The sequence below is a fragment of the Drosophila kikkawai genome, chromosome 2L (genome assembly GCF_030179895.1).
Source record: "Drosophila kikkawai strain 14028-0561.14 chromosome 2L, DkikHiC1v2, whole genome shotgun sequence".
NCBI classification, from domain to species: Eukaryota; Metazoa; Arthropoda; class Insecta; order Diptera; family Drosophilidae; genus Drosophila; species Drosophila kikkawai.
In genome coordinates, this window is record NC_091728.1 from 9,216,531 (window position 1) to 9,360,709 (window position 144,179).

General features: G+C 40.1%; 2 protein-coding genes across 9 annotated transcripts; both read left to right on the forward strand.

The window, feature by feature from the left end:
- Positions 1-3,303: 3,303 nt before the first annotated feature.
- On the forward strand, positions 3,304-115,171 carry CadN (neural cadherin). 8 transcript variants are annotated; one of them, XM_041776210.2, is made up of 22 exons: positions 3,304-3,496; positions 16,591-18,329; positions 34,542-34,992; positions 35,674-35,890; positions 36,126-36,911; positions 37,370-37,603; positions 37,663-37,854; positions 39,659-39,849; positions 43,987-44,176; positions 45,828-46,010; positions 47,158-47,344; positions 93,539-93,682; positions 93,821-93,936; positions 94,771-94,935; positions 97,594-97,731; positions 99,663-100,986; positions 102,537-104,838; positions 104,939-105,109; positions 106,246-106,487; positions 110,678-110,890; positions 111,105-111,275; positions 111,651-115,171. In XM_041776210.2, the coding sequence occupies exons 2-22, from the start codon at positions 16,772-16,774 to the stop codon at positions 111,770-111,772; spliced, it is 9,297 nt and encodes a 3,098-aa protein (XP_041632144.1). In that variant the 5' UTR covers positions 3,304-3,496; positions 16,591-16,771; the 3' UTR covers positions 111,773-115,171. The 8 variants fall into 8 exon arrangements, with proteins under 8 accessions (XP_041632144.1, XP_041632147.1, XP_041632149.1 ...); XM_041776213.2 differs by lacking the exon at positions 106,246-106,487 and adding an exon at positions 109,139-109,377; XM_041776215.2 differs by lacking the exon at positions 94,771-94,935 and adding an exon at positions 96,214-96,375.
- A 24,580-nt stretch (positions 115,172-139,751) lies between these two features.
- LOC108085343 (selenoprotein BthD) lies at positions 139,752-140,357 on the forward strand. Its single transcript, XM_017181899.3, has one exon. It carries the CDS (start codon positions 139,875-139,877, stop codon positions 140,286-140,288), a length of 414 nt encoding a protein of 137 aa, XP_017037388.1. The 5' UTR covers positions 139,752-139,874; the 3' UTR covers positions 140,289-140,357.
- Positions 140,358-144,179: the final 3,822 nt, after the last annotated feature.

Consider the following 144,179-nt stretch of genomic DNA (forward strand, 5'->3'; position numbering starts at 1 on the left):
TGGCGAGAAGCTAAAGTTTTGGGTTTAAAAAAATATATAAAAGTGTCTAGACGGGGATTTATGGACCGCAGCTAAGCCTTGGGGAAAATTGTGGGCGCAACATCTTGGAAAATTTAGATAAGGTGAACTTGATTGAAGATATTGTTATAAAAATAAGAATTTAATTGAGAGATGCAGGTTAAAGGGACGTTAATTTTGACACTATTAAATTATCAAAATTAATTCTTTATTGCTAGGAATATTCATTACTTAGTTTCTTCAAGTTTTTTTTTTGTTAAAACTGCCAAACAATTGTTTAAAAATCCGCAGTAATCAAGTTTCAACCGCAATCGTTTGACAACTTTTAAGTCAAATCTCGAGTAAGGGATCCCAACCTCTGCGAATTTCCACCTTTCCGCTCACCTTGGCCACCTGTCAACAAAATCCCCAACACCATCATCATCAGCTTCACTTTCCCAGGCCAGCTTCTCATTGGCTTTTGCTGCTAGTCGTTTTAAATCCGACTCTCTTGGTTAATTAATTGGCCTTCTTTTTGAATTTGAAATTAAAACTGGCCCTAACCCGTGCTACACCTTTTACCGTTTGAAGCCCCCAGAATTTCCCTGAATTTTCCCGCCCATTTTTTCCCTTTTTCTCAACCGTTTTCTCCCCCTGCCCCTGCTGCCTGCTTAATTACAGAATTTGGTGGGGCTGCCTAATCCGGAGCTTCCTTACTCCCCGTTAAATTGCATTCACCAAAAATGTCTGCAGAATGTTGGCACCCCCTCTCGCGCTCTCTGTCTCTCTGCTGCTCTTTTGGGGTAGGGGCTGTGTTCCGTTTCCGTTCTGTTACCATTCTGTTTCAGTCGTTCCTGAGCGCCCCCTTGGACATGGTATTCCAGAGGTTCCCACTCAGAATTCCGTTTGCTGGCTTCGCGTTCGGTGTGTTTTTCAGCTCTGGCTCCGGTCGTTGTAGAATTTAATTCCAATTGGAAACACGCGTAACGGTAACTTGAAGCCGCGATTCTCTGTGCGTGTGTTGGTGTGCGTAAATATGCTGTGGTTGTGTGCATTTCTGGCTTGGATGTGTGTGTGTGTTTGTATGAGTTGTAAACAACGCAGACTCTCTAAGACCAAAAGGCAATTTTCGGGGGGTTTTCCTAAGGGTTTTCCTTGGGCTCTTGTTTCCACAAGACCGTGAGTTTTCTTGCATTTCCCACTTGACGTGTTCCCATTTCGCTGCTCTCCCTCAGCTCACCCTTTGCCCCTGTGTTTACTCGATCATATGGCGCGCATTTTGCGTGCTTCCTTCCCTCTTCTTAGGTTCTCTGTTTTTTCTTGATTATTTTTTGCTTTCCTTGTTTTTGGCCAACTTCCTGTTGCGTCCTGTTCACTGCTCATGGTAAATTTACCGACTTCGGGGCGTTTATTGTGTGCATAACTGTCGGCTCCTTCGCCAAATAGCAGTACATATATTTTTAGCTGGCAAATCATTTTCGTCGTCGTGTGCAGCCAAATGCAAATTTCATTTTATTTTCTCATTCATGCAAAATGAGTATTTATGACCGTTGCCGTGCATTTTCGCAGAACAACTCCTTTGCCGGCTTTGAATTATTCTACTTGACTTTAGTTTTATGTTGGGTGTATCGTGAAATTGTGGAGGAAGTGGGTGGGAAATTTGAAATTGCCAAGGCAAAACTTAAATGTGATTGGTAAGGGCAGCTGCTGCACTTTATGACTTTTAAGTAATATACAAAACTTTTCTTGGAAAATGTAATATGCAAGAAATATTAAATAAAAATAATATAAATGGAAATTTAAAATAGGCATAATAAAATTCAATCTTCCTTTAATGACCAAAATTTGCACCTTTTCTTTGCTTAAATTGGGCAAGAATTTAATTTAAGTGTTTGTGACTCTCTAAACTTAAATTATAATAATTTTATTTCTGTAAAAATATAGTAAACTTTCATTTATTTCATACTTGTAATATTTCCCTAAACTTTCCTAGACTCAAACTTTTTTTTGGTTTATTTTTCATAAAGTTAAATAGCCCGTCTCATAATTTCAAACCAGTTTCTTTAATTACTTCAAACTTTGCTTGGTAAAAACCCTCAAAAAGTTTACCAAAACACTACCAAGCAGCAGCTCATCATTCAAGCATCACTTGACCAAAAATAGACCCCCTTCCCACTCCAAAAAAAAACGAATATAAAACTCGCACGTAGAGTGTAACGGAAACTCGTGAAAGTACAGGATATTACACAAATACAGATAAAGAGCAACACCTATTTACTACACTCAGAATAAAGAAAGACCACAAAATACCTAAACAAAGATCTAGCTATTATCCCAAAAATGTATTAAGATAGGTATATATTTTATGTATTATTTGCTATATTTGTATATTTTGCAGATTGCTTGTACATTTTTTTCATAGTGCAGAAAGGGAGACTAGGAGCTGGTATAAATTGGCGCAGAGGTTGGCTATAAACGAAACGTAGGAAGTCAGGAAGTTGCAAGTTGCGGTTTTGGGGAAGATGGAATCTGTAGGCTCACGTTTTTGGGATGAGGTGCAAAACATATGATTTGGGTAGTGCTCTCTCGGCGAGAGTTTTCCATATTTCCCTCTCTGGAAAATATGTCCTTTCTCTCTTTCCTGTGAGTGGGAGAATTTTCCTTTCGCTCTGCCTTGGCTTGCCTGGCTCTCTGCTAGATTTTCCAACTGGCAAAGTGCTTCTTCGTTCCCCCTGAGAAATTCTCACGCTCTCTGCGCCCACTCACTCTCGCTCAACAAGAGACTCTCGGCAGCGCTGGCTTTACATTTGTTTTTTTTTTTTTTGGTGGTGGAAAATTCGGGCTGCTCTCCTTTTTCGGCTCAGCGGTTGTGAGGACTTTTCCAATATGCTCTGGGCTCATTGTGTCGATTGAGTTGCTCGTGGCAGGACGACGACGGCGGTGTCTGCAGACTTAGTGTTTCGGTTCGGTCCGCGCCAAAGGATATACAGGATATACAGACACCACCCGCCCAACCCCCCTCGAATACATATAGGCGCAGTGAAAAATCCTATATGTGTGCGTGTCTCGCGTCGCGTGTTTGAGTGCATGTGCGTACGAGTGTGTGTGTTGAAATGGGCACAGCGAAAATAATTTAAATAAATTCGGAAAATTCTCCACAGCAAGCTCATGAAAATTCGATTCAACCATCAAAGAAAGAAATAATTTAGCAAAGCAAATACAACTTACGCCCACAACGGAATAAATATATACATATATAAATATATATATATATATATATAAGATATATCTAAGTGTGCGTGACAGTGTCGAATGTGCAAAGAAACCAAATAAAACAAAAATCAAACCGGGTTTTAAGTTTAACGCAAGAACCCAGAGAGTACTATAAATGTAGTAAAATACAGGCACTGGATAAAAATCGATAATTTGGATTAGTAGCTGAAGTTTATAACAAAAGTCGAAAGGAATTCGGAAGGAAAACACAAAGGAAATCTTAAAAGTAAGAGCACACTAAAAAAAAAAAGTATAACTTAAAAAGGAAGAAAGGGTTTTGTGATAGATATTTAACAAAACTTAAAGTGAAATGTATATATATGTGTTTACGGAAATATTAACCAAAATTGTTTAAAAATTGTGGAAATAATTCGAATCCTAAGGTATCCTTTAGATACAATTGTAATTACAATTTTGGGAATAAAAGTATCCCATTTTCCAGTGAATTTTTTAAACAATTTCACATGATTTTGTTTCTTTGTTTGAGTGTGTGTGTGTGTGAAGCATTTGAGGTTAACACACCTTAGACATATACACACACGCCGTACACCACACACACACACAACCATACACCGGGACATACGCTCACCCATACAGAGAGAGAGCGGAGCCCCAGCCCGAGAAGCCGCTGGGCTCTTTTGCTCCTGTGCGTATGCAGCAGTTTCTTTCTCTGTTTTTGATGAGCATGAAAAATCGATCGATTCCGTTCTCCCCCCCCCGTCGTCTGGAGCTACAATTATGCTTTGCCCCTTCCATCCCCGGTCCCAGCATAAAACAGCGGCTGCCGCTTATCAGCAAAAATACGAACTCGTAGTACTCCACATAGTTTCCCTTTAGGAAAATTGGCACCACTCTGCAAAGAGTTCGGTACTTTCCGGGGGGTTGATTTTTGCGCCCATCTGGAGAGACTGTGAGAGAGGAAAAACTCTCAGAGCTTTGCAGATTTTTTAGCAAGAGAGGGAGAGAAAGAAAGGAGAGGTTTTCACATATTTTCCTCTCTTGGATTGCCGCCATGTGGGCTGCACTTGTTCCTCGGCACTTTGCTTTGGCTGCGCCTTTCTTGCCGGTTTTCTAGTCTCCGCTTTCATGTTTGCTTTGTCGCGATGGGCTTAAAAAAGGATGGAAAAAGCAATGAAGGGTGAATCCAAGAAAAGTTTGCTTAAATGCGACTCAGGATATCTTTGAGATACTGTATCTGAAAGATTCTAAAATAAAAATAAATTTATTTGAAATGAAAAATGTGAAAATATGTGAGCTTCTTTTAGGATCATTAATAAAAACTACAAAATGAACATGTTTGATAAACAAAGTAATGTATTTTGAATGAAAATCCATATATAATATCGTCTTAAAGTATTTAGATTGAACTTTAACAACCCATTGAAATCTTCTTTAAATCTTCTGTCAATTTTTGCTTTACTAAAATCATTATTTCTCACATATTAAGCGCGAAATTGCCTATACAAAATTATTTCCATTTTATTGAAAAACTAATCACTATAATTTGTCAGGCAATAATAACAGACATAATTTGCAGGCAACAAGCAAACTATAATCTAGCAATTTGCGGGCAATAATGTAATCAGTAAATTGCGTCTACACTTTCGGCGTCCAAACAAAAAACCCAAGACCAAAAGCTCAAAGCGGTCCGGAGATGCTACACAATTTGGAAAAAAAGATACAGCAACAAAAAATAAATAAGAGGAAAAACATAAATATGAGTATAAATCTACGTGCCAGTCAGAAAAATAATAAAACACCGCCTGGTCGAAGAGAGCAAAATGTGGCACAGCGATTGAATCCACTGTGGTTTCAATTCAGTTAAAAAATAAAGTAAAAAATTGTACATTTAAAATAAATTAAAGGAATTTCAAGGGTTTCATAAATTAAGAAATGAGTACAACAATATTTAATTAATTTTACAGCTAATTTGCAACCAAAAGACCAATTTTACAAAATGAAAAAATATTACTAATGAAAGAGCTTTTTCTTAAAATCAATCTAGCTCACGAAAATCTATAAATTATTGTTTTAAAAATTATTTAGAATTTTAAAATCATCTTAAATTTCATTGCCAGACTTTCTTAAACCATATTGGTGCATCTTGGCCCACTGCTTGCCACTTTGCCATTGACAGCGTTGATGTTATCGCCTTGGTTCAAGCCAAAAGCGAAAAAAAGCAAACTGAAGACGAAGCGACGGTGACGTTGGCTTTCAACTGTGGGAATTGTGAGAGAGGAGCAGCAGAGCTGCTTGCCACCTTAAAAGCCCCAGACAGCCTCAAAGAGTTCTTGGCCAAGTCAATATAATTGACTTATCTGCGCTGCATTGTTCTTGCCGTTTGGGGCCGGGCCGAGACGAGCTGTTGCCATGGCTGCTTCGGCTTTAGTTTTTTTGTTATTGGCCCCGCAGAGGTTCGCTCCCTTCTGCGGTTGGCTTTTTTGAACATAATGAAGCTCGCTGGCCTCGTATTTGACTTATTGCGGTCGAAACCCGCCGCCGTCGAAGATGTTGCATAAAAAAAAGGCACAAGAAATTCATTGATCGATGGCGGCGGCGGCGGTGCGAGAAGCGAAAAAAGCACGTGAAATATTGGACTCTCTGGAAGGTGGATATCTAGAAAATCAAGACAAGGGGAAAGGGCTGGTCAATAACTATTGAGATTGATTGAGATTGCTTTGCGGTTGAATTGAAAGCAAAGCAGCGGGGCAGCAGAGACTATTTTAGCTTATGCAAAATAAAAACCATAAAATAAAACAAAAACTATCTAAAGACGACTTTGAGATACTTCGTAATAAGTACATACCCTGTGGTAAATTATTGATGGCATTATTATTTATATGCAACAAAAACTAATATTTTTTATAAGTTTTAAAAAGAACAATTGGCAATTTCCCTTATGTAGAGAATTTTCAATTAATTTTTTATGCATTTTTACCGCTAGCTAGCAACAAAAAAGGCTCAAATTATTAATTTCAACCTCAATTTCCTTGCCCGGCAATTTTCCACTCAAGCGACAAGTCAAGGCCCATCAAGACCGAAAAGTCAAAAGCAATTTATTTGAACCCTAACCCAGGAGAACTGACTTCTCAACGCACGTCTTCAGCATTCGATGTAGACAATAATTTGCCCGATGTCCGTGTTTACATTCCCTGGGATGCAGCAAAGCGAATTGTGAAATCGAGAATTTTAAGCTTTCAATGAATTTGCATGCCAGGCATTCGTGTGTGGCAAATATTTAAACAATTTCTCATTTATTATATTTCCGTTGAAGTTTCTCGAATTTTAATTTCAAGCTGTTTGCCTCTGAGCAGGGTCTTACTCAGAGGGAGAGTGTTTGCCTTGAGGAAAGAATTCATAGATTTTAAATATTGCCAAGTGAATATTGCAGAGTCAGATAGTATGTACACAATGCATTTTGTTATTTTCAATTATTTTAAATTGTTTTCAACTGCTGTTGTTTTTAATGTGAACCCAAGAAATATGTTCGAAACGGCGCCTTGATTTTACGACCCTCTCAGAAAGTGCCTACCTACGCCCCTGCCTCATAAATCTTCTTCGGTTTTGGGTTTTTCTTGCACTTATTTTCGCTCGGCCCGGCCAACGCCTTGTGGTCTCTTTGAGACGGGGCCATAGATGAAATGCAATGAAATGAAATCTTTATGAATGAAATTCCTGCTTAATGCATTCGTCCCACCCGAATGGCACATGTGAGCAGCATGTGTGTGGCTCATGCGAGAATAAAAAGCGGAGGAAGGGTCAATGTGGGCCAGTCCGACTTGCCACTCGGAAAATATTCCTTTTGCCTCTGCCAAATGTGCTTGCCATGCCCATGCCCATGCCCCGTTTCTTAATTGAGGCTTCTCTGTCATTTTCTCGGCATTTGGCATTTCGTTTCAGCGGCACTGCAGAATATGTCACTTCTAATGGAATTTTCTGTCCGCACAAAATATGCAAACAACTTCCGACCGAGGGCGGCGGAAATTTGTTTAAATGCAACCGAAGGCCTCGTCGTTGAACAAAAAAATAATAAAAAGAAGCAACCCCCTTTCCCTTCGGCTTACCATCCATATTTTCCGCTGCATTCCGTTGCTAATTGAGGACAATTAAAATTTATTAGCTGGCAAGAGCAATTAAATGCAGACACCCCGTCAGCGGTCGAGGGATTTTATAATGTTTTAAATAAAAATTATAATTCAAATGAGTACGAATCTACTTACTATTTTTCTCATTTGTTACGGCTTGTGTATTTAGAAATATAAATTGGAACTAAAAATATATATCTAGAACCCTCTATGATTAACATATATTCTCAAATAAAGAAAATAAACTACAGAATGACACAGCCATTGTTGTAAATCTTCTTCCTAACTGCTTTCAATCAAACTTGTAGAACACAAATGAGTATTTTGATGGTACTTATGGTATAATTCTAAAGAGAACAAACCCAATTCCTGAATAACAAAAGTGGAACACGGATGGCAATCATTATCCTATGAAACTTGCTTGTCACGGCTTATACATACAAATAATGTATCTGCCGGTTGTCGAGTATCTCGGCAACTCTCACATCCTTCAGCTCCCTGAGGGCTAAGCTTATAACTCTAATAAGCTTACATCAACTCATATTCTGAATAATTGCATTTGCCCTGGCATTGTAGAGCACACAGGGGTCAGAGCAGCTCCCACTTCCACTCTGGCATCCACTTGACAATCAATCAATCTTAAGTGGAGAGCTGGCAAAACGAGATCCAGCATCCAGTGGGAGATTTATGGAGGGGGCATTAGCTGCTAATCTGCATACTGTGTCAAATGGCGATGTGCAGCGGGTTAGTTTATTTTTCTCCTTTTGTCGTTGCCAAGTGGCACTTGCAACAAATTGGAGATGCAGCCACAGCTGCGGGTGGCAAATAAAAAACGAGCTGAATCAACTCGGAGGAGGAGGGGGTTTCTAATTTAACCAGGGAGCATCTTAAATTTTGTTTTCCTTATTTTCGCCACTCTTGCCGCACTGCAGCACCAGCAGCGACGGCAACAAAAACAATGGAAAATCAATAGGAATTGCAACCCCAAGCAAAAATCATAGTCTGTGATCCGATGTCTCGGGTCGGGTGATTGCCCTCTTTGCCGGTTGCTGCGGTGGTTCTCGGTCCTCTGAATGAATCCATCCTCCTCCGGGTTCCCGGTCTCTCCCGGATACCCGCCCCCGTGTGGCTCTCCACTTCCTCCTTTGACAACAGTTCCGGCATCGTGTGTGTAAGTGTGTGTGCCAGAGTGTGTGCGCCAGGGATATTTATGTGTGTGCGCTCGCGCATCGCATCCTTTTTATTGCACAAAAGCAGGATACACTGGGAAAAGCTAAAGTTACTAAAAAAGTAATTTGAAATTGGGAGAAAACTAATTTAAAATTATTTTGAATCTTTCTTAATTTAAAGAACCATTTAAGTTGGATAATTTTTCTAAAATTTATTAGTTTTATTGGAAATCCCTTTATTATATTTATTTTCTTAGTGCATGAGGAGAATGGGACAGACCTTCCGGGGGTTGGGCAGCTGAGGGTGGTGACGACAAATGGCAAAAAAAAAGGGACCGAAGCGGCGTGTGCGGCAATACTTGTGACAAATCTGTAGGAACACAAAAAAAAATGCAGATGTACGAATACGAACATGAGGGGTGATCCACCGTCCACACACAGGAAAGAGTAGAACGTACGAGCTGCGGTCTGGCGCTATAAAAATGTAAAATTCATTCAGGGAACACCAAGGAGAAGACGCTACGCGACAGCAACAACGTGACTGCGCATAAATACGTGAAGGAACAAAGAGAAAGGACGGAAGACAGAGACAGAGAGAGAGAGAGAGAGAAAGAAAAGAGAGGAAGGAGAAATAGATACTAGGGAAATCGATTAATTTTTCAGGAGAAATCAGTTATAAGTATCAGTAATACCTAAGGCATTTTACGAGAATAAAATAGGAAGTATTACTCTAAGCCTTAAGGGAACTTATTTAAATTTATCTAAAATATTACAAAACATCTTAATAACTTTAGCTGTTCAACATTTAACATTTATTTGTAAATATATTCAACAAATATTACAGATTTTTCCATTAACTTTGTGTTGTGGTTTCACCAGATTAGCAAAAATCCTCTTATTTATTGTCATAATTTATAGGTTTATCTTTGTGGCTACTAATATTATTTTAGTAAATTTATAGTAATAATTTTGCACGTTGCCAGTTTAATGGATATTTTAAAATGATTCCACACCTTTCCCCAATTGATTCTGTGGAATAATAAACACAGCATTGTACTAAGATCTTCCCTTGGGCATTCAACTCGCATCTGTTATTTATTTAGGTGTTCCAAATGCCGAATTTATTCCCACTTGGGGGGTTTTAACGTTTACGCCGCTTTTGTTGTTTTAACGGATTGAAAACGCTTTCCAACTAATTCTTGTCCCCATTTGGGCCATTTATGCGGCGGATTGGTTCTCAATTTAATTAGTGTTCGGGGCTTTTGGGCCCTAAAATGTGGCACACAGTCGCTGGAAGAAAATAAACGACAGACACAACAATAATCGGGTGCGAACACCGCGACTGTAAACAAATGCAAATATTTAACCTTGATGCTACATTTTGCATATTTACAAAAGCATCTGCAGCAACCCTCGTACATACACGGAGAAAAAACAGATGTATTAGATATATAAAATAAATATATAGAATGGAAATTAAATTTAACAAATAGAGTAAGAGTTCTATGGTTACAAAACTTTTAATAAATAGCTTTGCATACTTAAAAAATATTCAAAAAAAAATTTCGACATTTTAAGAACTCTGAATTCTCAAATTTTTCCGAGAACTAGGTTATATTTTCATTAGATTTCGTTAGAAAACCAAACCAAATTAGTTTTAGATACTTTATTTCAATGCAAAACATTTTTTTTCCCAAGTGCATTGGCCAGTTGAATGGCCTTTTGCCTATGACGGTCACTGTACCGAGGCACCCTCTCACCTTTGAATTGATTTTGTTTCCCTTCTCGCCCCTCATCGATTGCAATTTTTACGTTCTACATTGTTTGTTTTGTATTCTGTTTGGTGTTTTCTTCTATCTTTTTTTTTTTGCCATTTTTGCTTCTATTTGTTTTTTACTTAATTCAATTTTAGTGCATTGCACTTTTTGTGCTGACGCTGACGCCGGAAGTGCAGCGGAAGGTGATGAAAGGGGTGGAGGAGCGGTTGTTCGAGGTGCGGTACTTCCCCTGTTTCTTTCTTTTTTTTTTTAGTCAGCCAGTCATGGGTTGTAGTTGCCATTTGTTGGCGTTGTGCCAACATTTCTTGCTGCTCGAATGTGTTTCAGTTGCTCATGTTTCGTTGCCTCATAAGTTTTTGGCACATTTCATGCTTAATTCAGTTCCATTGTTGAACATTTCTCGTTAGCTGAAATAATGTCCAAAGCCTCGTTTCTGGGTTTTATATCACGAACACTTGCGGGCAAGGTATATTAGAATTTGGTGTATATGTTTGCCATTTTGTTGGAAATATAAATTGCAAATGGTTCGTTTAATCGGCTTAAAATTGTGGCATTGCTGTCGAATTCTTCTATTTGTTTCAGATTTATAAATATTTCCGTTGGCAATTTTCATGTTAATGCCATTCAAGGTTTTTGTGTGGTTCAGTTATACCATGATTTTATTTTAAAGTTTTAAATCATTGAGATTTTGCTTCATTTTTAAGACCTTTATATTTTTATTTAATTTATTTTCTAGGGTTAAAACGCAGTTCTTACTCGGTCTTTTTTCCAACTTTCATTGCATGCAGAACGCAAAGTTAATCCAGGCACACAAAATTGCTTAATCGTCTCTTCCAAATAAAAGTAATCAGCAATTGCCAACAGCCGCCTCGAGACCTGCATTTTCCCCATTTAATGGTACATCGAAGAATTCGCTTTGCACACGCAAAATACGAGTGTGCCGGAGAGCGCTCACAGAAGCCACCGCAAAAAGCCAGACAAAAGTCTGCAAATTTAATTAAGGCGTTACCTCTATTCAACACCTTGCAGGGGTTCGCAGTGAGGGGAATAAAAAGTTAATTTCTCCCCGGTGGAATTCCCGGAACCAAGACAGCAGGGAAGGAAGACAGAAGGGTTTCGGTTCGAGGTCCTTCCTACATTTAATTGCTTAAAAGCTCGGGCCATATTCGGTACGCTGCGAGCCAAAAGCACTTTTGATTAACTAAAATTGTTATTACATGGCAAGAAGCGGACAAAGGCGAAATTTTCGTTATTTGTGCCTTCCTCCAGGGTGCCACTTAATGACATTATAATGGCCAATTGTTCTGGCCGGCAAAAGAAACTATTGTAAATAGGGGGAAAATTCGATTTGTATTCGTTGGGAATTAGATTCTGATAGCTTTCGTGGGGTTCTGCTATTAGAGGAGGAAATTGTTTGATGGTATTATTAGTTGGTATCCAGTATCTTATATTTTCAACCATTTATTTCTTTAAACGATTTAAAATTGTTATAAAATATTAACTTTTCTAGACTGAATTAAAGTTTAGAGATTCAAGATTCAAGATTTTCAGCAGTGTAGCTGGCTTAACTATGATTAGGGCACATCTAAAACGTGGCACGCAGCCTGGCTATCATCATTTTGGACCAACCCATTCCCGCACCTACCTGAGTTATCATTATCGCTAAATTCCAGCAGGTTTCTCCCGCTGACCAAGCAACCAACCAGTCCCGAGGTCTCTTCTCGAGGAGGCGTGTCACCAAAGGCTGCCCCTGTGTTAACACGTAATTTGTTGGCCAGACAGCAGGAGGAGGAGGAGGCGAGTATCAGGTTGCTCTTTACCTGGAGTGTGTGTGCCCGCCTCCGCTGTGTCTGAGCCTTCTGAGCCTTCACCTGGCTACTGTGTGCTTACGCTTCTTGTAGTCGGGCTTCTTCCGATATGCAAATATTTGGATCGCATGCATTGTCTGTGTGCGCAAGAAATCCTTTGGCGCATGGCAAAAAAAAAGGAGGAGGAAGGGAAAAAACAGAAACCGAAGGAGATGGGGAAATCGCATACCCACATAAATAAGAAAAGAGTGCGTAATGACTTTATTTATGACTCGGCCTGAGACAATAGCCCTGGGCAGTTGAGAAACCGAACCGAATGCGATATTTGCATGCCAAAGTCATTTTCTGCTCCTCGCCATCCTTTTGCGAAAGTGTTGACAGGCCATAAATACTCGCAGGACACGTCGATTTAATGAGTTTCTGCCTTCTGATTTCACGGGAATTTCATCTCGATATTATACTTTATTTTTCCACCAGGCCTGGCTCCAATTTAAATAGCAAAACAAGCGAGCGCGCAAGCCAATTAATCATTGTCTGCTCAATTTTTCATTGTCACCGAGGAGAGGGTCGCATTTTTGGCTGGGTTTCCTCCCTATTGCATATTTGATGAAGCACTCTGCTCGACGCAGTCCTGTCAGCCATTCTGTAGCCATTTAGGAGGGACATACAGACCAGATTTTCGACCCGCCCAGTAACAAAATCCTAAATCCTAAGTCCCAAAGCGTGTTCACCCCTCCCCCAGCCACTGTCTGGCATTCTATTTCCTTTCAAATTTTCTACCTGGTATGGGGAGATTTCGGGCCATTGTTGTGTGGAGTGCCACGCGCTGGTGCCACAATAATAAAACTCTCCTCGAACCGAGTGTGTGTCTCTCATCGCCTTTGATGAAGTGGACTTGGACATGAGGAGTTCCCTGTTCCGAGCCCTCCATCATGTTCCCATTTAGGGCTGGCTTTTGTTTAGTTTTTCATTTGCATAATTTCCTGGGGGTTGCCCGCAGTTCCTGGTAAAAAATTTGAATTAAATTTCTTTTTTTTTTTTGAATTTATAGAAAAGTGAAAAAATGTTTTTTGACCTTTCACAGAGGAAGCGTTTTGCTACTAAATGAGTTGTAAATGGTTATGATTGTTCACCAAAATATGAGGGATGTGAAAAGGGGAGAGTTTAAGGGGAAAAAATAAAAATATCTGCAGTTGTAGGGTCTTCCTTTATAGTTATTATATTTATCAATTTTATTCTATGCTTCAAATAAGTAATTTCAGGGTTTTCTTTTTAAATTTTTAAGGTTTATACCCAGCAATATTCTTCATTGCCCATTAAAAACCATTTAATAACCTTTATTTAAACGACTCAATTCGTAAAATTCAATTCTTCCCTGATTGCCACTAACATAAAATGCCAAAAAACAAAAATGAAGGCAACAAAAAGTACAAAAATTTCCATAAATCGGCTTTGCTGCGGCAATAAAAGTGAGTGGAAAGCGTCAAAGAAATCGTCAGTTCAAATATGGGGACAACTTTTGTTTGTGCGGGTGAAGCGGGAGTAAATAAAATATGAAAATGTGAATTTTAATTGCATGCCATTGGGTAATATACTCCAAAGGAGAAATCAATAAAGCGTCCCATTGGCAAACAGTCAACAAAAGCCACGGAATGTAGAGGCAAATATATCGATGGCAATTAAAGCTTCATTAGTCAACATTCATTTGACATTCAATCCAGGAAATTTTGGGCAAGCCACAGGCCCTAATGTATGCAGTCTGTTACGAGCTTCGCTACTGAAACTTGTTAAAAACTGTTGCCAGCAGTTAAAAATCTAATAAACAATAAGACGGCAACGCCTTGAGCTCGAATATATTTCTTTGTCCATCCGAAAATGTATTCACACTCGAGTTCTTTTGGGTTAACACTCTGCAGGTGGTCTGTTGGCGTTGATTTTTAATCGATTTTAAATGACTTTAATGGGGGGAAAGCCCAAGGTGATGCTCTGTGGGGGCGTTGCCTAAGCTTTGTCATTTTTATATATATTTTTTGGGGTCTTCGAAATGCATTAATCCACCTTAAGGGTATCTAGAAAGTAGGCCGGATTGATTTCACTAACTGATCTTTATGTCAAATTCAAAGATACATTTCCATCAAGTTCCATAAAACCCTTGGGCAGCTTCCAAATATTTATGCATATCATTTAGCTATTCTATTGCGTGCCCTTTGGCTGCCATGACGCATCAATCAATCGAATGCCTGAATAAATAAATAAATACAAGGAATTCCAGCATCACATATTCATTTATGCCGAAATGTAGAGCTATGCATTGGAGCCCTTTTATCCAGCATATTGTTGTATCGCGTTTTATCTTCGCCTTTAATTAAGTGACACTATGAAAAATACAACAAAATAAGCAAGACAGAAACAAAGTTTTTGGTTTTTATCCGGCAAAACGGAGAAACAAAAGCCGAACTGTGTTTTGATTAATCACAGAGTGGGGCATTTCAAATGAATTTTAACACGCAGAAGCAGCCCGAAAGCTGCCGCCAATCAAATTAGGGAAGACAAAGAAATGATTTTGTTGGAAGCCGAATGTCGAATGCCGAGAGAAAAAATCGTTTGCCAAACAAATTGTAAATGATTTATAAGGCCTACATCCCGAGCTTGTTACCCCCGAAACTATGGGTTTATTAGCGGCAGAAGCGAGTTATGCAAATGGCCGACATTTCGATAATTTGTTTGGTAGTCAACTCCGTCAACTGATTAGCAGATCGCACAGATATGGCTAAGGCTTTCGTTTTACTATCTGTCTCCGCTGCCGGGGACATTTTCATAGCTAATTGCAATTAAGATGCCGCAGCACAGATAACCCAAAGAGGTGAGAAATAAACGTATGTCTGGCTCTGGGGCATTTTCAAATTAGGAGACATCGTTGAACAATTTTAAATGGGCATTGATTTTGTGAAAATATTTGGGGCAGTATTACCTAAATGCTGTCATTGTTTACTTATGATTGAAGTGCAAATTGGAAAATATTTTTCTTTCACTGATACAATAATAAATGTTCTAGTATTCGGACATAGTTTATACATTCAAAGTTATTTCAAAAGTCACGCATCATTAATAAGACTTGTTACACACGTGCAACTTCAACTATAATTATTTTTCGTTAGGTGCATTTCCTTTTCTAATCACCTCGGAATCATTTGTCAACGCATACCGGTCACACCCAATAATAAGTCAGGCCATATAGTTATAAGATCATTAGTAAACAATTTCCCCCTGCTACGGCAATTGTTGGACCAGAAATCCTCCTCGTTGAGAGCAAACGCGTAAAAAGCAAATAAAACCATTGTCAACACATTTTGGGATATACATTTCGAAATGGTCAATAGCCAAAAAGTCGGCGGCGCCTGTGCAGCTGTTATGAAAAACTCTGAAAGCGGGAGAAGACCTTTTCCCGGCTACCCCAACTTTAGGTAGCGAAATTACAGGGTGCGTGCCGTTGTCGGATTAGAGGGAAAAGAGCCTAGATGTGGCGTGTTGCACATGGGGTAATTAAAATAATTTTCTCAATGAAATTTCTGTGTGTTTTCAAGGCCAGCCATGTGTGGCACACATACACATTTCTGGGGGGTGGAAATGTAAGGGAACTTTTGGAATTACGTGGAACCTGGGACAATGCAGTTGCCGAGGCGTTATGTAGAGCGTGTCAAGGGAATATCAAAGAGCAACCGAAAATCCCACATCCTGTGCAAAGTCCTTGACTCAAACAGGCTGTGACATTGTGGCCCTTGCCGTCCCACTCTTCCTCTGTCTCTCTCTGAAAGTATTCTGAATATTAAATATTTTTGCTAATATCATTAAAAAGTTTTTGCTTTGTGCAACAATTTCAATGCCCTTTGAGCTTGTGCCGCCTGCCACATGGCAATTAAAATCTAAAAAGTTGATACATTTCTGAAGCTCAGCTGGTGGTTGTCTAAGTGATGATGATGTGTTTTACAAACTTACTACTTTATATTAAAGCAGGAAGGCAATTTAACTTGTGAAAGGGAATTTTTATTTTATGTAATAGTTTTAAAAATTGTAGTAAAGAGTTTAATGATGAATACACTTCACTGATAAGTTCCTCCTAATACTCTAATACCCAGCAAGACTCTAGTAAATAATTGAGTGGCTCTCCTAAATGTAATATTACTTATTCATATAGCAAACTATCTAGTCAGGTATTATCAGTTCAATAAGCCAAGTTTTAAATATTTTATCATCCTGTGCAGCCATTACCCTCCACGAACTCTCCGTAGAGTCGAATCGACTTTCCTGCATACTTGATTAAGCTTTTGCCGGACAGGCCAAGTGTTATTTATTTACCAGTCCCATGAATTATTCACTTTCATTGACCCATAAACTTTGCACAATGCCCGTAAATATTTACCCGAAGCGAGACCTACGACTAACCACAAATCAATTTCCATTTTCCCCACTTTATTTGCAGTTTACGGCACGAAAATGTATTGATCAATAGAGGAAAAAATCAGTCTGGCCAAAGGAATTTACCCATGAATAACTCAGGTGTAAAGTGTAAAGCCGACAATTGAAAAGGGAACGGAGGAGAGAGGAACGAAAATCAGAGAAAAGTGTTGCGAATAAACGGGATCGAAAAGTGCCCCAGCAAAATGGCGGCACGACGTTGCCTGGACCAGCTCAGGCAACGTTATATAACCAACAGAATTAAACTCTACACCTGCGCGATAATTCTGATATCTCTTCAATTAGTAGCGGCCGAGGAGCAGACCACATTCGCCGGCCTGTCGGCGGAAAATGCGGCACGAATGCTGGCCGGGAGTCCTGGCGAGGTGGAGAAGCCATCGCCGCACCACAGCGAAATGTCCTTAGTCCTCCCGCACGATACCTATCCCGGATTCAGCATTAAAAAGTTCAAAACCCATCCTGTGAAGGCGAACGGCAGCTCGCATCCTGCCAGCGGAGCCAGTGCCTATCACATGCTGGATAGCGACTACTCCAAGTACTTCACCGTCCTGGACGATGGTGTGGTTATGACCACGGCGGACATATCGCCCCTGGTCAATCGTCCGGTTCAGTTGGTGGTTGTCGAACAATCGCCTAATGCCACCAACACCCACAATCTCCAGTTGTTCGTGATGCATCGCAACGACATGTTGCGGTTCTCGGGCTCCCTGCTCGACGCCAGCGGAGAGGTGAGGGAGAATCACCCGCCGGGCACCAGGGTGAGGGGAGTGCCCCTGATGCAGGCCTTCAGTGGTTCCATTCTCGACGAGGAGTTGGCGAAGCCCAAGAAGGTCAGGTATACCATCATCGATGGCAATGTGGACGACGCATTCGCCTTGCAGGAACGCAAAGCCAACCAGAATGTGCAGATTAATGCCAAGTCCCTGGTGATTGATGGCGATGACGAGTCCGGTGTTTGGTTGGTCACAAATCGGCCTCTGGATCGCGAGGAACGCGCCCACTATGATCTCTCGGTGGAGGCCTCCGATGTTGATGGCCTGGACAAGACAGTTTCCAAAATACAAATCACCGTTTTGGACGAGAATGATAACAGACCCATTTTCAAGTCCCTGGACTACAAGTTCGCCATCGCCGGCCAAAAGGCTGTGAATATGGATAGCAATAGCAGCGTGACATACAAGAGATTCGCGATTCTGGGCAAGGTCGAAGCCACCGATGCCGACGGGGATAAGATTGCCTATAGACTCAAGACTCCCAGTAATGTGGTAATCATTGTGCCGCAAACCGGCGAGATAATGCTGGCAGGTGAGCCCACTTCAAATGAGCTCCTCGTCGAGGTGATAGCCCATGACTTGAGGTATCCCAGTCTGTTGAGTGCCCAACCGGCCAAGGTTCTCTTGGAGTTTTTGGCACCCGAACCCGTTTCGTTCATCATGCAACATCTGGAGCACGACGAGATTAATAACCACTCGCACCACCGCGAAAAGAGGAGAGTTACGCGAGCGGTTCGCCCAACAAAAAGGATAGAATTCACCGAAGCTGACGGAGATACCGAGGGAAAGTCGGTCTTTCAATTGGAAAAGGAAACGGATAAGGAAACGTTCAAGATCAGGGACGATAATCCCTGGGTGACGGTGGAAACAAATGGCGCTGTGCGAGTCAAGAAGAAGTGGGACTACGAGGAGCTGGGTCCCGAAAAAACCATCGATTTTTGGGTCATCATCACCAATATGGGACATAATGGTAAGTGGAAAAATTTATATAAAACTTTAAGGGAGAATATTTTAAATTATATACATAAAAGCAACTGGTTCTAAGTAGGAATACAAACTATACCCCCTAAAAAACTTTTTTATATATAGAAAAGTTAACTAAATTTCACTCCTATATTTCTTAAAGTTTATTTAAGTTTGCCATTTGGGATACATTTATTCCGCTCTTTATATTCAGTCTGGAAAAGCAATTAGCCAGCGTTCACCGTATTTATTCAGAGATTTATTGAACCCACCACGAGAGCTATTTAATCTTCCACATTAGCACACAAATTTGTTCAGCTGTTTATGCATAATTATGTGTATCCGAAAAATAAATGCGTCTGCATAATGAGGCCCAGGCAATAACCGCATAATGGAAATTCAGGGAGGAAAATTATGAAAATCAAGGCAGAGGATATGACCAAACCAGACTAATTGGATGCGCTGGAGGGTCAATCAATGGAAAAAAATACCATACTGTCAAGCGTTTTGCCCAAACATCAGTTGATGTGCGAAAGAGTAATAGCTAGAGATACAATTTTAAATTTTCCCTGCAATTTAGGCAAAATTCTATCTGATTTTTGATAAGCTGACAGTGCAGAAATCCACTCGAGGATGCTCAATTCTATTTTATGTTCACATCAATTTTGGTAAACTCAATTTCCACAATTAAATGCAAATCACTTTGTGTTCTTCTTTGCAGCATCTTTTGTTGCGATAAAATGGCAAATTGCCTTTCAAATATTCGGTTGACAAGGCAAGCAATTGTAGTCGATGTAAAAAGGAGTGGATAAAATGCACAGGGAATAATATTTTTTATTTATATAGTTTTCATAAACGGATAATTTATAGGAGCTTTTTAAGAGATTGACAGTAGCTATTAAATGAGATAGTTCTGAAATTATTTAAAATTTACAAAGTTCATGACAGTTGATATTACATTTCAAAGGAAATCCTCAAGGTTTAGTTGCCATAGCTTTCTTTTCTGTGGCTTTCCCTTTTATTGACAGCTTCTGTATTTTAAGTGTCATTTGAAGCGTGGCTCAATAAACAAATATTGAAGGAAAAACAATCCAGAAACCATTCAGGCATCAACCGGACAGCAGTAAACCAAGTAAGGAGCCACTGGAGCTGAATCCTGAATCCTGAAGAGCCCCAAAAACCGCATTTCTCCTCCCCATTTTCTGCAGTCCTCGCTTTTGACATGAGTCGAACGAAAGGTTCAGCCAACTGACAGCTCTCTCAACCCGAATGTCCAAGCAGAATTTGTACATTCAGGACAAGTTCATGAAATGTTGAAAAATATTCACAATACAGCACACTCCCACACTTGTTTCATTTAAATCCGCGGCGGGTGCAAGAAGGTTGGGAGAAGGGAACGAGGAAACCTTCCTCTGCTGTTTTCCGCATTGCTGGCGCTAATTGTTTCGGTGAAAACTGGTGGATCCAGCCCATTTGACACCCTTGCACCCATTTTGGACCCCCCCTTTCGACATCTTTCCACCCTTTTTGGCCCCCCTTTGAACCCATTTCAACTCTCTCGACTGTCCATCTGTCAGTCAATTAACTGTTTCCATAAATGTTGCAACTGCAACTGTCTCTCATTCGCTATCGCTTCTGCTCTTTGTCTGACTGATTGTGCTTTTTCCAGCAATCCTTTGATTGCCACGACCCTTGCAGGAAGCTAAAAAAAACTGATTAAAAATAAGTACAAAAAGAGCCAAATGAAGTTTGTTGTTCGATATAATATTCAAGATTTTTCCAATATTTATTTTCAAATTAATACGCAGTCTTGAAAGACCTAAAGAAAATCGAAACAACCACTTGATGACATTTTTAAGGGATTATCATTAAAAGGACTCGCTTTAGACACTAATAGCCAAGGAATATGAGATTTCGTTCACAATAATCTCGTTGCTCTCCAAAGGATCCTGACATCCTTGAGTTAATTTATGAGCATCCAGGGGCGAGGTAGAGGCGGTATAGGAAAATTCTAGGATGCACACATGGGCCAGATAATGGATAAATGGGGCGGGGGAGGAAACTCGGAAAACTCAACTATGTAAAACACTTAACAAAGCGTTGCACCATCGCAGGGGGAAGGACAGAGCAGCAGCAGCAAGTGAACAAGATATTTACGACAATATTTTTCATTCATTTAAAATGCTACGCCAATACACATGAGAAAATTCAAGAGGAGAGAGAGAAGGGTATAAAGACAGGGAAGGGGATATGGATAAGGAGAGAGAAGGGAGAGAGAGAGTCCTTCCTGGAATGTGAAAACTAAAAATGAGACGACCAGAAACAACTGAGATTCGAACACTTGGTTGAGCATGCGCCCTAAAGAATTGAGAGAATTTTGAGATAAAGTGAGAAAGAGAGCCTGTATACTGAGAGAAACTAGTGCTAAGGGTTGGGTTTGGTGAAATTCTTGTTTGTTTAAGGACTCGTGCCGTGTCCAACAGGAAAACGCTCGTAACAATTAGAATGCTTTGCAGCAACTCAACCCAAACGGCCCAGAGAAACCAAAATGAGTTCGGGAGCCCCCTGTGAATAACTACGCACGATTTGACATGGATCAAGTGCCAGAAAGAGAGAGAGGCATATATAGCTTTAGTAGAAGACAAGGCCAGTGTGTGTGTGTGTTTGTTTTAGAAATTTCAAAGCGCATTGTTGGCCCCAAAAATGTATGCAGCCCTTTTTGCATTGGAATAACTCCCCCTATGATAGAGGGGGGGACATGGTCTAGAGGGTAGAAACAGAAGGCTTTGACATTCCGCCACTCATGCAAAACATAAAAAACAGCAAAAGAAAAATGTGGTAAAAGGGAAAAGGCATATACTTTATGCACTGCATGAAAAATGAAAAGTTGCATGGAATCAAGCTGGAGCAGGGGAAAATACCCTAAACACGGAGAGAAAGAAAATAAATATATTGAAATGTTTTTGGTTTTGGTTTCCTTATTAAAAGTCGAGATATTTTTCATATATATATATTTTCTGTGTATTTCCAAGTGCATTTCGATGTTATTCCTGATCTTAGGTGTAGTTTTTCCTTGGAAAACTTAAAGATATGCAAGTTTTGCCTTTATCCCCCCTTCTATTTGCAATTGTCAACTTTTATTGCGATAAAAACTTGTGTTTGCCTTGCCGAACCTGGACTGGCATCTCACATATAAAAACTTTACTCTTCCTCGGGTCATAAAATGCAGCATTAAACAAAGGCGAAGATGGCAAAAGAACCCTGCTTTAATGCCATCAAAATTAAAGCATAGCCATTGGCTAAGCTTCGCTGAATGAATTATGAAAATCAAAATTTAAGTTTATGCCAAGGAAAAGTTCTCCGTACGCTCTCTTCTTTCAAGGAATAGTCGAGTTAAGATACTTTCACACACACACAGCACATTGAGTGTGTAATGTGTGCAGGTAGAAACTTGCTTAATTAAGCATTAATTTCATGTTTTATATGCAAGTCTGGGCTGCTTCCACAGGGTAAGAGAAAAGCAAGAAAAGCGAGTCAAAGGCACTGGCAGCTATGCCGTAATGGAAATTATTTAAATTAGGTTTACAGCAAATGCCGGTTGATGTGCAGTGACTCATTTATGCATAGGCTTTGTTCCAATTTAATTTTAACATAAATTATGAATATTTAACATTAATTACACACAGGTACAACTTTGCGGGATGAAATATATACATTTAGATTAACATTTCAACAGTTACACATTATATTTACAATTTTTAAAAATATGGCAACATATTAATATAGATTTATAATTTTTTAACTTTAACTTACAAAACTATATAATATTTTATCTTAATCTCAGTAGTCACAAAAGTTGGTTTTCCCTTGAAAATAAACTACAATATCGTAAGTCCCTTTAGTGTGAAAATTTTCAAAATAAATTACCTAAAGACACAAACTTGTGTAAATAGTTGTTCAAGTTCTCAGATCCACCACCTACCTTCCTCCCACCAATAAAATATGTAGCGAAAATCATTTATGTCACATTTCGTTCAACATTACACGATCCTGCAGCGCTTGAAAATTTGTAAACTTCTAGCCCACATCTGCGCCATGTTGGCAGCTTCAAAAGTGTTTTGGCCTAAATTCCAAGTGCCGCCGAGGGGAGGTGGGAGAAAGGTTAAGGGGGGAAAAGTAGAAAAAAGTTTCGATACATAAATTTTCTATGGCAAAAATGAGGGCGCAGGGGGCTTGGTTGGGATTTTTCAATGTGACAGTCGAGCGCAGCGCGAATATTTAGCAGGTTTCGAGTTAACGCCACTTCAAATACATAATATTATATCCTGGAATATACATACATTTAACCTTCCCGCATAAGGTGGAAATGTTGGGCCCCACTGTGTAAAGTAAAAATGCAAATCCAAGCGAGGATTTTAATGGCCGATTTGATTGGTTTGTCTCATCTAATTGCAATTTATTTTCAATTACTTTCAGACAGTTTTTTGTAGTCCTTGTGAATTCTTTAAATTGTTAATTACATTTTCAAATGTCACGCAACTACCAAGGCTTGACCTTTTCAGTTAACAGCACTTATTGACAACAAAAATTGACAATCATAAATTTATTTAATGCAAAAAAGCTGTAAAAATATATTGGAAACCCATGTTAAGTCCGCTTGGCCAAAACAGTGTTAAACAACTCTTTTAATCTAAAGACAAGCTTTGTCTCTGTATATAGCTTTAAAAAAATATACGAAATGGATTTATAAAATAATGATGCAATGTCTGCAATCTCTCAATCAGCAATTTTAATATGCAAAATGTTGTCAGCATATTTCTGAAGTGGCCAACACACACAGAGTTTAATATAAAGTGGAATATACACATTTGTTATTGAATTTCAGCTTAATTGATTCCCTTGTTAGGAGTTTAAAATAGAAAATAAATGTTGTATTTCTCTGTTCAAAATTTGTTCTGTCAATTAACGAGGAGTACTGTTTACCAAGTTTTTTATATTGAACAAAAAATACGTGCAATCGATTTTTCTAGTTATGGGCAAGGGTTCAATGTGCGCTGAACTTTCGGGAATAGGAAAAACTTCAAATTACAAAATAATCGGAGCTGACAAGTGACAGGAACAGGAACAGCGAAATAAATGGCCATGGCCAGAGACAAGAACAGGAACTGATACCGAATCAGAATCTGAATCAAAATCAAGGAGTGAAACAGGAGCAGACAGGGAAAGGCAGGCTGGCAGACAGAGGCCGAAACGCCTAAGGACAGAGGACATTGCCAAAACTCAGAGACAGACATGGGCACACGGATACACCGAAGCAGATACAGATACTGATTTTTACCAAGAGATGTGGCAACAAAATGGCGTCTATTGCGACCATGTTGCCATGGCAGCAGACGGATGAGAAAATGGGAAAATTCGGCAGGACGAATGGCGCACTGCGTCGCAACAAAAAAAAACTCCAAACGCGGCTTATTTTGTGTGTTTTTGTATTTTTAGTTTGTCTTTCAGTTAGTTTTTGGCGACTGCAATGCCGCACACTCGTGCACAGCAACATAATGGCGTCCAAGGGATAAATAATGGCGGCCCATTTGAGCAGTCAAAACAGGAAGAAGAGTCCTTAGCAAACTAAGCGACAAATGGAATAATAAGGATGAAGTAAACAGAGATGGCGACGACTGCGAAAAAGCAGAAAAGTAAACAAGCCAAGAAGCAGCCACCCCTTCCGATAACGACGGATTTATATATATATAAAGGCATATGGATAACTTATAGGAAAACTTGAGGAGAAATATAAGACATCTTCGACAAATTGCCGAGCTCTGACTTTATTGTTGGACAAATCTGGGGGATTATTTACCCGAATTCATAAAATCAACTTTAAGTTTGTGAAACTTTTGGCTTCAATCTCCTCCGATTGGCTTAGTTTTCCTCTATCTTTTGTTCACTTTAAAACTATTTCGATAAATTTGTTGGAAAAAATGCAGTTAAGGAATTATTGACTGCGGAACTGCAAGTTAATAAAAAAGAAGAGCGGTGTGGCGAAAGTACCGAAGCAAATTAAATGCTGAAAATTTATTTCAATGCCGTTTCTTGGCCATGGATTTCCATTTCCCCCCCACTTTCTCTGTTCCCCAGTGGGTTCTTTTTTTTTGTTATTCCTTTCTTTTTTTGCTCGTTGTGTTTGTGTTTTATTTGCAATTTGTTTGCATTGCAATTTCACATACCATTTTTACCAAGTTTGTTCAAACTAACGTCGTTTGCCGGACTGGACTCTGCTCTCGTTACGTTCTGCGGAAGATGGCAAATGGCTTTGGAAGGGTATGTGGACTTTGAGGTGCAATTCACAGTAAAGAAAATATATTTGGAAAAGATGAAAATAATTTAAGGCTTACTACGCGAAATGTAATATTCCGTTTTTGAATAAATTCCACCAAATAAATTATTATAGGAAGAGTATCCCTTAGTTTATTCGTTGCTAAGAATCGCACTGAACAGAGTTGAGTCCGCACATCCGTTCGGCCAGTTCGCCGCAGTAATAATTCATGATACAAATTGCGTTTATTACAATATACCATAGCTGGGGCGGCAAACGGGAACCCGGATCCGTACACGGAACCCGTAAGAACCCGTGCACACGAGCCCCGGAGAACGGCATGGACTCCATATTCGCTTCCATTCTGCGCTGCTGTGCGTGGCAGGCAACTCGATTTGCATTGCAAAAACGGGTTAACGATATACTGAGGGGCGTGGCACTGCCATCCCCGGATCCCTTTCCAAGGAGTCGGCAAGTTGCGAGTACAATTGGCCTGCGGCAATTTCAGCTTGACGCTTTCTTGCGTCAGTTATTTATCACGGTTCACAGTCTGTGATTTGTGGTTTCGTGGGCGTCGCTGTCGCCCAGTGAACACACACACACACACGTCATGGTCCAATTAGCACACCCAAGAGCGATAAAGTTGCTATCCGCAATAATAATCGCTGGCTCCTGATGAAAAGTTAACGCACAAAATCTTCACACTTGAGTGGGTTGCCGCCGCAGCCGCCAAGTGATCCGTGAAAATTTCACATGTCAATGAATTTGATTACCGGCGGACTCTCAGAGAATTAGCCAAACGCATCAATGTCAAATGCCAGACTAAAGTGGAAATATTGATCAAGTTTTTTTTGAACAGGCTTTGTCCGTCAGGATAGCCGCCGGCAATTGTCACATTATTATGTTGCATAGCTTAACAATAAATTGCCTTACAATTAATTATAAATTTTAAGTACGGTTGAATGACAAAACAATTAAATTACTGGATAAGTTAAGTGAACTTGACAGGAGATGCAAATTTTGTTTTTTTATTATCAAAGGTTTATATGAACCATAAAAGAAAGAAATTAATTAATTAATATTATTGCAAATTATTAGATTTTTAAACATTATAGAAAAACTCATTTTCAATTTCAGTTTAAACTTTGTTTGCTTAACTGTATAATCTTTTCAGTTTAAATATAAATAAGTCAGGCAGTTTTTTCACAGATAGTTAACACAATTTAAAATCGCAAAACAAACTTTCACTGAGCTAAACCAATAAACATTTGCTTGCTCGGGCGAAATAAATAATTTCCCTCTACCCAAAAAAAAAAAAACAATCAGGGGAAATGGTCTGACTTAAATAAGAGCATGGCAAAACTGAACTGAACTGAAAACCATATTTAGCACAGTGTTTTTCACTGTTAACAGCCTTGGCCATTCGGTGAAAATGAACACAAAAAAACCAGCGACTATTTTTTTGAGTGAGAAAAACACAAATCAAACAGCAGGTGTCCCCAAGGGATGGGGCTTTTTCCTTTTTGTACGGCCTGAGTCCTGCGGATTGGCCGTGTTCGGTGGCCATTTTGTTTTCACATTGCAAATACAAATTGTTCGCTGAAAATCGAGGTCCTCTAAACTCCCCAGCTGGGCTGCAACCATAACAAAAACCGAGGGAAAATACCAGGAATTCGCTGAAAACGGGTAACGAGTGTCCTTGCTTGCTTTCCTTTTTCTGTACTCTTTTAATATATACTTTTCTTTTATTTTTTTGGCGGGCACCAATCACACTTTGCATATGCAGCGTTGCGGTATTCACACCAGCATTGCCTTCTCCATGTCCATGGGGCGTCCAGTGCTGAACTCCCTCCGGTTTCCACTACTCCTGGATTCGGGCACCATTCCCTTGGCCTCTCAGTGTTTACTCATTAAAATGCAAAATGCTCGCACTCGTAGAGGTGGCCCAACTGTCATTCATTTAACGCTCGACATTGTTGATACTCTCTGTGTGTGTGGCAAGTGGTCGGGATGGGAACCCAATGAATCGAATTGGTTTCCTGTACAGTGAACACTGGGAGATCAGAAGATCACACTTATATTGAAACTTGAATATGAGAATTCGAAGAAAACTAATTTTTACAAATTTGTTCTAAGAAGAAGAAGTCTTAGTTGATAGTTGATCACATTTTTTTGTTTCCAGTTTGGCTGTAAAAATTCGAAAGTGTCCGTAATATTTTTAATGTAATAAAGACATATTCAAGCTTCAAACAAGATTAAAAATATATATTTAGAGCATAAAAAAATATAATTTTGTTGTTAAAAAAGATATAAAGCTAACATATTTTTCTTTCAATCATAGGCTTTCAGCCTGCTTTTTTTGGGAGGTCAGTTTGCTGGCCTTTAATGACAACATGCCAGATGTTCCTGCCTGATCTGGACACTTGCCAGGCCTCCTTTTCCAGCCTCCTTCCCCTTCAATTACTCTCCCCTCTGTGTGTGAGTCTGTGTAAATTGATGTGCCATTGTGTGGTCGCAGTTTTATTGAATGGAAAGTGCGTGTCAGTCCAACAACAACAACAATTTACATGGCTTAATGCGCTGAAACATTTAAATATTTTTCGGAATTTGCATTTAATTTGAGCAATTTCCACTGGCTCGATGTCAGGCACGGCTGGCAGAGATTTCCGTTGGGGTTTTCTCTTTATTTGGATTTTGGTATGCGGCGCATGCGAAGCACAAATCACAAGGCAGCGGAATAAACGTATACGGGCTAAGCTTTACGATTATGATTACAATTTTCATAGCATACTTTTGTGTGCTCTCCTTATCTGGGTGAATGCCTCTCTTCCGAGTGCCTGTGTGTGTGTGTGTGAGGGCCACATTATTCCTTATGGCTGTAGCTGCTGCTTATTATTATTGGAAAGTAAGGCTCATAAAAATGCATATTAAATGCGGTAATGGTTATGGTAGAAACTATAATTTTTCCAGGGCTAAACTTTGCCTCAGGGTTCGGTAGGGGAGGGAAATTTGTGGTGGAAGCCCTAATGAAGTGGCGTGGAGAGCTTGAATTATGCACCACTTGGGAATGGCAACAATCAAATCATTGATATCGAAGGGAGAAACCATTTTCCACAAACTCTATGAAGGGGGAGAAAAAGCAAGTTAGATTATTGAAAAACATGGCACATAGATACGTTTCAATTCAACATTTTTCTATATAAATGTATTACCCATTTAGATAGATTTAAATATGTTAAAGCAGTATTTGTGCATGGCCTACATTTTCTAAATTCAAGTCTAACCAATATTCATTTTTTCGTCCTGTGCATTTATGCTTCCCTTTGCATAATTTTATCTCCGATGTCCACAGTTCAGTGCATTTCTATGTCACTCCGTTGGCAGCTGACGGCTAAAAACTAAAGTGAAATTTATGGGGAAAACTTAAAGCCATCTTCTGCTCGGCTGGTTCATCAATCAAAAGCCAAAGTCCTGTGCTTAACTAAGAGCATGGAAAAAAAAGGAGACAAAATATCCAGGAGCTCCAAAGGCGGAAAAAAAAAGAACTAATGTCTCGTGCCATTGCCAGAGGCCTTAAATGACTGACTGCCACCTGAGATGCGGATGGGGGCCAACTGCTACTCCCCTGATTGGTATGCAAGGGGGGCGTGCCACGACACGCCCCTGGCTATCTGCGGAGTCGGAGCAGGTCTACATCATGGCTGAAATTGCAATCAAGGCAGCGCAGTTGGCGCAGCACAATCGCCATCAAACTCAATCAAGCTCACGACAGCCCCCGGATAACAACGGATTGGATGAGCAGCAGCTCTGGGAACTGGAGCTGGGGCTGGGGAGCAAAACCCGGTGATAAAGCTCCGCAAAACTGCGTCTACACTGGAGACGGCAGGCAGGCAAGGTGATGCCATAGGAAAATTTCATTAATTTTCGCTTAATGTCCGCCATGTGCGCAATTTCACTTCATTTGCTTGTGTATGCAAAAGACTGTCTAGGTGGAAAAAAATCCGGGCAGACAGGTGGCTCCGGAACAGAGAACGGTGAAAGGATGACAGGACAATGGATTTTTATCAAGTTTGATTAGCTTTAAGATAGGTTGCCTCCACGGGGAATCTGTAGTGAGAAAAGTTAATTGAAAATGTAAGTGATTTTCGAGTGCATTGTCGCACCTCATCAGGACTTGGCAAGGCGGGCTTTAGTAAATTTAATAATAATATTATTATTAGTAATTATACAAGAAAAATCAGAGTATGATAATATTTCCACTCTGTTAATGATATATCAGCTAAATGAATATGAAATTATATCCTCTTGGCATCTTCTAAGCGATATATATTTTCTCATTTCATTTATCCCCGCCAATCCCAAGTTTATTGCGTACACTTTAATTGAGCTGGCACTCTTGAGTATGTCCCTTTGTCATCTCTTTCTCTCCCCCTCAAATTAATTTATTAATGTCGGTAATATTTCCTTGCCCATCCTTCTTTTACGCTGAAATTGGCAATTAAAGTGTCTGGGCTGGGTGTGCAATGTGTCCCCTCTAAGCCTGTCAAATTGTCTCCCCGGAAAGTGTTTAAGTTGCAAGTTTATTTATCAGAAGCAGTGCGCGCGAAATATGACACCTGATAAAGTGTACGGTTTTACGGCGAATTGCCAGGTGTCGGCCAGCGGTGGCAACAGAAGTCATAACATTATCTTTATCTGCAACTGCCAATTTGTTGCCAGATAAACTCGGACCCAAGAGCCACCGAGGCTGCGAGGAGGACATCGGATGTTTTTCTCTTGCTTTTCGCAGTCTTGCATATCTTTGCATTCGAAAGTAGGCAGTTATCCCTTCCCCCCTCAGACTGTGTCCGGGAGTTAACTCATTTGCCTGGCTCTTGAATGACTCAATAACTGACATCTCAAATTGAGGGCTTCACGCTGTGGCTGCATCTCTCGGATGCGTGCACTCCCCAGACTGTATCTCTTGGGTTGCATATCTGGCATTTGCCATCTGGCTGTGCCTTGACAAATTTTTAAAGGCCGCAAAATGTTTTCATTAAGCATGGCAATCTGCAAACAGGTTTGCGAGCAAGATATTAGTTTTAGCGACTATGCTAGTTAATAATTCATTTGCATTTAGCGCTGCCAAAGAACTGGTTCCTAAGAAGTTTTATAGGTGTTTAAAATTAAATTCTTACGATTCTCTTAACAAGATAAGCCAAAGCACACAATAGCAATCTTTCAATTTCTTCAAGAGAAACAATTTATCAAAAAGCAAACAAAACTTACTTCTTAGTTCATTATATCGCAAAGTTTTCCCCTGGACTCATGTCCTCAACTGCAAGCCGGCTATCCATCGATTGCTGTTGCGTCCAAGGGAACCCCTTGAGTTTGCTCAAGCTCTCTGATTCGATTATTCCAGCTTCTGTTTCTTTTTCGCCGGATATTTGCCACTTTTCTCCAGTGCAATCATGGCAAAGCGCGCAGAAACTTCAATCCGAATTAGCTCCGATTCTCATCGCCCGCTTCAATCAATAAGTATGTATGTTCAATATTTGGCAATGGTCTTTTCCTACTTTCTTACTCGGATTCCCCGGAATCCATTGTTAACAGCTTCATTAAGTTCATGGCAAAGGGATGGCCGTAAAAAAGGCAAAGAGCTCTCAGCTACCCAGAAAAGGCGAAAATATTACACCAGCCATAAAAATATTTCGAAGGGGGGCAGGCAGAGGGAAAACTGCTCAACATTGTACTTGTATTTCTTGCACGTACATACTTATACCGCTGGCAAGCCCTGCTTGCTCCCAAGTTTTTTCCATTCAAGCCGCAGAGGAAAATGAAGAAATTCATTTGGAGAGGGCGTACCTGGAATAAAGTTTCGACTTGACTGCATTTTAATCAAGCCGAGAGCCCCGAACCGAACCGAACCGAACCGCATTTTGACCCTCCTGATTATGTTGAACATCCGTGGGGTGTCAATTGTTCGGGCTCCGGGGTTGCGGGGGGAGCTCCCAAAAGGCACGGTCCCCCAAGCAAGTCATAAAAGTTAACTTGCCGTTAAATTGTGGTGAAAAATCGAGAACATTTTGCGAGTGGCTGATAACCAAAATAAAGAAATGTGCAAGTTTAATGATTTCATAATTTGTTGCGGAAATATGAATACGCTTTTAGTCATTTTATAGCTAGCAAAATACATTATTTTAAAAATTCTGGATTTACTTTACAATATTTAATAATCTTACCAAGATTTTAATTTAATTTCCGAATCAGACTACTAATCCTTTAAATAAAAAATAAGAACTGGTCACTAAATTCTGAACTTTCTTTGACTTTCATATGTCAAAAGGTCGTCGCAATATAAAGGCACAAATTGTGTTTATGTTGGAAAAATTACATCAATGCTGCACGTAGCACAGTTGTCAATTGTCCTAACAAATTCAATTTTTATTCGCGCATCTCACATCTCACAGATTGGTTTGCTTCCGCAAAGGCAATGAGCCTATGGGCGTGGTGGAGAATTGTGAGGGGGGTTTGGAAAATGTGGGTGAAAAAAGGGAAATGTAAGGGGGAAGGAACTTGAAAAAGTTCAAGCTGGCACCCACTTGAAAAAGCCACCACAGACGTTGAGCCACATCCCCTAAAAATCATCGTCTGAGCCGTGATGAGCTGCCCTCCCCGTCTCTTTCGCGCTTATATTCTCCTCTCTTTCTCCCTTTATTTCTTTGGCTCAGTGCAGCATCTCTCACTTTGGGCTCTGCCTTCTACTTAATCCATTGAAACAATAAGCTGCTTTGTTTTCCTATCCACGACGACAGTCTCGCACTTTTTCCCTTCGACTTTTGTATTGTTTGTGGATAGAGATGGAGAGATACGGGAAAAGGGGGACAGCTATAGGTGCAGCTATAGCAGTTCTTGAAAACTTTAACCTCAGGCGACTAAGGCTTCCTTTTTCAAAGCTCCCTGGTATACAAGTTCAATTAGAGAAACTCTAAACTGTATTTAAATTTTATTCCGTGCGAAACTCAATTTTTTCTAAATTTAATTCAGGAAACTGAAGCAAAAATTCATAAAAAATTTTACATGGCTTACAAAATTTTAGGGAATTATTTTCGAAAGAGTATTTGCTACTCTTCAAATTCTTCTCAACTTCATTTCCCTTTAGTATTTCAAGGCATTTCCCTTCAACCGTGTTTCCCTCTGGCTTCATTGTTGTCTCAAAGCGCGTCTGAAGTGCAATGCAAACGGGAATGGAGACAAAGCCGTTACAGAATATTTCCCGTCTGCTTTTGGGCGTTGCATTTAGTGCTAACCTCTGTGTGCGACCCCCTGACTCCCGCTCTTTGGGCTCGAAGCGCCCCCTGATCTCGCCCAGCGGAGCCACTGCCACTGCATCCCCTTGGCTAGCTTATGATGACAATGGCTATGACTCCGAAGGGGAGTTTTCGGAGCGGCTGTGGGTGGGAAATGGCATCCCTTGGCAGTGATTACGAGTAGTATAGTAGCTGCATGGTTTTGACTCCTCAAGGATCTCTCCTCAGTCCGCATCGCGTGTGACAGTCACTTAATGTGCATATGCACGAGTATATGGCTTTTCTGATAAGAAAGAGGAAGCCATGAAAGCGGTTTAGGGGTGTGTAAAAACGGGGTCGCAGAGTGCCAAGAAGTTTTATTAAATTGAAATGAATGAATGTGTTTGGGACTAAGTGACGAAGAAGATGGCTCATTATGGCAACATTTATGCAGCGAATAAGTTCAATGAAACTTGTATAGAAACCTTGAACTTTGAAGGTATTTTATACACTATAAAATTGGTTTAAGGAGCTTTTAAATACTATTCCATTTTTAAAAATATCGTTATTATTCTCTCTCTCTCTTTTTGCTTTTAATGGTTCAACTAAGCTGTATTTTCCCTCACGAAAAACTTAATCACAAATCACATTTATTCATGCTTGTTGTAGCGCCGAACATAATGAAAATCCTTCTCGCTCTGCGCATTTTAATCCTGCCGCACACACACTCGCATTATTCCTCTGTCAGGCCACAAAAGGCATTTTCCATTTTATTTCCCCGTTTTCCCGCAGCCATTTTCCCGGCCATCGTGTGCATTGTCGCCACGGAAATCCGCCATGTTGGCTGCTGCTGCTCCTGCTTTTCTCAGCGCGAAAAACCCAATCCCAGTGCACATTAGTGCCGCCTCACACATAGCCATAACAATAAAGCTCGCTCCATATTATTTAAATTTCGAGTTATATATATATATATATATATAGTAGTATAGCATTATTTCTTTTGCAATTTTTTACCTGCTTGGCGCTAGCACAATAAGCCATAGAAAAGCGTTACAATGCCAAGCTGGCAGGGAAATAACAAAAGTTGGCAAGAATCAGCAAATAACTCTGCCAACTTGCACTTGCCCCCACTTTCTCTGGCCCTCTCAGAGTTTCCCTCCCGATCCATGGCATTTTCTTTATGTGCTTTCCTAGCAAACTTTTTTTCGTTGCATTTTCTGTACAATCTGTTGAGCGAAAATGTTGTTTATTTCCCCGAGTTTTTTTCCGTGTTATTTGAAAACTTCGCTGCGTCTTTGTTTCAATTGCAATATTTGCTTACACGGGTTAAGGGTTAGCCTTTCCAACCTGTTTACAATTCACTTTGCTGCTCTTGAGAAATTACACATGCTTCACCCCCATTTTGGTTCACTTCTTTTTATCCTTCATTCTCTTTTTTATTTTTCTCGCTGCCCCTTTTTTTTATAAGGCGCTCGAATTTCCTTTGTGTGAAAGTTGGGGGCAGGTAAATCGTCTGCTTTATTTACCTGCTACTTCTGCCGACCATCCACCGCCCACCATCCACATTGCTTCTTTTTCAAAATAGAAGTTTAAAGTTTATAGACTTCATGATACCTCAAGTTTGTTACAAGCATTACAGGACTTTTGGAAATATACACAAACATATTTAGATATTATTTAATAGACTTTTATATTATTTTAATATTGTTTAAAGGTTATTTGGATTTATTTAATTACAATAAACTCTTCCTTATAAAAATATATCCAACTTACCTCTTAACAACACAACGAAACATACACGCCTCTAATAAGCGTCCGTCAGTTCGGTGGTTCCCCTTGTTTGCCCCAAACAACAACAAAGAAATAAAATTCAGAAAAAAAAGAAATACAAGGAAGAACACAACAACATGATTGGAATTTTCCGGTGCAGACATTTTTTGCAACAAAAGAAAAAATGCGACCCCTGCATTACTTCTTTACCTTTCTCTTTTTACTGCCTAATATTGATTTTTTTCAAGTTTAACCATTTTTTGTGAGGGAGAAATTTATTGGGTGCATGTTTAGTGGAAATTATAAGTTGCCAACGTTGAATAAGCTTAGACCAAGCCCTTTACAAATATTTATAAATATATTTGGGAAGGATAAGAATGTATAAAATGAGCGAGCGTTAATAAACCTTTTCATAACTTTTAGAAACAATTTTCAAACTAATGAGTAAATAACCAAATATAAATGTTATGACTTAAGATTTCACAAAACCTTTAATACTTTTTATGTCTAAAAAGTCCTTAAGTCAGTCAATAATAACGTTTACCATCAAGAACTTGTAACAATTTTATCAGCTTTTTAAACAACAACATTTTGCCCTTGCCTTGAGACTGCTTTTCCGGCTGATTGCACTTTGAAGGTCTTAACTGTAATCCAAGAGCCTTAAATTACAAAAGGGAGTGAGGGGGTGAGGGAGGAGGGGGTGATACCACCCCTATTCCGACAAAGCTACACCCCTAACCACTATCCATTAGTTGTAATAACAAAAGGCAAAAGTTTTGGCAATCCAAGCACAGGGCATAAAAATACAAACAAGCCACTCAGAAAAGCCATGTTCTCATGATTTTCCTTGCATTTTCCCTTTTTCCAGCTGGCATCAAGTACACGGATAACCAGAGGGTCATAATCCTGGTGAAGGACGTCAACGATGAGCCGCCGTACTTCATTAATCGGCCGCTGCCCATGCAGGCTGTGGTGCAACTGAACGCACCACCCAACACACCGGTGTTTACTCTCCAGGCCCGCGATCCGGATACGGATCATAATATCCATTACTTTATCGTTCGCGATCGAACTGGCGGACGCTTCGAGGTGGACGAGCGATCTGGCGTGGTGAGGACGCGGGGCACGGATCTCTTCCAGCTGGACATGGAGTATGTCCTGTACGTGAAGGCCGAGGATCAGAACGGGAAGGTCGACGATCGCCGATTTCAGAGCACACCGGAGGAACGCCTATCGATTGTGGGTGGCAAGCGGGCCCCACAGTTCTATATGCCCAGCTATGAGGCTGAGATACCGGAGAACCAGAAAAAGGACTCGGAGTAAGTCGAAGCTAAGCACTGGGGAAAATCGGGAATGTGGGGAAAACTTAAAAATAAATTGGTTCGCCTTAAATAAGGATGACAGATACACACATATTAGGAAAGTTAGCAAATATTTTAATTTTTATTTCATTGTTTTCAAATTGTAAAGAAAAATCTGTTTATAATCCTTCTTATTTTCCAATAATTTTATTATTATCAAAAACTTAATTCTAATCCAAAACTCAACTTAAAGACAGATATAAAACTTATATCCATATAGAGTAAATATCAAACATTTCGATAGTCCGATTGAGTTTTGTATTCAAGTTTTACAAAAGTCCAACAGTTGCAAATCCCAGAAGTGAAGCCATAATTCTAAGTCAGCATTTCTGCCCCAGTGTATGCAAATTTTGTGGGGCTGCCAATAAAAGTTATGCATAACAATGTGAACCAGACTGTGGGGTACTCTATGTGTGTGTGTGTCTGTGTGTCTGCTTATCCTGCACAGTCTGTGTGTGCGTTTGTTGGTCTTCATTGAAATTCTGATGGGAAAACAACTGTCAAAAGGCAGTGGAGCGAGTGACAAGCACACACACACATTCAGGACTTGAAGTGGCCCTTGGATGGACATAAAATATGCAAGCAAATTTTACATTTCCCGCTGCTAACTTTTCCGCTTTCCCTCTCCTGCTTTTCCAGCATCATTTCGATTAAGGCCAAGTCGTTTGCAGACCGCGAGATCCGTTACACGCTGAAGGCCCAGGGCCAGGGAGCCGGCACCTTTAACATTGGACCCACATCGGGCATTGTCAAGTTGGCCAAGGAGTTGGACTTTGAGGATCTGCGTCAGCCGCATGTCTACTCGCTGATTGTGACAGCCACCGAGGATTCTGGCGGATTCTCCACCTCCGTCGATGTGAGTGAATTGGGGAAATCCCCGCTGAGATGTGCGCAAGCCTTGTGATATATGTATTTCTCCTGTGAAAGTTCTGAAAAAGACAGCTGAAAAAGTCTGATGGAAGTGAATTTAAAATAAAATGCAGCAATATTAAAATGAAGCAGGAGAAATATTCAAAGCTTGGACCATACTTTTCATTATTAATTTCTTTAAAAAAATATATATATAACTAAATTGAAAATGTATTTTTCAGCTCACTATTCGCGTTACGGATGTGAACGACAATGCCCCCAAATTCGAGCTACCCGACTACCAGGCTCATAATGTGGACGAGGACATTCCCCTGGGAACCAGTATACTCCGCGTAAAAGCCATGGATGCGGATTCCGGATCGAATGCCGAAATCGAGTACCTGGTTTCCGACGACCACTTTGCTGTGGATTCAAATGGAATTATCGTCAACAACAAGCAACTGGATGCGGATAACAACAATGCCTACTACGAGTTCATAGTCACGGCCAAGGACAAGGGTGAACCGGCCAAGTCGGGAACGGCCACGGTTCGCGTTTACACCAAGAACAAGAACGACGAGGAGCCCAAGTTCTCGCAGCAGGTGTATACCCCGAATGTGGATGAGAATGCCGGCCCCAATACCCTGGTCACCACAGTGGTGGCCTCGGACAAGGATGGCGACAATGTGAGGTTCGGTTTCGTTGGCGGCGGCACTTCGTCCGGCCAGTTCGTCATCGAGGATATCACCGGTGTGATCCGACTGCACAACAAGGCCATATCTCTGGATCGGGACAAGTACGAGCTGAATGTCACTGCCATGGACGATGGATCGTGTTGTGTGAATGGCGACCAAACGATCCACACCTCGACCGCAGTCGTCGTGGTCTTCATCACCGATGTCAACGACAACAAGCCGGTGTTCAAGGACTGCAGTACCTATTACCCCAAGGTGGAGGAGGGAGCTCCCAATGGCAGTCCTGTCATCAAGGTGGTGGCCACCGACGAGGATAAGGGTGTGAACGGACAGGTAAGGAACAAAGGTTATATTGAACAGAGTTGGGCACAAAAGAAAATTCAAAGTCGCCTTTCCCTCTACGTTATTAGGTTGTGTTTGTGCATTAACTAATTTAGATGTACCCACTAGCTATTACCAATAACCAAACCACCCCTCAAGGCCTCTCCTGATTATCCTTTGCCTAATTACTTTCCCCCTTCGGTGGTCGGACAGGCAGATTAATTATAAGTTATTTGTGTTTTGAGGCCAAAGCAAACATGATTACCCACACCTAATTGCATTACCAACTCATGTGGGTGTGTGGAGGCGATATAGAGATTCCATGACGAGATTTGGCCATAATTTTCTTTTCGTGCTCCCAAGTTCAATGCACCGTAAAGTGCATGTCGTGTGCCGAGGTCAAACGCCCCTCTGCCTCTAATCGCAATTTGTGTCAATCATTAAACAATTTTGCATGTTCCTTGCGACAGGTGAAATACTCGATTGTTCAGCAGCCGAACCAGAAGGGAACCAAATTCACGGTTGACGAGGAAACCGGCGAGGTGTCCACCAACAAGGTCTTCGATCGCGAGGGCGACGATGGCAAGTTCGTATCGGTGACTGTTAAGGCCACGGATCAGGGAGATCCCAGCCTGGAGGGAGTCTGCTCCTTCACGGTAGAGATCACGGATGTCAACGACAATCCGCCGCTCTTCGATCGTCAGGTGAGTGCAACGTAGTTTCGTTGTAATTAAATATCTAACAACTACTTTTTTACCTCCAGAAATACGTGGAGAATGTGAAGCAGGATGCCAGCATTGGCACCAATATCCTGCGTGTCTCAGCCTCCGATGAAGATGCCGACAACAATGGCGCCATTGTATACAGCCTGACTGCTCCCTTCAATCCCAACGATCTGGAATACTTTGAAATTCAGGCCGAGTCCGGCTGGATTGTGCTCAAGAAGCCGCTTGACGTAAGTGTTTGCTTTTCAAGTGATCCCCTAAAACGTTACAAATATCAATTACCCCTATTTTGAGTTTGCCAAGTCCCAACTAACCGAGTTAAATTATTTTAATTTTACTTATTTATCAAGGAAAACAAAAATGCTCTTATTTTTTACTAACAAATTCAGCGAAGAAGTAACAAGCCCTAGAGAGTTTAGGCGGCTTGTAGATACATCTATAAATCTTATTGTTTTCGTTTTTCGTTTCCTTTCAAACTGCACCTTTCCTTTGTTTTCTATTTAAATATTTTACAAGACCGCCAAACAGTCTTAGGTCAATTTGAGTTTGATGTGCAAGCAGTGCAAGTTTTTTGCCACATCCCGCGACATCTGCGCTCGGATATAACTTAAACGAGTATTTTTATTTGGTTCCATCGATTATTTTGTTTAGTTCATAGTGCGTGAAATTGGCCAAAGAAAGTAACCTAAACACGGGCAGAGAATGCCGAGAAAGCGAATTGATTTTTAACATTTTTTGGAACAATTCAAACTAACACAGAATGTGAATAGAAAACCAAAAATATCGGGGGTTTGGGCTGTTTAATATTTTTTTGGTGCCAGGTTTATGGGCTTAAGGATAATGTAAATAAAGGAAACATCTAAAGGCGGAACGAGAACGATCACGAATATTTTTGAGCATCGTTGTAACCAATTTTTGAAGGTTTTAACCAAATAAATTAGTACAATATAACAATAGTTATAGTTTCCTTTTCCCCATAGCTTGATTTTGTAATGCCTTTTATGATTTTTACCCGAAAAAGAAAATATAAAAAATGAAAATCCCAAAACAACCTCAAAACAACAACTTTTTGTCGAGACTATACAACTTTTTGAAGGTCTCTTGCTGCAAGTTTAACACATTTTTTGCCTTAGCTCAAGTTTATATATTTTTGAAACAATGTTTAACATATATATATATTTTTGAAGAACATTTCATTTTGCATGCCCATCAAAAATGTGGCCAAAAGACACCCAAGAGGATGTTAGGATATGTTACTTAAAGTATTTTCCTTTCAACTGCACCTTTATCCTATGATTTTCTCTAATTTCTATGTATTCGAGAGGGTAGCTGATCGAGGCATTTTAATGTTTTCATTTTTAATTTCCCGTTTATATTTACATATACAAAATCATGGTACTGTCAACGATTTAGGGTTGTTATCCAGTAAGTAAATGCAACCAAATGCGTTAACTGTGTTACTGTGCTAACCCCCAAAAATCGCAATTTCACAAAAACTTAAACCTAAAATTAAAAACTGTAAGCTAATCTTCAATCTAAACTAACTCAAGGAGCACACTGTACTTCATTTTAAGTATAGTTGTATAGTTGTGAAGCTACAGCTTCACCTCATCTTAGGATAGCTCCCATGAGAGCCAGAAATAGTCTCGTCAAAAGACCAACCTTTTATGTCAACCATCCTTACAACCATGCTATATCACCCGTACTAATCCCGATCCAAAGACCCTATTATATTAAATATTTTATACAATTTTTGTTGTCTATTTAATTTGCTTTTTATGTTTCATAAACCTGTAACAACTTTTGAAATATGAAAAAAACAAACATTTAAACAACGATGCCATCAATTACGTAATCGTAACGTAACGTACACCCAATACACAAACCCAAAAACGTAACCAACTCTAACATTTTGGGTTCGGGCCTCGACTACTCCTTGCAATGTTAACCCGCCCCCGTTCGCTGCTAACGCTAACATTGTGTACCACCGCTTCAATCCGAAATTCAATCAAATCCCTCGAAATCAATCAACAGCGCGACCGCTATCGCTTGAGGGTTAGCGCCTCCGATAAGGGCACTCCGCCCTCAGCCGCCGATGTCGACGTTGAGTTAGATGTCGTCGATCGCAATAATAAGCCGCCCATTTGGGATAAGAGCATTTACGGCCCCATTCACATACGCGAGAATGTCACTGTGGGCACGGTTGTAACATCGGTTAAGGCAAGGTTTGTATAGCCAACAAGGTCCCCAGTCAACACCTAACACTAAGACTAAGACTAAATCTATATTAAAACTAAAACTAAACCTAAACGAGTCTAACAGCTGTGGGTCTGCCCTAACATTAGCATAACAGCATTTAGCGATTGGCTAACATAGCATTAATGTATTTTTAACATACGGTCTCTACGGTCTACGCTGTTACGGATGTCCTTTTTGTGGTGGCATATCGTAAAAGCTAACCCGAGTTTGACACCAAACGATAAGCTCTTTAAATACAAGAAAAACCAATCGAAAATGGAAATGGAAAATATTGGAAAATCTGGTGTTTATTTTGAGGAGAACCATCCTTTTTTTTTAGTGGTTGTTCCTTGGAATCTTTTGAATTTTGACAAATCAAGGTCTTTTCTCTGTCTCTCTCACACATAACCCATTGGTCTAGCTTTTCCTCCTCTTATCTGTGAAATTTCCCCTTCGATAAAAAGAAAAGCCCCCCCACATGCCTGAAATATTGTGAGGATCGTAATGAAATTTTTGGTGTTGGTTTTCATTTGGTGAATACGCTACTCTAACATTCAAAATCGCCCAGAACAAGGTTGCAGTTAATATAATATAATATTGCTCTAAGAAACCAGGTAACTACACAAAGTGTTCAAAAATGTTAAAAAGCAATAGTCGAAATCTAAAAAGAAATATAACCGCAGCAAACTTTGTAAAGTATGCTATGAAAATTGTATTTATAAAATGCACAAAGCCCAATATTTATTTATTAAATTATCCATTTAGTTGAATATATCTACAATATTTATTTAAATGCTACAAATATTTATTCAACATCTATATATATATAAACAGTTTATTTTTGAAGGCTAGGGTCGAGACTATATTAAATAATTTGCACTGCATATAAGAAATTGAAACCTTTTTGTCAACTTTACAAGTGTTTTCTTTCATTTCCCCGTTTTTAAATTCAGTTTTAACATTTTCTCTCAAGAGGTGTTGGCTTACCCTTTTCAGTTTTGACTTTTTACCTATAACCAAACTATAAGTTCTATAATTACACTTTTTATTAGAGACTTGTTGAAACAAATGTTCCCAACTATATATTATATCATTTTGTTTTTTGCCTTTTCCTGAACGATTATCGTATTTACCAACCAATATCGACGCGTCTGTCATTTTTGCCACGCCTTGCTTGATTTTAAAACGATTTTTGATAATGTCGGTCGCGAAATGTATACAAAATACAGCGCGAGACATACAAGTTAGAGGCAATGGCCCAAGACAAGGGCTATCCGCCATTGTCGCGTACTGTCGAAGTACAGATCGATGTGGTCGATCGTGCCAATAATCCGCCCGTCTGGGATCATACCGTCTATGGGCCCATTTATGTCAAGGAAAATATGCCCGTCGGCGGCAAAGTCGTCTCGATCAAAGCCAGGTCTGTTCATTTTTCGTGCAAAAAGTTAACCACAAAAAAAAAATAAATACAGCATTATTCATAAAATGAAATAAATTTCATTCCATTTTGCTTAGTTTATTTTTAAGAATTTTAAAACATATATATTTTTTAAATATTTTTATAGGTGTTTTTATTATAATTTTTTTTTTTTATGAATATTTTATTGGTTATTGGTGTTGTGTCTTGCCGTTGATTTGTGTGTTCTGAATGTTTACTCTTGATATTCCTTAGATGTTGGCTTGCCTTTGTTACTTTATGTGCTCACCCAACTTTCTGCCATTATCCCCATATCATCTGTCCCCTAGAATTCCAAGTCATTTATAAAGCACTCTAAACTGCACCAGTGAAATGTACACGATTATATGCTAAAAACTGCACAACTCTCACATTGTATATTAAACGCACATTACTATCTTTGTTTTGATAGAATAGTCAAGCTTTATGGGGCCTTAATAATAATATATTTGACGGATTGAAGATTCTCCTTCTAATTTTTAAAAAATGCTCAAAACTTGAATAAAATCTGGCAAAGCAATCTTCTTTTGTCGCAAAGGATAAGCACAAGTGTCCGTTTATTTTTTTCCAAGGGTAATCCGAGCGTCGTAAAATGAAAATACAACTATTCCAGCTCTTTTTCTTTTGGACACATAAAAGTACTGCATAAACTCGCAATGGCTTTGTCGCTAACCTTTGCCGCATGATGAGCCGGGTCAGTTTCAATTACCTGCCACTTAGTGCCAGCCAGGGGCAGAAATAAAATATGTATACATATACAAATCCCCCCCTTTGCCAGCGAAAGTTTATTTCAAACAAAGTTTTGTTTTTTATAATTGCAATTAAAAAAAAAACTTGGAGCAGAGCACTTAAATGACTTTCGACCCCCGCAACGACACTGCGCTCCTTTGGATCTCCCCGGGCAGCGTTTTATCTTCGTGGCAAGCCATCCACATGGCACTGGCATTTTAATTATGCGTCAGTCCGAGTCAGTTTTTATATTATGCCATATTTTTTACCATGCACTTTCCTCCACTGCCGCCGCACTAAAAGCAAATGCACTTAAGCCGAAAGGCCAAGAGCGAGATAAAAACAAACGTAACTAGGTATAAAAAATTAGAAAACAAAGATGAAAATTATACCGTGAGAATGCTGCACATACGCACCTGCACACACCTGAGCCAGATTCTGCTGTATAGAGTTAGTTTAGTGCCCTTAAGTACACCTCCTTTCTGTTCCCCAGCGCAATATTAAGGAAATTACAATCTATTAAACGTGCTTGGGTTCTGCCTTCTGTTTTCTCGCCTGTTTTTTATGTGTTTAAATTATTTCGAATAAAAAGCATTTTCATCCTGAGTTTTCTTTTTGCGTTTGCGTTTTCTCTTCTCGCAATTATCTGGTCATGTCCCAGCACAGAAATTTGTTAACAATATGTATATATACATTAGACGCCATTAGGAGAGGGTTTAAGTGTTTGGGGGAGGGTCTTTCGAAGGACTCCCCTCCCGAGTGTGCGCGTACATCATAATAATTGTGTTTGCTCTTGAGGCGCCTCGAGTCCTCAGAGAAGCACACAGAAAGAAACACGTGCCAAGGTCGAGGGCAAACTGATAAGTTTTTCGGTTTAGTTCTATGATTTTCTTATCCTTTACCCACTAGCTGATATACTCTAGAGTCTAGACTGCAATACAACCTACTATCAGAACAACAAGCGAAGAGTGCCGAGTGTACAGAAAGTGTTGTGTAAATCTTTTAAATACACCTTATTTTCGGTTTTCCAACACAACGAACCAATGAAATTAAAATCAACTCACACCTACTACATCCAATCACAGAACAACTACAACACAAAACACAAAACAAGAAAAGAAGGAAACAAAAGAAACCTCCAAGAAAATTTCATGCAATCCACAAATTTCCCAACCATTTTCCTCCACCCCCCGTCTCCACCACAACCTCCCCCATTCCGCAACAATAATTTTTTGTGCTTTTTGTCCTTGGCAACATTTTGGCGCAGTCCTGACAGTTTTCATTTATCCTTAAGACCCGTTCTTAAGGCGTTCTGTCAGATGCAAGTGTTGTCCAGGCCCAAACGAAATATATATGTATACGCCGCCGCGTGTATATATACAGATTTTGGTCTTTTTGCGCCTAATTTGTTTTTCATTATCATGTGCCGAAAAACCCATTCCCGACACACTCAAATGGCAATTAGATTTTTTGAGGCCATTTGGTTTATATTCGGTTGGTTTTGCCTTTGTTTTTTTTCGGTTCTCAACTTTTTAAATTGCACCAAAGACGCTTTGAGAAATTAATTAATGAACGAATTTTTTAAAGCGCACAAATCACCTAATTTAAGAGCAAGAATTCGATTCATGCGTCGGCCCTTTGTATTTTGTAATGTGGCATGTGTTTTTTTTATATATATATTTTTGTGTGTGTGTGAATGTTGTGAGAAAGTCTTGGAGAATTTAAAGAATAAAATTTCCTTAAATCAAGGCTTTCTTTTTTTTTTTATTTTACGCCATTAAGAAATTGTTTTTTGACAAAAAAAAAAGTATACGAAATAACCACTTAATTTGTAGAGAAATCATAATTTCATGTAGCCAGTATGTGAATCCATAAAAAACTATTATTACCACCTTACTAATATTGCTTAAAAATTCCCTCCTGGCCACAACGTCTGCAGTTCGGGTATCGAGGGAAATCCCACAGTCTTCTATCGCCTGATGCCCGGGTCAACGGCCCAAACGAACAAATTTCACACGTTCTACTTGCAACAAAGACCGGACAATGGCGACACTTGGGCCGACATAAAAGTGAATCATCCGCTGGACTACGAGAGCATCAAGGAGTACAATCTAACCATACGTGTCGAGGTGAGTCCGGAGGAGGAGGCAACCAAATTCAAAGACAGCCCCGAAACGAATTCAATTTAAAGTTGCAAAATGTTTGCGCAATTCCCAGACGGCAGCCGAAAGTTTTCGAGTTGGTCTTAGGCTCAATTAGACATGTATTTGACTTTTGTATTTGAGAATGACTGCCAAATACGTTTGTAATTATTTGATTTGAAAAGTTTTAATTACTTGCGCGAGCCTTTGCACCCGCCCACCGCCCCAAGTTGGGGAAATGCAAATGCGGGTGCCTCGGTTCGTTTCAAATTCATTAGAAACTAACTGATTGACTGACTGATTGATTGACAGCTCGCGGCTGAACGGTAATCAATGCATTCGCAATCAATGTCAAGTTGTAGCACTTCCACTGCATCGGCGTCCTCATTAGTTTGGCTATTCAGGGAAGGACAAATATAACAGCCTGCTGAAATATTAATGGGAATTTCTCCATGACGAATATTACAAAAAATTCAATTCCACACTTTGCATTTCGCATGTGCAGGCAATTTAATACATGACAAGGTTTCATTTATACTATTCCCTGCAAATTACCAGCTAAAAGCTAATGGACCCCAATGGGTTTACCTCGTCCCATCCATCCGTGAAAAGAGACAAAATTCCAAATGAATTTGGAAAATAGTTTTGCGGTTTCCCTGAAGCCATGAATGTTTAAATATTCCCATGTATTAGTGGGACATTCATTTTTAATTCACATTTTTTTCTTGCTCTGCGGCTGGAAAACATGTCAAATAATAATTTTTATCAAGCCTGCGGTTGGTGCTGAAATTTTAAACAATTCAGGAATAAAGAGGATTATTTTTGTATGACATAAACACTGAAATTAAATAAATTAAATTATTTAAAACTGGCCTTAAAATTTGCTCTCGACTATAGTAGTTCTGAGCAACAAGACCTTCTTTAGTCTTCAACCCACATCTTGGCCAATATGAAGCCTAATTAGGACTCAACTAATCACACATGTTTGCCAAGGAAAATGAACACAAAATAAATAATTCATTTCGACACTGGCACTCGTCCTTGCTGCTGTCAGTTTTGGGGCAAACATGTGTTTACACACTTATGTATATGGATTTCATATGCATTGATTAATAACGTAATGCCGAAATGTGAGTGCCAAATACTGGGCAAATAAACGTGGTGGCCAGGAATGTTAACAAGGCCAATGCTGGGCAATAAAACAACTAATAAATGACAAGTTGCCAATGAGATTTGCTGCCTGATTGATGACCATTGTTTAATCAATCATCTGACAAAGGGTGAAAGCGACATTCCGTTCAAATACTCATCAATGCATTCAATTTGTGTGTAGCCAAAGGGGAAAAATATGTTCTTGATATAAAAAATATATGTAAAATATTTCAAACATTTTTTAATCAAGGGCTGCGCTGAGCTTAACTTTGATTGCAGTTTAATAAACAAATATTTTATCGGAAGCAAAAAGCGTCCAGCGAAACTCATTAAACGCACTTTACAGCTTAATTAAAACACAAACAGCAAGAAGTCCAGGCCACGCAAAAAATTGTATTAAAAATCAAATATATCCCGAGTTGTGAGCCTTTTTTTAAATTGGTTTTTTTTTCACTCCATTCCCCCTTTGTTTCCCTTCACTTTGTAGAACAACGGAGCCCAGCAATTGGCATCGGAAGCGACCGTTTACATAATGCTCGAGGATGTTAATGATGAAATACCCTTATTCACCGAACGCGAACAGGAAACGGTGCTCGAGGGCGAACCGATTGGCACCAAAGTGACACAGGTGAATGCCATCGACAAGGATGGCACATTCCCAAATAATCAGGTGAGTACCGAGGACCAGGTGGGTGGGGGTGCTGCTGGTGTGTGTGGGTGCGGGGGGAATTTGGCGGAAATGCCAGACGATTGCTAGCAAATTAATGGCGCTGACGATGAGGAACCGAACAAAAAAGGATATTCGAAAGCGAGAAGAGAGACAGGCAAGAGGATAATGGTAAAGGAGAGAAAAAAAAGTATAGGAAATTGGGTTATATTTTCAGGCTTTAACTTAAACGATGAATTAAAGGGGTTAAAGAACATACATAAATCATACTTTTAAACATTAAAATCTATGTAAGAAGCCTTCTTTTAAGCCTCTCCAATTCTTTTTTCCTGAATTAGCTTCCAAATTTTTAAGAGAATCAAAAACCCTGAAAGTATCCTGAAAAGCTTGGAAAGTGGCCTTCGTAAAGCTCTTTAAATTACCATTATCATCGCCATCTTGATGTTTTTACTCAGTTTTAAGGCCCCTCCGCTTTCATCGACCCTTTCACGCCTTTGTAATTGTTTTTTTCTCCCTCGCTGACCGCGTCCTTCGTCCTTCGCGGTGCCTCCATTTGGCCATCAGCTGGCAGCCGGCTAATAAATGTCAAAGAGTTAACATTTTTGCACGCCTTCCAAGTGTGTGCTAAGCCCCCTCGCTGAAGGTCCAGAAAGCATTGCGGAGAAACTAATGCAAAATGCAGGGTGCGCAGAACCGCAGGGGATGGTCTTTTGTGATGAAAGGGACTGGGCCTGCGATGGGGATTGGATCTCTCAGACGCCCTCGCGATTATAATAATATGGCACTTTGGCGCTGGCCATTCCATGTTTTTTTTCTTTTCTGCGCTTTATACTTTTTCCTTGGCCACAATTTGTGTCCTCAAGCCAAGTAATTTGCATGTACGCGCGAAATGTCCGCACTAATTAGCGTTTTCATTTATAGTCCCCGCTTTTCCGCCCAAAAGGTTGCGGGATTTGATTATCATTAGCGCTCCGCTTTAATGTCCGAAGCAGTAATTAAATTTCGCTCTTTCCTCACTCTCGAATTTCATTTTTAATTTGTCTCCTTTTGAAGTTTCATAAGGGAAGAGTGTATGTGAGCCATGTTTTAATTAACCAGAAAAAAGTCCAGAAATAAAGCAGAGAATCTTGCGTGGTATTTTCCCTTACAGGTCTACTACTACATTGTCGACTCGCCGCGTAACGAGGGCAAAGAGTTTTTCGAAATCAACCTGCAGAGCGGTGAAATTTTCACGAAAACCGTGTTCGACAGGGAGAAGAAGGGCGCCTACGCCCTCGAGGTGGAGGCCAGAGATGGAGCCCCCTCGGCGCGACCGAATAGCAATGGACCCAATTCAGGTGAGTGAAGAAATATAAGGTTATTAATTTTTTTTTAAAGCCTAAATGGTTGGGATTTTTATTTGAAATTTCGCTAAACAGAATGTATGTTTTTATACATTTTTTACAAGCTTAAATCTGATATTTATCTTTTTGTACTCGAATAACCTCTAACTTCATACTATTTTCTGAGCTCTTTTTTTATACTAGACCAAAGTTTTATCGTGCCAAGATTGCAAGTGCATAACATAGTTTAGCAACAATTTGTTGAGTTCTCGAGTGCTAACAAAATTCGCTACACATGGCAGCAAATAAATTTGCCTCGCAATTCCCCAAAACCCTAAAACGAATTCGCTTTCCAAATATTGACTGGATGTGTGTGGGTGGGTGGAGGTGTAGCCGAGTGTGTTTAGTCGAGTGCATTTGGGGCATTTTATTTATGCGGCATGTTGGCCAGGCATTTGCCACATTTGGCGTGGCGGACATCAAAAACATTTTACGTCAGCCGGGCCTCCTGAGTTTGAATGGTTAAGCTGGTTGGAAAAATATTTGACATAGGTGCGGATTGTTGACGGGACTAGAACAGATTGCCAGGATGTCAGGGGAGTTCTAAACTAAAAGCATTTAAGCTGGAGCCATTTAAAAAAAATACAAACAAGATGTCGAAGAGGGTAAAAATCTAACTTATTTGTATCTGTGTTGGGTACATACTATTTCACCAAAGAACATTGTGGTTTACCAAGAAAATAAGAATTTATAAGTGGGTTTAAGTATATAATATATCATGTAAACTAAACTTTTCACTTTAAACTCATCATCCTTGCACTTCGCTTAATGTCATTTCCAACTTACGATTCAATTACCAAAATAAATACGAAAATCTAAAATGAAAATAAACAATTAAGCGGATGCCAGAAATGTCATTTCCCCAAATTTGATTTGTAACTTGTGGCATGTACACAGCAGCATTTTGTGATGTGCTTTTCATTTGTTAAACATTTCTATGGGTAAGCCCTTGGGGTCATTGTTATTTGCTGTTCATTAAAAATTGCCCCTGAAATGGCAATCAATTTTTCCGCTTTTCCCTCTGCCATGCTGGATTTCTATACGTATCCTTGTTGTTGTTGTTGCTGAGCTGCGACTGCGGCTGCGGCAGCCTGTGGAAATGCTTTTCAATTGTTTAATACGTCGCTAAGCCGTACATACATAAGCTCGTGGCAAATGGAAACGGCGAAAAAATAGACTTGCTCGTGGAAAATGATGTGCAATCAACGTGGAGAAGCAGAACGAAGCGGCGGCTTGTGGCCATGAAAACGAAAATTAAAAAGTTTTTATGTCGGCCGGGAAAAAGGGAAAATTTGGCGGGCAGAGATACATATGTATATGTAAATTACAACAGTTGCTTACAAATATTGATATTCATGTTGAGTGAGTCGGAGAATATGGGGGCGAAAAAGTTGTGGCAGGGATTTTCCAAAGGCTCTGGCAACAGCCTGTGGTTTCGAACAAATTTTTTACCCGCCAGAACAAATAGGGCTCGCTGCTTGGATCTTGTTTAGAGAAAAGGCAATAAACTATTGTTAAATGCCTGCGCCCGGCGATGATTTGTTTTCCGTTTCGGCTTGGTTTCGTTTTCATTTTCCGTTTGGACTTCTGCTGATTCAATGCCAAAGTTTTTCCGGCTTTTATTTATTGTTTTTAATTGATGTTGCCTTATTTGTTTTTACACGGCAGCTCATGCAAATATATATATATGTGTGCTATATATTTGTGGTATGAAAAATTGGCTTGGCAGTCAGAAAAAGCTGAAATTGTAAAACTCTGGCATACTTTTTGCTTGGGACTTTGGTTACTATTTACATATGAAATTGAGTAAAGCAACAGTCATCAATAGTTGAGCTTTATTCACCGCATTGTTTTGATCCAAGTGTAGTTTTTTATTTCGGACATAAGAAAATCTGGGAAATAAACCTGGAATTGTTGATCTTCATCATTGGCTTTTATTAAAATAATACTGTGAAAGCTTGTTTATTTATAGAATAAAAATACAAATCAACGAGAATTTCACTTTATTATATGATTATTGAAAATAAAAGAACACAATTTATTGTTCGGAATATGAAAAATACAAGTATTATTTTTCATAATTCTACTTTATTTTAAAGCTTTGCTTTGGTCTCACTACCTCAGCCGTCAAGGACAGGCTTAAGGAAATAGAAATGTTATTTACTTTCTGAGGACTCGAGCTGCTTTTATACTGAGTCAGTATAATGTGATTTGATTTATTTCCAGACCCAGGATTTTCCTTTGCCGTGGCTCCGTCCTTCGTTCAATTTCGCCACAATATTTGTCTGTCACTTTTGCCGCTTCGCATTGGCCTGGCTCTCTGGGTTGCTTCCAGTTTGCATTCGGTTCCAGTGTTATTATAGTTTTTGTATTTATATTGTACCTTGATGTTTTCGCAATGCTTTGACTGCATTAGTTTGCAATTTCGCTTTCCTCGATAGCGATGGAGTTTTTCCATTGAAACCGCTGCGCGGTTTGCCCGGTTTCCGTTTAGCATTAGTGCTCTTTCTATTTGGTCTTTATTATTGTTTGGCTTTGAGCATTCCCGGCCTTTATGCTGCTGCGACCTTGTGACCTATTTATATGGCAGCACTTTGGCCACAGCTGCGCTCTAGCTTGCATTTTCCACATCATTGGCAGCGGGCCCCAAAGCGAAAAATCATTTGCCTAAATAACAAACATATCTGTTGTCCCACACGCACACAATCGGAAAATGGGATGGCCCAAAAATCACGAAAATATAAGTGCACTGTGGAAAAAATAAAACCTAATTGACTTTATTTCGTATGAAAAGTTGGCACATGAAAATCTGGGGGCCTGAAAATTCAAAGCTTCGTATTTTTCAGATAAAGTCGTAAAGATTTTCCGAGAATATCTTGTTTAGTTGACTTTTTTTTGTTTCTCTGCACACAGTTATCAATGGCTTGTTTTTCTTGTCCCACTTTTCTTGCTTTCCTTTCCGTTTGCTGCTCTGTTATCTGCGGAACGTGCTCTTTTTAGTTATGCATACTTTTAGGCTTAGCAGCAGACGCTGCACGTACCGCAGCCTTTTGGCTTCCTCATGCATAAATTGCGCCAACGGGTAAACCAAAACACCAGACAAACAAAACATGACAAATAACGGAAAGTTAAATTTTAAGCATCACTGAATTGCCAACAAAAAACAAAGCAACAGAAAGAGTTATCCAGGGGAAATAAGCCAGCCCCAATGGAAATTATTATTTATCCAGGGGCCGAAAATTGAGACACTGCCTGTGGCAAATTAATCCCTTCCTGGGCACTCGTAAAATTCGCATTAAATAAAATAAGCAGAATTTGCATGACATACTCGAGTGGATGGCCAAGGGCGACCTTAACAATAGCCCAATTGCTACACACATCATAAATTCGCAGAGATAGGGTACCGAGAGAACTGAGGACTGAGCCCAGTCTCAGTCTCGCGTCGGCTTATTGGGAAGCATTTTGGATGGCAACACCCTTTCGGGCATAAACGGTTCCCAGCAGTTGTCTAATTTCTGGGGCGGAAGTAAGTGCTCGTAAAAAATGTTTGAGCCCATAAAATTGGGCCGCACCCCCGCCGAAGATTGCCGCCCTTTTGTGCACATAACCATTTCGAGCCAAGAAACAAGGCCGGAAACTATGCTCTAAACGCTTTCTGCGCTCTCCTTTCATATTCGATAATGTTTTCATGTCGTGCCACGTCCTGCCACGCATTCAATTTATGACTTTCTTCAAGGGCCCAGCAATTTGTAAATAGTTTGTTTGATTTTTTCGGGGCTATTTGTTTGTTTTCGCCACTTTAAAACTCATAGTTCCCCATCGTTCTCGTCGCACATTGCGCATACGCCGTGATGTCATCGAGCCGAGCAATAAATGGCCGTCGAATCGTGAATTTCTTTGGCCCGATGGCTCCGGCACTCGACGGGACCATTTATCTTGATTGCCGCACTCCATCATTTATGATCGATGCTTCTTGAGCACTGCCCCCACCGCCAGTCACTGAACTTTCGCTTAAAGCCATTAAAAATAGTCTGCGATGACCATCAATATTTGTGCTAAATTGAATCTGTTTGTTAACGATGAAATTTCTTTTCTTTTCTGCTAGCAGGTAAGTGAATAGAATTTTGTGTAGGCGTTAGAAGGCATATATGAAAATAAAACTAATGGTATTTGAGAAAAATCTTAGTTATTTTAGTTTGAATATGGATGCACTTTTTTTTAGAATATTTTTTACTTAATTCCTATTGATGGATATCCTTATTGAGCCATTACTTTGAGTTTAACTCATCTTTGTTCGTTTAAATTCCCTGAAATCCCACTCCAATCGCTGTTGGCCATTTCCCCCATTTGTAAAACCCTTCAATGTGGGGGGCTACTCCTCCAATTAGATAAAAGACCAAGGCAATTCCCAGATGCACTAGGTCTCCCTAGATGGATATGCACTGTTAATATTGGACCAGCAACGCCAAACAATTTGTCAAAAGCAAACCGAAAAGGGAAGCACGAGATGGGGTGGGAAACAAAGAGAGGGGAAAACGGAAAGCGAATGCGAGGGCGAGTGCGAGTGTGTGTGTGCATGGAGAAATCATGAAAAATGGCATTTCCGCATTGCCAACTTCATTTCCGCTTTTCCTTCCGAACGGTCAGAGTGGCAACAAGTCAACAACAAGTTGGCCAAAGTGGCAGCTGCATTTACTGCTGAGGACCTGACAACGTCTTGAGAAATGCCCGAGGCGAGTGAACACAAAAAAAAGAGGGATGAACGCTAAAATAAAGTAGGAATTTGGGGGGCAAAGGGCCCAGGGAGCAAAGTAAACGCAAATATGTACTTTCGACCATTAAACAAAGCTGCAGGCACTTGGGCCAATTTCTGCTACGTTTTCTGGTTAGCCAGCGATAAACAACTCGCAATACTTGCAGACATTTTCTTTAATTTGCATAAATCGCCTTTAACTCTACGCCGGCATATTTAAAGCCTCGAGTCAATTGCGCTTTCTAGAGCAATAAATCTTGGAGATTATTTTAATTTCATGCAAACTATTTCAAGCTGAGCTGCGCCGAGATGCCTGTCAACAACTTTTGCGACTCGACTCCGAGAGCAGCGGCAGCAACAAAAGATAACAAAAAGTTGCCGAACCAACACAAAAAAAAAAATGATTAAAAAAAGGTTACGCAGTAACGAGGAGCGAACTCTGGGTGACGGAAAACGAGGTTAAAATCCACACGCAGAGATGTTATAAAACGAAGTGGCTTCGTTAATTGCTCGCGATTCGCATGACCTTCTCCAGGCTCTCCTACTCTACAGCTATGCAGCTCTCTCGGGAGATAACATTTCGATGTCGTATGTAGGGAAAATGTGGAAAATGGAACTCATGTTCAAATTAACAGGAGAGTTTAACGTTTACACTCTGTAGAAGCAAATAAGTTCCACAGTTTGAAAATGTTTAACATAAAGCTAGTTACTTTCAAAACATTCTTTTAAGAATTAAATATGCAATACTAAGAAAGAAGAAAGTAAGTTTAAAAATATTCTTATCTTTTTTGTATCAATTGTTTAAAACTTCAGCGAAAAGAGGGGAAAGCACAGAAACAACATTCTGTAAATATGTTAGGTTTCGAAATCCGAAACTGCTAGAAGCTCTTAACATTTCCGAAAATTCCTCTCTCACTGTTAGCATAAACTCTCTGCCTAAGTGGAACCCATGTTAAGGCCAGTTCTCGAAAAAGTGCCGGCATTTCGGCAGGTCTTTGAACTTGTTCAACCAACACATCCAGCTGATGCTGTGTGCGTGCATATCTGTGTGAATGGGGAAGGACTCTTAACATCCTGCCGCTGCTGTTCATGGCGTTTTTCGAGTGCGCTTCTGAGCATGTTGAGCGGCCATCGAAGCGAATGCAATGAAATGCAACTCATATATAGTATAGAGCCAGCATGCAGCCTGCCTGCCATCAAAAAGTGCGAATCTGTTGAATGGGAGTGCCAAGTGCTGTTTGATGAGCAATATTAATGCAATTCGCCATGACCTTGGCACTTATCCACCAAAGAGTAGCATTCAGAATTATATTTTCGATTGCAACAGTTTTTAAGAGTAATAAAAATATATTTTAAATTATCTTAAATTTAATTTCTGAATTCATTTTGAATTTTCATAAAGAGCCAATTACCCTATTTCAAAATATAAAGTATTAAAGCCTCGAAGAAAGTCCTTGAAACACAATGAAACGTTGGTTATAGTGGGCGTGGCTTCTGCGCCCACTTGAGCTGATATTTATGGCGTCGCACTGAGGGTCCCACTTTTCAATAAACTGCTTAGTCGCCGCTGCAGGAGCAGTTGCAGGCCACAACAGCAGCGAAAGCATCGTGGAATCTGCTCCTCCGTTCAGTGATTTATAAGTGCCGCCGGGCTCCACACCCTCCATTCCCCCTTCATGCATCTTGTTGCTATCAAAGTGCAAATAAATTACCGGCAGTGGAAGAAGAACTGCCCATTTGGCATAATGCTAGCCACAAGCCACCAAGGGAAGGGATGGGAGGTTCAGTCGACCGCCTAAGCGTTTTCTGATGAGACAGCTCACCGGTGCACTGAACAAAAAAACGAAATCGATAAAATCCTCAGGTCAATGGCATTTATTGTGGTTGTAAAAAGGGGCCAAGTAAAAGTTTATATTTGTGTGCGACCGAAAAGCAAAAGTATTTCGAGTTACCAACTATATTTACTTGCTAAAAGTTGGTCTGCATTTTGCTAAAATATTTAAAGGCCTTTAAACTAAGAATTTTAATTTAAATCAATATTTACCAGGAAATAATTTAGTTCAACTTTTGTTCAGAGGAGCATCTTCAGAACAGACTAGAGTGTATTTATTTGACCCACAGAAAATAATCGGATTATCACATGCCACCATCTGGGAGTCTAAAATATTTGAGAATAAGAGGATTTTACCAATTTTTTAATAAATTAAATTGAAAATGAAATGTACTCCAGAAATCTAGGTTTCTTTTTGATAAATTAAAACTACATTTAATTGATCTCACAAACAAAAACTACAACTGCTATGATTTCCTAAGATGCAGTATCTGTAGCAACTATTTTTCCTTTACATTTTGTGCAGCAATTATCACACTTGATTGCGTTCGAATCAATATCCATGTTGTAACCGGACGCCACGTTTAATTAACATTCTCCAAGGGCAAGAAATTGTTTTAATTGCCACAAGAATTCGGAGGTTTTGTAGCCAGAAACTATGCTGGGCATTTCTTTGTGGCCTGATGGCCATTAACATGGCCTTGTCATTCAGTGAGACGTCGTTGTTGTCGTTGCTGACACGTGTCAAAAGTCAGCTACAAAAATTGGCCACGCCCACACAGTCAACTTTAATTGTTTACGGAAAAACAAAGTCCAAGGTATTTTACCTTCAAGTTGCTATAGGAATGAAGTGCCGCGAAGAGTGTTTCGGGCTCGTTTTGGGCGAAATTTTCCCTGGAGATTAACGTCATCCAGGCTGCTTGGCACCTTTTTAGGACCAAATGATTAATGACAGCGATTGTGGGGTGAAATTCGAGTGCCGAAAGTATTTTCCTCTTCCTGTCCGGCTGTGGGCAGTATTTTCCCTTTGATGGAAATCTACTTGTTGGCGCCAACTTTTTGGCCAATCAAATTTGTCGTAAGAAGAAGCCTGATTTATTTCCTAATTTCGCAGCATTAATGATTACCCAAGGAACGATGATTACATTTTGCATAGTAAATTATACATGTTCAAGGCGAAAACTTGTTAGATGTATAAAGGTATTTCGCGGTCTATAAAGTGAACTCGCGAAATGTCAGAGTCAGATGCGTGAAAGGAAATATCTGGCAAATTAGTGGCCCACAAAGCTGGGCCAAAAACTTCAGGTAGCGCGCTGTTAACCCTTCCGGGCATATTGCCATATTGAAAGCAGCAGGAGCGATGCATATAACCACCAGGAGGGACGACCAACGAATGCCGTTTGTCGTTTGTCGGCATTTGTCACGTGCAGTGACAGGTCGTGGGGGCTGACGGGCGGATGTGGGCGTGGCCGACTGTCGGTTTGTTTGGGAATTTGTGTGCAGCGTTTGATTGAAAGGCGTTGCGATTGTCGCACCACCACGTTGCAATGCCTAACCCAAAAAAAAAAAAGAAACGTAAGCTGCAGGGAAAAATGTTTATAGTATATTTCGTTGAATTAGGGGGCTGTGGCTGAGCGCATTCCAGAGCATTCTGCACAACGGCTCTCAATCAGCCAGTCAGTCAATCAACCAGTCAGTCACTCATGCATTCAATTATCCAATTCAATTCATTTGAACACGCGTGCACTCGAAATTATTGCGCAAACGGGTTTTGTTCAAACAGCCTGATGAGGAGTCCGAAATTGAAGAGTACACACAACCGGAAAAGTTGCAATGAAAAAGGCTTTTCGGCGCTTGAAATGTGTCAAATATATATTAAATTTGTCGAAAATTTGGATAAAAGAATATATTAAACCATTTTGTTTATGCTTTGTCTACATTTTGCTAAAATTTATAGTTTTAAAAGCGGGGTTTACAGAGCTTAAAAATGATTTCTGATGTTGAAAATCTTTTTTTCCAATAAACGTGTAAACTTTTAAAAACTAATTTGATAGCCCTTTACAATTTCCCAAAGCAAATCCAATTGAAAACGTAAACGTCAGTCGAAATTAAAGCGCCAATTAAGTATTCATTAGCTTTCTAAAGTGCCAAAAACCAAACTGGCATGCATTCATGTAAATTTAATTATGATACATAAACACAAACATGCAAATATATGTAATAGGGGTAATTAAAGCGAAAGAGCACCGCAAACAAAGTGCGGAATTTGAACCAAAAATAAAATAAGAGAGTTAAAAAAGGGTTCTATTTTACATCTAAAAAATTTAGCAGCTTAAATAACCTAACTATGTTTCTAAGCAAACTATGCTTTCCAACCGAAAAAAGAAACCAGGTCAGCAACAAATATTGCGTATACGCCACCTGTGCCAAAAGTATTTAATTGATTTTTGTGTCGCACAGCTAAAAATAAAAAACAAGCCCAAAAAAGTTGAATAACCCTTGTAAACTAAAATATGTGAGAAACAAACCGTGTATTGTTTTCAATAAAATTGTTGGATACAGTGCCTTAAAATAAATTTTGTTGAAATTCGATATTTTGAGTTGCCTTTTTAAAGGTTTCTTTCATATTTCTTAACAAAATCAAAAACTTTCCAAATCTCACATGTGTGGCGTGTGGAGTTTTTCCGCACTTCTGTGCATGGCTTTTTGCATTTTCCGCCCTCAGGCTGTCGACGCTGAGCCAAAACGCATAAAGTGTCAACTTTATCATGAGACCGCAGCCAACTTGCACTCCCTGGCTGCCTTTGCTTTCCCCACCTTTTCGCCCTTTACCGCCAAGGGGGAAAATATTACCGGAGCGTGCACATTTCGCACATTTATCGGGAGAGGTCAGAACTGACCAAGGACCGTGGTCGTTTTCCTGGTGTTGGTTCCTGGAAAATCTTTCTGGACCAAGCTAATAATGTGCGTGCCATAAACTGCCAAAAAGTGTGGTAACTATGCCTTTTACCGATACGAGGGAAAAGTAAGTTCTACAAAATATTGCACCTAATATTGCAGATGAATAAAGAATATATAGAAAATTCCCATACACATGGCCGGGCCTTGTATTATTCGCTCACAAGAAACCCAATTTGCTTGTCATTCACCAGCAACAACTGAAAAAAGTGTCAATGTAAAATCTAACAATTTAATTAAAAACTTTACGGCAACATGTCGCTTGATTTCCCTTCCTCCCCATCTCCACTTCTGAAAAAAAACAAGAAAAAATACTTCATAACTTCTGTGGCTGACAATTGTGGCCGACAAAGGCGGGGCGGGGGGGCTGGAAAGAAGGAAATAGGGAAAAGTGGAAAATATTTTCATGTAACCAATAAAAGCATAAAGTAGACCAAGTTCTGGGGCGATGGGAGACAGAGATGAAGCTTCCCGTTGATATATTGTCATAAACGTTGACGAAAGGCAAACATTGGAATCACAAGCTGGAAAATCATCATCATGAAAGCAAAACAAAAAGGCGCCCAGACAGACGGACACACACATAGACACAGTCGCAGCTGCTGCTGCTGCTGCTGACAGTGGGAAATCACATGAAAACAACATGTCGCTGACATCGAGGGGGGGGGGGGGGGGGGGGGGGTGGGTAAAATCGGTGGGAGTGAATGAATAAACTCTGCCCACTTTGGAGACTTGAAAAAGTTTTCAAACACTCGATACGGCTTCATAACACACAGCTGAAAAAAAAACAACAAAATAAAATAAAAAGACAACACAAACTTTTCACATATTTTACTTACAATTAAATGCAATTGTTACAACCGACAGGAGGGGCTCCGGGCCGAGGGTAATAATTTATGATTCTTCACCGAGCGCAGAGCGCGTAAATTATGAAAATCCACTTAAACTTGCGCCGGGGAAAAACCGCCGAGGAGAACTCGAGAAGATTGAGGCAAGGCAAGTCGCCTAACGAAGCACAACAAAAGTCGCAGCCCGGCTAGACTGCTTTTCCTTTTTCTTATTGTTTTTCTTGCTGTTTGCCACTTTTATAATTGCTGCTTTTTTTCCTGCTTCGCTGGCATTTTCACTGCGGCTTTTACTCGTGCGACATAAGCAGATTTCGACGCTAAGAGCCTTGATACCTAATCTGACATTTAAAAAGTCCTCGATACATGCAAGGCTTTCCTGTATAAATTTATAAAAAGTATTATTAGGACAAATTATTATATGTAGATTGCTAAAACCTCTTGCTGATATATAATTTAATCCTTTTATGGCTTCAATAATCCATCCTGTTTGCAATTTCCTTCTTTATGCGACTCTTATGGTAATTCTTCCCTGTTCATTTAAACAAGAAAAACAAACAATGTGGAAAAATACTACGAACCGGAGAACATAATAAAAGTACTCAACTTTCTTCTCGCAGTTGTTGTTTTGTTTTTTCATTACCCCTAATTAGTTATGAAAATGTCCTCTTAATTGCGGCCGTAATTAACTCTAGTGAATTTTAATTGTTTCATCTCGCCATGATGCAAATATAATTAAATCAAAGGCAACTGAAAATATGTCAGGCAATTGTTTGTTGTCATGTTGGTTGAATGTTGTCAGACCGTCAGTTTATTCGTCAGCAGCTGTCATCGCATGTGGTTTTCGCTACACACACAGCCACAACGGGTGTGTAATTTCAAAATACCTGTTCCAGGTGTTTTTGAAGCCTTGTGGAGAGTGTCAATCAGCAAGATAATTAGCAAAATTTTGGTTTAATATCTCAAGTCTGCTTAAATCGGAATACAAACTCTTTTTCAAGGTAGAAAACTCATAAAACTATCTACATAATTCACAAGTTGAACTCGAGTATCTGTGAAGAGAAAAAGATATAACGGAGCACAATTGCAATTACCAATTAGAAGTTTTTTGGGTTTTCTTTTTGCTCGCTTTTGCAGCGGAAACAATTTTATTGCAATTTTTGATTTATTTGCCCCGAAGTTGCAGACAAAAAGGCAGAAGCTGAAGAGAGAACAAGTTCAAATAAATCAAGGCGGCAAAGCGTAACAGCACAGCTTTATTTAGGCTATATTAAGTTGCCTCTTGAACAATTCAATTTTCAAGGTTCAAAATTCAGTAAAAAATAATATATAAGCTGGCCATAATTAACCTTAATTTCCGTGAAAAACCCCACCAAATTTAATTAAAACTTAACCTACTTATCTCCTGCTATGCAGAGATTACTTAATGCCGCCTGCAAACTTGCAAAATTATTAATATTAACTAATTTAAGGTGGTGCCTTTGGGTTCGAGGCCACACCCAACATGTCGCATTGTTGTCAACGCAAATTTCCGTGTTGCATGCAACAAGGCAGAAGAAATTCCATACCCCTGCCCCGGGTTCAACTTGTACTCCTTTTAGCAGCTCAACGCTTTTGACTTTTAATATGCAAGCAACCCGAAAACCCTCATGCTCCTGCGCCCCTCCTTTTTTGCCACTGAAATTATTTTGTTGGAGCAGTGGCGACGTTGAGTGTTGCTTTGTTTGAAGAGGCACGTCGCACCCAGCTCTACGAATTTATGGTTGGAGCCCGCAACCCCTTGCCGGCACAGTCTTTTATTAAAGTTTTTGCACATTTCGTTCTTCGCACACAACGAGTATATGATGATTTTGTTGCTCTTTTTTGGTGCTGGCAATTTCTCATATGCAACAAAATTTGCATAAAAAATAAAACATCAGCAGCCACGCCGAAAAATTGTTGCGTTCGTATATTATTATTTATTTTTTGTTCCCTATCATCCTCCTTTTTTTTTGTTGTTTTGTTGTTCAGTTTTGCTCCTGTGGGAGGGTCAGGTCGTGTTGTTATTTTTCCAGTTTGGTTACTCCTTTGCCCTCCGCTCATAAATATATATATGCAAATTCTGTTCCACTTGGCCCGCGGCGTTCTATGCGCATATGAGTTGCCCTAATCATGTGCCACTCAGTCGGGCAGCTTTTTGTGGAAAATGGGCAGGCTGACGGGTCAGATTATCCTGGCAAGTAGGTAAACAAGTTTTCAGCTTCTAACGAAATCGACTTTCCAAGTTGTAATTCAAAAAGTTTTCCCTAATGGTTTTTAATGGCAATTAATGGCTTTTCCATACGTCTCAATCCAACGATATTATTTTTATAAATATATGCTGTATATTTTATGTATAATAATTACCCAATGATTGAGCCTAAAAGCCCTTCTGAGCAGCCTGAAAAAAAATACAAACTGACTGGGTATTAATTTAAAAAGTTTTCCCCCCTAAGCCTGCCAATTCCGATCGCAGTGGCGAAGGCAAACATAAGCTCAGCTCTTGCGGCATCATCATCAATATGTTTACATGGGGCACCAGGCAAGACAAAAAAAAAAACCGAAAACTTAATAAAAAAGGTAGGGTTTAAAAATTGCATTCACTCATGCTCCAAGCTGCAAATTCATTTCAATTTTTCGGCCGTAAAGCTGGCGGGAAAAAAGAAACAAAAAGCCCGCGAAATTGCAGTGGGACGAAGGGCCAAGCTCACTCCAGCAGGAGGTCTCAATAAAAAAAGCTTTGTTAGCATAAAATTGAACATGTGTGGACTGCCAAAAAAAGAAGAAAAATATACAAAAAAGAGAAAAGGGCTCGTGCGTTGTTGGGACCCCTTTTGTTGGATTTTTTTTTTTGTAGGGCTCCCTTTGCAGTGCCGCATGGATTATCCCATGGATTATCCTGTGCAGCATGACTGCGTTTTAGTTGCAATTTCTTTGCCGCTCTTTCCTGCGAGTTGAAAAGGCAATAAAACGGTCTGCACTCACGTCCAATGTGTCCTGGAAATTGCCCATGGGGCCAAATCCACGTCCACGCATTAATTTTCTATTTTCCCTTAAGTTCGCCCAAGTTTCGGCCAACTTTCGTCTCCAGCAAGAACTTTCCATTTGACTAATTGAAAGTGTGCCTGCGAAGAAAGGAAAATAATTTTCATAATTTGATTTTGCCCAAGTTGTGCTCACAACTGTTTGGCGCCTGAGTAAATTTCAAATAAATAAAACAAACAAGCCGCCTCGCAGAGCAGAACAAAAAATGTTCAAAATTAATTAAAAAAGGGCTAATAAAAAGGGTGGCATTGTCGCGGCGTGGGCTTTGCCTCTGCCATCGCCCCTAATTGAGTTCATCAACAAAATTTGTTTTCTCCTGGAGTTTTTAGTGTAATGAGCTTAGGGTTAGCCGGCTTAAGGCTTAAGAGCAACTTCAATTGTTGATCGTATTTGCGTGTAATCCAATGCGCTTAGTCGCTGGCGGTTTTCCCACGTGTTCGTGCAACAATGCCGGAAAGTATGCCACATAAATTTGCAGGGGCGTGGATGTTTTCCAGCTTGCGAGAGTATTTGTGTGTGGAAGGATTAAACGCAAAATTTTAATATGCATACCTTTTGTTAATGAAACTTTTTCCAGCAAGAAATTTCTTATTTTGAATAACGTCTACTGAAAACTTAATAAACTTTGAAGATATTATTCAATATGTTCCTGTTATAAAGCTTTTATAATTATTATATCAAGTGTCCCTTTAATCTATCAATTAGTGTCCTTAGCCTTTGTCTAAGCTCTTAAAATAATTTGCAGCTTTAAAGGGCAACTCCACAATAAATAAACAGGACTTAAGTGCTTCGCTTCGCATAAAAAGTAGACCCAAGGCAAACACAACATACACACAGCACATATAGACACACACACACACTGTCAAATAAACAAATACCAATGGCAGCCGCAAACAAAACGGAAGCAAAGCGAAATCCTGTCTCGCAATGAGCAAACAATGGACGAGTGTGCGGCCAAAAGGGTTCAGGTGGGGTCAGTTGCGGTTAAATAAATGTAGGGGGTTGTGGAAGATGTGGCGGCCAGGCGGTGGGGGGTATACCCGGCATGTTGGTGTCAAAACAACAAATTGTTTTATAATGCTTGGGCCTCTCTTCGCCACCCAAACACACACAGACTCAAACAATGCCCACTCAAAAGCAAATCCAAAATGGAATGAAAATGGCTGCACAACTGGTCACTCAAATACACAAGGAAAAAATAAAGTTATAAATGAAAAAATATAAATTGAAAGAGAACTAGAGAAACTAGAGAAACTCTCGCTTGGATTATAACTGCATTTTCTAATTTATAATATACATTTTCTTTACCAAATACTAAGCATAGTTCTCTCAGTGTACCCACGAACAACTTGGGCGTGGTCAGCGTGTTGAAGACGGGAATTTCGGAGCTAAAGGGTTAGCTTATTGTTCGCATTGTCTCATCTTAAATAATTTGCCAGTCAAATGTCACGACGACAAAGGGATAGAATTTTCACACCCTCGACTATGGTCTCCTTTTGTTTGGTATTGAAGCTGTGAAAAGCGCGTGGAAATGCCTTCCCCACAGCGCAGCATAAATGATTGCCTCATGCATTGCTCCCTTTTTCCTTTCGGGAATTTCGATTCTTTTTATTTCGACGGAACTTTTCCGCCGCTTTTAGTGCAGAACCTGTCGAACAATTTTCCAGCGAAAAAGGAATTTGTTATTGGCTTTACTTTTTCTATGGATGAGGATGAACTTCCTTTTGTTTTCATTTTCCTGAAGTTGAAAGCTGTTGCATATTTACAATAATTGAAACTTTTTTTTGGTAAAAAGTTGCTCAGGTTTTGTAAAAAACAGAAATCAATATTTTTTTATTGAGAAGAATAAGAAAAACTTTCTCCTAGATCTAGGGAATTTTTAAGCAAAAATGATTGTTAATTTTATGAAATATTTATTTATTGATCATTTTATTAAAATATATTTTTTAAGCGAATTAGCAACTCCTTTGTATTGTTGGGCTTAGAACTTTGGCATTTTATTGGGTTCTGAAGAGAATCATTGAGTTGTCACCTCGGCAGTTGCAAATTGGCCTGACTAATGCTATTGGACGGCGGAGAGGTGTGTTGCTCGAGTACTGGGAATGTCTCGACTCGTAAATTGGCATTCATTTGCATTACCGTAAAAAGTTATTTGCACATGCATGTGTGCACTTGGCCCGGCCGCACGCTCCAACAAATTGCAGCTACTAAAGCGCTAAAACGTGACGACAGATGCCGGGGAAAGGCTGGCTGGCTGGCTGAAAGCTGGAATGAAGGCAAATACCCAAGTATAAGGCGAAGGGGGGTCGAAAGGCTGAGACATGGCATTAGCCTTTCCCTACTCTTATTTCACTTTACTCGAACGCTTATTGGCTTAGTCCGAAATGCAGCTGCAGGAGACTCAATAAATGCCATGGCCATGCATCCATACTTCCCTGTAAGCCGATTTTCCTCGCATTTTTCCACCCGCCCCCCCCACTCTCTCAGCCGGATTGACAATACTCGATCTGGTTGCCTGATTCGAGAGGATGACAGAGTGATAAGCCTTTTATGCCAAGTTCGTTAGCTTAAGAATACTTGCCGAGGAATATAAATTAGGTTTGCGTATGGCTACGAATTTGACTAACAAAATGTACTTTCTTTTCTTGCAGGTATGTTCTGTTTTACCGGATGATGATACAATGTACTTAGCAAGTATGTATGCAGATTTACCTAGTATTTATTTAGATCAGAGTTAAGTAATGAATCTCAGTATAGGTCGTCTAAAAATGAATTAAACTTGTTCCTGTAGGCTATAAAGCCTCATTTAATTGAGATCTCCTCTTTAAATAGCTTATCCTTGCAATAATTGCAGCTTATTTTGTTTGAGATTGTTGAGTGTCCTTGTGCCTTTCAAAAATTAAATGCATACAATCAGCCGATGACGGCAGCCATTTTTCTGATATGGAGAGGTGGTGGGCCTGGGTGGGTGGTTGGTACCCTGAACAATGACAGTGCTGCCATTTACAACCTGGCTAAAATAAACGCAAAATGACAGCCAACAAGCTGCACTGACAACAACAACAAAAACAATAAAGCCTCGCTGCCAGTCGCGACAACAACAATAACAAGCGTGACGCAAGTTATGCTCAAAGTGGAAGCGCAGTTAAAGTGTCAAAAACACGCGCACACAAACACTGAAGGAGGGAATGTGTGTGTGTTTGGTGGTCGGGGGGCGGAGAGTGCACACACCTGCCGCAAGGCACAAACCACCTGAGTGTTGTGGCTCTTACTGGGTGTGTATATATGCGTGAGTCCGTTTTATAGATTTTTTTTTTTTTTTTCACGTGAAGCATTTTAGACGCGCCATTAATCTCGAACACTCATAGCGACCCTCGCACTGGGCCACGCCCTCCGCCCTGGCACTTGGAGAAATAGAATAACAAAAGATGTTTCTGCTTTCATGATATTCTAAAAGAATATTCCAAGTCGGGCTCTCGGAAAGTCCTTTTGAAATGGCAACTTTGTTTCCGTGATTCCTATAGTGTTTGCCCTTTTTTCTCTCAGTGCACTCATGGTCACATTTGTCATAAATATCGAACCAGCAAGTGGTTGCCACCTTCTCCTCCTACTCCAACTGGAAACTGGCTTTATTTTTATATGACCACACACACACAGTAGCAGCCAGGCGGGTGTGTGGTGGGCGTGGCAGCATGTAGCACATGCGATTGATTTAAAATGCACTCGAAATTATGTACGATATATTTGACAAGTGAATTTATTTAAATTTTGCTTTTGGCAGGTGTCCGGGGCCAAGGGGGCGGATCAGTGCTTTTAACTTATGCAGGACGATGATAACAACAGCAGGACGGGCAATGTAATTTATGATTTCGAGTGTATTCTGTTGTCTGCTTTTAGGGGTCAACTTATGGCCACGCGTGTGTGGTGTGTGTGTCCCAGTGTGTGTGGGTTTTTGGCCATTGTTTATGGCCCCGCGCACTTTTTGCTGCAATATGTTGCCCTGGCAAACAATGCGAACGCATGTTGCGGACCAGCAACAGAACAAATTGCGCTACATAAATTATGCGAATGTCAAAAAGTTTTTGGCGAATGAAACACGCCCCCAAGTGACCCGCCCACGCCATGAGAGCAGCTCAAGCAAATTGAATTAAAACCGGAATTGGGTTAATTTGTGGGCGGAATATGCTAGGATTTTTGGTAAACATATATTAAGGATGTTTGGATCAGAGCAAGGAGACGTTTTACCAGGTTTTACCTGTTATTAATCTTTCTGTTCCTTTAAAACTTAAAGCTCTTTGCTTAACCTTTGGCAAAATAGTCAAGTTTTTGAAAAACCATTAAGATGGCTTAGCAAACTAGGTTAAAACTTCATCCTGGGCAACTCAACTGGATTTTAGCATAGGGAAGGCAAACATTCATCCAATAAGTAAACTTTGCTCATCCAAATAGTTTCACGCTCAGTTTCATTAGCAGTTCTGCAACCAAACTTGTGTCATCAAAAATCGCGGCCTTGCTCGCCTGCGTTGATCACCAATTTTTGCGTTCTGCATTTAATAAGCAAAGTCACTTCTTTTTATGATTTTATCATGCATATAAACATTTCACAGCTCGAGTGTTTATGGCAAACTTCTCGTGCTCATCTAAACTTGCCAATTCCATCATCAATATCATCATCAGCCACAGGACCAGGAGCCACATCCTGCAGGAGGATGGGGATAAGCGGCAGCAGCCACAGGGCCCTGTGCCTTTGATGGCTGCATTTAAGTGCCCGCCTTTGGTTATAAAACTTTAAAATATGTGCGTATAAAAAGCAAAGCAGATTCTTTGCATCTAACAATGTACGGAAACGCGCGTTTTTGGCAACAGCTGAAGCTAAATTTTCCAAATATTCTGCTCTCGATTTTCGCGTTGGCCACCATAATGAGCCATGGCTCTAGCCAGCCCGAATATTTCCAACTTAGTTGGTGCCAATAAAGATGCAAAAACGAGACAAAGTTTCCAAGTGGATTTAAGTGTCCAAAGTATGACCAAGAGAAGGAGTTATTGGGATAATAAAAAATTAGCAGATGGCCAAAAAAGCTGAATAAGATGAAAAACACTATTTTCCAACCAGCCAATGATAACCAACTTTATTTATTAAAAATGAATTAACCATTCACCCTAATTTTAAGATAAATTGCATTTTTTTAGGAACTAAACTAATTCACAAATAATTTTTATAAGTTTTTCCATAACTCTACATAAATATTTCGTTAAAACCAGAGTAAAGCTTTTATATTTAGCTTTCTATAAAATTCCATTCTCTAATAAAGTTTTTTTGAGTTTAAGTTACAGTGTATTCTGCTATAAAATTACGACTTTTTATCTCAAATCCTTAGTATAAGTTATCCTGAAAGCTTATTGTACTTATATTTATTTTTCCACTACAGTGTTTGCCAAAAGTTTTATGTCTGGGTAAATTTATAGATATAAAAGCTTTAAGGACATTCGTCCCTTATACTGGAAATACAAATTGTATAAGTTCAAATTGGTTGCTTATAGTACGAAATTTCCTTTTTTAGATTTCGAAATGAACCAAAGAGCTTTCTGGTACCATGTTCTTATAAATTTCACAAGAACTTTGAAGGGAAACCTAGTTTTCGAAAATAAGTGAATTTGTTCCTTATTTCCCAATTTATAAAGTCTCTTAGATAGCAGTGAGCTTTGTGCCATAAATTCCCTTTATTTTACCCTGGTTTTTATGGTAACCAACAAGTTCGTATAACAGTTGCCGGCCCAGCTCTCTGAATTCTTCGTGACAAAGAGAACAAGGTTCAAGAGAGTCTTTCTTTTTCTTATTCATTCCTGTTGGCCCCTTACTCTTGTGTTCGTTTATTAATTACTTTACTGACTTTCACACTTTTGTATAACATATTTTCCCAAGGACTAGAGACTCAATAAGCTTGGAAAATATAAGCCCTGCTCTTATTAGATTGTCATCTCCAGCCACTTATCCTGACTACAACTTTTCTAAACTACAATTGGTTTTCCAACTCACAGAAAGTAGTGGCTGGAGACTCATTAGAGTAAATTATGAGCAGTTTAAAAACCTGCTAAAACAATTACAAGTTGTATAAACCCTAGAAACTCAAGTAACCCAATTATCGCAGGGCACAGACAGACTTTGTGAGTCGCAGTAATGAGTGGACAAGGTCAAGGACTAAATGGAATTGTTGATGTTGGATGGCTGCCAAAGGAGGACTTTGCCCGTCACTATTTGCTAAACAAATCGCTTAAGACCCCGGCGAAACAACACCCAAATGCAAACACACATTTGTCAGTCAATTTTCAATTGGCTTTTGATCCTTTGAGCCAGCACGTAAATTTATTTGCCTTTGCTCGGCAATCAGAATGGGAATCAGTATTCGAACTCGAATCTGAATCCCGAATCACAATCAAATCATTGCCAGTTACAACAACAAAAGCAGAGAAAGCTAAACTAAACCAAACACATGCACCTGCACAATGAGAAATCGCCGGATTTGCACAGGTGTATTTGTGCGAAAAAAGCCCCCGAATATAATGCAGTCAATTGAGTTTTCATTTGAGCGAAAATGGATCAACGAGGCATTGCACTGATGCAGGCAACAAATCAGCGACTGCCGGCGATTTATTAGTTTGCAAATCGAATTTTAAGAATCCATGTACACGGCCAGGTGTTTGTGCTTTTGAAATATGCTAGGCAGCCAGGCTCTGCCTAAAATAAACGCATTTCGGGCTAATATTTTAATCAGCTGCATTCATTTATCATTCAGTTGCAGGCCGCAATGAAATGCAAACCGTTGGTGTGTACATTTTTGGCTAGGCCAGCCATTGAATCGAAATAAAATGTGCTGTAATTAAATATTAAATTTGCATTAAAAATCACCGAGTCATGAGGCAGCGCTCACTCTATGCATAATGCAATTTCTATGTTCATTTCAATTATGCGCCTGCCAATCGGAATTGGAACCATTTGGGGGTCTCCCAGCCCCCTTTTTAATTAAGACGAGCAGCAATTTGACCCACCCAGCGACTTGAAGGAGAGGAAATTGCCGTTATTAATTACATTTTATACATTTTATGCGATTTATTATTATGGGCATTATGAAATTGTTTGATTTATGTCTTCGAGGGGGGACGGGACACTAGAAAGCCTGACCCCCTGAATAACTTATTGTTGAACTCTTTCCTTTAACAATAAATCAAGAAAAGCCCGTGCTATTTGTTTCATTCATAGTCTTTGTTTTTTGCGTCTAGGCAGCTGTCAGGCATTCCCACAGGACATTCAAGTATGTGGATATATTATGACATTCCCTTTCAAAAGGGATAAATTGCTTTTGGCGAAAAGAAGTCGAGCATGAGACGTTCCCCGGGGAAGTGCAATTCTCTTAAAGCGGTTGAATAGTTAAAAATAAATACAACATGTGAAGGAAAACTTTATTTTCCGAGGGAAAACAAACAGATGCTGCTGCTGCTGCTGCTGCACACCTCCGCAGGACGAAAGTTTTCTTAATTTTCAATTAAGCAAAGCAAACAATAATTTAGATGCCAAATGAAAAAGTGTCGCGGAGATTTCTCCCTGCAGTTTCTCAGTTTCCTGTCTGCTGTCTGAGCAATTAATTTGCTGGAAAAAGGCGGACAGAAATCAGCTGAAAGCATGCAAAAAGTAACACGACAGAAAGCAATTGCAAGAAAATCTCTTTGCTTTATTTGATACCGCCTTACTTGAAGGAAACAGGGGCTTTTCCGTGTTTGAAAATAAAGTTTACATAATCTGAAAACATCTTTAGGTATACAGAGACTTCACCAGGATAATCCTATACAAAAAGTATCATCAAACATTTTCCAGGTTTTTAAAACAAACTGTCCCGATCTAGACACCGTCTTTTAGTTGTGCAAAGCTACTAGTTTTCGTTTACAGGGTATCTTACAGTTGTAACTCTTAACTATAGGGCTCTCCTTTGGTTTTCTTATATATTTTTTGGTGCCTTTTTTTCAGCTGAATACGCATAAATTCGCATCCGGCGACAAGATGGCGCAGCGTGCTGCAATACCTCGTTCTCACTTAAAGCGTTGAAATTGTCAACGCTGCACTTTGTCGGACAGAGATAGCTAGTCGGGCTAGCTCTATCGCCGTCCCAGTCTGTGTTTGGCAACATGGCGTATGCAGCACTTCCGCTGAGCGAAAAAAGCGGAACGGAAATGTGCAAATGAGTGCGCCTTGAATATCTTAAGCAGGCCACGGATCCACCAAGTTCCCATCCCCAAAATTCTCCCTTTCGCTGTCATTTCAATTATTGTTTTGTTTTGCTTTTGTTTTGGGCCCTCCTCTTTTTCGTTCCGAAAAGATGACAAGCTGGGCAGAAATTACGATTTAGCCTTCTTCAGTTGACATTCTTTTTTATTATTTCGCTTAATTGGAAAACTATATGCAGACTGAGGGAGAGAGGCTGGCGGAAAAAGGCCAACGAGAACTAGAAACAGACGGTGAAAAGGGAGAGGAACAAAGTATGTCTTAACTTATTGTAAATTTTAATGGAAATGGTGCTTAAATTATATATTATATTTTACTAGTAAAACATAATTATTGCGGACAGTTTCAGTACAGACAAACAATTTGTTTCTCATTAAAAACAGGGCAACAATTAAATCGAATCTATCGAAGGCAGCCTTAACCCAGATTGGATTAAAGCGCCTGCTGGCCGCAAAACCAATTCCCACTGAGCTATTTCAATTTGTTACATTTACCAACAGCAAACAGCAATCGGCCTTTAACCCTTTGGCCCACACATTTAGCATCAATTACCAACGCGTTCTGGGTAAAAACAATCTTCGGCTCCTGGGGTCCCTGGACAGCCTTAATTAGATTTCATGTTCGGGTACGATGTGAAAAACAATACGTCAATACGGCCTTGGCCAAACAACAAGTGTAACGATACCAGAAATTAACAATGGACAAGGTTAAGCAATCAAAATGTCGACAGATAAGGTTATGTCAGGCCTAAAGGCACTTTAAAAATTCCATTATTCGGAATTACCAATGCGAATTATAGCCACAACTCTCTGCTGCTTTCACTTCGTTAGTTTTTCATCGAATCCCATTGAAGTCAAGCCGCACATAGCCAAACTCGTCCAGTTAGTGCGGCGAAAATCTTGTTAGAGAGGAAATGTGGGGAAAGTCGGTCCAACTTTGACCGCAGAAAACGCGTTTCCATTTCCGACTTCTGTGATGAATGACAGCAACGAGTGTGTGCATCATTCATCAGACCGTGGTGGAAATTCTGGCGCTTTTCATGTGTGCGCAAGTGTGCGTGTCTGGGCGGTTGGGAAAATTGAAAAATTCATTACAATTAGTTGACGCCAGTGGATTGTCCAGACCGAAATGGTTTTCCTTTCCCTCAGCTACTTCACTTTACCATTGGTCCGTATCTCGCTCTCCCCTTGTCTCTTTTCGGCCATTTTATGCGATAATTTGACAATTATCACACTCTGGAAAAAGTTTCTTGTATGTGACAGACACAAACGGGAATGTCAAGTGCAAGCCAGGTCAACGAGGGTCTTAATTTTAAGGTGGCACCGAAGGCTGTGTCATATATATTGGTTTTTGGGTGTTGGGTACAAATTCGATTTATACCCTATAGTGAAAAATAAAATACACAAGTTTAATGGAATTTTATTAAAATTTAATATATACAAGGTTTTCTTATTTAAGATCTATCTATAATATTATTAAAATGAACTCTTCAACTAAGCCTTTAAATAATCAGGCTATGATTATTGTACTAATTACCTCCTCATAAGTATAAGAACCCTCTTTCTAGGGTATCCCGAATTTTATCTGGCCATCACCCAAGGTATATCTGACATTGTACCAGCGCAATCTGTGCGAAACTTTATTAGCTCGACCAGCTGTCACACGGCGACCTTTATCACATTAAAACAGACGCAGGAAAATACAACAGAAATGGAAGAAAAAATCTCGTTATCCCGTCAGTGTGAAAAACACTTGGCCTACAACCAAAAAATCTAGACCACCTTTACGCCTCCGCATTTTTTCGTAGACACAGACCCTTTCCCTCTCTGTCTCTCTAATTGATCAAAGAAATGAGAGGGAAAAAAGAAAACTTCTCAAAACTTGCCTGAACAATTTTCACGCCAACTTAAAGCCGCTTAGAAGTGAACTGAGAGCCCAGCAGACAAACACAGAAGTTCGGAGGGAATCTTTCTGGTCGAGTGGACTTCAGGGGCTCGAACTTCATCATCTGGCCTACCTTCCATCTTTTTGCTATTATTTTATTTTACTTTTTCTTCGGGCGAACTTCGCTTCTCAGCGCTCATTAAGATGCATTGCAATCTGTGTGTGCAATATGCTTTTTACCTGGTTTGATGATGATGATAATAGACGGGAAAGTTTTTCCACAACTTGAGCTGATTATTATGCGCCGACAAACTTGGAATTGTTAATGCGTGTTAAAGATTTTGCATTAATTATCTGAGTGTGGTGGCGGTGGCAAAACTTTAATTAAGTCATTATGCAATTGTGCATTGCGCATACGCCGTGTGTGACGGCTACTGTTTACCAAGAATTGTAGCGTATATGCAAACTAATTAAAACGTGCAAAAGTTGACTTTTGCTACACTTTGGTACTTGTTTATATTTTCTTTTTTACTCGCACAAGCTCTTTGAAAAAGTCATTTATCTTAGAAGTTTTTATAACTTGAATTAAATAAAAACTAAGTATGAAAAATTTAAAACAAAGCAATCGAGTTTTGATACTATCAATTCGGCTTTGATGAACGTTAAATAAAAGCCAGTAATTTGGTTCTCAAATTTTATAGGAAATCTACAGACCGACATAATAAAGATTTTATCTTTTAAATTCTATCCGCAAACATTTCTTTCAAGTCTCAAATTCCCATAATTAAAGTTTTCTTAAAATAAATAGAAAAATAATAATAATATAATAGCAAATAAACAAACAAATAAAATCTCTAACAAATAGAAAAGTTATAAATGCTGATACTGAAGCAAATTCCGATTGCCAGAAGAGGAAAACCCGAAAACTTTTTCCGCAAATGTCATAAAATGCTAGAAAAAAATAAAACTGCAAAACTTCTTTGGCTGCACAATTTTATGGCCTCAACCTTTATTCACATAACATATTTGTATGTGAGTGAGAGTACAAGACCATTCCCCCGTGGCTTTTGACTCCGGTCCAGGCTGATTTCGCCTTGGAAAAAACTTTGGCTCAGGCTGATGATTTAATTGCGAGTGCAGGTGAAGTCAGAAACCCTTAAAGTGCTCGGCGAAAGCTAAGCAGAAATTTCTCCTGTCGTTATCCTTGTTGTTATAGCTCCTTTTCTCAACTGGCCGTCCCTCGGCTTTAGCTGGCATTGTCAACGCTCAGACAATTGAGCTCAAGTGTTGCCACTTGGATTGGAGTCCCCTCGGCACTGGCCTCATAACAAGTATAAATGTCCTGAAGGAGGTCCTGCTGCGACCACAGCGAGGCGCAGCTGGCGGAGAATCCGGGAAGCTCTCTCGTTGTGCGGCAAGACAATAAAAGTGCTGGGCCAAAAGTTTTCCCAGATAAGCCCGAGCACGTGTCGCTGAATGCGTTCGAAACCTTTATGACGTATACGCCGTGTGTTGCCAAGTGGAGTCGTGTTTTGCAGTTCATCTGGCTCTATTGGAGTTTACCTTATTTTTCCAGAGCGAAGCCTTTTCTAGAAAGAGGTTTATGTTTCTCATAACACTTCCTAGACTAGACTTAAGCGGAATTCAAAATCATATAATACTTGGACTCACTTTTCATAAGAACTAAATCTTTCAGAACCATCGAAAAGGTAAAATGAAAAATTACTTGCTTTGTGGTTCACTTCTTCGTATTTATTGATTAACTTAGATCAGACTTCCTTGACTTTAATTCCGTTTCCTTTTGTATGGCAGCAAACACAAGCTCCATTTACCAGCAGCATTGCTTACTTTTCTCTATTATTACTACTATAATGGTCCGACTGCTTATTGTCCTTGGCTCCGCAGGATCCACAATGCCAAGAGTGCAATTGTTGGGGGCAGCATCATCTTCATTCCCGGGAACATTTTATCGCACACCCACGGACACGTCCTCGGCTCTCGTTTAACTTTTGACCTGCTTGCGGCCTTTGTCTTCTTTTCCAAGTGTTATTTCTATTTCTATCATCTTTTTTTCGGCCCCATTGCGTCGCATAATTCACAAAAGTTTATAATCAAAATAGCCTCACAGAGGGCTGGATGGAGAATATCTCGCCCCCGACAACTAATTGAGTTTGCAGAGTACCAAGCTTGAGCTCGTTTTATTTTGAGGCATGAGGAAATTATTATCAGCACTTTACCAGCTGCTTTTAAAACCTGGTCACCGGCTCACAAATTAACGAAAATCTCGGGCCAAGGACACGGGAAGGATTGGGCAGGTACTCGTCCTACGTTCACGTGTATATTTTATTGAACCGCCTGTGATTTTACCAGCACAGTGAGCAGTAAATTCTCTAGGCGTTCACTGATTGCTACACGAACAGTCAGAGGCCGAGAGGACGAGCATTGAGGTCAGCTTCAGCAAACACGCACCCAAAGCCAAATCAAGTCGAGCTGACTGCGCCCAAACTACTGCTGGCCGCAATCCACCTTCCGGAGATTTCTTTTCTGCTCCTCCGTCCTTGCACTATCAGCACAAGTCGTTGGCAGGGTGGGGGAAGAAATACAAGTCCTGCTTGGCCTGGGATAATGAAATAAGCCACAACAGCAACGGCTCCTCGAACATATTGAGTGGAAGCTGCACAAACAAATGAACTAAATGTGAACACGTAAGGTAAATAGCGGCTGGCAGAGATTGGAGCTAACACAGAATTTGTGGGAGGAAATAAGAAAAGTGGAGGACATGGGCTTAATTCAGACTTTAATCGGCAAGACTACAGAGAAAGGAAAAATTCTTTGTTTTTAGGATAAGAAAATGTCTAGTTTCCAAAGAAGAAATATATTCGAAAGTCCAGAAGACTTAAATAGGATGATTTTCAAAATAAATTTATTTAATTATTGAAAAAAAACTTTGTTGTGCTCAGTCGAGCATTCTTGAAGAAAAAAAATTTAATATTATGGGAAAGAGGAATAATTTTATTGCAAAATATTTAATTTGTTAATGGCCTATAATATATTATTTTATAGAATTCGTTGGTGAAATATTTACTGATTTTCCTGCAATATAGTTGCAATTTTTTGGCATTTTCGCAACTGGAATTCTTGAACAAAAGTGCAATTAATCAGAGGGACGTGCCACACACCCCACATTCATGGTCAGCACGCACACAAAATGTTGATAAAAATGTGCATTGCCACTTGCAACGTGTTGCGAGATTGTTGACTCGCCTTTATTTATAAAATTTTTTGTTACCAGTGTTCAGACTTTCTCCTTCCCCCTCAACAATGCGCCAACTATTTGAACAAATTTTTTGAATTGTTCTTTGCATCTGGGTATTTGTTAAATGCTTTCAGTTTTTTGTGCAAATTGTTTGAACAAACTGTCACCAAATGACGGCACGGCGGCTTATGATGATGGTTCGCTGAGAGGATGACTTTCGTTGTTATGAGTGTGTCGGGATGGGTCACTTTTAAGTGGAGTGAATGCACATTCAATCCTTGTCGCAATTTTGCAAGTAATTAAGTCATCACACTCGAGGTTAAAGTATATATTTTAGGTTGTTTTTTAAGTGGAAGCATATTGAAGAATAACTAAATTTTAAAGTTTTAAAAACATTACAAAGAAGAATTTGAAAATGTTGAACTCCTTCTCTTCTTATTGTGTTTCCTTAACATGAATTCTTATTTTATCATTATTTATAGACACAGAAATACTTAATTTTCTTCCCAAAGTATTCTGCCCTTTAAGCTTGTAGAATCCTTAAATAAGGACAACAGAAAATACAGACTGGTATATATCGAGAGGTTTAAGTGTCGACTTGCACAAACTGAAAACTGCAGCGAGGCATGGCAAGGGTGTAACAAACACACTCACCGAGCGTTGTCCACCTCAACACGCTCTGTCTACTTTTTCTGCTCGGCAGGCTCAGGGAAAATGGGCGTGGGTTTTGTGTTGACATGAACAATGGTGCTACATAACTAATATTGTAGACAGAGATACTCTAGCTGGGGATATGGTAAATAATATGAATCAGACGAAGGAAGTGTACCTATTGAAGATGAGGCTCCGATGTTATTGGCCTCAATCTAAACCCTCCCAACCTGTGAAGTCCATTCAGGCTCCACCCTTATACAACCAATGCTCTACATCCCCTTAGGTGCCCAACAAGATATCAAATTAGTTCATTTTCAAAGTCATATAATTGCAGGCTGAGATAATATTGAAAGACATTTTCCTAAATCTAATCCTTAAGCCTAAGTTTACGTTATTTACGTTACGAGACCTCTTATTGAGTCAGTTTGTTTTAGATCCAATGAAAGGAAATAAAATTTAAGATAAGAAAGAACGCTTTTTCCTTTTTTACTTTACATTAAATAGATTAACTTATTAATATTCTTTTGAATCAATTAATTAATTAAGATGTGCAAACTATTTCAGAAGTCTTGGCGAAATTATAAGGATGGGTTCAGTTTTATTTTGTTGTTTTGCGGCTAGGCCGTACTCACGCTTTCTCCATCGACGTCAGCAGGCCTGATGACTGGTGATGTGTAGCTGTATGTGTTTTAAGTTATTTGAGGGACAAAACGATATTATAATTGCCAAATCTCCCAAAAAAAAATTGCTAAATTACGACCGAAAAGGTTTATAAGTACGAATTCTTAAATCAAAAGCTCCTATATGCAAAATTAATTATATTTTAGACACTATCATTCATGTTTATCCGCTCCTGGAGCAGAGTGTGGGCCGGATCAGCCACCAGCTCTCAATACGGATATGTAATGCTACTTCCGTCGTTCGCGCTGATGAAGATGACACGCACTATGTGCGACAGGGATGGCCGCAATCCCTTGCGTGAGGCGTGAGCGGAACGAGACCAGCCCGCCAAGGTGTGGATGCGGCAGAGCGCACGCGATGTGGCAAAGATGCACGGCGATGTGGCAAAGAACGATGTGGCCACGAAAAAGACACACGGCGATCCAATAGGTGCGCCGAAGAAAAGCACGGTGATCCAATATGTGCACCGTGTGAGGGAACGGCGATCCAATATGCGCGCCGTGTGAGGGAACGGTGACACGTTAGCGAGGCGGTAAAGAAAATCCAAATCGAGGATCACCGCAATCGGCACGTGTATGGCCGCCGAAATGGGAAGCGCAGCCCCACGCTGTGCGTGCGAATGCTCCGATGACACGTGGCGTTGATCCCGCTGAGAAGCCACAGACAATGCCAACGATGAATGCCACAAATGACTGCCACCTCACGTGGTGGACAATTGCTGGCAAAAACAATGCCGGTCGCTTGGACGACTCTGCCGATACGGCTGACGCTGTTTTGAAAAGGCAAAATTAGCACTCCGGCGATCGATTATTCACACAAGCTTACCAATATACGTTAGAGCACTAAATTTACTTAATATGGGTATGATTCGCTTTAACAAATACTGTCGGATCGACACGATGCTTGCGGATTTAGGATCGACAAAAATTAATCCGAACTCGGGGACGCCTTGTGAGAAAGAGAACGGAAGTGAGGGGATCCAATGTGACCGTGGCTTGCAAAAATCCTGTTCGCGAATTTTTGTGGTCTTTTTTAGGTCCTATCGCATATTAGCGATTTGGCAGGATCGTAACTTTAACAGCCCGGTTGTTTGAAAAATGTGGGCGATAAAACTTATCGAGTTGCCACACTGGCTCGATTCCCACAACCACAGCTTTGATTTTTAGTCCCTGTGATTAACAATAAAAGCTGAAAAAGGAATCAAGAGCAATCACCAGATATCCTTGGCATGAAATCTACCCAGTTCCTTTCCGTTCATGTCCTCTAAGAGGTAAATTGACTGTCCAATTCTTGCCTTCACTCGGGCCTTGATACCTACAGGAGCGAGTTTCGCATTAAAATCCTTTGCTGCGTTGCTAAGTACAAAATTCCTTTTGACTACTTCTTGGCCAACCTCAAAAGAACGGGGTCTTGTTCGAAGATTGTAAGACTTTTGGTTTGCCTCATAAGCCTTATTCAAATGTTTGCCGATGTTAGAACGAATCCTTTGGAATTCGTCAGTTTTTGTCAGGCTTACTTCGCCTTCTGCAAGAAGGTTTAGTTTACGCAGCAGTTTGTAGTCATGACCGTGGGATATCATGTGTTGACCAAAAACAACATGATAAGGCGATAAACCGATGGATTGGTGAATCGAGTTACGAAGAGAGCAGTTGATGCTACTGAGAAATGTGTCCCATTCGCGTTGGTCGGTGCGAATATATGCTCTTAAAGCAGCATTGATTGAACGGTTGACTCTCTCAGCACTGTTGGATTGTGGAGCATAGGCACCAGTAAACATATGACGAACGCCATATTTCGAAAGGAAGTCAGAGAAATCACGGCTTTTAAATTGAGTTCCGTTATCACTGACGACTGTTTCGGGTACACCAAAGCATGAAAATATTTCATCGCGCAATATATTGATGACCACTTTAGCCGTAAACTTTTTCACTGCTTTTAGAAAGGTGAATTTGGAAAAGTGATCAAGAATAATCAATATTCCAATATTGCCGGAATTGGAGCGCGGAAATGGCCCTATAAAATCGAGATAAAGTCTTTGGAATATCCTTTCACTTTGCACTTGTGCTCCCATTGGTGGTTTTAAAGAATGGGTAGGATATTTTGTGGTCTGGCATGTTTCGCAATTTCGAATGTAATCACGAACGTTGATAACCATGTTTGGCCAATAGAAACGTCGTCTGATACGCTCTAGGCATTTGGCCATTCCACAATGAGCAGATGTTGGTTGGTCGTGAGCCGAACTAATTACACTTTGACGCAACGACTCAGGAACGAAAAGTTTCCAGCAATCGTCTGGTGAAACGTCATAAGAATTGGGGAACGTTGCACGATGATAGATGAACTCATCTATGACTTTGAAATCCGGTGATTTCAGAGATTTGAATTTGTCTCTGAGAGCGGAGTACTCTTCCGATTGAAAAGCGCTTGATGATAGGTCAATTTCGGGATAAATTTCAAGGTCTATTGCAGAGATGTCAATCTCTTCGAACGATCGAGACAAAGCATCTGCCACCACATTTTCGGTTCCTTTGCGATGTTCGATTTGGAAAGAAAAACCCTGTAGCTTGATAGCCCATCTTGCCAATCTACCGCTTAGATCCGATTGGTTCATTAGCCATCGAAGACTTGAGTGATCGGTTACTACCTTAAAGCTATGACCGTCAATGTACATTCTGAACTTTTTAATTGCTAACACTACAGCCATGCATTCGAGTTCCGTAACTGTATAGTTACGCTGGGCTTTGTTTAGCTTTTTGGACATGAACGCTATGGGACGCTCACAACCGGAATCGTCGCATTGAGCTAGAACTGCACCCACTCCATGTAGTGAAGCATCACACTGCAAAATGAATGGTTTGTCGTAATTGGGATGAACAAGGCAAGGAGCAGAGCATAACTTGGCCTTGATGTTTTCGAAAGCTTCTTGGGCATTATCGTTCCAACTTAGTGTTTTGCCACGTAGTTGTTCCGTCAGATGGAAAATGACTGTGGAATAGTTGGATATGAACCGCTGGTACCAACCAGTCATACCAAGAAATCTTCGGAGCTGTTTTTGGGTCTTCGGAACCGGAAATTCGCTCACGGCTGCGATTTTGTTTGGATTTATTTGAAGAGTACCTTCACCCACCAGGTAACCAAGGTAGTCTACAGTTTTCAGGCAGAATTGACTTTTCTGAACGTTTATTGTTAATCCAGCCTTACGCAATTGGGTAGCTACTTCGGATAAATGCAGAAGATGTTCTTCGAAGTTGTTTGACAAAACAAGCAGGTCATCGAGGTAGACTAACACATGCGATTTTAATTGATAGGGAATAACCAAGTCCATTAATCGGCACATGGTTTGTGGAGCGTTTGACAATCCAAAAGGCATCCTCTTGAATTGATATAGCGGACGATTCGGAACGGTAAAAGCAGTTTTGGCACGAGATTCTTGATCTAAACAGATCTGCCAAAAGGCATCTTTGAGGTCAATTTTGGATATGCAGTGTACGGGTGGAAGTCGACTCAGCAATCCATCCATTATAGGGATGGGGTATGCGTCCTTCACCGTGACTGCATTCAATTTCCTTGCATCGAGACAAAATCGTACCTTGCCAGGCTTGATGTGCAAGATAACTGGAGAAGACCAAGGCGATGAAGGAGCCTCTTCGATGACATCCATTTTAATCATGCGGTCGATTTCTTCACATAAAAGTTTTTCTTTAGCTGGTGAAAGTGGATAGAATCGTTGCTTTATTGCCTTTGCATTGGATGTGTCGATATTGTGCTCTAACAACCTAGTTAATCCTAAGCCCTCGTTCTCGAATGATGGAAAAAAGTCTATTACTTTCTGCAATTTTGATTTTTGTAAATCGGACAATCTCACCTTATTCGAGTGTTCTTCCGGTTCACAGTTAATTTCGTTGATCGCAACTGTTTGCTTGATCGAAATGCCAAAATTTTGCCAAAAATCCATTCCGCATATAACTTCATGCTTTATCGAAGGTACTATCAGGAATTCAAAGTTGTCACTAATTGAGTTATAAGTCAGGGGAATGTGTATCGTGCCTGCAACATATTGCGATTGCCCATCAGCGGTTCTCACTACCGATTTAAATTTATTAAACGGCTTAGCTGAAATTATTTGTTTTGCTAGCTCACCACCTATAACGCTTTTGTTGGCGCCACTGTCCAAGAGAGCTAAATACGGTTGACCAAATATTTCTATGTTTGTAAAAGGCCGAATATCGCTTTTGTTTTGTGCGATTGAGGAAATCATAAAACGATTTAATGATCGCTTACGAGTCCAAAATTTACGAATTCGCCGTGAAGATCGCTGTTTGCGACGATAAACAGGATTAGCTTGCAAAATTTGGGATCTACGCTTTGCGTACTCCTGTACCCGCAAATGGTATGGGTTAAAAGGTTTGGTTTCTGATATGTCTGGTTGAAAGGTAGGCAAAATGGAATGAACATCATTTGCCACAAAATCTGGTTCTGTTGGTATTTTCGAAGCTAGCGGCGGACATCCGTTTTCTTCGCGTAACGAATGTCCTTCTTGGGGTTTTCCGAAACCGAATTACATTTTGCACAGTTGGGCTTATACACCTCCGGTGTTCCACAACCATAACAAAAAATACGACGAGGTTTAAGGCAATTGTGGTAACTGTGGCCTGTTTCCTCACAGTTCCAGCACTTAATTTTCTCAGCCGTCTTAACTACACAAATTTCATCCTCGACCTCACGTTCTTCCTCCGACTGAGATTCTGAATCTTCTTCCTGCAGAATTGCGTTAACGAAACGCTTGCTTGGGTTCGAACGTTGAATGGGCTTCATTCGGGTGTTAAGAAAGAATTCTTCGTGCCTGTGACACTCCTTTCGCAATGTTGCTAAGTTTGGGGTGTCAATGTGCAATAATTCGTGCTTGATCTCCGGTCTGAGATTATGACGAACTTCTACCGCAATTTCACTGTCCTGCATTGGTTCACGAAGGGAATCTGCGATGGAAAGCATTGCATCCAAAAAGTCATCAAAATTTTCCGTGTTACCCTGTTTGCGTCTACGCATGGCACATTTAATCTCACGATCAGATCTCTGATCTTGATATCTTTCCTTTAAACGCCTGCAAAGCAAGTTCCAATTCATGTTATCTGCCGATCTATGAACGCGCCAGTAAAAGGCTAATGCAGGGCCTGCGAACAGTAAGTTAGCAAAATGGGAGAGAAGTTCAAAGTTGCCGTTCAGGCATTGTGAAGTGAGGCAATTGACACGGTAAATAAAATCTTCTATAGCAATGTCGTTAGCTGAACCACTAAATTTAATACGCCAATTGGATATAATATTCGAAATTCTGTCTGGTCGATCCAGAGAGAGATCACTTCGATCACTGCGAAAATCTGGTGAATTCCTAGCCTGTTGAATGTTGTTTCGATCTGAGTTGGCATCGGAACCGTCTCGACTGAAATCTCGCTGCGGCTCACCTTGTCCATTATTGGCAAATGTGGACCTATTCAATTGTGTGAACGCCAAAGTTATTTGTTCTGTAACTGACTGCAGCATGTTAGCTTGGAAGGTCTGCATTGACTTCTGAATCAATTTTTCCACGTGATCTTCCGTTACCACCCTCGAGTCTGAGTTACCCTCGCTACGAATTTCCTGCAGTGAATTTTGCTCAGAACCACCGTTTTGCTTTGCCGCATTTCGCGACGCTGAACGTGTCTGTACCTTGTGTCCCTGAGATCTACTAAGAGGAGCCGAATGAGGTCCTACCTCGGGTTGAGAGAAAGTTTGGCCACACCTGGGGCATTTGTCGTTGTTCTTGCTATAATTGTCAAGGCAAAGCTTGTGGAAAGAATGCTTGCAACGGGCTTCAAGTAAATCCAGATTACACACTGGTCCGTTGCAGATGATGCAATTTGCAGACTCATCAGTCTGAAGATCTACTAAATTTTCATTGCTGTGTGTCAACATTTTTGACGCTTTTCGAAATATAAAACAAAAAAAACGAAATGAGATACGGTAAGATAAGATAAGATACGATATAACGAAAACAAACTGGTCGTTCGAGATGAATACGATATACGATAAATGAGAAATGCAGTTTAGGTCTTACCCTGGGTAGTATAGCAATTGGTTGTGTCATTCAATAGGTACAAATGTTGTAAGCGGAATGTAAATAAAGGGTAGTAAAATAAATATCAATTTATTTTGTCTTACCAATTAGAAGAGTAACTAGCCGAATCTATCCAGCCAGATAAAATCTCGATCCTAACTGATAAGAAGGTAGTGTTTGAATATTGAAATCCTGGTATAGAACCGACTTTGAATCAGAACTATAATTCCAAGGAATCAATTACTCAAATTGGAATGTTCTTTTAACTATAATGTTCGATTATTACCGAACTGATAGAAAAAAAACAGTTAAAAGTATTACATTTCCTCCGGTATGGCTCCGAACCTATCCAGATGCCATCAATTCCAGGACAGAATTTGAAATACTAAACGGAAACTAGAAGTGGATGGTTTGAATATTAACGGGAAGCTCGGCTGTCAAACGACAGGTGCCTAATCAGGCATCGGGCTGGCCTTAACGTTTGGGCGCCAATTAATTATGTAACAAACACACTCACCGAGCGTTGTCCACCTCAACACGCTCTGTCTACTTTTTCTGCTCGGCAGGCTCAGGGAAAATGGGCGTGGGTTTTGTGTTGACATGAACAATGGTGCTACATAACTAATATTGTAGACAGAGATACTCTAGCTGGGGATATGGTAAATAATATGAATCAGACGAAGGAAGTGTACCTATTGAAGATGAGGCTCCGATGTTATTGGCCTCAATCTAAACCCTCCCAACCTGTGAAGTCCATTCAGGCTCCACCCTTATACAACCAATGCTCTACATCCCCTTAGGTGCCCAACAAGATATCAAATTAGTTCATTTTCAAAGTCATATAATTGCAGGCTGAGATAATATTGAAAGACATTTTCCTAAATCTAATCCTTAAGCCTAAGTTTACGTTATTTACGTTACGAGACCTCTTATTGAGTCAGTTTGTTTTAGATCCAATGAAAGGAAATAAAATTTAAGATAAGAAAGAACGCTTTTTCCTTTTTTACTTTACATTAAATAGATTAACTTATTAATATTCTTTTGAATCAATTAATTAATTAAGATGTGCAAACTATTTCAGAAGTCTTGGCGAAATTATAAGGATGGGTTCAGTTTTATTTTGTTGTTTTGCGGCTAGGCCGTACTCACGCTTTCTCCATCGACGTCAGCAGGCCTGATGACTGGTGATGTGTAGCTGTATGTGTTTTAAGTTATTTGAGGGACAAAACGATATTATAATTGCCAAATCTCCCAAAAAAAAATTGCTAAATTACGACCGAAAAGGTTTATAAGTACGAATTCTTAAATCAAAAGCTCCTATATGCAAAATTAATTATATTTTAGACACTATCATTCATGTTTATCCGCTCCTGGAGCAGAGTGTGGGCCGGATCAGCCACCAGCTCTCAATACGGATATGTAATGCTACTTCCGTCGTTCGCGCTGATGAAGATGACACGCACTATGTGCGACAGGGATGGCCGCAATCCCTTGCGTGAGGCGTGAGCGGAACGAGACCAGCCCGCCAAGGTGTGGATGCGGCAGAGCGCACGCGATGTGGCAAAGATGCACGGCGATGTGGCAAAGAACGATGTGGCCACGAAAAAGACACACGGCGATCCAATAGGTGCGCCGAAGAAAAGCACGGTGATCCAATATGTGCACCGTGTGAGGGAACGGCGATCCAATATGCGCGCCGTGTGAGGGAACGGTGACACGTTAGCGAGGCGGTAAAGAAAATCCAAATCGAGGATCACCGCAATCGGCACGTGTATGGCCGCCGAAATGGGAAGCGCAGCCCCACGCTGTGCGTGCGAATGCTCCGATGACACGTGGCGTTGATCCCGCTGAGAAGCCACAGACAATGCCAACGATGAATGCCACAAATGACTGCCACCTCACGTGGTGGACAATTGCTGGCAAAAACAATGCCGGTCGCTTGGACGACTCTGCCGATACGGCTGACGCTGTTTTGAAAAGGCAAAATTAGCACTCCGGCGATCGATTATTCACACAAGCTTACCAATATACGTTAGAGCACTAAATTTACTTAATATGGGTATGATTCGCTTTAACAAATACTGTCGGATCGACACGATGCTTGCGGATTTAGGATCGACAAAAATTAATCCGAACTCGGGGACGCCTTGTGAGAAAGAGAACGGAAGTGAGGGGATCCAATGTGACCGTGGCTTGCAAAAATCCTGTTCGCGAATTTTTGTGGTCTTTTTTAGGTCCTATCGCATATTAGCGATTTGGCAGGATCGTAACTTTAACAGCCCGGTTGTTTGAAAAATGTGGGCGATAAAACTTATCGAGTTGCCACACTGGCTCGATTCCCACAAGGGGCAGATAAGCTGCATCTTATGCAAATGTAATTAAAATGCAACAGAGAGCGCTGTTTTACAATATTTTATGCCATTTTGCTCGCTATATTTTTCCCCGATTTTTTGTATTCTTTATTTTTTGTGCGCTGTTGGTGTTAGTGTTGCTTAGGATGTGAATGGCTTAGCGTGGCAGTTGTTTCTCTCTCTCTGTGCTCTATCCGTCTCTCTCCAGCCATTCTGGTTAAATGAAAAGCAGCGTTGTTTTCTATTTATTTTTGAAGCGATAATTAAAACAAATAAAAGTTAATTAAATTCGGTTTGAAGCGTGAAATGACCTTATGGAGCACCTGCAGAAGTAAGCACGACTTGAATCGTAACGGTTATTGCCGGAGTTACATAATCAAGTAATACGCAACCCCAAAGACTTTACTAATTGGTTCACATAACAAACAGACTTGCCACGGGAAAAAATAAAACCCACACAGGGCCAGGCGAATCAAGAATCGTTCTAACAAAGCCAGAGCTCTATCGCTCCCTCTGCCACGTTTTAATCTGATTACAAAGCACTTTTTTTTGCCGTCCTGCCTTATCCTTGCAGCGGGATTTCCCGCTTTCCTGCTTTTCATTGTCACTTTTGTCACCTTTGTTGTGATTGTTGCCAACGTCAAACTCAGATTATGCAAGTAAGAGAAATTCTCCACTCCTCCTGTGATTTATTCAATGTGACGTCCTGCAAAAAACAGAGATCGGGACAAAACAAGTTCTTGGTAAATGAAACAAATGTGTGAAAAATAAACTGGATTTGAGCCCAGTTCCGGACTGGTGGAAATTTAATTTGCAGCACAAAGCGTACAATTTAACATTACAAAAGAGGGTTCAGTGCCAGGTGCAGATTTCCTGTTTTTGTTTGATTATTTTCCGCCAAATAAATTATGAAATAAATGAATTTGTTAGAGGTAGAATTAAAAACATTATTTCATTGCTCAAATAATTATCAAGTTCAGATTTAAATAGGGGCAAATGAATGCCTTTCTTAATTAAAATGGGTGGTGGGCAGATCAAAGGCTAAATGTAGCTACTGGCGCGTAATTTAAAATCCCTGATATCTGACTGAAAAGTGATACTTTGCTGGGTTGAAGAGAGTAATTAGGTAAATAACAGCCTCAAGTCATTTGATTTTTAGTTTAATTAGGGGGTTGTTTTTAAGCTTAAGAAGAGGGGGACAAATTCATTAGAAAGATCAATACTTTAGGCGCTTATATTTACTTTCTCAAGTAAAATTATTTCTAAATACTAATATTTACTTTGTTATCTTCAACTTACTCTAACCTGGCACATATTTTTCCATTTCTTTGCAGGTAAACAAACAAATCGAATTTGCTACCCAAACTACTCCCCAAAAACCCGCACTCAGGTAAGGTTGGTACTTCGTTTAACCGCATCGAGAACAAACTTTAATTACTTTGACGCTAAAGTTCGATGCAGTTAACTTTATGGGCAATCCCCTTGAACTTTAAGCTGCTTAGAGGGGGCACAACAAATGCTGGAAAAGTCTGTGAAAGCCGGAAACTTTCATGTGCTGGGGTCAATAAAACACAATGGAGGCAAAAACTCTCCGATTGTTGGAGGAAAAGAGAATACCAAAAAATATTCATGACTGTTGTTAGCTCCGTGTTGTAGCATTCGAGACACCAAAATTTGTGTACTGTAAACTGAATGCATATATAAAGCCACACACAACAAAGGTGTATAGATACCACACAAAATATTGCGCATACGCCACGGGGTACAACACCTGATGCAGCAGCCGACACTTTAGTTTTCACCAAAAAATATTACAGGCAGCATCGAATGGTCAACGGGAAATCTAAACAACGTCCCACATACATATCTTATATTTCCATTTCCGCGACCAGCGAACAATAAACCTGAAACTGGAAGTGAGACCGAAAATGAAAAGCAAATTTTTCGAAGGCAACTAACATTTGACTAACATTTGAACTCGTTGCCATTGTTTCATTTACACAAATAATTTCATTGCACAAATTCGAACCGAAATGGAAAAGGCAATGGGCATATAGAAATATAAATATTTGTACATACAGTTATAATATCTATAAATCCGTGTGCCCCAGATAAGCCAAGCTTCCGTTGCGCAAGAATTTTCGTTTTCCAATGGAATTGTGTGCCGTATTCATGCGAAATGAATATTCCTCTATTTGCACTGATTGCGTATTTGATCCGGGATATGAATGTGAGAATCTAGAATGCCTAGGCCGTAAGAGACTCTAAGAGTGAGTGTCTTTAAATTAAATTTGGTTTAGTTTCGGCGAGGTTGGGTTTCAGGTTTGCTATTCCCAACAGTGGGTTTCTCCGTCCGAACACAGTTTTATGCTTAGGTGTCGACCTAACGTAAACCGGAAATTGTAGACGCAACAAACATTGTGTAATATGGCACCACCGACCGCAAGGGGCATAAACAATATTTACTGTTGGCTGATGTAGATAGAGGCCAAGGCGAAACAACAATGAATTTGCGGCCATAAAAGCCAAAACATTTTGCAGCAGCACGAGCACCAGCTGCTAGTTGAAAGTAACAGTGGCCGCAGACAGGACCCAAGTCTGGAGACGTTTTTATGAACACACAACACATCTTGCAGCCCGCATTCCATATCCCGCATCCTGCATGTGTGTCTTTCTCTCTCTATTTCCTCATCGATGGCTTTCCATTCACATTCCCCTCCACTCGCCCTGCCATATTCCATCTCCATTTGAAGCACATTTCAATGGTTTTTATGGCAAGAACATCAATCAAATGGAAAATATTATTGACAAAACATGCGCACGACATTGTTGATGCGATTTCTCAGAAAAAAAAAAGTGAAGCAAATATAAACGTGCACTCAAAGTTGAATTTTTTGATAAACTTTTAATTTTATTCCTATTTCTTTTTACATTTTAATTCATATAATTTATAAAGAAAAACATACATGGTTTATTAATTTTAGAATTCCTAAGAAAATAATTATTATTTCAGCAATCCTATTCAGATACTTAGTTTTGGGGTATTTTCAAGTGCGGGGGACATCAAAGTTGGAACTAAAATCCCTTAAAATATTATTAATTTATTAAAATGTGTAATTTGTCAGAGTGTAGGCACTCGACACACAAATAAAATAGAAACATGTTAAGTAAAATAAGCAATTTACGGACGTGCCGCCGCAAAACTAGGCAACAATTTAAATTGTATCGCAGCGGAATAGTTTGATAAATTGCTGCAAAAAATTGATTGATGCCGGGGCCGCTTCGAGGACGTCTGGGAAATCGCTTTTCCTTTTTGCCTTGTCCTGCCACGGAGGCGTGGGCCGTGTCACTCGGCAGACAAGTGTCGATAAGTCACGCGTGACTCTGGTCTCGCTCCTCTGGACTGGCATAAATCAATGTAATTAATTTGAGTTTATCAAACGCTGAAAGTTCGCTCCAGCCACTCGATGCCTAATGGCCATTCAAGCTGGATAATTATCTCCATTTGTGTATATAATATAATGTCGGCTGAGACTTGTGTTATTGGTGTCTGTCATTACCGACAGACATTCGCTGTTGAGTTCGCGTCTCGAGAGAAAAGATAAAGAGCCGCCACAGAAACAGAAGCACAATCGGATACTGAAACTGAGACTGTCTGAACAAGGAGCCAGCCAGTAATTTTTATTAATAGGATTCTAATTTGTTGGCCACTTTTCTCCATCAGCCCCGCTGCCCTCCAGCTGAGCTCTTTGTGTTGCTTTAAAGAATTTAACTTGGCAGAGAACCCAAATTGGTTTATTTTCCATTCGCTCTCGTCCACCTGTCGCTCTTCAGGGGCGGAATACCTGACGAAAAGTCTTGAATATTCCTGGACAGTTGCGCTGAAAGTTTCTGGCTGAGAGATACAATTTAATGCTTCACTGCGATGCGGTGGAAAACTCATTTACCTCGGTACTCGGGACATCTGAATGCGAGGCACGCATTTCGGCCAACTATTTCCTCTGGATTTCCCAGGGCTTCTCCGGGGAATAGTGTAGCCAATCAATGGGCATATGCTGTGATAGAGAGAACGGGCTAAAATGCCCGACATGTTTACACCGTTCGATTGGCAAGCTGTGGATGCTATTAAAAGTTGTGCCAAAGTTTCGCACATAATTTAAACTATGACACGGGGCCACAACTTGCCGCCGCCGCTGTCCTTTCAGCATGATTAGTCGTCCCTTGGCCCAAAAGGCAGCAGGTGTGCTGGCAAGTTTCCGGTGATATAGCACTTTGTCCACTTGACGTAGTTTAGTGACACTTTGGAGCTGCTTTTGCCCAAGACTGAGAGAAAATTAGCCATTAAGTCATAGGTTCAGCAATGTATTCAATGTTCTGGTAAAAGTATGTAATTTTCTGAGGGAATTAAAAGCTCATCTACATTTTTAAAAGTCTCCATTATTAAACACAATTTATAGTTACAATTTATTTACTTCAGCTCACAATTTTCCCCAGTACATTCATTCCACTCCCAGCTGATATCCGTTTAGCTCCATTGACAGTTAGCGAAGTTTTCTGGCAGTCAATTTGCCGTACCGAAACTGAAAACTGCGAACTGAGAACTAAGAGCCAAGAACGAATCCCGCTCGAGTGGCGACAACTGGTAATTGTGAGGGCTGCCCGCCTGACTAACCCATTTCTGGGCCATTCATTATGCAAAGGCTGCTACTGTTGTCCGCATAAATTCGGCCTGGCCGAGACCAGCATAAACAAGTCAAGTGCAAGAACGAGCTCTCTAGTTTTTGGTCAGGCCAGAATTATGGCCATTTGGTAATTGTACAATAGTAAGGGCCCCAGCAACAGCAACATCAGCAATGACAGCTGTTTTTGGGGCTGAAACACAATGCAGCCAAGCGCCTTGTTCGGTTGCATCTTCCAGTGTCTGGATAAGGGGGGAAATCTTTATTCCTGTCCGACTTTCTCTTTCTCCCTCTCCCTTTTTGTTGGCCGCAAAAACCACAAACTGCCAGCCCCCAGGAAAACTCATTTGCTTTTTGTCGCCTACATCATCATCGTTGTGGGGCCAAAAATGTTATTAAGGTCGGGGGTCTGGTTCAGTATTCACTTTCCTCTTCAAATTTCTTTAAGAATATTTATATATATTTTGGGGCTTTTCATTTGGTTTCTTATTTTTTATTTTTTTTTTGCAATCTGGGAGCGACTCTTTCAACGATTTATCATCCACCTGGGTCCTATATATATTCCTTCCCTTTTATCAATTAATGCCCTGCCAAATTTTGGGTTCATAAATTTGCCAATGTAGGGACGTGACAAAAATTCTTATTGACTTTCCTGGGGCGGGAGTTCCTTCCTTCGGCTGTCAATTGAATTTAATGACTTTTGGTGGGTGCTGCTGTGTCTGGCATTTAAACTAATTAAAAAGTGCCCTCCCTGGAAACTTTTTCGGGCAACCCAAAATCGAGTGTCTTGTGATAATTGGAGAAAGTGTGAACATGCAGAATAACATACCTCATTGGATGGGAGAAAACCTCAGTAACCGCAAACATGACAATCATATACACATCACACAGACAGACAGGCGGGCTCACAAAATAACCGAATGAACCGCAGCAACATTGTTGTCGGCCTCGCCTATATATATTATTTTTTGAAAATCCAGGACCAAGGACGAACAGCAGGGAACAGCTGCCAGTCAGGGGCAGTGAGGGACATTCAGGAAAACTGACAGACAGCCAGACTGAGAGAAGAACCGACCGCAATCATAAAAAAATCAGCAGCAGCCAAGCGACAAAATGCATTTGAACAAGTTTTTACGACGCGCAGGGTGTTTAAGAATTGCAATAAAATATTTTTGCAACAATTTAGATGCCACAGTTTCCTCTCGGCGGCATTAGCTTCGGACATGCAGTTAGCTTGTCTTTATGGCCCGAACCCATTAAGCGCCATTAATGGCAGCCCCCCCCGACTCACACAAGCGGATGGTCAGTGATTTCCTTTCATAGAAGGATATATCGTACATTGTGTGTGTTGGCGGTGCAACAGCGGTGGTCGTAAAATAAAATGGCTAAAGGAAAACTGCAGCTTGGCCAATTAGTTTTTACCTCAAGAAAGGAGAGGAAATGCTGCCCTTTAAAATACCGAAATGGCGAAGGAGTAACCCAACGTAAATAAAGGTTACTAGGGTGAAGTAAATGAAAAAATAAATTAAGAAAATTCAAGAGTAAAGTCACAATTTGCAAATATTATAAACCAAAGATGTCATTTAAATTAAATAAAAGTCCCTGAAAATTCAGAAAACAAAAGTTAAAAGTTATTGACTTAAAGCTTCGGTATTGCGGAGCATAAAAATGTATTTCCAGCCATGTGCCATTGTTTATTTTCCTTTTGCTATTTAATATCGTTAAAATTCATTCAAGTGCGAAACTTTACGATAAACTTGGCCGCACCAAGGAGCAGCGAATCGAATAATGGCGGGGGAAAAACTGTTAAGGAAAGCTCGAAGAAAAATATGGCGTCTTTGATTTTGACATTGTGCCACATCACGTAGTGCATATACATATATAAATATGTTTGGATGGCGGAACGCCTGAACAAGCGAAAATAGCGCATAAATTTATGACACTCGAAATGTATGGAGGGAGGTAGGTTTGAGGTGGTAGGTGGTGGGCGTGGCATGTGGCATTTGTGCAGCTAAGCGTGGCCGCTTTTCGGGGGCGAAAAAATGTATATATCGAACACTATTTATTTGGCATGGCAGCAAGCAAAGGCGACACACACTTTCCATGGGCTAAATAAGTGATAAAGTTGACTTTGATTTCGCCACTCGTTCACTCCGCTGGAGTGCAGTTAACCCGAATTGCTTCAATGTCAGCTTTTATGGTCGCACAAAGGACCCGGAATCCTGGGGTCTCCTCCCAAGGATTCAACAGCAGCTGTCCAAACATTGCACACACACAATTCGCCATCAAATTCGTTGAATGTCAGTGTATGGGATGGCTCAAAGGCTCAATGGAATATCTTCTATTTGATTTCGGGCTAGTTGCCGGGGGAGAGGAATGCAATAAAATTGGTGTTAGATAAATAGATAAAGTATTTCAAGGGTTGTGCCCCTTTCTTCGCCCCCTAAGCCGATAAGGGCGCAGGGATAAAAGCTTTTCAAATTGGGTTAACTTTTGAGTTTTTGGCCGGGGAATATTCTTTATTGCGAAATATTTTGTAGGCCACTTCCTCAATAAATTATATGTATGTATTTTCGCTTATGGCGCTCTTTAAATACCACACATCCCGGCAGTGTGCTTAATAAAAGCTCATAAAATTTCATTTATCTGAGCCAGAAGAACTCAAAGTCCCTCCTGGCATGCGGAAAAAATCTGCGTCAAAAATACATGAGGCAACATGAAATTTTCATAACTTAAACATCAGCGTTCAATATATATTGCATACACCTACGCAGCACACAAACACACCAGCATATGCATATTAAAAAATTGAATTTTTATGTAATAAATTCAAGGAAGAAATTGCTGAGAGGATTTAATGAAAATGAACAATTTCGACCAGAAAAAATTAAAGAGGGAAACGAATATTATAAATGTGAGTTGCATAAACAAAGGACAACGGATTTGCGGGGCTTAAAACTCCACTTATGAATCATAATTTAAGTCTTAAGTTTCGATTTCGCAATTACTTGTTTTTATTGACTTGGCACCAATGACTTATCGTAGTAATTTGCATTGTAATCTCACTGAAAAATCCCTGAAAAGTACTCATTGCCTTGGTAAAAAAGGGTATTCAAAGTATGCCAAAGGATTATGCTCATCTGGCAAATGCAAGGCCTTTAAGCGAAGCATAAATATTAATAATAAGGATGCTGGAAATGATTTGCATTTAATGTCGGTCTTGCTGCTGGATTTTGCACAAGTTTTAATTAAAATGTCGTCACATGGAAACCCAAATACAACTGAGTAGGCAATTAGCAATGTTTTGCCATAAATATAATTCAAAATTGGCCTCAAACATTTGCTAATTTCAACGGCGGAAGGACTGCGAGTGCAAAGGGTGTGGCACACTTATCACACACACGCCATGTGCGCCCAGTTTGCAATGAGAGTTGTCAACCTGCAGGAGCAAATGTGCATAATTCTTGCACACAGATAATTCCCAGTCAAGGCAAGAAAATTATAAACCGAAACACAAACAACACTGGGGACAAGGGAAAGTTGTCCTGTGTTGTCCTTCTCAGGATAGGAATTCTAAGCAAATTGATAAACAGACACACTTGTGTCTTCCAACTGAAGAAAATTTCGCAGAATGTTGCTTCTTAAAATTAAATGTATTACATTGTACATTAAATTACATTAATTATATATATATGGGTCAAAGTATTTAGCGTTAAGTAAGGTTTTAGGGAGACATAGTGCTCTTATTAAACAGATTCTTCTTTTATATTCGAATTAAAAGCAAACTTAATTCTTATTTTATTATTTATATATTTTATACATAAAAACCTATAAAGATTTTGGTATAATTTAAAGTCTTTTAAGATAGTTAGCCTTATTTTTCCCACTGCACCCTTGGGAAGTTGTATATATGGGCTGTTAACCGGCATCCTTGGCACATCTGCTGCCTTAGATTTGCGTGTAGTCCTCAGGATTTCGTGCGGTCCGACGGTCTCTGCATTTATTTAATTAAAACGCACTGTCTTTGTTGTCTGTTGTTATTGGCGCAATTATAAATGATATATGTAATTTACTAGCTGCCTGACATCTCGGCTCTCTGATATGTCTTATTGTCAGTGACTTTGTTTGCACTTTCCTCCGGCCGGGCCATTGTTCTTCGAGCAGTTTTCCCCGGTCTGTGTGTTTGACCGACTTGCCATATTAAATCATCTGTGTACTTGGACTCAACTCAGGCGGAATGAGGGTCCTTTGTGGGGCAATTTGAAATTCATTCAGAGGAGTTCGAAGCTATTCCGGCAGCCACAATAGGTGTTGTGCAACATTACCAGCGGTAATAATAGTTAATTATGCGACTGAGTACCCGAGACACGAGAAACAAGAGGTTTAAATGGGCTGAAAATAATATTCCGCTCGAATTCATTCGCAATCGCATTACCTCCAACTTAGGTCCTGTGATCAAATGGAAAATCCATGAATATCAAATAAATTACATCATCGCACATGCAAATAAAAATCAAATGGAAAACCAAAATATCCCGGGCTGCTTAATATGCGAAACGCGTTTCCCACGCACACACCGAGGACAACAGAAAGGAAGACGAGGGTAGGCTCTTAAATAAAAGGCAAACAAAATGTTTGTCGCCTCAATAAGAGGCGTCAAATTGTTGCTCCGTCTGGTGAAAAAGTTTTCCTCATTGTGTCTAGTACGTGATAATTGAGCAGACAAAACGAAGTACCGACTTTCTCCTAGTGTCAAATTGAAAATGAGAAATTTAACCGAGCGAAATGGTGTGTTTTCTTCCACTAAAACTCTTCTCCTACCCGACAGTCACCAAATTCATACGCATTGGCATCGCCGATAAAAACGATAATCCGCCCTATTTCGACAAATCGCTGTACGAAGCCGAAGTGGATGAGAACGAGGACATTCAGCACACAGTGCTCACTGTAACCGCCAAGGATCACGACGAGTGTAAGTAGAGGGCCCTCCAAAAATATGCCCAGAAATTCCGCAATTATTATCTTACACACACATTTTTCTCTCTTTCTCTTCCTTTTTTCCTGAATTTTTTCCCCAAATATTCTTTTTGCGGTCGGTCCTCCCTCACAGCCTCACGTATCCGCTATGAAATTACAAGCGGCAACATTGGCGGCGCTTTTGCGGTTAAAAATATGACGGGTGCCATTTATGTAGCTGGCGCTTTAGATTACGAAACTCGACGCAGGGTAAGTAAAAAAATAAAAAAAGAAAAATGTGAAAAAAAAAGCGGAACAGAAAGAAAACCGCGTACACAAAAAATGAAAAATGCAAAGTGGAAACCCGTAGAGGAGTCCTCTGTAATCGACAAACGTTCTTCCACAGCGCAGATATATTTATGACATAAGCGTTGCGGGCTTAGTCAACTGTGAGATTTGTTTATGTCATTGGAAAGCTGAGAATACATAGGGGACAACAGGGATTATAAAGTTGCAAACTCCAGAAAGAAATTACACAATTTTTAAAGCTTGAAGTTCAGCCACTTTGCGAGGAGCTTCCCTTCTCCTTGGCCAACTATAAAATTCATTAAGAAACTCGCTGACAGGTTTCCGTCTCCTTTTGAATTTCAATTTACACGCTCCGCGGGGCCACTTAAATATTTAAAAGTTCAAACAAGTTTCTGAACATGCGCTGCGGTCAAGAAGTCAAATACCAAAGCCAGGGAGAAGGGATAGAGAAATCCTGGCGAACCATTAATTGAATTGCAATTCGAACAATTCGAACAATAAAGTCGTGCCATTCTCGTGACTTTAATTGAAATGTGGCTGGGAGAACTTTCCGCCAAGGCCCATGCAAATAGTTCATGTAATTTAGAATTTGTAATAAATGCAGAAAGTCAGTCATGGGAAGGAGTGAGTGTAGCACAGAAAGGATACCAGAACGAGCTAATTAATTGATAAATTTCTCAGACAAAATACTATAAACTTTTAGAAATGTATGAAAATATTTGAAATTAGACATCGAAAAGGAATAGTAGTAGTTGTTAATGTCTAACTTTATTTGCAAATTCCCACCCCGTTCAGTATGAGCTGCGCTTGGCCGCTTCCGATAACTTGAAGGAGAACTACACCACTGTGATTATCCATGTCAAGGATGTGAATGATAATCCCCCCGTGTTCGAGCGACCCACTTATCGCACCCAGATTACCGAAGAGGACGATCGCAATTTGCCCAAACGCGTCTTGCAGGTCAATGAATGAAAATGAAATGGATAGAAAACTTAGTTCACAACTTTTGATTTGTTCTGTGTTTCTGGTAGAGTTTTCATTGCGCTGTTATTGTTTGTATATGAGGCACAAAGTCGAAACAACGTTTTATGTTTCCCTAGATTTTATTGCATGTGATGAGTTTTTGTTTTGAAGTTTTCCACCCAATGCCCCCCTACAAACTCTGCCTGAGCCACAGCATTTTATTGCACAAAAAGCCAAAACACAAATAGAATTTTAGAGTGAAATGTTCGGCGAACTATTTATCGGACTCTCTCATGATTTCGGAATTTATCATTTGGATTTTATTTTCCCTTCGGGTGTCCTGACAAATATTTATATTTATTTCAATTGCCCACATGCCCAGAGTGTTGCATATTTTTTGCCTGTCTCCTTCAGCCACTCAATAAATTGTTGACATATTAAAAGCATTTACTGGCGTGCAATATTAATGGACCTTGCAATACCTGTTTTTGTATGTGCTATGTTTTTTGAGCAAACCTACAATCAAAAAACCCAATACTATACATGTTTTTAAGTATAGCGAATGCAACATAAATTTTTAAAGCCATTTGCATGCCTCATTCCCCGCTTACGTTTGATTTAAGGCTGCTGAAAAAAAATGACGAAAAGTAATTGAACAATTAAAAAATGCTATCCACTCTAGAGTGGACAAATGTTGTAAAATGCGGGCTCGAAAAAGTATAAAATTTATTTACAGAAAGCACACACCCACACACACACAGACGCGGAGTCGTATATAATTGGCAAAGCATTTAAATTGCGGTCGCTGGAAACATTTTTCTGCAATAATATTGATTTATCATTAAGCACGCAACGTGGAGAGCTGTAAAAAATGTATTTTAATCGCAGGATGACTTGGAAATATGTCGATTATCATGCTTAAAATTACTACGCAGCTTGTAATGCATAATTGAATAAGTCGATTAAATTATTGCATTTTAATGAGTAAACAGCGTGCGATTGAATATGGAAAATGCAAATTCAGCTGCCAAGCCAAGGCCTAGATAGTTCAGTAAAACAATATAGATAATAGAGACCATCTTGGACATGTGTAAATTATTACGCTAGCTTATATTTTTTGTTGAAACAAAAAACACATAGTTTTACGTTACCCTTGTTGTAATTTATGAGCATTTTAAATTTATTGTTTAATTTTGTTATTTTTCACTCTTTTTGTTTTCTCCCCCTCACCAATTTTTGCGTTGGCCATATATTTTATTTAATGTTTGCATAAAGTACGAACTGAAATTGGTTGCCTCGGACAGTTTGAATGAAAATCAAACAACAATCGTCATAAATGTGCGCGACGTCAACGATCTGCCGCCGCAGTTCCCTCAGACGTCCTACGAGCGAACCTTCGACGAGGGAATGACCGACACGCCCTTTACCATCATGCAGGTCGCTATGGCTATATTATTTACCACATCTCAGTCCTGTACATAATAGCATATGGCATATGGCAAACAAAGCAGCTGGCCCTCCTCTCTCGTTAACAATTAATTTAACCCAACAACCGAGCGACACAAAATCTCATTCAATTTCATTTCACATGTAAACTTTGTATACACCAGTTATAACAAAACGTAAACATTATGAATAATCGGAGTGTGTTTCGACGTAATGTTTCAGTATATTTAACTGCAGTAATTTTGTGAACTAAAAGGGGACTTCCACCGGTCATCACGGTCCTTCAATAATGTTGTAGGATTTCACTAACAACCAAATATTAAACTATTGTATTTCATTTTTTCCGGTTCAATCAGGGAGGCTCACAGAAATAAACCAAATGTAAAATTAAACAGATCCCTGCGGCCTTTAATTGCCTGCGTAAATATTGTGCAGACTTTTCGCATTTCGTATTTCAATTTTTCCATTAACCCCTTTCTGTTGTTTACTACCAAAAGCTGCTAATTAAATTCAATATGCTCTTTAAGTATTAATGCCACACATTTGCACGGTTAAACCCGATCCGCCGCCCAGATTTTCTGCTGTGGTTTATTGTGTTTTACTTGTGGCTAACTGACCCCCAACTAATTTAATTAAAATGAACGTGGACAGAGCTTAAGGCCAACAAAGGGAATTAAATTCAATCTGTCAGCACTCAAGCTTTGTTTTTATTTACACTTTACTAACCGTTAGCAAATATTATTTTATTTACCACTGATTTTGTGTTTTCACTCAATTCTAACAAAAGTGTTTTTTCAATGGCCAAACCAATACCCGTCAGTATTTGGTGAATAAATCATAATCCATCGAAAAATAACATTTGGTTTTCTATTAAGCAGAAAAAATTATAAAAAATTGTAAAAAGCCAAATGGTAATTAAACGGAGTAAATACCACTGACTAGTATTATTGGAAATGTGAAAAAATATGCTTAATAAATATGGACGTATAAACTAACAAAAGTATGGAATAGTTTTTATGTTTACAATAACTTTTTCTTCCTGCTCATTGTCTTTGTGCGGTAGTGCATGGTATGTTTGCTTTATTTCTCTACGATTTAATGCTGCTTTTTTGTTCGTTTATTTAATTTGATTTTTAACCTTTTTTTGTACTGACATGCCCGACCGTAAATAATAAAAATCTGTATTTATTCGCCGCTGTGGATGAACAGGTTACGGCCACAGATGGCGACAAGGACCGTCCCCAGAACATCGTGTACTTCCTCACGGGCCAAGGCATTGATCCAGATAATCCGGCCAATAGCAAGTTCGACATCAACCGCACCACCGGCGAAATATTCGTATTAAAGGTAAGTCATAGGCGAAAACAATGCCACAATTTAAGCATTAACAAATTGCCAATGGGCGTGAGCGCGCGGAAAAACACTTGCGTCCGTCCGTAAATAAATAAATGGAATGCGGTATTTTAAAATCCATGCTGGCCAAGGCCGCAGCTGGACAGAAACTGAAAATAATGGCGAATTTTCGAAATATGCTCTCGCTGATTAAGCCCCATCAATGTGCACTTAAGCCCGCCGCGAATCAATCCCAATCCCGACAAAATGCCAACGTGCGAAACAGCCTACGTGCTCATTATTTAACATTTAAATGGCAGTTGACGGACATGGCCTCCCGGTGCAGCTATTAAATAAAATTTTATAAATGAGAATCGCCAAAGAAACTTTCACCGGCGAAAAGTGACTGATTTGCCTCAAGGTCCTGTGATTTCTTTGGAATTTAAAATCAAAGGAATTGCCAAATAAGTGTAAAAGCTTACCTTTAATGGGGCTTTACATTACATTTGAATATGCTATTTAAAATGCACTATAAAAGCATCCACAATAGCGTCGATTCAAGAGTAAATTAAAACTAATTACAAAATCACAATTGAAAATCCCCTGACGCATGCGGGTCGAAATTTTCACTTAACTCTCTCACCAACAGCGAAAAATGTGTGTAGCCCCGAAAACTCCAAAGCCAAATTAAATGAAATTCCCATGCGTCCAGCTCAAATAAAAATAATATGTGTGCATGCCACTCGTATAGAGCGAAAACATTTGGGCCGCACAATTTAGCCATTTTTAGTCCATAGACGACTATCCTCTCTTCCCACGGATATAATTTTATTTTCCGACTTTCCACTTAAAATGGGAGGCTAGGTGGGATGAGGACTTGATAAGGGATAACAAACAGCTGTACCGTTTTTATTTATTATTATTTTTTTGCTGTTGTTGGTGGAACCACGGACCGTGACCCACTCACAACTAATCCCTTAAATTGAATATGTCATAACAATGTTGGCAAATTTGTCATGCAAATTAAAGCGATGACGACACAGGGGTTATGTGTACATATTTTTCTTTTATTCCCAACATAATGGGTATGTTTGGGAGTATTTCTCTGTAGATGGGTATATTTTTTGGGAATGTAAAGCAGGTGGGAGGGGGTTTGGAACATTGGAGAAATCGTACTTTAAAGTTTAGAATTTGTTAGCAATTTAGTTTGGCTATAACGTAATCCATTTCCAAAAAACTAACACAAAATTTATGTTAAGGGTATTAGTCGGTGACACTTTGGTTTACTGAGTAACCTGAGGTGTAATCCATCACTCGTAATAATTCTACATACAATTCTTTTGTTGTTGTCGCCTCGTACACGATTTTTTACGACAAACCCAATGTCAGCGCCATGAAAAGCTGCTCTTGTTGTCAGTCTGCTGGGGCTGTCACATGTCTGCGAGGGTTAAGGGGCGCCGGCGGCCACCTAACAAGGGTTTGGGGGCATTATCCAAGGGTTGCCAGCAGCCGCCAACAGATACAAAGTACTGATTAAAATCGTTTTTCTTTTCCCTTTTTTTTTTTTGCGCTTTTTATTATTTGCATACGTGTGGGGTTAACGAATTGGATAGGGGGTGTGGGTGTGTTAAGGGTGCACAGGTGGGAGCAACACATCACTCAGGCTGCGATGAATGCATATCAAAGTCACAATCAACATCAGGGACAGGCTTCGGGTTGGGGCTTCCCCAGCTTCCCCTTTGTATGAAAGCAGGATAATTTCATGGGTTAAAGAGGTGCCCCAGCAACAACAATGTTTTTTCTCCCCATCCCAGATGTTAATCGGTTTTGCGTTTATGACAGCTAAAATTACACAATGCCCTCGTGCATATTAACCCATAACAACAGCGTTTTACACTCAAGCCCACTCACACTCTTATTTTTCCTACATTTTTTCGCCTTTATAGCCGCTGGATCGCGATCAACCGAACGGTCGGCCCCAGTGGCGCTTCACTGTCTTTGCCCAGGACGAGGGCGGCGAGGGCCTCGTGGGATATGCAGACGTCCAGGTCAATCTGAAGGACATCAACGATAATGCCCCCATTTTCCCGCAGGGCGTGTACTTTGGCAACGTGACGGAGAACGGCACCGCCGGCATGGTTGTGATGACCATGACCGCCGTGGACTACGACGATCCCAACGAGGGCTCCAACGCCCGTCTGGTCTACTCCATCGAAAAGAATGTGATTGAGGAGGAGACGGGTTCGCCGATTTTCGAAATTGAACCCGATACGGGTGTGATAAAGACCGCCGTCTGCTGCTTGGATCGCGAGAGGACACCGGATTATTCCATACAAGTCGTTGCGATGGATGGCGGGGGGTTAAAGGGGACGGGGACGGCCTCGATAAGAGTCAAGGATATCAACGATATGCCGCCGCAGTTCACAAAGGATGAATGGTTCACGGAAGTGGACGAAACGGATGGCACTGCCCTGCCGGAAATGCCTATTTTAACGGTGACCGTTCACGACGAGGACGAAACGAACAAGTTCCAGTACAAGGTCATCGATAACAGCGGCTATGGCGCCGATAAGTTTACCATGGTGCGGAATAACGATGGTACAGGCTCCCTAAAAATCGTCCAGCCCTTGGACTACGAGGATCAGCTCCAGAGCAACGGTTTCCGTTTCCGCATCCAAGTCAATGACAAGGGCGAGGATAACGACAACGACAAGTACCACGTGGCCTACTCCTGGGTTGTCGTCAAACTGAGGGACATCAATGACAATAAGCCCCACTTCGAGAGAGCCAACGTGGAGGTGTCCGTTTTCGAGGACACCAAGGTGGGCACTGAACTTGAAAAGTTCAAGGCCACCGATCCGGATCAGGGTGGCAAGAGTAAGGTGTCCTACTCCATCGACCGCTCCTCGGATCGCCAGCGTCAGTTTGCCATTAATCAGAACGGATCGGTGACCATTCAGCGCTCCCTGGACCGCGAAGTTGTGCCCCGTCATCAGGTCAAGATCCTGGCTATTGACGATGGTTCTCCACCAAAAACCGCCACAGCCACGCTCACCGTCATCGTGCAGGACATCAATGACAATGCCCCCAAGTTCCTTAAGGACTACAGGCCCGTGCTGCCGGAACATGTGCCGCCACGTAAAGTGGTCGAGATTCTGGCCACCGACGATGATGATCGCTCCAAGAGCAATGGCCCGCCCTTCCAGTTCCGCTTGGATCCCAGTGCCGATGATATTATCCGTGCTTCCTTCAAGGTGGAACAGGATCAGAGTGAGTACAATTTTACTTATTTCCTTGGGTCTTATTTTATTAAGGAAAATAGTTTAAGCGCCAAAGATTATAATAAAATACACCACATAATGTGGTTTAAAATACAAGAAGATTAAATATAAGTTATAGTTTCAGTTTACTAACCGAAAAACTTGCATAACTAATTTAAAAATAGTTATTCAATGTTAATTTAATCACTGCTTAGGAACTTTTGGCTATTTGCCCTTCGATTTGGCAGTCTGGTTTCCATACACTAACCAATTATTTGCAAATTGCTGCACATACTCAACTCGAAGAGGTTACAGGGATCGAAAAATAGTTGCGAGCTGACCAGAAACTTTGCTGGAATGGAAAAGTTTGCCCAATATTTGGGTCAAAGCTTAAACAATGCACCAGCAGCGCAACATTTTCATTTTTGCAACCCTTTCCGAGCTTGTATCGAAATTTTCTTGGCCAAATATCGAGGGTTGAGAGGGCCAGTGTCGCTGACTGCTAACAATAGCATAAAAATGCAATTACCTCGCTCCCTGAAAATAAAAAGAATGGAGAGAGGATGCCCGAAATGAATAGCCAGGAATCTTTGGCCATAGAACGGAAACAGCAGACCGCATCGCACATGAAAATTTAAATAATAAAAGCAAGGCACAGATACACACACTCGTCGCCCACCTGGGCGAAAAATAAAATGGCAAATGCACAAGTTTTCAATTAAATTACCCCCAGCCACGGGGAGTCTGCCTCAAAATCCCAACTACATATGCATCGCAGTACCCTTCGCATTTTTTGGGTGAGGAAAAGCCAAGAAAAAAGTGGAAGAAGTGCCCGAGTAGCAGCAGTCACAATTTGTGTGGGTGGCAATCCAATTTTGATGCCCCAGCTGGGAAACGGGTGAGGCTACAAGTTGGGGCAGAATTTCCAGATAGCCTGTGACTTTATGCAAACTTTGGGGCGAGGGCAGAGCAGGCTTTTCCAGACTCGTATTTGCATACAATTTGCCTAAAAACACACCATGGAGTGTCTTTAAAAATACATTTCAAATGTGCGTTCTCGCTCCGCTCCTGGGAGTTCCACCTCCCCATTTTCCTGGGGCAGTTGTAGTTTCCATTCCATGCGAGCGGTCCGAATACGGACTTAACACTTGTTGGCTCAAAGGCGTAATTACAACAAATGGGCTATTGCAAAAGTTGCATCTGCAATCAGGTGGAAAACGTGCTGGCTAATAAAAGGGCTTAGTGCATTGGGTTGGTTAGATGTCGGGGCTTACGGCTAACTGGCAAATGCCTTTGAAGCTCCGAGTAGCAAGTGGATTTGTGCAGGACTTTTGGCAGTTATTCGCCCAACAGTTTGTAGTTTATTCACCTGTAGGCAGATGCTACATTTCGGGGATTATCTAGAAGTCAGTCTTTAATGGGAACTTTAAACAGAGAAGCTTCTCTTTACTTTTAGTCTTAGCTTAATCTAATCAATTTATGTTGTTCCTTGATTGTATGCTCTTATTTTTCTTTTTATTAATTATCCCTTCTTACCTTATTTTTCCTCCCAATTCACAGAGGGTGCCAACGGTGACGGCATGGCTGTCATTTCCTCCCTTCGCTCCTTCGATCGCGAGCAGCAAAAGGAGTACATGATTCCCATTGTGATCAAGGACCACGGCTCACCGGCTATGACTGGCACGAGCACACTGACCGTCATCATTGGCGATGTCAATGACAACAAAATGCAGCCCGGATCCAAGGACATCTTCGTTTACAACTACCAAGGACAATCGCCAGATACGCCTATCGGTCGAGTGTATGTCTACGACTTGGACGATTGGGATCTGCCCGACAAGAAGTTCTACTGGGAGGCCATGGAGCATCCCAGATTCAAACTGGATGAAGACTCCGGCATGGTCACCATGCGAGCAGGAACTCGCGAGGGGCGCTACCACCTCAGGTTCAAGGTCTACGATCGCAAGCACACTCAAACCGATATTCCGGCAAATGTCACGGTTACGGTCAGGGAAATTCCCCACGAAGCGGTGATTAACTCGGGATCCGTCCGGTTGTCGGGAATATCCGATGAGGACTTTATTCGCGTGTGGAACTACAGGACTCAGAGTATGAGTCGCTCAAAAATGGATCGTTTTAGGGACAAGCTGGCCGATTTACTCAATACCGAAAGGGAGAATGTGGATATATTCAGTGTGCAGTTGAAGAGGAGACATCCCCCGCTCACAGATGTCAGATTCTCTGCCCACGGCTCTCCCTACTACAAGCCTGTGAGGCTCAACGGTATCGTCCTGATGCATCGCGAGGAGATTGAGAAGGATGTGGGCATCAACATCACCATGGTGGGCATCGATGAGTGCCTGTATGAGAACCAGATGTGCGAGGGCAGCTGCACCAATGCCCTGGAGATCAGTCCCCTTCCCTATATGGTCAATGCCAACAAGACCGCCTTGGTGGGCGTGCGCGTGGACACCATTGCCGACTGTACTTGTGGTGCTCGAAACTTCACCAAGGCTGAGTCCTGCAGGACAACGCCGTGCCACAATGGAGGACGCTGCATGGACACCAGATTCGGTCCTCACTGCTCGTGTCCTTTGGGCTACACGGGTCCCAGGTGTCAGCAGACAACGCGCAGCTTCCGCGGAAACGGATGGGCCTGGTATCCTCCACTAGAAATGTGCGATGAATCCCATTTGAGCCTGGAATTTATTACCCGAAAGCCCGACGGCTTGATCATTTACAATGGACCGATTGTACCCCCAGAGCGGGATGAGATGCTCATATCCGACTTCATTGCTCTGGAACTGGAGCGAGGCTACCCGAGACTTCTGATCGATTTCGGCTCGGGAACTCTGGAGCTGAGAGTGAAGACCAAGAAGACCTTGGATGACGGCGAATGGCACAGAATCGATCTGTTCTGGGACACGGAAAACATTCGCATGGTTGTGGACTTTTGCAAATCGGCTGAGATTGCCGAAATGGAAGACGGCACACCGCCGGAATTCGATGATATGTCCTGCCAGGCGAGAGGACAAATCCCGCCGTTCAGCGAGTATCTGAATGTGAATGCGCCCCTGCAGGTCGGCGGACTTTATCGCGAGCAGTTCGATCAGAGCCTCTACTTCTGGCACTACATGCCAACGGCCAAGGGCTTTGATGGATGCATCCGCAACCTGGTCCACAACTCCAAGCTCTACGATCTCGCACACCCGGGACTCTCTAGGAACAGTGTGGCGGGATGCCCGCAAACCGAGGAGGTATGTGCCCAAACCGAGACCACAGCTCGCTGCTGGGAGCATGGCAACTGTGTGGGTTCCCTATCTGAGGCACGCTGCCACTGCCGACCCGGATGGACCGGTCCTGCCTGCAATATCCCCACCATTCCGACCACCTTCAAGGCCCAGAGTTATGTCAAGTATGCCCTCAGTTTTGAGCCGGATCGCTTCAGCACTCAGGTCCAGCTAAGATTCCGCACGAGAGAGGAGTATGGCGAACTTTTCCGGGTTAGTGACCAGCACAACAGGGAATACGGAATCCTGGAGATCAAGGACGGACACCTGCACTTCCGCTACAATCTGAACTCGCTGCGCACCGAGGAGAAGGATCTCTGGCTGAATGCCATCGTCGTCAACGATGGCCAATGGCATGTGGTGAGGGTTAATCGATACGGCTCAGCTGCTACCCTGGAACTGGACGGAGGCGAGGGTCGACGATACAACGAAACCTTCGAGTTTGTCGGCCATCAGTGGCTGCTGGTGGACAAACAGGAAGGCGTTTACGCCGGCGGCAAGGCTGAGTACACGGGAGTGAGGACCTTTGAGGTCTACGCCGATTACCAAAAGAGCTGTCTCGATGATATACGGTAAGTGTCTTTTGAATATTTTTTTAAATAATGTTTTACTTTTCCATTTAGTTTTATATTTCCATTAATATATTTTAAAACTCTATTTCTCTCTCCTCAGCCTGGAGGGCAAGCACCTGCCGCTTCCACCGGCTATGAACGGCACCCAGTGGGGTCAGGCCACCATGGCCAGGAACCTGGAGAAGGGCTGTCCCTCGAACAAACCCTGTTCGAATGTGATCTGCCCAGATCCATTCGAGTGCGTGGATCTGTGGAACGTCTACGAGTGCACGTAAGTTTCCTCATCACCATCACCCTCCCCCTCCCAAATACATTCTTAGGCCTTAACCCATTGCTTTTCGTTTCTCATCAAACAAAATGAAAAATTACCAAACGAAAAAAATTAAAACCATTCAAATAAATTGACCATTCGGACTGTACTCGACCAACCCAAATAAAAAGGGGAAAAGGAAAAAGAGTTTATCCAAAATGTACCCATAAGCCATGTGTGGCGATAAAAGAGCCCCGAAAAATCCACAAAGTAAAACCAATACCACATAAAAGGGAACCAGAAAACAAATCACCGGCTTTTGATAAGCAAGCAGAGCTAACATTTGATAGGCTTAATCAATTAAGGGCAGAGCTCACAAAAAAAAAGGGGGAGAGTTGGGCAAAAGGCCTGTTGACCGTCCGTCAAAGGAGGTCCTACCGATGAATCGCAGTCACACTCCCACATCACACACACACACTTCATTCACACACGCGGCACACAGTCAGCTAGTGATTGGCACTAAACGTTGCGTGACAAATCAATCGGCTTAGGCTTACGTTTCCGATTTCGCTTTGACTTCGGGCCAAAGTCGATCCCGGGAGCTGTGATTCGAGATTCGAGATTCGTGATTCCAGCTTCGAGTTCCCGGCGCAAAGAGCATTTGTCCGGCTTGTAATGGTCTTTGTACATATTCACGCTTTTGTTTCATTACACAAAACGAACAAGAAATTGTAACTAGCTTGGCACAGGTACTTCTATGCTTATCTTTGTTAAACACACACATACTTTCCTAACACAACGTCGTTGGCTTTAAGCTTTTTCCATTTGCCAATTTAGTTGAAGGGAGATAAATCAGGCAAGGTAAAGCAGTGCTAAAAGGTTGATAATACTCTTAATTAATCTCTTACGAAAACGTACTAAGCCTTGAAAGCATTTAAAATCATTGCAAAAGTGAATTAGAGATCTGTAAAGTAGTATTAAGATTTTACCTCCATCGAAGCCCTGACATAACTTGGACCTGCCTCGAATCTGCAGACAAATCATTTTACAATTGGAACATCCATTCGATATTTGCCTTTTCGTTTAGCCCACTTTTTGTTGCCATTTGCTCCTACTATTACTCAAGTAACTTACTCTATAAATAAAATACGATATAGTTGCGGCGAAGGACGCATTATGTCGCCCGATTCCAAGGGCTGTATGGATCGCAACGAGTGCCTCGATATGCCCTGCATGAACGGTGCCACTTGCATTAACCTCGAGCCCCGCCTACGGTATCGATGCATATGTCCCGACGGTTTCTGGGGCGAGAACTGTGAGCTGGTGCAGGAGGGTCAGACATTGAAGCTCAGCATGGGCGCCCTGGCGGCGATACTGGTCTGCCTTCTGATCATTCTGAGTGAGCATCCAACCAGAGTCCCTCAACATGAGAGAAAACATAATTAATTCCCTCCGAATGTGCAGCAACAACTCGTAGTTTTAATTAAGCAACTAGTGCTCTAGCGAATGCCTAGCCCTTAGTGTCTGTCTATGTTGTAACTTTATTCGAACTTTATTAGCTGGTTGCAATCATCATCAAATCAATTTCGTGCGTTTCATTCGACAAATTCCATTTCATTTTCCCCATCAATCCGACATGTTCAATGGCTCTCAGCCTGTGCACTTTGCTTTTATTTTATCATAACCAATCATATCATATTTACCAAATCCAATCATTCGGCATCTAAATCACGGCTCACCGAGTTCATCTTTAATGAAAACATATGTTTGGCACTCGGCTTCCATTGCCCTGTGACTATATTCCACCCAAAAAGGCATTTCCATATTCATCATCCTATGATTTCATCTCCATTCATATTCAATATTTGTTTTTGGCACATTTTCCGTTCAGCCTTTCACTCAATGTACAAGTTTATAATATTATTCAATGTGTGTGTGTGTCTGTAAATATTTTATATCTATTCAAACGAAGGTATGTACCCATATATATAGTGGAATATTTAATTAGTTGTGTGTCCTAAATGAAAACTTAAGCTTCTTGCCGGGGATTTTCCCCGGACTCCGACCCTGTGATACATGCATTCCACTTAGTTTTTTGGCCATACTTTTATCAACTCCCCACATTTCACATTGCACTCAGCCAAGACAAAGAACAAGACCTGAAATGCCCTTCAGGTAAGTTAACAAATGTGCAGTCAAAGATACAGGTTGCCCGTGAGGAGACAAGACCAGGAGGAAGAGCAATTGCAGTTGTTAGCTTTGGCATTTCGAGAAATCACGATGCACTAAATCCACCCAAACCGAGCGAATAAAAAACGGAAAAGGGGAAATACAGACAGGAAGCTCAGACAGCTCAAAGAAGCAGGTTGGAAAGTGGCACTAAGAAGCTGCCAGTTGCATTTTGGGCATTGCCTCGTGAGGATTTACTACGTTTCTGCTTCTGCATTTTTTTTTTTTTTTTTTTTTTTTGGCTTAACTGTTCAAGTTAAATGCCGGGTATGTGTGTAAACAGCCAGAAAAACGCCAGTCCCTGGCTTACAGTCCTGACTCCATTCAAAGCCACCTTTGCACAACATTTAAAAGTTGGCTCGGAAATTGTTTCGTGCACCCGAGTCCACTCGGACTAAAACTTAATGACGTAAAATATGGCAAACTTCATAGACGAACGGGAAAAAAAGTAGAAAATTTCAGCTAAAATTATCAAGTACCTCACTCACTCACTTCTGATGGGTCTTAACAACGCACTGGGGAGCAATCGAAGGCGGAGAAAGGCAGCCAACGGGGAAAAGGGATCGCTATTCAACTGTCCGACCAGCTCTGATTTAGTGTGAAAGTTTTTTCCTGCTTTTGAGGTATTTACTTTATCCTCCTTCTTCTCAAGTTGTTTGCACTTTTTTCGTGCATTCCTGCTGCGAGGATTCAATGGTCAGGCCAAAGAATTTGCCAATAACCGTCAATATATCAAAAGTGCCTCAAGTCTGCTCATGAAATAAATTCAATTTTTTTCTTAAAATAAAATTTAAATAAATCGAGGCAGACAGTTTTAGCAAATACTAAGTCTTAAATCATAGATATTTCTCATTGCCATTTCACACCTCAATGTGCAAAGTCAACAGACATTGAAAAGATTTTTATTCCCCAAGTCAAGGACGAGGGCGAGTGCGTTACCCAAAACTAATCAAAACAAACTTAGGGACGAGGGGCAAAAAGAAATAGTCATGAAAAGTGCGACAAAATAAAATGAAAATCAACTTAGCCCAAGAATGCAGGAGGATAAAAAACTTTATTCAATTCCGACCAAGAACAAAAACAAATAGTTGCATAATAATCATAAAAGCAAAAAATGAAATACAACAAAAATTGTGCAAAACAGCACTTAAGATGCGTGCTAGAAAAAGAAAATTCGATGAGGGGACGTTGACTGTTTGCGCAATGCAAATGCAAAAAGTTTGTCACACGACCGAAACCGAAACTAAAAAGTCACAGAGCGTAAAATAATAACTACAACGAAAAATAGAAAAAAATGGTAAAGTTGCAACGAACGTTTAAAAGGACTTTTTGACAGTTTTTCACACTATAAGGGGTTGAGGGGATTGGAAAATATTCCAGACTCATAACTATGCAAACGAAGAAAGCGAAGCAAGTAAACACTGAGAAAAGAACTCAAATCGATAGTCACTTCTTAAATACCATTCGACGTTTTTAACATTTTCTTAAATAGTTCGAAATTGAATAATAATTACACGATAAACTGTTTCGCGAGCTTTGTACATTTTATTAATTTAATATTTCAAAACGAATTACATTCTTGATTTGGGAAACCAATTTTCTCAGTGTAACAAATTTTACAAGAGCCACACTCACATCCACATTCACCTCCACACACTTGCATGATGAAAACAAATTTTAAATAATTTCTTTTATTTTTTCAACACTCCAACACACACACAAACACCCGTACATCCGACATGCACTTAAACGAACATCTCGTACAACCACTCGTATACGTAACGTTACTTTTCGGGACATTACGTATACGCCTGGGTGCAGCTGTCCGGCGGGCTACAGAAGCTCCGGCAGCACCTGTGTGAACGACAACGAGTGCCTCCAGTTCCCGTGCCGCAACGGGGGCCGCTGTCGCGATCATCATCCGCCCAAGAAGTACGAGTGCCACTGCCCCATGGGCTTCACCGGCATGCACTGCGAACTGGAGTTATTGGCCTCCGGGGTATTGACGCCGTCGCGTGATTTTATAGTCGCCTTGGCACTCTGCCTGGGCACTCTGATATGTAAGTATACCGCAGAATTCCCTCACCCACGGTGCTGGTGTGTGCGAAACCAAGGGCGAAACACTTGAGCTTAAGGTTTGAGTAGTTGTTTAACAACCAGGCTAAGTAAATTAAAGTTTGGAGCTTTATTGCATGGAATTAATACTCTTTTGTGAAGTTTAATGCTTTTTAAAAAATATAGCTAAATATATAGTTATTAAAACGAGCAACGAGCAAACGAAAATATCAGTTATATAAAGCCTTTTCTTATTTAAAGATTTATTTATTACTTTAACTTACATTTATTTTCTGAAATTAAATATTTGTATAGATCAATCAATTTGTTTTCCTTTAACATGCAATTTTCTTATGCCAATTAAAAGTTTAATCAAAGGACAACATTGCCCTTAAATATTGATGGCATCGCACGGAAATAAAATTAATTAAGTCTTACAATCAGCCATCTGCAATGACCGGAAACGACGGATCCCGGCAAGCAAGCATGTCAAAAGTAATTTCCGCAAATTACATGACACAACAAAAGTCGTTCCATAAATTAAAGTTTATTGAATGGTCAGCAGGAATTTTTTGCATATCAATAAGGCAGAGCGATAGCGATAGCAATCCCCATGAAAAATCAGAGTACAAATTAAACTTCTTTTTCGTATTGCGAATGCGTATTTGACTAACACAATAATTGCAATTACACGCTGGCCAGCTGGCAGAAAAACTTTCGGCAGACGAAGAAGCCGCAGCAAATTACTTAACGTCAACTCGCAGTTGCGGTGGCAATTTCCACGACTTTAAGTCCCCGAAAAAGTTTTTGTTTTCCTTGGAATTTTCCGTTGGCTATGCAACAGATGCTGTCTACTTTTCGCAATATGCTGAGAAGCGCGATGGCCAAATTAGAAATGCTACGCGGAGACAGCGTCTGCAACTTGATTTGCCATTTTCCGTTTCCCAGAAAACTGGGACAATGTTTGCTATATTTGTTTTCGTTTCCTTTTTATTTCCTATTTTTTGCTGATTCCATTTTTATTTTCAATACTTCTTTCTGTTGTTTTTTCGTTGCGCTTTTCTCCTTTTCGGTTCTACAATTTAATTAAGCATTTTTTGCAAGCTGATAGCGAGAAGGTATTTTGCGCTTCCCTTTTCCAGCGCTGAAGAAGAGAAGTATAACTGAAATTGCTCTGCATGTTAAATTAAGTGTAGCTTAATGCACTTTGTAAACTCAACGAGCTGTTGTTGTTACCTGCTGAAGGATGGGAATCTTTTAGCCGGAATCGTATTTTAATATTGTTTAATTTTCAACCATTCACAGTACTCGTCTTGGTGTTCGTCGTGTACAATCGTCGCCGTGAGGCGCATATCAAATATCCGGGCCCCGATGACGATGTGCGCGAGAATATTATCAACTATGACGACGAGGGTGGCGGCGAGGACGATATGACCGCCTTTGATATCACACCGCTGCAGATACCGATTGGAGGGCCAATGCCACCCGAGCTGGCGCCCATGAAAATGCCAATTATGTGTAAGTATCCCCTTTGAAATTGGGGCATGCAGATATAGGACAATTGAGCTTTGAGAATTTGAGCATTTGAAAACTGAAACAGAGATTAAAGTTACTAGCAGCCACAATTATTAAACAACATAAAATAGTGGGAAATGTATTTAGCTTGTATTTATGCTCTTAATCTTAAATAAAATACATACTTACATATTTCTATTATTTGTGCTACTTCCAGATCCCGTTATGACCTTAATGCCAGGTCAGGAGCCCAACGTGGGCATGTTTATAGAGGAGCATAAAAAGCGCGCCGATGGCGATCCGAATGCTCCTCCCTTCGACGATCTGAGGAACTATGCGTACGAGGGCGGCGGCAGCACAGCTGGATCGCTCAGCTCGTTGGCCTCAGGTAAGCCAGGGAAATACTTAGTTTAAGAATAGCATTTGCACCCAATATGCTGCAGCTTAGTCACGAATCTAGAACCGAAGCCTGAGAAGCCCGCAAAGTAGGCTACAAGATACTAGATACTCATAGAGTGCCAATCGACTTGCTGACTCTTCATCTTTTCTGACATTTTCAGGCCAACGTGTCTCAGATACAGCTGAATATTGGGTGTAAAATTAGAAACCATTTATGGTATTTTTGTGTGTTTTGCCTACATGCAGAAAAACTTGCATTTACTCTTGAAACTTTAAAGTAAAACCCGCAATTTGCTCTCTGCGTAGAAAGTTTTGAGTCGAATTTAAATACGAATTTTTGTGTGTGTTTGCTTATTTATTGCAGGCACAGATGACGAGCAGCAGGAGTATGACTACCTCGGGGCCTGGGGGCCACGCTTCGACAAGCTGGCCAACATGTACGGACCCGAGGCGCCCAATCCCCACAATACCGAGCTAGAGTTGTAAGCGGGGAGAAGCCAAGAGTGAGGTGAAGTGAGTGCAGAGCGGAGACCGAATCCAAATCCGAGGCGGAGATACCTAGATGAACAAACTAAAACTGTTAGTAGATACAAAGTTGCATTTAAATCGAAATGAAATCCCCACACACGAGGATAACTCACACACAAAGAAAGCGCAACCAAAGAAGCATCGCAATGCTGAAAAGTTGGCAGAACTCTCTACGTAAATGGAAACTAAGAAATAGAAACCTAGAAAGGGAATGCGGGAAACGGAAGTGGATATGGGTATGAGTATGGAAATGAAGGAAAAATCAAACACATATTATGACACGAAAAATGACATTTGTAAAAATATTTCATCAGCATTTAAATTTAAACAATTACGATAATGAGATTAAGTTATTAGGGCAACGCGAGCCGAAAGCAGCATTTTTTGCGGAGCAAATTAAGTGAAAATTTAAGAGCAAGGATATGGGAATTGTAAGGCGTAGGAGAGAGCATACCAAAGTTTAGTTTAGGAGCGCTTATGAATTTATAACCTTAATTCTCGAACAGATTTGTTGTGCATAATATTTTAAGTTGTAATTATTATTTTTAGGGCTTTTCTGTTTATAAGTTGGCGGCCCTCGTGAGTCATTTAGCGGTAGGTCACAGGACAAGTTCTCAAATTATCTATACCCTAAGTTCTTCGTTTTAATTTCGCGTTACTTTCTAAGGATTACAATTAAATCGAATTAAAACTTATATAAAGGAATACCCAAAGACTGTTTTCGTTCCATCATAACAAGTATATACAAACATGCATCAAAACACGAACATATATATAAATATATTAACTTATAAACATTACGAAATTTTTAACTGCAAATCGAATGGCATTTCGCAAGTTGCCGCATTGTGTGTCATTCGAGCACAATCGGCGCCCCTTTCCAGATGCCAGCGGAAAATCTGAATCTGAACCGAAGAAAATACTCCTAAAACCATATTCTAAAGGCAGAAAACTTAAGCTAATTCTCCAGGCGAAACGCTGGCACAGTAAAGTAAAGAGTAAAAGTAAAAAAAAAATTACCTTTAGATGAACTTAGCGCAATTGATATAATTAAAGGGAATGCATGACGGAAAACGAAACAAAATGGTATATATATTAATGATGGAAACATTAAATAGTATTTTACATTGTATATATTATTAGTTTTAGCACGTATACATACAAAGAAACACCACAATATTAAACCATGTGAAACCCAGAATTCTATTAAGTCACTTAAACTAGAGGGGAGGACCCAACACATTCGAATAAAAATAAAATCCTCCATATACATAAATCCAAATCTAACTGCATTTAAAAACCACTCTTTCCACACAACAAAGCCAGCGTTTTTCGCCAATCGATTGGTTTTATCCTCTTCACTTTTTGATGGTAGCTCTGAGCCGCAGAAACGGGTTGCTGTTATCGAAAAAAATAAAAATAACACATGCATATTATTTCTGTTGTTGATTTTATTTGTTGATTCCACGATTTTATTTAAATTCCATTCGTTTGTTGAGCTGTCAGGCAGAAAACAGAAATCACAAGAGCAGTTTACCGATTACAGATTGTAGAGAACCGTAAGTACTTAATAAACAAAATCACAAATATATATATATATATATAGTGTGTATGAAGTCTATCTAAATCATAGAGTTTTCCAGGCAATGTGCCCGCGAACAAGATCCTATTGAAGTTTCAGTTTCAGTTCCTTAATTTTACAAGTTCACACCCAAACACAAATTCAAATTATTCCTACTACCACAGGCTACAAAAATGAAGAGTAAAATTATAAAACTTAGGTAACACCTACATGCATATACATAAACAAAAGAAGCGAGATGAAATTTAACAAAACTGCAACAAAAGTTGACTATTGAAAAGTGCAAAGATTTTAACGTAATTGTTAAACCATACAGCGAAATAAATATTTAAAGCGAATAAAAGCCCAATAAACTTGTCCGCTGTACTTGTTTGAGGAAATTCTTAGAAATTTTAAAAGCACAATACATTAATTGTTAAAACGAACAGCAAAAGGTAATCGAAGCCACTTTCTGATTTGCCTTCACATGGCGCACATGGCGCTACAGTGCGTTACGGTAGAGTAAGGCCACAGCTCCAGAGACACACACAGAACACTGCCAAATTATGGTTTAGTTTCCGCAGAGACTAGAATCGGAAAGTGAATTCCACGAACTATTTATTTACGGCTTTTGTATTTTTTTTTTTTGTATTTTTCATTTTGACATTTGGCTTTCTTTCTGATGCATCTGACTATGAATAAATTTTGCATTTATATATGTATAGGTCGAACAGCCAACGGAAAACGTACACAACCAAACACAAACACACACACACATATACACATTTTAAGGACATTCAGATATACAGCAAACAAAGGAAGCGATATTTTATATTTAAAACAAATAGAACTGCAGAAAAACAGTCAGAGTAGACAGCAAAAACCGATAAAACGAAATTAGTAGAATGGCAAGTATATTATATACTCATTTACACATATTTGTTATATATTTTGTAATGTAAGTTAGAAGCATAAACTATATACGGAATACGGAATAATGCACAGACACCACACACACACGTACATATATAATGCGAAATACATATACACCAGCAGCAGGACGACAGACAGAGAGACAGACCCATTATGGCAATGCAAGAATCATACTATTTGATAACTATATATTTATAATGTATGCATTTTTTACCACACACCCGAAAACGAAACCAGAAATCCCCCCCAAATGAAGAGTAAATCCCATTAAGTCAAAAATAAAATGGGAAACAGACACCGACACACACACGAACATCAAAAAAAATCCGATTTGAATGCAGTTTTAGATACATTTGCATACAAGTACATAATTATGTAAAATCACTTGAATATGCAGCAACAGAAACGGCAACTGGCTGAACGGAAACTAGTATTAAAGAAAATGAAATTATGAATAAATTACGAGTAATTAAAGTAAAACCAAAAGCATACTGCAAGTAAACCTAACAAATCAATTGTGCAGTATTCGGTTCTCTTGTCGGTATCGAAAAATGATAATTAATTAAGCGATCGAATGGCGTGGAAAACTTGTAAGCTAATCACGTTCCACTTAAGAGTAATGGGGAAAATATCTAGTTAAGGAAACCTACATATACACGAAACAGTCACACGGACAAGCATTCATTTACAAACACTGACATGTATACACTTACACTCATAGACAACAACAACAACAACAACTGCAATTATATTAAACGAGAAATTATTATAAAACAAAGAAAACACGGAAAAAGAAAAGTGGAAAACCAACAAAACGAAAGAGTAAAAAAAATAAATAAAGAATCTGTAACGTTATATGAAAAACAAAAGTTTTAAACAGTATTTTTATTAACTTAAGTTGGCACTGGAACTAAAAGGTAATTGGATATAATAAATAATATTTGTATACTCTTTCAGAATGCTATATGAATTTAATTTCTTTCCTAAAACAATAAACTCTAATCTCAAATCATAGCTTTAATAAACCTACAGACAATGCAAATGTTTATGCCTTGCAGACAATAATCATTTGTTATCTTAGTATTACAAACTCAAGTCTCAGGTACATTTATATTTGCTTATTTGTATATTACATATTGCATTGTTGCGAATGAAACCAATATTTTGCCAATGTCAATGTTGAGTCAGACAAGCTCAAAGCCGCAGGCGGACACTCACAGGAGCATATTATATCCTTATTTGTCCCGAACGAGTGGCCTTTGTCTGATGCTACACCATCCATCGCTATCGGCAAATATCACCGGCAGTACACACACAACAGGGCCAAAACACTTTTGCCCCGGGAAAACGAAATGTACAAATATGTATTTCTTCACCGATTTCTTTCGCATTTCGCAAGGAAATGGGGAGTCTGTAAATGGATTTGGCCTTTGCTTTCGGGCACCCAACTACAATTTCCCTTTTTTCCTAGTCAAAGAAAGGAATGAAATCTTCGCCTCACCACAAGGGCAAATATGTACAATGGCGAAAAGCAAAGTCAGAGGCTTTATGCCTGGGTATGCCAGGGGTATTTCTATTCAAGAAAGCAAAAGCTGAACTATGTTAAGCCTAAACATTTTGAAGATTAGCTTATAATTAAAATGTTTATCTTTTATGATACATTCATAATTCTTATAAAAACATATATAGTACGGGTCAACTCTTAGTCGAAACACTTTACTGTATTTTTCATTCTCCTTTTGCCTTTCTTTACATTTTCCAGTGGAGCATCAAATTTCCAATATTATTGCTCCCTGTTGAACATTTGTCTTTGCCTTTCGCCGGCTCTTGGCACGTTCCAACAATTGTTTAAGGCGCCAAAACAAATTGCGCATACGCCAAGTGGTACGGGCCAAGAGGGAAATGTATACGTATATGCAAACATTCACTTTGAGCACAATTTATAAGCCACAATTTGTGCGGACTATTTTTAGCTAAACAATTTGTTTAGCCGTCTCCTTGCAGCTGTCGATTTATTGGCCAGCCAACCCTTTCCCTCGCTCCTTGTCCGTCCGTCCGTCCTCCCTCATCTTTATTTGGAGGAAAGTGTTCTTCCCCCCGTCCAATTTCATTGTCAAGCTTTCGTTTTTGTTTGCCTTTCCCACTCCCACTTCGCTGGTATTTATGGGTTTTGTTTTTGGAGCTGCGAAATTTATGAATTTCGCACTGACAAGAGCGGCTCGTTTATCTCATCTAATAAGTTTCGCTTGTTGCTCGACCCCCACACTATCGAACTTTCCATTTCGTTTCAGATTTTTCCCCAGCCACTGCGTGGGTTTGCTCATTTGCAGTAAAAAGTTTTAGCTATGGGGAACACTTGGGAAAAAACTGTTCATCTGTTCCCTTAAAGTAAATAAGAATAGACATTACTTTAAAGCTGACAAATATGATTAACTGGGAGCTGAAGTTGATATTTTAAGTTTTATTTAATTTTTTTATTTTATTTCTTTACGTATAAAGTTGTCTGTCAAATTTTCCCCGTGCTCTTTGTATTGATTTTGAGCTTGGCTAGCAGTTTGATGAGCCGCCTGAAACGGTTCGATTTCAGTTTCCGCTTTGGGCTTCCGGGATCCCGTTCGTTTCGTGTGTGTGTTTTCTTTTATAGCAGGTTGTTAAATGCGAACATCTCTCGCTTTTTGCTGCCGGCAAGTGCAGCTTTGGCGGCGGCCAATATGTCCGGCATTTTTTAGTTAAGTGCTGCAGTTTATGAAATTGCTCTGGGCCATGCATAAGGCAACTTTGAAGGGAATTTAACAAGCGATCGATGGGGCGCTCCCTTAAATCGTGGGCGGGAAAAAGGCAGACACGTGAAAGGCATTTGCAGATGTTTAGTCACAGATTTCATCTCATTCATTGGTATCGAATCTGCGCTTCAAAGGGGAATGAAATCAAGCCGTTTTCAAATGCGATTTGTGCCCGAAAGCATGCAGTAAATATGCGCACTAGATAAGCACATGTCATCCGCATATCCACATATGTCCGTCCCCGTGCGACCCCCCAGATTCCGGCTTTGTCTTTTGTAGCCCACATATTTCAATATTTTGCCAACATGTCACATGGATGACATTCATTTCCTACAGTCAACACGCACAATTTGTCGCTCCAAAATGAAATGAAATGAAACGAAACGCTCGAAGAAAACAGGCAGCGGGAGGCAGGGCTGGCGGAATCTCCCTGACACACCGGAAAATCTTGAACAAAAAACCAGAAAAAATGAAAATAACAAGGGGAAAAATGGAATGAGCTTAACATGTTTTAGCCCAAAAGCGAAAATCAACACATGCAAATGGAGAAAGTGAGAGCAAGAGAGCTGACGCTGACAGCCTCGGGCCAGATGGCTACGAATAGATTTCAAGAATTGTTTAACCGTATGAATGCACAATGAGAAATAAATGAGGCTTTGTAGATATAATTGTTTTCTTAAGAGGTTAATGCTATCTACGAAGAAGAGAACAAGTTTTAATTTGAACCTTTAAAAACGTTGGCATGTATTATTCACAAATATTTCTAATTTAAACAAGGAAGTCTATTTTAAGTCTGACTTGTAGAATATTTTTCCAAAGTGCACATAAGAATATATTTAACTAGACCCACGCGGCTCAACACGAAAATACTTCAAGGAGAACCAAAAATAAAAATATATTAATAAAATGAAAAAGAAGCTCACAAAATGAACCCCTGGAAAACTTGAGCAATTTAAATCCTAATCGGGCTCAATTTGATTTTCCCCGCTGCTCGACACGCCCTCCCGCCACCCTGTGGTTAGTCGTTAAGGCCAACTTGTCAGTCAATCGAAGGTCAAAAGGGTTGCCACAGGGCAGCGGCAGCCAGAAAAAAATATATATAAAATAGAAAGGAGGCACAACCAGAAAAGGGACAACGGTCGCTGGTTGACAAGCATTAAATAAATATCAAAGGATCACTTTAGAAGCATATTAAATTTTGTGGCTACAAATTACTTAATGAATGTGGGAATGCCAACGGATGCCGCCCGAGGCACGAATGGGGATATACATATATATAACGCATCCTTTTGGCCATATGCAAATACTTTGGCCCGGAAGCAGCCTTGAGCTCTTGAGTGGGCGCCAAAAATGTTGATTACTCGCTGCTGTCCCCCGAAAATTTGCATAAACTGTCGCCGGGCACGTACCATTTACCCCCATCCATCTAATTGAGCCCAAAGAGGCGGGTTAAGCTCGTTTTAATTGCATTAGGGAAACGGACTCCGAATCGGAGCCAGCTAAGTCTGGCCGAGATTTCTTCATCCCGAACGGACGGAGATCAGCATGTCAGGCGGTTAACCGCCATTTCTGAAATTAATTTGTATCTTTGGCTCCCGGACTTTCTGGGCCATACATCCCACACATCCACTCAATTAATTTAATGTTTGCCCTGGCCTTAGGGGTCAAAATATACTAGATCTCCAGGTCTCGGGGTCACTAGAGGGGTTATCGGATTTTGTGCTTAGTCCATTAGTAGGTATTAAATGATGGTGTCTGATGACTGCAATGCAGCTGTGATTAATCTGAGGCATAAATCTGAGTGCATTATATAATTAGAGTGGCATTTTATGGGATATTGATGTGATTATGCCTTGATTTGTCAAGAAAGAGTCTAATTTTATTCATCTGCTGTTAAATTTGGTTCGTTAAACATACAGAAGGGTGAATTGAAACCCCGAAAAAACCTTTACTCAATGTCAATATTGAAAGCAATTAAGATATTCAATGGGAGACATAAGAACCTTAAGAAAAATTCCACGAAAGCCCACACGATGGAGATCACGTTTCATTTCCACTTTGAGTAATTTTCAGCACAATGTACCCATGGGACGTGTACGCCGCTCAACTCTTTCGCGTAATTTAAATGTGTGTATACGGAGGACGGTAACATTTTCTGATTGCTTTCCATTTGCGGAAGAGATTTCGCCCGGTTTTTTGGGGTGGCGGCTGCTGGATATTCATTTAATAAAAGCCAACAGCGAACAAATTTTAATGAAAGACTGCAAGTGCTGGGTGGGTCCTGCAGCCAGTATCCCGGATCCTGGGACCGTTGCATATGTCTGCGTTAGCCTTAAGCGCTCCCGTACAGTAAAGCCCCGCGGTAAGAACGAACGGCAGTGACAACAGCAGCGGCAGCAGAAGTTGCAACTGCAACAGCAATCGTTATATCAATGGGCAACGGAAAGGGAGGGCAAAAGTATGGAAGGAATCCCGACGAGGGGTTGCGAGTAGTGGGCAGAAAGGGACTAAAAAAAGGACGAACAGAGGAAGGAAACTCACTGCGTTACGCTGCTTGTTGATAAACTCTTTGGCGGGGCTTTTGACGTGGTCCGAACTGCTGAAAGGACATAATAAATGCCACTGCGTTCGGCCAAGCGAACAGGATATACAGTAGAAAAAAATACATACATTAAATTATCACAAGTTAATAATTTTAGCTCTTAAAAAAAGAACAAAGTATCTCCCTTTGTGATCAAATATTAACAAAATAAAATACATATAAAATGTATAAAAAAAACTTTGAAAAGTATAATTGGCCTTGCAATATTTTAATCTGAATTCTCTTCTAGGGAAAATGAGAAAGAGTGGAAAGCCAATTTCATTAAAATTTCTGTGTGTGCGAGTTGTCATTGCGTATTTATGTTAAATGGACGCGGTGCCGAAAGGATGTGCCAAGACTCCTTTCAAAGGGAGACAGTGGCCAGAAAAATTAATATCTCTCCTCGGCCAGCTGCGTTGCAGGCCATCGATTATCCATATTTGCGTGGAAAAGGCTTCACGCATTTTGCATTTAAATTTATGACGCATATTCTGGCAGCACCTTTATGGAATATCCTTCAAATTTATTGGCCTTCCACAAACCACTTTCTTTTTTGTGCCCTTTTCTGTGGCACTGTATCGTTTCTCATTTCGCAAATTGCATTACTGCCCAGTCATAATTGCGCTGATTAATTTCCATAAAGTAGCCGTGGCCCACGGTCTTGGTCCGGGAAGCCCCGCAGCATTCATCCATATACTATCTTGGCTATATGGAAAAACGGGCCGGTAAATGAATTGCAGCAAGAAAAAGTTATGGCTGTCCATCGTTGCTCTCGTTCTCCCTTAAATTGTATGTGCATATTCAATTCCACCATTTTCCAGCTCTTGTTTCTTGTTTTGATTTCATTTAAAAAGGCAATTTTCCCATTAGCATAAGAAGGGCGAAGTATTACTTTGCGAATCAACTGAAGTCGGAGATCCGATGGAAAAGAAACTGTTAAAAGAAAGGGTCAAAGGATAATTACGAAAGTGATTACTTTCAGGAATCCATCTTCCAATAAGTAGATTAAAAGTCAATTAAAAATATACGCCTTCATCGATCATTTCAAAATTAAGGGAAATTATTTAAACAATATAATGTGAAGGTGTTAAAATATTCATATGTAAAAGAAATTTAAAGTAAAAAGGCCATTGAAAAAACCAATGATAAATGTACCTGTGTTATATGTTTATACTCCCAATACGCATATTATTATACCCTTGCAGGGTATTATAATTTCAGTCAGAAGTTTGCAACGCAGTGAAGGAGACGTTTCCGACCCCATAAACCATATATATTCTTGATCAGCATTAACAGGCGCATCTTTCTGGCTAAGTCCAGAAGAAAAAAAATTTTAATCAATTTTTTCAAAATTTTATAAGGGGTTACATCATTAAAATTCTCAAAATTTGATAAAATTTTCAATTTCTAACTAAGTTTGCAGATTTGTTAACCTTATAAAAACTAACATAACGCCGCTTTCCGAATGCAAATTAAGGAATTTTTGACAGGGTTATGCCTTTTTTAATGTTTTTAATTTGCTATTTTTCTCTGTTCAATTACAGACTTTCCATCGTCATTGCCATCGCCATCGCTCCTAGTCATCAGTATCAGTAGACCTGACACCCACCCTGGACAAGAACCAAGGGAAAGGACCAACGACACACGCAAAAGGATGGTGGATAAGGGATGGGAATGGAGGAATAGGGATCAGGAATCAGGGATAAGGAGAGAGCACCGCCAGAAGCCAAAAGTCAAAGTATCATGGCAGTTTCGATCCGGAATGTTAATCTGTCATTAATAGGACTTCCAGTCAGGTCTGCCGGCTACTTTTACAACAACAGCAACGAACACAACAAGCAACATACAAATACTTTATTTTATTCTATGTTAATGAACCTAAATAAAAACAATGAAATACATTATTTTATATTATTTTGTTTTATTTTATTTTTCCTATATAAGAACAATTAAATGAGCATCATTGATATTAAGTGACATGGCATTTTAATGCAAAATAGCTAGATGAGCATCACTGGCAGTTAGTGAAATTCCATTTTCTCCCAATAATGCAAAATAGCTAGATGCGCATCACTGCCGTTAAGCCTGATTTTATAGCCACCCAATATGGCAAAATAGCTAGATGAGCATCACTGCCATATAGCCTTATTTTATTGCCTCCCAATATTGCAAAATATAGCCAGATGGGCATCACTGATGCACATGAGCATCACTGATGCAAGTGAGCAAAATTTCTAAAATTTGGCCGCTTTCCAAACTGGGGTAACAGGCGAACAGAAACCAGCAGCAAGCAACTGAAAACTGGTATAAACTGTTATAAAAACATTTGGGCAAAAATAATAATTGGTATAAACTGTTATATTTCATTTTATACATTTATACCTATTTGTTGCTAACAACAACAGCTTATGGCAACAACAACCTTTTTACAACAACATCCCTACAGCAGCCCATCCAAATTTCCGAACATTTCCATGCAAAATGCCCGTTTCCCAAATTGGGGTAACAGGCGAACAGAAACCAGCAGCAAGCAACTGAAAACTGGTATAAACTGTTATAAAAAGTCCAAGTTTCGAACCATTGATTTTGGAGTAAGCGAAGACTTAAACCAGATGTGACCATATTGTAAATTTTTTGGCTAAAATGTTGCCTTAATGCACCTGGGCACACTGAAACTGACTTTGCATCAGTGATGCTCATCTGCATCAGTGATGCTCATCTCCATCAGTGATGCTCATCTAGCTATATTGCAATATTGGGAGGCTATAAAATCGGGCTTAATGGCAGTGATGCTCATCTGGCTATATTGCATTATTGGGTGGCTATAAAATAAGACTTTGCATCAGTGATGCTCATGTAGCTATTTTGCAATATTGGGAGGCAATATATCAGGCTTAATAGCAGTGATGCTCATCTAGCTATATTTCTTTATTGGGACAAAATAGATAGATGAGCATCACTTATGCAAAGTCAGTTTCAGTGTGCCCAGGTGCATTTAAGCAACATTTAAGCCAAACAATTTACAATATGGTCACATCTGGTTTGAGTCTTCGCTTTCAGTGTGCCCAGGTGCAGTTGTAAAATAGCACCTAAATTTGGATTCAAAAGGTTTGAGTCTCCGCTAACTTGCGCCGGCTCCTAAATGGTTTAAAACTTGGACTTTTTATAACAGTTTATACCAGTTTTCAGCTGCTTGCTGCTGATTTCTGTTCGCCTGTTACCCCAATTTGGGAAACGGGCATTTTGCATGGAAATGTTCGGAAATTTCGATGGGCTGCTATAGGGATGTTGTTGTAAAAAGGTTGTTGTTGCCATAAGCTGTTGTTGTCAGCAATAAATAGGTATAAATGTATAAAATGAAATATAACAGTTTATACCAATTATTATTTTTGCCCAAATGTTTTTATAACAGTTTATACCAGTTTTCAGTTGCTTGCTGCTGGTTTCTGTTCGCCTGTTACCCCAGTTTAGAAAGCGGCCAAATCGAATGAAAAAATTTGCTCACTTGCATCAGTGATGCTCATCTCCATCAGTGATGCTCACTTCCATCAGTGATGCTCACTTCCATCAGTGATGCTCACTTCCATCAGTGATGATCACTTCCATCAGTGATGCTCACTTCCATCAGTGATGCTCACTTCCATCAGTGATGCTCACTTCCATCAGTGATGCTCACTTCCATCAGTGATGCTCACTTCCATCAGTGATGCTCACTTCCATCAGTGATGCTCATTTGCATCAGTGATGCTCATCTAGCTATATTGCAATATTGGGAGGCTATAAAATCGGGCTTAATGGCAGTGATGCTCATCTGGCTATATTGCAATATTGGGAGGCTATAAAATCAGACTTTGGATCAGTGATGCTCATGTAGCTATTTTGCAATATTGGGAGGCAATATATCAGGCGTAATAGCAGTGATGCCCATCTAGCTATATTTCTTTATTGGGACAAAATAGATAGATGAGCATCACTGATGCAAAGTCAGATTCAGTGTGCCCAGGTGCATTTAAGCCACATTTTAGCCAAAAAATGTACAATATGGTCACATCTGGTTTGAGTCTTCGCTTACTCCAAGATCAATGGTTCGAAACTTGGACTTTTTATAACAGTTTATACCAGTTTTCAGTTGCTTGCTGCTGGTTTCTGTTCGCCTGTTACCCCAATTTGGGAAACGGGCAATTTGCATTGAAAATTTCAGAAATTTGTATGGACTGCTGCAGAGATGTTGTTGTAAAGGGGTTGTTGTTGCCATCAAGCTGTTGTTGTCGGCAACAAATAGGTATAAATGCATAAAATGAAATTGGAAAGCGGCCAAATTGAATGAAAAATTTTGCTCACTTGCATCTGTAATGCTCATTGGCATTATTAAAAAATTAAAGCATACTTTTGGGGGTTTCTATTAAAAACGTGGCATCGTTTAGGCGGAAGTTCAGATTACAGTTTGATAAGCACTGGTCCAAGTGAGATTCAACTTTTACAGTTTGACAAGCACTTTTCGGATAATATAGAATGGCCATATCTAAAAAATGGTGCAAAAATGTTGAAAAACAGCTAAGTTATAATTTTTTTTCTAAAAATTTATCGATCATTTGTATGGGAGCTATATGATATAGTCGTCCGATCCGGCCCGTTCCGACATATATAGCAGTGAGAGTATATAGAAGACTATAAGCAAAGTTTTATTCAGATAGCTTTAAAACTGAGGGACTAGTTTGCGTAGAATCAGACAGACGGACAGACGGACAGACAGACAGACGGATAGGCGGACAGACGGACAGACGGACATGGCTAGATCGACTCGGCTGTTGATGCTGATCAAGAATATATATACTTTATAGGGTCGGAAACTCGGCTGTTGATGCTGATCAAGAATATATATACTTTATAGGGTCGGAAACGTCTCCTTCCCTGCGTTGGAAACTTCTGACTGAAATTATAATACCCTGCAAGGGTATAAAAATCAGATTTTATAATACAAAATAATATTTTTCTAAGTCAAGGAATCATTTCCGACCCCATAAACCATATATATTCTTGATCAGCATTAACATGCGAATCTTTCTAGACATGTCCGGAAGAAATCGATTTTTTGGCCATTTTTGCGAAATTTGATAAGGGGTTACATCATTAAAATTAGCAAAAATGGCCAAAAATTTTGATTTCTTAAAATTTTAAATTTGGTATGCAGTTTTTTTAAATTAATAAAAACTAACACAAAACTGCTTTCCGAATCGAAATTAATGCATTCTTGGCTTAGTTATGATGTATTTTAATTGTTACCTGCAAGGGTATACAAACTTTGGCTGGCCAAAGTTAGCATTCTTTCTTGTTTTTAACTTGAGTTTTATATTCCAGCTTCAAGTGCTTTCCATGACTCATAAAATAATTATTTTTTTCGACATCTCTGTTTCCCGGTTGCACTCAAATGTCGTAAACTCATTCCGAAGCAAATATTTAACTGTCCGGTGAGTGGCTTGTCACCTGCCGCTGTTGAGTTCGATCCACCAAGGATACTGTGACAGGACACACGTGACATTTGCTCGTATAAAAAACGCAAAAGGTGCGTCAGCAGCCCCTGGCACTTGGCACTCTATAAAAATCACGTAAATTTCATTAACAATACTTTTGCAAAGGAACGAACGGATTTCCAGACAGTGCTCTCTCACAAGGGGAATACAACAGAAAAATAATAATTGCGACGATATTTAATTGTCCATGGAGAAGTTGGCTGCCGAAAAAGAGGCGGAAGTTACCAAGGCATAAACAGGTAAAGTCACAATAATAATACGTAACCGTATTTTAATTTAAAAATACTTTAAAAAGTGGTTTTTAAAATAAAATTTTTGGCTTTATTGTTTCATACTTGTACTCGATCCTAAATTTAAAGTGGCCAATTGAAATTTCAAATAGCGAAACACTCAATCATTTCTTGAAGCAATTTTCAATATAGTTACTATTGTTTTGAACGCAACTGAACGGGCGCCCACACAATGTCAAAATGGTTGCAAAGGTGAAAAGGGATATGCACCATGAAATCCATGTGCTTTTAATGTTGAAAAATGAGTTTGTGAGCGCGTCGTAAGCGGCCAACTGACCCATGGGCGCAGCTACTCCCTTCGCCGCCATTTTCCACCCCCTCCCAACCCAGCACTTTCCACCATTTCACATGACCCCCCCTCTTGCCATGGCTCTTGTGAGTGCAGCGAAGCAATTTGGCGTGTGAAACGGGTCAGGTCAGTAGCGTCCGCACTCGGCAACATTTGCAGCCGGAATTTATACTGCACTTCCCAACAAGTTGCCGCCTTTACCCCCGCATTTCCCTATTTTCTCGCGCAGTTTTCACCGATTTTCTCCTCCAAACTGCCTTTGTTGTTGCTGTTTTAGTTCAATATGTGCTCCTGCCACCCAACCGCTCTTGGCGAAGTCATTAAGTGAACGTGCCAGCCATGCTGGCTGTGTGTGTATTTGCTGCTTTAACTACATTTAATTGAAAGAAACTGTTTTCCAAGTGGCTTTAATAAATACGAAAGGAAAAGCCAAGCCTAAGGAAAATTCTAACAGAAAAAGTCTCATTACATCTTTGGATTAGTTTGTTAATAACACAAAATTATTTGTAAATTACTGAAAATGCAATAATGTATTGCATTTAGAAAAACTATTTAATGTATTGACATTTTAATTTATTTCTCCAGGCTTCTCTAAGCTCAGCTCATATTTCATAATCCTGTCTTTGCCAGAGTCCTCTTAGTCCATTACTCGATCCTTTTTTTTGCCAGCCTTTGAGCCAACGGCATAATCATAAATACTTGGCTTGTCATTTAGTGTGCAATTTCCGCAGTTCGCTGGCTAAACTGGTGCCAGGGCCATAATTCCTTTTGAGTTGACAGCAAAAGTGGCGGTAATGTGGCAAAGAGTCTCAAAGCTAATCAGCCACAAAACTGTCGATTCTGCCAATGGTGATGGTGATGATGACGGTGATTACTATTAGGCGGAGGCTGATGCTACTCGAGGGCTTCACTTGCAGGCTGCTTAGAACTTTAATAAGAAAATGATTTCCGTTTGGCAAATTGGAAAAACGTTTGCGGCGTTTGCTCTCGCTGATTTTTCGTTTTTCCCTCGCTCTATTTCCATTTCCACCTTGCTGCCTGTAATCCATTTATATGGTAATTTTTGCGTCGCTCGTTGCGCATACGCCATGTGGCCTGTCATAACTATTTCAATTCGCACAACATGTGCTGCAAAAGTAGCAGCAGCAGCATTGGCAGTAGCAGTGGCACAGCAAACAGCAGCAGCGAAAATCAATAAGACGCAGTTACCGCAGAACGGAAGCGGAAATAAACGCAGCAGGTGAATGCTAAACGCACTGCTCTTCGCGGTTCCTCAAATCGGAGCACTAACCCATTCACTTGGCTCTCCACTGAATCCCCTTCTGGCCATATGATAACCTACAGCTTGCTTAACTTTTACCTTATTTTGTTGTTTTTTAAGGTAAGCCACGTTTCGCGCTGGTTTGTTGGCTTCCCCGATTCGCCAAAAATTTATTTTTGGTTTGGGTTTCGCAACCGAAAACTAGCTGAGAAGAATGAACCAAACTTTGGTTAATTAAAAATACAGAAAAAAGCTCAACTACTAATTAGAAACTGAGTTTTACAAACCTAAAATGACTTCAAGGTCTTCCAGAGAAAATGGTATGCAGTAAATTTTTAATTTAAAATTTCTTTGTAGCTTATCGGGGACTTATGAAAATATGTCTTACTGGATCTTTTTTATATTAATATTATATTACAATTATATTAATTACAAAAAAGTACCTGTAAAATTTACAACTACTTGATTTTTTCATAGCACCATCTTATCACAATATCACAATAAGGTTAACAGCAGTCTGGCAACAACTGTGGAAAATATGACAATAAATTAATAACGAATTTAATTAGTCCTGTATGAAACAGCGCTAGAATGGGGAGCACATCCTGCGTAAGATAAGGACAGAGGCAGAGAGACACCAGCTTTTGCAGCCAAACCGGATTTTTGGGGGCACAGTTGCGTTTTAGCTCCTGGTATTATTGTTGTTCCTGTTTCTGCTGCCACAGACGAAAACTAATTTGAAAACATTTTAACACTTGTTTTGGAAATTTTTGCACCTTTCCCCACTTTTGTCCCACCTCTTTCGGCATTATTAGTGGCCGGCGTTGTTTTATTAGATTTCATTTTAGCTGCTACATTTACTTTTTGCCAGGCATTATTACGGCGCACCCAGTGTCCTCCTGGCTTTGGCCTTATATTGCAAAAACATTTGTTCAAATAACGAGAGCAATAACAATAACAAGGGTAGCAGCGGCACCGGCAGCAACAGCATAAAATATGTATCCACTTTTATGGAGTTTTAATTTGTTTTGTCGCCCAAAACACTTCCAAAAGGGGGGCGCACCGAAGTTGGTAATATCCGTTTCACGTTTTGGCGAAGCTAAAACACTCAAAAAGTGTAATTACCCAAATGGTGTTATAATTTAGATGTGTTACGGGGGGTGTATGCCCTTTTTTTGGGGGACAAATTGAAAGGGCTGTGCGGGAAGAAAAGTTGAAGAAAGTTAGTCATGGCAGCCTTTTCAGATTTTTGGCTAAATGCAACGGCAGCGACAAAATGGGGAAAAAGTTTCATAATGATGAGGATTTTCCAGGCTGCATTTTAATAACCTTTAATTTATTTTTCTGATTGGTTCGGTATTACATTGTTTTATGCAAATAATCCGCATTTTGATTTGCATTTTAATTTCGTTGATGTGGAATAACGAATCAAAACCCAATCAATCTGCGCTTAAGAATACTCCAATTTGACGTTCACATCTCTATTTATATTTGCACTTAAGTTCACTTGGATATAACCAGCACTATCTGTGCAGATTCCCAAATAAATTACATTGAGGGAAACGTGAGCTCCGGCTAAACTGAAATATGTTTTGCCAAATTCCGCCGAAAAATGGCGCAAACATTAAATTGGACAACATGTGCGCGCCTTTTGCTGTAGCTTTCGCAATAAGTTCCCCTGATTTACGGGAATGCGATGTGGACGAAGCGAAAAAGAAGGGACGCGGGCACACGCTTAACTAACTAAATAAATGTTGCAACTTTGCCCCATCTGGCTGCATATCAAATTATTTGTTGCACTTTAATAGTGCCCGAGTGGAGTATCGGCGGAGTGGCCCTTTTCCAGTTTCAGTTTTTCCATTTTCCAAATGAATTGCACATTTGACATTTGGCAAACCATTTGAATAATGCAATGTCCCCGGGGACATTTCCCACTGCCAACAGGTGTCCTCGAGTGTGTTTTTGGGGCTGGGAGAAAAGCTTTTAGCGCCTAAAGGTATGCAAATCAGCTGCTTCGCCACAACGTTGCCGGCACTTTCCATTCGAGAAGAAAAACTCTCTCCTCGCGAAGCCACTTGTCATTAGCCCCCCCTCTGCTCCCTTCGCCTGAGAACTCACCTCTGCTGCAGCGTTCTCGACCTTCTGCATTCTGGCCACGCCTTTTGTTGCAATCTTTATAGCAAACTTTTCGCATTAGCTCCCAAGCTTGATACTCCGAAAACTATTATACAAAAATATTTTTGTAAACCCGAGTGGGTCTATATGGAGCTGAAGCTGCCGCTGACTGGCACATTGTATTGGCTGTTGAGGGGCGCGTGCTGCCAGAGAACAGTGGTGAGGCTTTGAGGGCCTTGAAGAATTTTGGTTATATAAAGAGAAATATACAGATTTTTGTAATTGAAAAACACAACATTTTAATTGTAATTGTAATTTATAAATATCCCTGAAAGTGCTTAAAAAATACATATAATTTATTTTAAAATTCAATAATTTTGCATCAGGGCTTAAATTTCTTTAGACACTCCTTTATGCTCCTCGGCTTCGCTCACATGTGAAGCGTGTCCCGGAAAACTTTCCTTGGAAACTGCCGAATGCTTTTCCTTCTTTTCACGTCAAGGGGTGTGTGTTTGGCTGTGTTTTGGTTGCATTATGTGTGCAGGAGCCGTCGTTGTCGACCTCGTCTAGATTGGCACTCGATATTCGCAACTGCATTCCTGCAACGTCACACGGCTTCCAACCCCACCCAACCCTTTTGTATTTTCAGCTTAGTTAACACAAAGGCATATTTACTTTTTTTTTCCGAAAAACCGAAAAACTTACTTGCATAAAATTTGATAAATTCCATCAGGGACCTCAACGTCTCCTGGCTGATGGCAAATCTAATAAAAAAAAAATAAAAAAATACCATCCAAGGACTCGGCTTCAATCGGTGTTGTGCGGTCAAAAGTTAAAACGTTGAGTGCCATAGTCAGCCCTTTGTTGGCCCAACTCCTTTGGCCATCGAAGCGGAGTTCAAGTGCCCGACTGGCCCTTTGGCAGTTTGTGGTAATTCCCAAAATTCAGCATATGCTGACCTGTCTGTGGGTCTTTCGTTCAATTACCTTTTAGGCTTTTAAATTAGCATCAAGCTGGGCAAACATTTATTGTAGTTTCGGCCTCGGCAGCTTTAAGAGCCAGCTTCCTTTATCCTTTATCCTGCTTTCCCGCTGAACTTGAACCAACTGTTGCCTCGTGCTCGGCGTTCTGTGCTACGTAACTTGTCAGAAGTTCGTTGACGTGCAGATTAAACGCCGACTAGTCTGCCAGGAGCAGGAGCAGAAGCAGAAAGCGCTACTTGCTCCTCGCTGCTCGTACTGGGGATCATTTATCATAAGCTGAGCACTCGAAACATTTTGTTGACACTTCTGACGGCTTGCAGTTCATGGATAACGAATTTCGAGGGCGCCGCGACGGCGATGAAAGGGTTTTGCCATCGGGTGAAATATTATTCTATTATTTTTGTACTTTAATTTGTGATACAGAAAAAATAATATAAATAAGAAGGGATTACCGACTTTGGCATGCCCAAGTTTGTATACCATTTCACTTGTAAGTGGATCATTGAAAAATCTATTCATTTCGATCTGAAGAGTATATTAATGTTGTTTAAAAACACTGAACCTTTGCTCATTTTTCCGAAATTCCTTAACTCTGAATACTATTCAACAGCAACTGCTATCGAAGCCCATTCACGACTTGTTTCACCTGCTGTGGCGAGCTATCTGGCTCGTATAGAAACTCATGTTGGGGGAGTCAGGGATTGGGGAATACAGGATACACGCTGTTCAACAGAGCATTACAAATCACAACAATCATGCGCGTTCAATTGCGCATATTGATTGTGAATATAATGTCAACCGCCCGTGTTGATTGTGCTCACAGGTCACATAGCAAAGGTTCCGACCCCCAGAGCCACAGCCTCCAACCTCGTGTCCGCCCCCCCGCTTTTGCTGTGTAAACTAGCTCAAGTCCCCGGACGAGTACTTCTGTGACAGCCTGTGTCTCGGCTGTCATTTGTCTGTGTCCGTCCCCGTATCTGTCGCTGTATCTGGGCTCGAGCTTCCTCCTTGGACCCAAGGACAAGGGGTTCATCCGTCGCAGCTTGTTGCACGGCTGCCCTAAGGTCGAGCTCAACCAACTGCCACAATCTTGTACACAGAAAACAAAGCTACGTTTCATTAATTTAAATTAAAAGAAAAATAAATGGTTACTTTTAATTTTAATGTTTATATTAATTAATATTACTTACCTAAATCAATAAGCAAATGTTAAACTTATGTAGCCCTGGTGTTTCTATCAGTGCTTTCACCCAACTACTCATCACTGTCGGTGTAATTGTGCGCACTCGGGGCAACCTCGTTTGTCATTGTAAATTATGCGGTTAAATCGTTCTTGGGCCTAGTTTTGTCCTCTAACCAGCGCTTTAAAATACTTTGTTATGTTTTTCTTTTTTTTTTCATCCTTAAAGCCTCTATCCCCTTCAGTTTGAAACAAAAATGAATATTCATATAGCTGGCTGAATAAAACTGGGCTACTAACTACTATTTCTGTACTTGTGGGATTCGCTCAGCACTCGACTACAATTTACATATCTTCCACATATGCATGCATGTACAGAACTGACGTCGAAAAAAATAAAATTATTCGTTCGCCCTTAAAGTCTGCCAACAGTCAAAAGGTTCAACTAAACTAACGAAAAAAAAATTATGATGAAAATGCGGGGAAAGCTTAAGTAGCGCAACTAAAACAAGAAAGGCAGCTAACTACGGTAAGCCGAAGTTTGAATACCCCTTCGCTTTATAATTACATTATTGAGGAACCATTTCGATCAAATGAAACTCAAAAGTATTCTATTCTTTTGCAGTTTACTTGTTATTTTCTTTTAATTGGATATACTTATTACACCAGTGCGTATACGTAATATTTTGGAACGAAGAAACGACGTCGAACATGGTCACCCACGGCTATTGAAGTCGATCAAGAATTTAAAGGGTCAGATAAAAATACATAAATACATACAAAAAAACATAATTAAAACAGCGCAAAGGGGAGGTTTACCTATTCTTCAGAAACATAAATTAAAACTCTAAAATTAATTTTAAAAAATGTATTAAAAATATGTACTAGTCTTTTAATTTAGATAAAAACTTTCTTTAAATTCAAATATTTATTTCAACTTTTTTCTAGCACTATTTAATAAATAACTAAAAAGTAGTTCAACTCTGATTATTATTATTATTATGTTAGTGCAACCGAATGAAAACTATAAAAGTACAGATACATAGTGGTTACTCTCAAGGACCTTAAGCGAACTTTGACTTTTTCGACCGCAGAGCCATGAATATTTGTGTTTATTATAAGTGCAAAGTGTAATCCACCATTTGCATATACCGAACGGGAAAATATGACAGTTACGAGTGCACATCCTACGCACTTCGTGTAGATTAAAATAATCAAGTGTTTATTAAATTTTTCCATGCAGGCTTGATGAAGGGCAAGTGTGAAAGCTTTTAATTAAGTTTCCTTCGAGAGGCTTTTGTCCTTTACGGAGCCCTTCGAAATTTACAGGACCTCCCGGAGAGTAAAACTCAACGACTTTAGCGTCGTCACCATCGCCATGTGGCAGTTTCCCCCTTTTTTGCGTTGATGGATTAATCTCTATCACATGTAAACAATTCACGTGCTACTCGTTTTTCCCCGAGTTTTTCCTTCCTGCTGTGCCCCTCGACGTGGTTTTTCAGCACTTTTCTTCTGGATATCCGCTAGGGTTTTTCGTTGCCTGGTTGCATCATAAAGTCATTTAAGCATATAAATTGCACTTTTATGCTCCGCGCCTGTCACACAAACACAATTACTCAGGCACGTTCCACGGGAGCGGAAAGGACGTTAGTGAAAGAGAAAGCAGGATGTACTGAACAATGGCCTTGGAACAAGAACTTTCGGGGATTTTAAGCCAGCTCTAGGTTTTTTCAGAACTTGGAAACCTTTTTAAATGTTTGAGTAATGCCAGGAAATAGTCAAAGTCTAAAATACAGTTAAACTAATTTAATTACCTTTGTCAAACAAGCGAGCACTTCACTGCTTACTATTAATTAATCCCAGCACATTCAGGGTTAGCAATCGACTCTGGGTAAAAGCCCTAACGGCCATACATTGCGTATTTACTCGGTTTAAGACTCATTCGTATCTCCATCCCCGATGGCCTTAATTACACTTCTTCAGTGCTATTGTGACTGCAATTTTTGGGGGCATATTTCAGGCCTTCGGGCTGCCCAAACAGCAATGGGCTAATTAACACTGGGCGGGAAAACAGGGTGGGAAAGTGGGTGGAGGAGGGATGGCGACGTGCAGGACGAAGAAGCAGTGGTAGTGAAAGCGGGAATTCCCCGGTGCCACAACAGGCCAGAGTTATGCATTAATAATGCAATCGCAAAGCAGCCCAAGAGCCAAAACGAGAGCAAGCTCATTTGGAAGCATTCGCCGGGACACCGGCTTTTGTCAGGCACTGTGTTGGCGTGTTGCATGTTGCATGCTTTTAGCAGTGGCAGCAGCTAGGTGTGGTCCGAAATATCGATGAATTAATATATTAATAATATGCATTAAGGTATTAATTAAATTAAAAATTCAATTGAAACAATAAAATTTTCATTTGATTATTAGAAACAACTACTTTTTTAATATTAATTCTATATAGTACCAAATAATAAAGAATAGGGACTCCAAACAATACTCTTAGCTTTACATTAACCAGAAATATTTTAGGAATTATATATGATTTTATTGATTAGAAAATATAAATTAAAAACGGCTTGGAATTAGAAGAAATTCCTTTTTTTTTATTTCTATAGATATTTTCGATTTTTCTAGACACATATATATAGGAAAACCCATTCCTAGCTCGGACAATGGCTGCTATAGCAACAACAAATTATAATGCAATTGCAAATGCTCGTCGTTTGTTCATTTCTGCGTCCGCATGCAATGGTAAATTTATGCGCACTCGCAGCGCTTCCTGCATTGACATTTACTTGGGGTTATTTCCAATGCCAGTGGGCAACATGGCTACAGATGCGACTCTCGCTCGCATAAATGCAAACTGCAATTGTTCCAAACAACAAACTGCCTGCACCTTTCCCGCCGGCATGCCGGCTATGGTCATTGTGGTTTTTTGGGCCTTTTTCCGCCAATTGTTTTCGGAGAACCGGCTTTTCAACACTTTTGTTCGGTTGCTACGGTCAACCGCATTCTGGCAGCATTTTCTCATCGATTTTGAACCAACCAAATCTTGATCACCGCCCACACTATTCAACTTCGAATAAAGTCAAGAATTTGTTCAGAAAATATATATTTATTTTCCTTATAAAACTTATTTAATGAGTGGAGAGGCAGAAGTAAAGATAGATGCCATTTAATTGTCTAGACTAAAGCAACAATTGCCATAATTAAACTGATCCTTTATCTATTTTTCAACTATTATGGCTTGAGATTATTTTTAGTGTGCTTTTAATAAGCAGAAATCGAATAAAAAAATATCAAACGATTCCAGTTTTTGTTTCTCTATGCAAAAAATAATATACTACTTGCTTTTTTTAAGTATTTTATATTTATTTTAAGTTTTTATAAATTGCCTGACAGTATAACAACTCTCTCTAAAAATCAATGATTACCAAAGTGCTTGTAAAGTGCCGGGGAATTCCCTGAGTTGGCTTTGGTGTCTACACTCCATCAACAATTCTTTCCCTTCAGAAAGGGCGGTAAAAGTAACTTGTTGCAATTACAATAGTGTTGATAGGAAAACTTTTAATCGGCTTAATGCATAGCGAAACTATATAACTAATTTCTCGGTAGGCAAAACCGATAACAGCAACACAACCAGCTCGCAACCGAAACTCTCTGCGGCTCCAGCTCGATGACACTCACAAGTGTCTATGTATACCCACAAATATATATGTATGAATATAAATAAATTTGTTGGCAAAATAATAGGAGGAATAGAAAGTAATATATATAAAATATAAACATTTATGTAGCGAAAATTCTGTGAAAATAAAATAAAACTATGACATAATTTCTATTACCTATTTCTTTAAATCATATTGTTTTAGGTAAGGTTTTCTAGTGAGATTTCTAATGACAGAACTTTAAAGTTTTAATCAAAATATTAGTTATTATTTCTTAAAATCCCCAAGCTCCTATTAACCTGACCGCAAGTGCATGTATAGATTCACATCCCCGTCGCACTTAGCTGAATATGCATAAAACTGTAATGGTACATAATTTCAATGCCTGCACAAACTTTAATTAAAACGACTTTGCCGAGCGCTAAACATCAGTGTCCCAGGCGACAACCGCGTACCAAAACACACAGACACACAAGCAGCCATGTCGACGCAGATTTCAACCTCACGGATACACAGATACACAGCAGCTCCACAGCTCTGGGGCCACGCAGAGTCAGAGATACACAGATTCCCGGATACTTTGCTCTGTGCCGCATGACATGACGCTCCTAATGAAGTGCATGAATACGTTAACTACATGGAAACGCCCGAAATCTATGTGAGGGTGTGGAGACTGTGTGTGCGTGCCCATAATCATTTTGATGGGCACGTAAATTTCAAACTATAATCACTAGAGCGCTGGCAAACAAGGTGGCAGCTGCCAAAGGCAAGAAAAAACACGGGAAAACCAACATTGGTTCGGGCAGGAAACTAATATACAACATTTGCACGTGACTTTGATATTGAAAATGCCTTGCCAAGGACGAGATACATCTGTATCTGTGCGGGCCCAGTGGCTGGTCAACAGACAAAAGTTACGGAAACAACTGTAGTCCAATTGGGTTTATGCCCCAAGTCCGGTCTATTTTTAATAATATTAATTCTTATTGTTTTGGCAAAGGACTCCTTGCATTTTCCATCCGCAAGCTATGGCCCTCTACTTGTTGATACTTACGATTTGAGGAGTTGTGTGCGCCATGACTTCACACGATAGCCACATTAAAGCGTAAATAGTTCTGCCATTGATCAGAGGAAAGAACACAATAGTTTTGGTGAACGTGCTTGGCATTTTCCGGTTTTGCCGCAAATGTGCTGACCTCAGTTATTCGGAAATGTCTTGACCCCACAAAGTCGAATTGAAAATCCATTGAGTTCGAAAGGGGGCTGGCAGTGATTAAACGGCAGCAATAAAAGCCGCAGGCCACGCTTTAACTTCTCACAGCCACAGCTGTGCGATAATCTAATGCAATAATTAGGTAATTAATCATATCAGAAGCAGTCACCCTAACACACACACCCACACACCGGCGCCCACACACTCTGCTTGCCAGTTGGCCATTAAGTCAGCCCTCTCCCACGCACTTCTCTCTTCGGCGATAAGCGCCAGTACAAACGGCTAATTAAAGACAAACAAAACACTTTAAAAATAACGCAGAGAACGGGAGACCCTGCTGAAAACCCATTCTCGGAATTGTGCAAATTGTAAAGAAAATATTTAATTATAAGCACAAGAGGGCAGACTGAAAATAAAGCGGAAAAACGTTTACCTGTTGAAGACAACACCAGAGCGCGTAAGCCCGCGAGCAAATATGCGAGCGGCTGATGAGACTCATTGTTCTGCTGGCCCGCTGGAAATTTTATTATAAAGCAATATTAAATCATTGAAAAAATACACTCAATTGACGTTCCAGTAATGCATTTCACTACTCTGAGATAAAGTAAGAAAGGGAAATAAATACAAAAAACTTTTTAAAGTATTTTCATTTCTTTCAGAATGCAAAAAAAATAATTTATATTATATATTTTATTATACAATAATTAAATGTATTTTTTTTTAATATTTAAACCCTCTGAAAGCGAATTAAAATTCAAGAACGCCTATAAAACGCCCTGGGAATCCTCGCCCGACATACCAATTAGGCTAACACTGTTGATTATGAATAAATTGCTGCGATGAAGAGGGGTAACGGCCAGGCCGAAGAGGACAAAATAGGACAATAAAGTCAGGCAGAGGGAGAATAGAAAAATATATAGAAAAATATACAAAGAGGGCCCGCCGATTTAAAGCTCATCAATTCAGGACAAAGCAGCGCGTTGAAAACAATTGAGCAGTTAATGTTTGTTTACCCCACGTCCGCGGCAGTAAAATGTGAGAAAACCCCAGGAGCAGGGATTCAGATACAAGTGGGATGTGGCGACGGGCTCAAGTGAGTTTAAAGGAGAAAAAAACCATTTGAGATTGTTCCCTCTCCGTTTTCCGCCTTCGTTTTTTCGAAAGGCATTTCTGTGGCCGTCGTTGTGTTGGCCAAAACTTTTCATAATTGAAATAAATAAAATACAACCAAGACGAAATTGGGGAAAATATTTTCCCCGCCTGGGAAATCCCTCGATGAGCGCCCAATCTATGTTTGTATATCAATGAAAACTCATTTATTCGGATACTTTATAAATAATGTGGATTCGTTTTATGCCCGCCGGACTCGTTGGCACTGAGAAATTTAATCAAGCGCCGTCCAGGCGTCCAGGGGCCGCTCAAATAATTTTCGCAAATTCATTTACGCATTTCATTTGCCATCCGCCGCCCTAGTTCAATCCCTGAATCCCGAATCCCGAAGTCCCGAGTCCACCTCCTCATCCTTTAGCCGCTGGCATGCAAAACGTTTTTTAATCCCCGGCAACTTCTGGATGCCCGAACAAACGCATTGGCCAATTTGTGGCGGACTGCAAAGAGAGAGAAAAAATATAAAGGAGCAGAAGAAAATCCGGGGGCGATGGGGAAAATGAATAAGTGAAACTGAAGGTTGAAGGCTGCGTGGAGCCCTGTGGCAGTTGCAGGAACATTGACAAATGGGGCGAGGCCACTGACCGGCTTACCCGGTCATCTATAAGTTCCCGCTGACGAGTGCAAAGTTGCTCAATTCGCGGCGGCCTTGCCGAGAGGCACGATGCCGTTGACAATTATCTTAATGAGTGCGCCAGCCGAAAATATCAGTCGTCGGGGAAAATGTAGTTAAAATTAAATATTGAGGAAGGTTTTAAAATGAAATTCCTAAGCTGGCTTAAATCTAATATAAAAAATTGTCTTATTATTATTAATTATAAATATTAAGCTTAATGTTTAGTTTATTTGTAGCAGCAAAATATACAAATAAATGTTACAGCAATAAGGATTTAAGCTCCTTTCTGACCCTTTACTGCAGATATTCAAACAGCTAAACTCTCATAAATCCTAGGTTAATATTTCTTGGCTTTCATTAAGCCCAAGTGAAAGGCACAGAGCAAATGTTTGCGATAAACTACGTTTTGCCAACTTAAAGCAAAAGTCGGTAGCATCCCCATGACCATTTGTGACTGCGTGTGCTTGTTGGGACTTTCGACAACACAAACTCTGAATGCTGATCCAATCAGAGGAACCAGCCACCAATCGTCACAGCAGACCAAACCTCAAGATTCGGGATTCAGTGAATATATTTCTACCCGATGAATGTGGAGTGCAAGGGCATATTGGGTTGTGTTATGTAGAAAAAGGTTTAATTATTAAATATAAAAGATAAGAATGACAAAATAATTCAACTTTCAATATGCTATAAATATTTCTAATAAAAAATTTATTTTAATTGTCTCCCTAAATATAACCTATGAGTATTCAACAAGGCGACTATTGGCTCTTCTTTAAGTTCCTTTGGATTTGCCAGCTCGGATTCGTCGTCGTCTGTCAACTGTCGTCGAGCGGGCGGGCGCTTCACGTTCCGACCCCTAACCCTTGTCCCATATTATCATAGCTGGGATGGGAACTCACGACTCGGTCTTACTTTTATTTATTTTTATATTATTCGAGAGCAGCGCTGCTCTACTTTCAATAACTGTGAATAAAACCGAATGAATGAACTGGCTAACCTTGCCGCTGGCTGGGAGGCGGGTGCAGAGTGGGCGGCTGTGGGCCTTGCTGCTCGACTTTTGTGTTCGGTTTATTAAAATATACATTTTCCTTTTTTCATTTGGCTTCCTTTCTATACGGAGAATTCTATTTTGCCTGTCTCTGTGTGTGTGTGTGTGCGGCTTTACTCTTTGGCTTGGTAAATTTTCCAGCGAAAAAATTGACTCGATTATACATATTTTCGAGTCGCCGCAGGTCAAAATGTCAGCAAAAACTGGACAATATAAGGATACTAGATGTACAGTAATTACTCACAGAATAAATATTCAATTTATGTTTTTAAAGAATTCTATTTGCATTTTTAATAAATAAATCAATTTAAAAGTATGTGTCCTATTAGGAAGAGGATATACTTTCATTAGCAAAACTTTTGATTATTTATCTAAATTATAGATTTTATAAATCCATATTTAGTAATTTTTTGCTTTCTTACTATGTTTTGGTTTCAATTTTAAAAATATATTACCATTAATTGATCATTTTCGATAATCGTTTTAATTTTCAAGTAGCCACTGTGTATTTATGTTGTCTGATAAGTGAAATCTTTTGTATTCATTTTAGGTCCTGTGGCTTTAGCATATTTTATGCGCATTTGCATGTTCTTTTTTTTGTCGAGCCTGTTTTGCTCTCGAAGATTTATTTGTCAGATACGCTCTTTTATTTGATTTATGAAGGTGGCCCCGTAACCTCCTGCTCCCCGACTTCGTTATGAAGCAGCTGAGCTGAGCTGCTTGCCCAGGAGAATTGTGTCAAGCCAGTGAGCCCCAGAATCTCCCCTCAAACAGAGGGTTTCCCCCGCCAGTTGCAATGAGCGCGGTGCGTTGGAGGCCGTAGTCTGTCCACCTGTCCGTCGAGATGCCCGACAAGCGGCCCCTGGACCCGACCCAGCCGGTGCTCTACATCGAGCACTGTAGGCATCGCCAAATCTACCGCAAAAGGGCTTTGCATCTCCACTCTTCGCTTGCGGACGCCTTGCGGGCCATCCACCCGAAGGTCAATCTACAGCTGAGGATCAACGACTGTGGGCCACCGCAGGTTGGATCCTTTGAGGTCGCCGTGTCACCCACCCCCACCGAGGACACTAAAGCGCGGCAGAGGGTATGGACGGGATTGAAGCGAATGCCCAGTTCATCGAAGATTCCGCATGTAGACGACATTCTCAGCCCGGTTTGCTTTGCCCTCAAGCTCCGGGATCCCCACAAGGAGTCGCATCGAAAGGTGCTCACCAATCTCAGGCGCAGCATAGACAAAGAAGATGGAAAGTTATAAGGCAGGGCTCTGGGAAATCTCTACAACTAAAATTTTAAGATATTAAACAGGAAATGCGTCCTTTTTGAATGGTTTATAGTTTCTTTTGGGGGGATTCTTCCTCTTAGAAATAATTAAGCCCCACAAAGCTAATGGAAAGTTCCCAGAAAAACGCCTTCAAAAGGTCAAGCTTGTGAATATTCAGCAGCTCATAGCCGAATTTAGCCAAAGGAGTATCCTTGCCAGGCGCCAAATCTAAGGAAAACACTTAAATCCGAAACTAATGAAAAGACAAACTGTGTGCCGGAGGAAACTGCCACTTTGCAGAACTAAAGTGTGATGTGTAACTGCATACAGGCGGCAGTTATGGCAGCGCCAAAGGATGCAAATGAAAAAGCCCGAAGCCAGTGGAAGGGAGCCGCCCATTTCCTGCTCATTTTCGCCGTGGGAGAGATGCCGTTAAAATTTTTGGCTCGTTGAGGGAGCGACAGGAGCTCAAGTTGAGTGCTGCATTTCGGCTTCATTGCATCTCGCTGAGCAAAGGGTTTTACTGGGAAAAGTAAACGGCACAAGGAGCACAATAAATCCTCCTCTTAAAGTAGTTGTATAATATTTTCGTTTGCCAAGTATTTCGCAGACTGTCGGCCCGCCTTTTGCTTTCGAAAAGGCTTCTTTTCTGACTTAAGTTTTCGTTAAATACACACACACACACACACCAGTAAAATCAAAAAGTATTTTTAAAGTAATGATGACATGTGTGTGAAGCTACAGTGATATCATAAATATTAAAAAAAAGTGTAAAGAACTTCAATGTTATAATTATAAGAAAATGTAATTTACGTTTAAACTGAAACACATTATTGTTAGGAATTTTAGAATCCCTCTGTTATTTTTTTTAGATATAAATTAGGTAATTGGATGTCAACAATTAAATTTTTCCTAACTAACTGATGCTCATTTTAGAGCTGAATATATTCTAAAATATAAATGAAATTCAATTATCCAAAATCGAATGAATTTTCTTAATGAAAATTTATGTTTTGCGTGAAATCGACTTTATTTTCTCAAAATCCACTGTGAGTGGGCGATGCTTGACAGGATGTGCTGGCCTGGGCTTGAAAGGCAGCATAAGTAGTGGAAGCCGGCAGCATATTAATCTTGCAAGCAACAACCCTAAAACAATAGCAACAGCCACTGCCATTGCACCAGGACTTGCACTCCTTTTCGCTTCCTTCCGCCCAGAACTAAATCGTTTGTGTGCTCTTTTTGTATTTCTGCACAAAGTAAATGAACTTCATTATAAATAAAACGTCTCTGGAGTTCCTCCCTCATCTTGGCGGCTGCCTTGTATTTCTTTTATTAGTTTTTGTGTTATTTTTTTGCATTTTTGGCTTTCGGTTTCAGAGTCAGACGGGTTGTCTGGCTGTTGTGCTTCGTGCCAGAGAAAAGAACAATAACGCTGCAGACTTTTGAGAAAAACTGCTGAATTTTCCACAGCTTGAGGATCACGTTTCGCTTAAAGTCAGAATTATTGTTTATGTTTAAGTATTAAGTATTCTATTAAAATACATAATTAGTAAAATATTACTCTATAATAGAGGTTCTCAATAGTTCTTAAGCCTCAACATCAGGTTTTCATTTATTTTTGCCCAATTTTCCATAATTGCAAGTTCTACATATAAATCTTGTCATTTACATCTAGCTGCTGCGGCAATTATAAAAAAATATAAAGTGTAAAAATGCTGTTTACGCAAATTTCGCCGGTCACAGCTTACTTACCCGGCATCGCTTTTCCTTCTCTCAATTTGCGCCATGGAATAAGTGCAAACTGCATGTAAAATGGTCTTAATAATATTTCAAACTGACATTGTCGATGGCCCTGATGACATTCAATTAGTGCCCTGCCCTTTTTCCAGCTGCAACAAATGATAAGTGATTGGATTCTGGTTTAGACGGTTCTGTGAGCTCTTCCGATTCTGTTACATGGAATGCACTTTTCCATAGTGACCCCATTAATCAATTTGCAGAGTCCTTGATGGGTTATCATTTTTCTTTGGTCATCATGCAGCTTCATCAACGGAAAATACGAAGTATCATTTTTCTGCTTGAATTTAATTAAGCCAGGCGATGTTTTATATTTGAAACACTCAGCTTAATTAAATCAGTATTTCTCTTTTTTTTCTATGTTGCAAAGTTAAATAAATCTCTCATTTTAGATTCATTCAAGCAAACCGTTTTTATATTACGAAAAACATTCGCTTTTGTATAATTTTATATAAAAATTGCCCAAAAAAGAGGCAAGTTCTTATCGAACAGGGAAAGTTTGAATTTAAATTGAAATTCCACAGACTAATTGGTACTCGGTTATTTAGCAGAACATGGTTTAGTTTTGTTTGTTACGCATAATTTTAATGACATTCATAATGACACACGGTAGCTTGTTATCCTAATCATCATTATCGGCGGCTGGCCAGTTGTTTAATTAAAAGAATTAGCATTATCGCGTACATGCCGCACGCAAACCGCTTTTATAATCAGCATTATTTTAAGCCTTTTGAATTCAAGAATACAAAAAAAAAATACCACAACTCCTATGCCAGAGTGTCAGTTTCGATTTCAATTAAATGGAAGCAGAGAAAGCGGAATATAGTCAGAATGCAAATATCATTTTTGACATTTTTCCCGTCCAAATGGGCAGTGGGTGTTATTGGGTGGTTCCGGGACCTGTGTGCCAAGGTGAGAGCATCGAAAAGGTCACTCGGCCAACGCTGGCTGACTGACAAGTTTCGCAATCTCTGGCAGTCAACCGTGAGACACTTTCAGATGGCCAAGACATGTTCGGATGCAGTTGAGCCACAGGGATGAGCTTAAATTGGAATATATCGGGGTATCCTGGGAGAGCTTTCTTTAATATTTATTTATGCAATGTGAGGTTAATCTATTTATGCTCAACGTAGACTTTAATGTAAATCGATAGAGTTGAAGGTCCTTGAATTTGTATAATTTTAAGTGGGTTTTCATATAATTTAAAGTCAATAAATTATCATTAATAACCTATAACATGTATTAATGTTTATTAATATTTTTTACTTACTTGTTCATTTGCATTAAGGATAATCATAAATCCTGCTTTTTCCTAAACTTAATAAAAAACGACACAAAAATGCCACACACACACATATCTAAAGCAATTTGAACTCCCATCCTTTATCGCTGGCCAAAAATGTCATTCCACTCGAACCCAACACAATAACAACTGCCTCTGGCCGAGTGTCATTCCGTGATGATCTATGGACGGGAACATAAATTTTGACTGCTCAACTCGGGAACAACGAACGGACATCGATGCTCGGGACGACGGGAATCGAATTGAAATTCGAAATTTCCAAAAATGATTACAACTATACTCGGGCGCCCCGCTTGTTTGCGAATTTCGAGCGCTAAAAACTGATTGCCGGAAATGCCAGTAATTGGTTGCACATGCCACCGAGGGGGGTTCTCTGGCGGGAAGTGGTTTGCTGATTGGGTGGCATCCACATGGGCATTGTGGCAGCATCGGTTGTGCTGCTGCAGTTTTTAGCATTATTGTTATTATTTTTGTGGCGAGCGGAGAGCGGCGAATGCTTGTTAATGATTTATGCATTCATTGTGCATAGAAATGACATTGCAGTTGTACGGGGGAAAATGTATAGGCGGTTTCCTGTCTCCGCCCTCCCTCTTCAGCTAATTTAAATGCACATTTGGGCCACTTGCTGGGGAGTGGCTTTCGGTATTCCGGGATCGGGGGTGGTGACAGCCATCCCACTGCAACCGCATTGCCGTCGTCGACACAGCCTCGACTTCTGTGATTTATGCTGCTTTTGGCCATTAGCCTAACATTCTTGTAAATATTTACAGAGGGTCCTTTGCCTA

Coding starts and splice junctions, on each gene's coding strand:
- CadN (XM_041776210.2), top strand. CDS start 16,772: ATGGCGGCACGACGTTGCCTGGACCAGCTCAGGCAACGTTATATAACC. Junction 37,855..39,658: donor TGCTCAAGAAGCCGCTTGAC/GTAAGTGTTTGC, acceptor ATCAATCAACAG/CGCGACCGCTATCGCTTGAG. Junction 93,937..94,770: donor ATTACGAAACTCGACGCAGG/GTAAGTAAAAAA, acceptor CACCCCGTTCAG/TATGAGCTGCGCTTGGCCGC.
- LOC108085343 (XM_017181899.3), top strand. CDS start 139,875: ATGCCCGACAAGCGGCCCCTGGACCCGACCCAGCCGGTGCTCTACATC.